Consider the following 113332-nt stretch of genomic DNA (forward strand, 5'->3'; position numbering starts at 1 on the left):
TAAGATAACTGTGAAAAGCAACTGCATTATCATTTACTTCCAGCCAAGAGGTGGTGTGAAGTAGGAGGAAACAAAATGGACAAGCTGGTAATAAGGGGTGATACAGGTTTTAAAGAAGAAAAGCAGTAAACTGAACTAAGCACTTTTCAAGGGCATTGTTCTTTGTGAGAGTTACCAAGGTTGGGCTAAATGGCTACATTAACTCGATAAGATTAAGGCTACACTGGCATTCTTTCTGCCGGCTCTAGCATGTATTTATTACCCCCATTATAATCAGTGTAACAACCAAAGCTTAGGACCTTATCCTGAGAACCTGATATGGTGAAGAAAGTAGGCTGGGCCGTAGCTTGGTTTCAAAATTCATTCCGGCACCAAGTAGCTGTGCAACCTTAAGCAAATCAGTTAACCTGAAACAGTTTATTTTGTAAAGTGGGTACTACTTCACCAGGCTGTCGATGACAACCCAAAGAACCTAGAACAGTGCCACAAATACCTAGTCCATTTCCTAGTAGGCAAGAAATACTCCTTCACATAATCCCCCGTACATTAAGCCTGCCCTCTGCCATCATTTTAGTCGGATCTTAACTCAAACTTGAATTAAAATAGCAACCTTGTATCTGACCTCTAGAATCCTTGTTCCTCTGCTTCCAGCCCATCTAAGACTTGTTTTCCTCAAACACACTGCAGGGCTCACAGGGACTCCCCATCCCCTAACACACTGTCCAGCTGGATTTCTAGTTTCTCACACAAGCAAAGCGTGTTTCTAATTTGCCTGTGATCCCTTCTTATCCTCCCCTTAGCCCATTCATTCAATCCACGTATCTAAGAACCCAACTCCAGTGCCTCCTCCTTCAAAAACCATCCCAACTATTCTCACCAATTGAACCTGCTCTTCTATTAACACAGCACTTAAAACCACAGCTATTTGGCTTTTGTACATTTGCCTGATTACTAATTCCTTCTGCTTTAAAGGTAAACCTAACAGCAGAAGCTATTGTGTCCTTTCCCTATACCAATCTCAAAGACACAATCACAGGCTCCACCTTAAGACATAAAATTCTGTGTTGATGAGAGGTAAACAGGGAAGTATTTAAATTCAGTCTAGGCGATCCTTCCAAAAACTACAGTTATAAGAAAACCTCTGCTATGTCCGTCCAGCAGAGATAATCTTGTCAACAAATGTGTACCTTTATTTATTGACTAATAAGGGCTCGATACAGGATCAAACATTTCTTTCACCAATACTACATATAAAAAAAGCCAAAGTTGTTTCTTACGGTTCACAAAAACAGTGGGAAACACTTTACATGTTTCAGGTAAGAGGACAGTCACTACTAAAACAAGAATTTCTCCTCAGCATGATAGCCTTACCTTGGTGCCCCTGAGTAATCAGCTGACTCCAGTTGTAGTTGGCACATTCTAGTAGTGTTGGCTGGCAAGTGACTACAGTTGTGTGTTCTGTCTCAACGCCAGCATGATTCTGCTTCTAAAATGCAGTTTCTTCCAACAATAGCTCTTAAAATTGCCTTCCCAGCTTTCCCTAGTTGAAAAGTTATTCCCCTCTATTTCTGTTCCTCTAATATCCAGTTTGCTATTGCACTATTTTCAGAAGGAATCTTCCATCTTAGACTCCATAAATAAATGAAAACCAAGTCACGCAGTTGGAAATCAAGTTTTGTTTTTATATGAACATAAGTAGACCATCTAGAAATATTTCAGTTTATTTAAATTGTTAAGTAGAATATGAAACCGAATTTGTAGCTAGTACCAGAGAATGGACTTAACTGTTTGGTGTTTAATGAGAACAGCTTCTACACAGGATCCCAAGAGACTTACAGAAAAAGGGGCAAAGCCCTATTATTAAGCAAATAAAACTCAGGTTTCAAACAGGTTATACAAAAATTGATTTATACTCCATTTCCCTTTTTTTTTTGATATTTAGAAAGTGCAGATTTAACAAAAGGTAGCCATATCCTTTCTATGTACAATGCCGATTATAATTTATTGCAAACAACAAAACTGTCAGTCTGTTACCCAAAAATCCCAGTGTTTAGCTCTCAAACCTTAAGTCACTGAATTGAGTAAGGATTAAAGAGGGTTAAAAGTAAAAAAGCTACTGCCACATTCCAGATAAAGAAAAACAACAAACACATTAAAAATTAATCTAACAATAGATTTAACCTAAAACTTTTGAGAAGTTTAACATCATTTCATTATTATTTTTAGTGGAAAATTAGGGATTATTTGGCAATGCTGCTTTTACTAGTAGTAAACAATGATAAAGTCAAGTGAGGGAAAAACCTAACAACCACCACCAGTGAGGCAGATGAAATCACTTTTAGGGCACAATCTGAAAATTCATGGATGTTCACAGCAGATATGTCCCTACGTTGTTTACATTAACCAAGAGGTCATTAAAATGCTATCCACGACACAGAAAGACTTTTCAATGGAAGCTGCTGTCCTAAACTCAGCCTCTGCTAGAAATGAATCATGCTATTCACAATTATTTCAACAAAGGTATCATCTTAGGATGCTAGCAGCATAGCAAACTTAACTTACCCTACCCTAATGATAAGCAGTAAAGCAAAACTAGAAAAATGAAGGGGAAAAAATGGCAGGGCAAAAGAGAGCCTAGAGTTTCTTATCTTTACATGAAAAGCCTTTGTTGTTCTTTTTTTTCAAATCCAGGGTAATACAAGTTTCCCAAAGGGATGTGAAGACAGGACTTAAAATCAGTAACAGCCTAAAGTACTTCTAAATCTTAAGGTAAAGATAACTTAACACTGAAAAAGTGTTCTTCATAGGCCAAATCTCAATATATTTGGCAAACATGTTAATAAATTTCACTCCTCCTTCCCACCTTTTTAAAACAATTTTGGGCTACCGAACTGCTAGAGGAGTTGCCAAAATGGAGACTATTCAAATTTAGGTTAAAATATTTATTCTAAGAAAGTGAATAGGCTATACACTTAGTTAGAAAGACAAACCACAACACCCTCCAAACACTAGTGCATGCAATTAACTCTTCCATTTCATAAACTCAATGGAGAGAGACAGGAAGGGAACAAAGCGGGAAAGAGAAGAGCAACGTGAAGTCAACAGCAAATGAAGGAACTCGGGACAGAAGCTTTAGGGGAGTGAGAAAATGAGGTGAGGACATGGTTAACTGACATTGGATAGTAGGCAGTTAGGATTTATCTTTCAGTTTACTTAGCAAGTTAAATCAGTGCTTTATGTTAAACTCCACAAACCCACTAGTTTACCCCTTTCATTTTTAAATAACTCATACCACAGGGTGGTGGGGAAGAAGCAAATAAAGCAGCATGCAGGAAGAGACACGAGGAAAAAGTGGCCAAGGAAAAGAACTGGTGGCAGGAATAGTTTTAAATATCAAGGCCACTTAAAATGAGACTCAGCAAACCAAAGCGATCATTTCTGTATTATCCTTTGTCCTCAATTAACTACTTTGAAAATTACAGCCAAGCAAACCACAAACATTTTAATGCTTTATGTTTCGATGATATGTCTCCTGCACATGCTTCCACCAAAACAAAAAAAAAAAGGAAAAACCAAAGAAGTTCCTTTCCACATAAGGCACAGGACAAAATTAACCCCATTTACATATTCAAGGCGAAAATGAATGTTTTCCTGGCTTTTTTCTTTTGCTATCACATGTCTATAGATTATAGGGACTCAAGCACATTTATCCATGACAGAAAATTCCACTGTTGTACAAAATAAAATTGTTAATTCTAACTTTTATTCTTATACAATTTGCAGAATAGAGTTGAAATGATTGCTATAGGTTTTAATGTTGATAAGAATTGGACTATAATACAACTGAAATGCAGTGGTGAGCTGAGCAAGTACATTTAAAAATGAACTCACAGACATGATTCTTCTATACATTTTTTGTTTGAGGAAAATTATAAAGTCAGCAAGCAGTCACAGATGAAACAACAAATAAACAGGTGGACTAGAGAGTTAAGATGAGGAACAAAAATATCTGTTTAAGAGTTAAAAATGGGACAGAGTGGTTTATTTTGCAGCAAGAAGAGGAAACAGGGTGGTGGATGGCAACTGATGGACAGCAGAGCGCTCAGCAGCATTTGCTCTTCCAGCCTGTCACACCTCCTCCACTGCTGATATCTACGTTTTCACTGTTGGGCTCTTTTACAGGGGTCTGCAACAAACACACAAGGAGAGCAACCCGTGAAAAACACTGCCATGGATACACCAAGATCCAACAGAAGTATTCCCATAAATGTTAATTTATGTAACAAAATGCAATTACAGTCACATGAGATACGTTTTCTTCTCCACACAAAGTAAAGAAATGGAAGCTTTGTTTTTGACCTTCATTTTGTTCTCTTCCAATTGTGAAATGTCCACAGGCCTCCTGGCTTCCTTTTGTAGAACTTCTGAAATCTCCTCCGCCCTACCCCTTGTGATGAGTGGTATGTTATCTCTTAGATCTGAGCCCTGAGTACTTTGTACTTAAAAAAAAAAAACATGCATATGCATTCATGCATATGATGAGACTAATGCTGTATCATGTCTAACTTCAGAGAGGTGAAATAACCCTTTTCTGTTTCGTTTTACTTGCCTTTTGAGACTGGAGCTTGTATTACCATAGCGTTGTTTTAAAAAGGCAATTTTATGATGATACACTAACATTAAATGAAGGAAATACAGTGGGGCAGAATGCAAAGTTGAATAATTCATGTTAAAGGCCGATATAGGAAAAGATCAAAATAAGAGATGCCAAAATTTTAACAGTAGCAACCCTTAGGCGGTGGGTTTATTTGGGGTGGGGGCAGATACTGATATTTCAAGTATAAAAACAGAAAGGTTACCAGAAGCAATTAAATTTTCTCCTTTTCTCCTATATAATGTTTGCTTCTCCTTCAGGACTGTATCAGATTTTCTCTATTTTATGTACATTTAAATATACCGGAAGACTAATAGAGAATTCAGGACTCATATCAAATCTGTGTATTTTACCTAGTCTTTTGAGGGAAAATATAAATATCTGATTTCCCAATTTTGCTACAAGTTATTTATACTGCCAACTTATGCAATTCACAAATTAAACCCAGAAACTAACCGTGAGGTAAAATGAATTCCCTGAGATCAATTTTCAGCATTTTCTTTTTAAAAAACTCACAGGTTGAAATGATTGGGTAAATGAAACTTGGTTATCAGTTCAGTTCAGTTACTCAGTCGTGTCTGACTCTTTGCAACCCCATGGACTGCAGCACGCCAGGCTTCCCTGTTCATCACCAAGTCCCAGAGCTTGCTCAAACTCATGTCCATCAAGTCAGTGATGCCATCCAAACATCTCATCCTCTGTTGTCCCCTTCTCCTGCTTTCAATTTGGGTATAGACTTACTCTATTCAGTATATAGTATATACATCCCCTTCACTGGCACATCTGAGAAATGACTATATAAAGGAATAGAGATTCTGTAGCAACTAAGTACAGAATAGATTCACCTCTTGAATTTTAAAAAATTATTTATGAGAAGGCAAAGGTTATATAAGAGAAATTAATCAAAAAGAGCCATAAGACCATGGACCAAACAAAAAGCTGGAAAAAGGAGTATGAGATTGGGAATTAGAGACTGAGATTTCTATACTGCTCTCTGCTCGCTGGAGGATTAGATACTGGCGACCCATCCAAATGTACGCAAATCCAATTTTTTTATGTAAATCTAGTACTTTAGAAAACAGGAAAATGTTCAACTGTTGACACCCGACCCCTTAGCAGTAAAAAAACAGAAAAGAAAGAAATTTACCTTTCGAAGGATATCTTCAGCTAATGTGAGAAATGCCTTTTCGATGTTTATATTTGCTTTTGCACTAGTCTCAAAAAATCTAATACCATGCTCTCTTGCAATCTAAAAAAGAAGCAAAATATCACAAAATTATCAAGTGTAGGTTATCAACTGATGACTTCAGCTTCCTAAAGGAAACAGTAATAGTCGTCTAAAGGTAGCAGTCTCAACTAGGTTATCTAAACTGAACAGATTATTTTAATGGGTTCAAGCTCCTTAAAAAACAAATAAAAAATCCACTCAAATGATAAGCTATCATTTTCAATAGCATTTTTTTAAAGGATATGAATAGCATTCCATTACCTCTACTGTAAAAACAAATGCAACATCATCGTCACAAAGCTGTCTCACTCAGAGCTTTTTACCTGTTCTCCTTTTCCTTTAGGTACAACTCTTTTATCGTCCATATCACACTTGTTTCCTAGTAACATCCTTTCCACATCTTCATTGGCATGCTAAAATGAAAAAAAGTTTAGTTCACACACTATCATGAAACTGTGGCTTAACAAAAATGACTTTCTCACTTTATGGTGTCATTTCTATACTCTGAAAGTTTTAAAGCAGTGATCTCGTCGCTCAGTCATGTGACTCTTTGCGACCCCATGGACTGTAGCTTGCAGGGCTTCTCTGTCCATGGAATTCTCCAGGCAAGAATACTGGAATAGGCAGCCATTCCCTTCTCCAGGAGATATTCCTGACCCAGGGACTGAACCCAGGTCTCCCATATTTCAGGTAGATTCTTTACCATCTGAACTACCGGGAAAGCCCAGTGATCTCAAAACCACATGCTAAAAGACAACACAAACTCTTAAATTACCTAGAAAGATACATATAATTTCTAAGACATATTCTTGGTCAAATTATTATTTTCCCCTATAGGAGGCTGTCTACTTTCTAAAAACATTCTCAACAACAGAGGACATGTATAAGCATGCAAAAGAGGACATATGGAACTTCCTCTACATAATGTAAATCCAAGCTGGATCATGACTTAGATAACGTGTACATGGCCCTACAAGAAGCCTTAATTAAAAATTCTACAGAGCTCTTAAAGTTTCAAAAAGTCACAATGCTAGGGGAGTCCATGCACAGAAATCAGACAAAAACAAATGCTGCTCCACTGAAATCCTAATGACACCTTTTGCACAAATAAAAAAATCCATCTTAAAAATTCAAGTGGAATTTCAAGGGATCCTGAAAGCCAAAACAATCCTGGAAAGTAGTATAAAGTTGCAAGATTCATACTTATTTCCATATTTCAAACCTTACTACAAAGCTGCAGTAATCACAACAGTATGCTCCTGGTGTAACAGACATGGGCAAAGGAACACAACACAGAGGCCGGAACTGAGCTCTTGTGCACACCATCAAGTGATTTTTGACAAGAGTGCCAAGATTGTTCAATAGGGGAAAAGACAGTCTTTTCAAGAAATAGTGTTAGAAATACCACATATCAACATGTAAAAGAAGGAAGTTGGATCTTTAATTTATACCCAAAAATGAAAGAAAAAATGGATCCAAGATCTAAAACTATTGAACTCTTAGAAGAAAATATAGGAGAGAAGTTTTATGACCTTGGATTTGGCAGTGATTTCTCAGATATGACATCAAAAGCATAGGCAACAAAGGAGAAAAAAATTACTGCACTTCATCAAAATTAAAAACTGTTTGTGTCCAGAGCACACAATTGTGTGGCTACAGGGATATTCAGGGAAAGGTACATTAGGCCAGAGATGGATGATGTGAGGTATTTTTCACATCCCATGGGTTGCCTTGTCATTTGGCTGATAGTGACACTGAGACTGGGTAGTTAAGTGTCAAAATGGATTGAACTGTAGGATATCTACCTGATGTCACAGAATTGGAAAATCAGTTGTTGCTGGAACAACAATGCGTACTCTCTCTATATAAATCGCTCTTACTACACATACTTCTTGGCTCAACTATGAAATAAAGGCTTTTGTTGTTGTTGAGCAGTCACCCAGTTGTATCTGACTCTGCAACCCATGGACGGCAGCATCCCAGGCCTCCCTGTCCCTCACCGTCTTCCAGAGTTTGCCCAAGTTCATGCTCATTGCATTAGTGATGCCATCCAGCCATCTCATCCTCTGACGCCCTCTTCTCCTTCTGCCCTCGATCTTTCCCAGCATCAGGGACTTTTCCAATGAGTTGTCTGTTCACATCAGATGACCAAAACGCTGGAGCTTCAGCTTCAGCATCAGTCCTTCCAGTGAATATTCAGGGTTGATCTCCCTTAAGACTGAATGGTTTGATCTCCTTGCGCTCCAAGGGACTTTCAGGAGTCTTCTCCAGCACCACAGTTTGAAGGCATCAATTCTTTGGCATTCTGCCTTCTTTAAGGTCCAGCTCTCACAACCGTAGTGACCACTGGGAAGACCATAGCCTTGACTATATGGACCTTTGTCGGCAGAGTAATGTCTCTGTTTTTCAACACACTGTCTAGGTTACTCACTGCTTTTTTGGCAAGAAGCAACTGTCTTCTGATTTCATGGCTGCAGTCACCGTCGACAAAAGAAACTTAAAAATGAAGGCTTCTTTTTGGTTTCAAAATCTATGTCATTAATGGATTACTAAATACCAACAGACTTCTTATAGCAATGGAAAAGGTGAATGAAATTGGGAAACTGAAATCAGGAAAGGAGTACGTCAAGGCTGTATATTGTCACCCTGCTTATTTAACTTATATGCAGAGTACATCATGAGAAATGCTGGGCTGGGTGAAGCACAAGCTAGAATCAAGACTGCTAGGAGAAATATCAATAACCTCCGATATGCAGATGGCACCACCCTTATGGCCTAAAGCGTAGAACTAAAGAGCCTCTTGATGAAAGTGAAAGAGGAGAGTGAAAAAGATGGCTTCAAACTCAATATTCAGAAAACTAAGATCATGACATCCGGTCCCATCACTTCATGGCAAATAGATGGGGAAACAGTGGAAATAGTGGCTGACTTTATTTTTGGGGGCTCCAAAATCACTGCAGATGGTGACAGCAGCCATGAAATTAAAAGACACTTGCTCCTTGGAAGAAAAGTTATAACCAACCTGGAGAGCATATTAAAAAGCAGAGACGTTACTTTGCTGACAAAGGTCCGTCTAATCAAGACTATGGTTTTTCCAGTAGTCATGTATGGATGTGAGAAAGCTGAGTGCTGTACAGAAAGCTGAGCGCTGAAGAATTTATGCTTTTGAACTGTGGTGTTGTCCCTTGGCCTGCAAGGAGATCCAGTCAGTCTATCCTAAAAGAAATCAGTCCTGAATATTCACTGGAAGGACTGATGCTGAAGCTGAAACTCCACTATTTTGGCCACCTGATGCGAAGAGTTGACTCATTGGAAAAGACTCTGATGGTGGGAAAGATTGAAGGTGGGAGAAGGGGATGACAAAAGATGAGATGGTTAGATGGCATCACCGACTCTATGGACATGAGTCTGAGTAAGCTCTGGGAATTGGTGATGGACAGGGAAGCCTGGCATGCTGTAGTCCACGGGGTTGCAAAGAGCAGGACATGACTGAGCAACAAACTGAACCACTGAAGTATTATCACCTTGGGTCTAATACTGGATTAAAGACTTTGTTTTTATGTTTCCAGCCAAAACTTGCTTTACAGAGTTAGTCTTTTTTTTTTTTCCTTTTTGCCATGATGGGATCTTAGCTCCCCAACCAGGGATGGAACCTGAGCCCCCTGCAGTGGAATTGAGAAGTCCTAACCACTGGACTGCCAGGGATTTCCCAAGAGTCAGTCTTGATAGAACTCAAAGCACAGAAGACAGCAACAAGACATGAAAATAATTTCAACAAAAAAGCTACCCATGCTGTAGCACAGAAAACAAACATGCTTGAACACTTTGTAAAAACTGACATCTTCCCTGGAGATGGAAATGGCAACCCACTCCAGTATTCTTGCCTGTAAAATCTCATGGACAGAGGAGCCTGGAGGGTTACTGTCTATGGATTGCAAGTCAGACACAACTTAGCGACTAAACTGCCACGACCGTTGTTACTAGGGAAGAGATTTGTGTCATATATGGAATAGTCTCGTAACAATCTCCTGCGACGATAACTCATGGTTAAAAATTTTATTACCTCTCCATATGTGTGTGTGTGTGTAGACACACAATATATCGTTTATGTTATAAAAATAAATGTAGATTAACATAAAAAAAACTGACATCTTCACATGAAAGGATACAGCTTGGTTAGGTTTTTATCTTATTAGTAATCTGTATCTTTCAAAATGTCTAAAAGGGATATGGTACTTCCATAACTTAAAAATACTGACTGACTTATTTTTGGCTGTACCTCACATTTGTGGGATCTTCGTTCCCTGACAAGGGATTAAACCTGGACAATGACAGTGAAAGTGCCAAGTCCTAACCCCTGGACCACCAGGCAATTTCCAAAAATATGTTTTAAAAATTACTACTGAAAACGTAATTCATTCATTCAAAAAAAAAATCTCCAAGAAAGAATTCACTTAGAAAAATCTGTGAAATCACTGGTAGCTTCCATCTGGGGCCATCTTATAAGATGGCTGTATAGAGTTTTAGGGTGATCTGTCAACCGCCCTTGATGGGGTTCAAAACAGATCTGCCCAAAATCTTAAGAAAAGGGTAGGCAAAAAATAACATTACCATGTAACAAGTAAAAATACTCAACAATAATGATAGCAAACACTGTATCCTAAAGATCAACAGGAATATTTATTCTTCTTAACCAAGGACACAAATGTGTGTTTATGTAGAGCTTATACAATTTCTAGGTCTTACCTCATCTATGTTTCTAAGCCACTTGCTGATGTTTTCAAAGCTTTTACCATTGGTGATGTCATATACTAGCATGATACCCATTGCTCCTCTGTAGTAGGAGGTTGTGATGGTGTGAAATCGCTCCTGGCCTGCTGTATCCCTGAAATAAACAGCCAATAATTTGTACTGAGCATTTTGATATTACTATGTTCTAGCTGAAGGGCAAAACAGTAGACTAGTTTAGTAAAAATAGAGATTAAAATCCACCATGTGACACAAAACACAAGGGAACCACCACTTTTAACTCTTAAATAGTAAACAAGGTTATTCATAAACATATATACGTATAAATACTGACTACTCTAAGGAAATTAAAAACCTACCAATACTCAATGAAAATCTGAAAGGGAAAACAATATAAAGTGACACACAAAATTCTTAAAGTTACTTAAAAATGAATACCAGCCAAGTGTAAAATCTGTAGGAATTCCATTTATTTAGTGATCTAGTGCTATAATGTAATACAAAAGCATGTAGAGTTTTTAGAACATTAAAGGACTACACCATATCAGAGCCATATTTATCTTTTAGAATCATTTACAAAAGTTGTATAGATAACCTCATTTATAAATAACAAGACAAAAATATGTAAATAGTAGTATTTTTCAATGCCTTCAAACCAAAGATTTAAGAAATTCTGTTCCTGTAATTTCCCCCTCATTTGCATCACCAATTTCTTCTTTTTATGGATTATAATTAACATATATACATGTTAAGGTCTCCCCTTATCCTCTTAAAAAAGCAAACTTCAAACAAACAAAAAAACCTCACTTCCAATTCCACACCGCTCCAACTAACACTGCATTTCTGCTTCCCTTCCTGGCTAACTTTTTTTTTAAAGTTTTGTTTTAATATAACTATAGCCTCACAGGATATTTCAGAAAACAGTACAAAGAGGTCCTGATAGTACAAACTGACACGGCACAGTCTATAGACCTTAGACTTTTCTTTTTTATATGCACTTGTGTATGCACATACATGTCTTGTTCTCTGCAATTTCAGCACATATAGATTTGTGTAGTTTTCTGTAATTTTGCCACTTCTAGAATGCCATATAAAACAATCTTCTTGGTTTTTTTTTTAATCGGAAGAAAATTACAGTGTTGTGTTGGTTTGAATGCAACTTTTTCAAATGGTTATTTACTTTTTCCAGCATAATGCCCTTGAGATTTATCCAAGTTGTTGCATGTAATACTAGTCTGTTTCATTTTATTACTGGGTAGTATTCCATTGTACAGAAGTATCACAGTGTGTTTAATCACTTGCCCATGGAAGGACATTTGGGTGGTTCTAGTTTTGGGCTATTACAAATAAAGTTGATACAAATATTCATTGGTAAGTTCGTAAGTTTTCATTTCTCTGGGATGAACATCCAGGAATATTACTACTAAGTCAGACGATAAGGATAGGTTTAACTTTGTAAGAAACTGCCAAGCTTTTCTAAAGTGGCTGTGCTACTTCACATTCCCACTAGCAATGTAGGAGACCTAGTTTCTTTGCATCTTCTTCAGCATTTGGTGATCTCACTATATTTTATTTCAGTTGTTCTAATAGGGCATGCAGTGATATCATCAATTTAATTTGTATTTCTCTATCCAACCAGTCCATCCTAAAGGAAATAAGTCCTGAATATTCATTGGAAGGGCTGATGCTGAAGCTGAAACTCCAATACTCTGGCCACCTGATGCAAAAAACTGACTCATTGGAAAAGACCCTGAGGCTAGGAATGATTGAAATCGGGAGGAGAAGGGGACGACAGAGGATGAGATGGTTGGATGGCATCACCGACTCGATGGACATAAGATTGAGCAAGCTCTGGGAGTTGGTGATGGACAGGGAAGCCTGGTGTGCTGCAGTCCATGGGGTTGCGAAGAGTTGGACACGACTGAGCAACTGGACTGAACTGATGACTAATCAATGTTACACATTTTTTCATGTAACTAACTGTCATCCATACATCCTCTCCAGTAAAATGTCTGTTTGTGTCTTTTGTGTGTCTTCTAATTGGATGGTTTGCCTATTTCTTTCTTCTTTTTAAACTACTGAGTGTTGAGAGTTCTTTTTACATAAAAGTTCTTTGTCAGATATTTGATTTAGAATTATTTTCTCCAGGCCTATAATGAGTTTCTTCATTCTTTTGACAGGGTCTTTGGTAGACCAAAAATTTTAAATTATGTTGAAGTCCAATTTATTAATTTTTAAATCTTTATGGATTGCGGTTGATAGTGTTGTATCTACCCTTCACCTAATCTTAGTTCCCAAAGATTTTCTCCTATGTTTTCTTCTCAAAGTCTCATAGTTTTGCATTTGAACAGATGATATAGTTTTGATTAATTAATCTCACTTAAATGAAACATGCAGAATAGGAGTCTACAGAGATTAGTGGTTGCCCCAACTGAAGATGGTTTGGATAGGATGGGAAGAAGCTGCTAAAACGTGTGGGTTTCTTTCTAGAAGTATGAAAACATTCTAAAATTGTAATGATGGTGAATATACCTTGGAAAATTACTAAAAAACTAACTTTACATTTTAAACGGGGGAACTGTAAGGTATGTGAATTATGCTTCAAAGTCACAACAAAACAAGTGGAAAACATGACAGTTTAAAATATAAACTGAACATACAAATGACAATTCATTATAACCACAACCAATTCCAAAACCCTTGCCCTGAAGTTTACAAAGTGTTAACAGAATTTACACTTTTCACCAGACCCTCAAATTTTGAGGCACTCTTTTTCCTGATAGCTTGAGCCACATTTTTTCATGTCCCCAAATTCACAAGCTTGGTCTCACCTGACAGCTTCCGTATTGGCTATGCTCACAAGGGCACACATAACATGGTTGACACCTCATCTTTGCATTTTAACCATCACCTTATCAGAAGTCTTCTCTGTCCTCCAATTTAAATAGTCTTCCAGTATCTCTCCATTCTATCTCCTTACTTTACTTCACTTCTCTGCAAAGCACTTATTATAGATTTATTTACTGCCTCCCATGACCTCTAAAAGGTAGGTCCCATCAGAGATTTGTCTTGTTCACTGTAGAATACACAGTATTTATCAAAAAAAAAACTGCCCCCAAAATGTAATTTAATCAAAACAGATAAATTATATATCATTTAAGAAAACCATCGAATAGACATGCAATCAGTTCTTCTATGTTATATCCTAGAATTAGGTTAGACCACTAAGAGACTACACACATAAGAATTTGTATTTATGTATTTATATACATTCTTATGCCACAATTTTTTACTTCCATTACCTCAATATTATGTCAAAACTACTGAGCTAAATCTAAACCAGTGGCACCTAGACAGGAAATTTTATGTTATAATCCTTAGTTATGAAATACTAATATAAAAGATACTGAAATATTAATGGCCCCTCCAAAAAAATACTCATTATTCAGGTTCAGAGTTTTTGTTTTGATTAACTGCATACTGCTCCATCTGTTCTCTGATTTTTGTCTCTCCCATTTTCCAGAACTTCTTCCATCCTATCTTCCTTCTTTTTAATATGCTCTCCTTGCCAAGTCTTTTAAAATTATCCTTTTCCTGGATCCTAATACCAGCCCTAACAACTGTTAGGGCAATCAACAACTTATTTCAAACTAGACAGACCCTGTCTCACTACCTCTATGCTAATTGTGACCCTTTGCCCAGAGGAACAAATAGTCACAGCTGCTAATTCACAGTCAAATTATTTTTAGGTTTACATACACACATATACTCAGGTCTAAAGACTAGTTGACTCCAATCACCAAAAGCAGGGTTTTCTTATCTGAAGAGCAATTATACATTGTGCATGTTCACATTATCTTTTTATGTCCCATATTACAGGGTTTTTTAAGCCTGTTTTCAAAAACCACTCAGTTTTCCTCTATTAAAATTTTTTTCTTCTCTGCCTACGTAGTATAAACAGGTTTTTGAACTTATTAATCAATGGCAATATAATTTCCTCTACATAAAGTAAGAGGTGTACACCTAAGAGACTATTATAAAACCCTATTTTTCCCACTGACACATAATGAAAGGAGTGATACATTCCTAGAACGAAAATAGCATATTTCCTTAATAGTTTAGACCCAAACACAGGGTCAAGGAAGCTGTGTCCTCTGGATGCTATTATGACAGTTATTTTTGGTATGGGCACTAACAGCACTAGAACAGCCCAGAGACAACACTAACCTGTTCGGAAAAGCAGAGACTTCAAATTTCATGACTTTAAATTTTTGGTAACATAATGAAGCTATTCTTTACTTTAAAAATTAAGATGCTAAATTTCTCACATTGAGGTTTTTTTTAAAAAAAATTTTTACCTAATTACGACTGTGCTGGGTCTTTATTGCTGTGCATCAGCTTTCTCTAGTTGTGGCAAGCGGGGACTACTCTAATTGTGGTGCACACGCTTCTCATTGCAGTGGTTTCTCTTGTTGGGGTTCCCAGGCTCTAGACCACAGGCTCAAGAGTTGTGGTGAATGGGCTTAGTTGCCCGAGGCATGTGAGATCATACCAGACCATGGATTCTTTACCACTGGTACACCAGGAAAGTCCACACTGAGTTTTATTTTAACAAGACTTGGATTTCCTCACTGATACGCAACTTCTCTACACCCAAAATACCATGAGTTGAAATTATGCTCATCTTTATCTTCCAAAAAAGGTTAAAAGTCAAACAAAGCCTGATAACTGCCCTTGCAGAGATTACATTCCAGTGGGGGAAAGCAATAAGTAATATATATGATTCCAAATTGTGACAAATGCTAACAAGGTAAACAGGGTGGAACGATCAAGAATGACATAAAGGGGAGGGAGGAAGAAATCTAGATAGTATAATCAGGGCAGTCCTCTCTCTAGAGGTGATGCTGAAGGTTGAGTGAAAAGTGAAGTATGAACAGAAATCAATCAGTTATTCAGTCAACAAATATGTATTCAGCATCTGTATCTGCTAGGCACTGTTCTAGGGAGTGGTTATATAGCCACAAATCAGACAGATGGGATCCCTACCTTTAAAAAGCTGATATTCTAGTGGGGGGAATAAGAATGAACACAGTTTTTAAATGTGGTAAATTTAGATACTAAAAAATGCTATGACAAAGATAAACTAAGATAAGTGTGATCATGCCTAAAGCAGCGGCCACCAACCTTTTTTGGAACCAGGGACAGGTTTCATGGAAGACAATTTTTCCATGGACTGGGGGTGATGTGGAGTGGGATTGGTTTGGGGATGATTCTCATAAGGAGCAGGGAACCTAGATCCCTTGCACGTGCATTTCACAGTAGGGTCTGTGCTCTTATGAGAACCTAATGCCGTCACTGATCTAACAGGAGGCAGAGCTCAGGATGCATACGATGGGGAGCCGCTGTAAATACAGATGAAGTTTCCCTTGCTCAACCACCCACTGATCCCTTCTTGCTGTGCAGCCCAGTTCCTAACAGGCCACAGACCAGTGTCAGGGGGATTGGGGACCCCTAGCCTAAAGGACGGACAAGGCAATGGCACCCCACTCCAGTACTCTTGCCTGGAAAATCCCATGGATGGAGAAGCCTGGTGGGCTGCAGTCCATGGGGTCGCTAAGAGTCGGACACGACTGAGCGACGTCACTTTCACTTTCATGCACTGGAGAAGGAAATGGCAACCCACTCCAGTGTTCTTGCCTGAAGAATCCCAGGGACGGGGGAGCCTGGTGGGCTGCCGTCTATGGGGTCGCACAGAGTCGGACATGACTGAAGTGACTTAGCAGCAGCAGCAGCCACCTAAAGGACTGGGGTGGCTTTAGCTAGTTATCAAGCAGGGCCTCTCTCAGAGGGTAACAATGAACTGAGATTGAATGAGAGACAGCAGCATCACAAAGATCTGATGAAAAGCATTCCAAGCAGAAGGAACAGGTGAATTACAAGGGCCTGAAGATGGGAACACATTTCCTGCAGACGGGAAAAAATGGCCACAGTGGCTGGAGCAGAACTGGTAAGAGATGGAAAGTCAGAAAGGGCTGTAGCCAGAACCTGGAATTTTAAAATTTATTTGTTGAAATGAGAAGCCTCTGGAATGGAGTGGTACTTCGGAATGCTTAGTCTAGCTACAGTTGGGTGGGTTAAACGGGGATCTACAAGATATGTACAAAGGCCAGAAAAGTGCTTGCTGTGTTCACGGAACTGAAAGGAGATCACCTGAGGGTAGAGACTATACACACAAGGAGCAAAATATGAGGTTGGAACAATGGGCAGGGGCCTCCTCTGTAAACTGTGGAAAGGAACTTGGATTTGGAACTTTGGTTTTCATTTGAAATACAATGGAAAGTCAAAATGGCTATAAACAGAGGAAGGAATGACAATCATGATCATATTTGTATTTCAAAAAGGTTACCAAGGCTATTACTTGGGAAAAGTACTGGAAGAAGGCCAAAGGAGAAGTAAGGACTTCTTCGAATATTAAAAGCCTACTGCAATGGTCCAAAGAGGTAATGGAGGACCAGGGATAGCAATGGAGACAGCAAACTATATTTGGACTCTAAGCATATTTTAGAGATAGGATAAGTAAGACTTGCTAACTTGAAAGCTGGGGCTAAGGGAATTGGAAGACTCAAAGATGACTTCCATGTATCTGACACTTCATGTAGGTAAATGGTTAATTCCTCTACAATATGATACTACTGGTTTCTGGTAACTGTGTTGATGCTAAAACGTGTTGCTGGTACAAGATATAGATGTTGACAGTGGCAAACATTTCTGACACCTCCCTTCCCTCAACAATTAACAAAAAGGAAAAGAAAAGAGAGAAAAAAGGCAGATTTGAAGTAACTCACTGTAACTGTTTTCCTCACTACTCTGGAAAATGTAGTTAGTCAGATACTTCAGTAGAAACTTTCTAGAGATCCAGGATTTAAAAAGCCCCAGCTGCTTCTCTATCAGCCAAACAAGCTAATTTTAGGCCCACACACTTGTGCAGGACAGGTGAGACCCTTATGCAACAGTTAAACAGAAAGATTCCTGGAAAGAAAGCAAGAAGTGAAGATCACTCAAGTAAGAAAAATAAGACACAGCTTTAGCAGCACAGTCTAAAGACAGTTTCCAAAACAAATATTCAATCACAGAACAATTTTTCATGCTGAAACAAGAACCTGAATATATTCATTCAAACTAAAGAGATAAAAATCACTGTGCTTTTTTTGTAGCACAGCATTTTGAAGCAAAGCATTTAAGTTGAGAATAGCCTTTTGAATTTTTAGAACCGTTATAAATTATGAGTAATGGGGTTTTTCACACTAAAAGCCTTCTTGAAACACTGTGCATATCCCAGATCTTTTAACCTAGAGCTACAAGACTTTTTTTTCTTCCCTGGAATATTAACAAGCACGTCAACTCAAGCAAAGAAACAAAATCAGCTGGCATAATGCTAACCTCTTATATTAAGCACAAATTTTAACCAGTCAACTCATTTCTGGTCTTTATAAGCAAATGGAAGTTCAAATTAAAAGCAGTCAGCTGTATATATGACAATCTAAACTACAGCAAACTTTCCTTCCAAAGTGTTTGGAAGGAAACAGAGGTTCTATTAAAATTTTGTAAAAAATTAAACAACTCTAAATTATAAATGTTATCACTTCTGTGCTATACTTGAGTCTTATAGAAACAGTAGTAATCTTTTCTATATTAATCTGGAAAGCTAGACTGGAAGACTATTTCAAAAAAGCATCTTCTGAGGAAGGCTCTTTTTAAGACCAAGTATTAGTTAATATGTTACACTTCTAATAGCTAGAGACTAAAACGGTGGGGGGAGGGGAAAATGTTTCCAGTCAGGAGTCAAGAAACAGCAGGGAAAGTTTGTGGAGGACACGGTGTAGAGAAACAGCACATTTAGCAAGGCAAGGTCTGATACATGCATGAGGAAAAACACACAGGCGTGTGCTTCTGCTACACACACACACACACACACACACACACACACACACACTGAGTCACAATGTAATACGTATCTTTACTATTGTCACAAAGTTTGAAAATTATTAGCTTAAACACTAATTGTATCCCCTGTATAGAGGGGATACAGTTAAGAAGAGAGCCAATCAGTGTGGCAGAGCTTCAGAGAGGGCTTGAAAGACAAATGTTTTGTAGGGACATGGTCTGAATAAGACCCGAGGCTAAGAATAAAGGAGGATGGGAGGGGCTGGTTGAAATTCAGAATACTAAATAACTGACATCTTTTCCCTTGAGATCATTTTAATTATAATGAAATTGTATATAAGACATTTCATTTGCTGAATTATTTCCTAGCTAAAGAGAAGAAAAGAAAGAAAGAAAAAAACAATGATCAAGTGGACTGGGCTTCAGAGAACTATTAAATTTAGGAAATGCTTTCTAATCTTTAAAACATTTGTATTAAATTTGAAAGATGCTATAAAGATTGGACTTCTAATTACATGGTCAGCTAATGAAGACTTCCTGATTAGACATATACCACTTCTAATTATGCCTAACTTTTGAAACTATCTTTTGGATTCTGAGACAATGTCCTCTCCTAATTCTCCTTCTAACTCTCCAACTATGACTTTGCAATTTGTTAGCTTGTTCCTCTACTCAAATATGTTACTACTTTTAGGGTTCTAAACTCATCATGGGAGATCCCCAAATAACACCTGATTTCTCGAATTATGCACTGGAGATTGCTCCAAGAGCTTTACATGGACCACCAATTCTCATAACCATTCCACGACAGATCTGATTATAGTAACTACCAAAGACAGTGAACAAGTGAAGTTGTTCAGTCGCGTCTGACTCTTTGCGACCCCACGGACTATATAGCCCACCAGGCTCCTCCATCCATGGAATATTCTAGGCAAGAGTACTGGAACGGGTTGTCATTTCCTTCTCCAGGGGATTTTCCCAACCCAGGGATGGAACCCGGGTCTCCCACATTTAGGGCAGATGCTTTACCCTCTGAGTCACTAGGGAATCCCAACTACCAAAGATAACATGAGTTCAAATTTAACACAACTGTTGACTGGAAATGAAGAAAGAAGAATGACAGTTACTGGAAAGAGTGACAAAATCAATCGACAAACTACTATTTAGAAGAGGCAGTACTGCAATTAAGAATGTCACTCCCAACCCTACATTCAGAGGATGTAATGCCTCCCAGCTCTGCTATTAACATGCTGTAAGACTTTTGTTTAAACTATTTTGAAATAGTTTTTCATTTAAAAAAAAAAAAAACCCACAAAACTATTTTCTGAAACTATTTCAAAATGCCTCCATCTCCTTATCTATAAAATAGGAGTAATTCAAGAGAAAAGGAAGCATTTGTAGCAGCTTTATGGTGAATAAAGTTGTTGTTGTATATCTTAACAACAGAATACAACTTAGCAATAAAAAGCAATGAACTTACTGCTACACATAAAATCATTGATAGCTTTCAAAATAATTATGCTGAGTAAAGAAGCCAGACTCCTCCTTCTCAAAAAGACAAAGAAAAGTAACACATTATATGATTCCATTTATATATAGTAGTAGAAAACGGAAACTGGTCTATAGTGACAGAAAGCAGAGAGTGGTTGCCTGGGAGCCAGGTACAGGCAGGAGGGAGAGATTATTAAGAAGTTTGAGGAAACTCCTGAGGTGATGGATATGTTGGTTATCTTGATTATGGTGATGGTTTCACAGATTTATACATATTTCAAAGCTTACCAAACTGTAATATGGGTGGTTTACTGTATACTAGTTGTACTTCAACAAGGCTGTTGGGGGGGGGGGGGGGGGCGGGGAGAAATAATATACATCTCACAGGTCATTGTGAACACCAAACATTCACTGAAAAATACAGATATTATAATTTTAAAGTCTATGATACATACTTGAATGCAAATTTAAAGAATTTTTTTGTACTTCAATGGGTCAAACCCTATACAAACTAATGAAAATAATGCTAAAGCCTATAAAGATTTATACACACTAAAGAAAACAAATATTTTAGCTTAAGATCCTCTAAACCAAAAAAAAAAGATTATATTAATTTTTATATGGTGTTTCTGAGCCAAGTACTGTGCTAAAGGCATTACATAGATTACTTCATGTAATCCTTGTAACAATCTTTTAAGATAAATGATATTATCTCCACTTTACATGTGAAGATGTAAGGGCCTCAAGGTGGTATGTAACTTACTCAAGTTCACACTATAAGTGGAAAAGGTAAAACACTCAAGTCAGCTCTCATGGACTCCAAAGCCCATGACAATTCTTTTTTTAAACATCACTGAGGTGGGAGGGGGGTTCAGAATGGGGAACACGTGTACATCCGTGGCAGATTCATGTTGATGTATGGCAAAACCAATACAATATTGTAAAGTGATTAGCCTCAAATAAAAATAAATAAATTTATATTAAAAACTAAAATAGAATAAATTTTTTAAAAATAAATAAATAAACATCACTGAAAGGTCACCTGACTATTGGCTTGGAAAGGGAAGTCTCCTAGAATTAAACAGTTGACAAGGAAGGATTTCACTGTCTAAACTTCAGGAAACTTGGCATTCTACTACATAAAGTAAGTAAATTAGAATCACTTACCATATCTGTAGCTTGATCTTCTTTCCTTGTAATTCAACTGTTTTGATCTTAAAGTCTATTCCTACAACACAGGGGAAAAAAAAAAGGTAAATTGTATCTATGGCTCTGAATGTGGCTATACTAAATTTAACTGGCATAAAAACACACTTTCAAAATGTTTGGTTCTGGAAGTTCACTATGTATGCAATTTTGAGCAAAGTGCCCAATTTAAAACATACGTAAGATCCAAGATAGAAAAGAAAGAATTACATAGCTTTTTTACAATTAGGAAATTGAAAGAAAATTTTAATATCTAATATGTTAATGCAAAAGAATAAAAAGATGTTTCCTTATTAGCAAAAAACCATCGCCTTCAATAACTTGCAGAAAAGAGTACTACCAGGGATAAACAGGGTCATTTCATAATGATTAACATGTCAATGAATTAGAAGGCATAACAATATTATATGTTTATGCATCTAGTCCCTTGGACTGCAAGGAAATCCAACCAGTCCATTCTGAAGGAGATCAGCCCTGGGATTTCTTTGGAAGGAATGATGCTAAAGATGAAACTCCAGTACTTTGGCCACCTTATGCAAAAAGTTGACTCATTGGAAAAGACTCTGATGCTGGGAGGGATTGGGGGCAGGAGGAGAAGGGGACGACAGAGGATGAGATGGCTGGATGGCATCACTGACTCAATGGACGTGAGTCTGAGTGAACTCCAGGAGTTGGTGATGGACAGGGAGGCCTGGCGTGCTGCGATTCATGGGGTCGCAAAGAGTCGGACACGACTGAGCAACTGAACTGAACTGATGCATCTAGTAACACAGAGTTGCAAAGTACATGATGCAAAAGTATTATAGATCCCCAAGGACCTGTCTCGCTCTTTTTACCAACTAAATCTTCAGCTCAGCCCTTTCAATCTGTTTCCTACACCCAATCAAAAGGAAAAAAGGGCCATCTGTCTGACATTTATAAACCTCAAACTATGTCTACAGCCTGTATTTTTGTTTCTCTGGGAATTACTGAAAAAAAAAAAAAAATCCTAAAATGACCTGGTTGTCAAGACCAACTCTGAACAGGACTGAACAATCCAACTAACCCAGTGAAATATAACAAGCAAACAAAAGAGGAAACCTGGAGGAAACGGGGGCAATGCAGAGGAAAAGATATAGTTCCTTTTATCTTCTCAGAACAAGACGGAAGGGAAGGAAGTGGGGAGGAAGGAACAGAAATCCGAACTAGAATCCGAACTCCCGGAAATTAAAAAGGCAGAAATAATATATTCAACAGAAAGGCTGTAAGGGAAAAATGAGATCTCCCAGAAAATACAATAAAACAACAAAGAATGGAATATATGGGAGACATGCATGACAAGGCAGAAGATCAAACCAAGAGGCTGACATCTAACTCAAGAAATTCAAGAAAGGACTTCCCTGGTGGCTCAATGGTAAGAATCCGCCTGCTGACGCAGGAGACACGGGTTCAATCCCTGATCCTGGAAGATCCCACATGCCTCGGAGCAACTAAGCCGGTGCAGTATGACTACTGAGTCTGTGCTCTAGAGCTCAAAGGCCACAACTACTGAAGCCCAAGCCCCCTACAGCCCATGCTCTGCAACAAGGGAAGCCAGCACATAGAGAAGCCTGTGCACCACAACTAGAGAGTAGCCCTCACTTACCACAACTAGAGAAAAGCCCGCACAGCAACAAAGACCCTATGCAATGACAGAGGCAAAGGAATCCGAGACTGAAAGACTCACCAAGCGCCCAGCATAATGAATAAAATAGTATCTATGCCAAGTCATACCATCACGAAATTTCAGGGCTAAAGATAAATTTCAGGAATAATATATACAAAAGCTTAGAGAAACAAACTAGGCCATATTAAATAATCAAAAACAACAACTCTGAACAACTCAACAACACTAGAATCCAGAATACAAAAAGGTAAATAAAAAGTATCTTCAATCTATATCCAGCCAAAATCAAATAAGAGAGTAAAATAAAGGTATCTCCAAACATGAAAGATCTCAAAATACTTAGCTCCCATGTATTTTCTAAAACAGTTACAAGGAGAGGTTGCTTTACCAAGAATAGGAAGAAAAGAAATCCAGCAAAGAGAGTGATGGAGGGAATTCCCTGACAGTTCGATGGTTTCACTACCATGGCCTAGGTTCAATCCCTGGTCTGGGAACTAAGTTCCTGAAAGCTGCATAGCATGGCCAGAGGCAAAAAAAGACTGATGTAAAGGGCAGTTCAAACTGGCCAAGAGAAGCCACCAGTTCAGAAGAGAATGACGACAGAAAACAAGACAAATGCAGAGAAAGGGTCCAAGAGATATGCCTCCTAAGATGGAAGGGAATGAAATGGTATGACTGAAATTTAAATGAAAAGAAGAATTCAGAGGGTCTGGTAATTCTGTTGCAGAGTTTGGGATAAAGTATGAACAGTCCCTTGAAATCTAAGCAAATGTAACAATGAAGGGACTGCAAGCTACAGTGACAACAGAAAGCTGTCCAAGAAAGGAAATGCAAGTATAGTACACTGCCTGGCTTAGCAGTTCACATGTGTTAGAACTATCCGAGAAGATAAAGGGGGAGATGCCAACAATGTCTCATACTATTCGAGAATTTACTTCTCACATTTCATAACAAGAGAAAATTTCTCAAATTGGCTTTTTTTTTAAAGTGGAATATGGGGTTGAATATCACAAGACCAGACCAAAAAATGTTTGGGAAAAGGTTAACACACAAGTGAGCATGGGGCAAGGATTTATTGCCGCTGCTGTTGTCACCGGTCTTGAACTACTATGTAACTTCTAAAACTCTGCAAGTATTTATTACATGAACAGAAATAAAAATTAGGTTAACAGAGGAGGAAGTATGTTTACAAATGTTCTCTCTACTGTGCAAGCACTCCAGCTTGATCACTGAATTTCTAGCACAGCCCCAAGCCACCCCTACTGTCTTATTCCCTCCAGTCTTCTAACAGTCACTCTCAAACACAACTTTTACAACTGTGCACTTTTCTAATACCTTTGTCACGCACTTTCCACACCCCCAAACATAGGTTGGAAAAACCTACACTTGAGGACAAAACAGAAAAGTTTTTGATACAATTTGATCAGAGCAGAACTGATAGCTCAGCTGCCAAGGGAAGCTAGGAAAACCTATCATCCTTTAAGATTTTGCCAGGAAGAATCATATTCTCCTGCAACACTATCATTTCTTAAATTACCACAGAATCATAGGGTTTGATTCAACCAGAGATTTATCTCCAGGTTTTGCTTACGTAAAAACATACTAGAGGAAATCCTTGCTTTTTACAGATTCCCGGGATCCAGTTCAAACGGGTATTTCAATTTACCACAGTCTAGCTCATTTATCAATTTTCAGTTGCTCAGCAAAGTGAGAAAGTATCAGCTAAAACATTTGCTTTAATGATGCTATAGAAGCACCATCCAATGGTAAGAAAAATAACTGCAACTTCTAGTCACTATAAAGAGCAGTTCTCCAAAGCTTGGCTTCTGATGACACATCAATGGTAATGCAAGTAGAAATAACCTATATAATAAACTCCAGACAACAGAAGTTTAACAACTTATAGCTAAATAATCAGTATATATGGTTTTTACAAGTGAAAATCAAGAGTTTTCACCACACCAGGAGAGGAAATAAGAATTGCACACCTGTAATCCTTTGAATGTAGCTTAATCTGATGTATTTATAAGACCAAGTCCAGTCATAACCCACTCCAGTACTCTTGCCTGGAAAATCCCACGGACAGAGAAGCCTGGTAGACTACAGTCCATGGGATCGCAAAGAGTCGGACACGACTGAGTGACTTCACTTCACTAGTCATAACAGCACAAATTTTGAAAAGGCTATTTTCCAATATGCACATTAGCTTCTTTATCAGGATGCAAATATGAAAATGCAGAATGCATAAAAGTTCCCTCTAAGATCCTTTCATTTAATAGTAATAGCTTAGTATACACTTTGAAAATTTACAACACACTAGGTACTTTTTAAAGCCCTTTGCATGAATATCTCATTAAACCATCAGAACAATTCTAGTCCATACTATTATTTCCAGTCTACCAATGGAGAATAAAATCAAAACCAATAGCAGCAGCAAAAGAAAAATCAATTAACACTAATGTTTACTAGATAATTATTAAGTATTCTAAGCATTTCACATGTAATATTTCATTTAATATTAACAAAAATCCTGATAAAGTACTAAATCCTATTTTTTTTAAATTTCGTTTTGGCCATGTGACACAGCTTTCAGGATCTTAAGTTCCCCAACCAGGGATCGCACCTGGCCCCTGGCAGTAAGGGTCCTAACCACTAGACTACCAAGGAATGTCCCTAATATGCCTATTTTACAGAGAAGAAAACTTAACAGTAATTTACTAAAGGTCACAGAATTAACAGATGGTAAAAACCAGGACTCAATTCCACGTCTGTTTAACTCTAGGCCATACACACTCTTAGCCATTTCTCTATCAAGGTAAAATTCACGTTAACATAAAATTTACCATTTTAAAGTGAATGATCCAGTATATTCACAATATTGTGTGGCAGAACCTCTATCCAGTTCTAAAACACTTTTATCATTTCAGAAAGAAACTCCATACCCATTAAGTACTGGCTTTCCATTACCCCACCCCGCACTCCCCCAGAAACCACCCGTCTGCATTCTGTCTCTATAGATTTGTCTCTTTTGGGTATTTCATATAAAAGAAAGCATATATATAACATGTGACCTTTTGTGTCTGGCTTCTTTCAGTTAGCATATTTCCAAGGTCCATCCACTTGTCACATGTATCAGTACCCCATCACTTTTTATGACTGAGTAATATTCCACTACATGCATATAGATCATAAATCGCTTATCCACTCATCTGGTGATGGACATTTGACCATGTCCTCCTTTTTGGCCTTGGTAAAGAATACCCATGAATATGCATGTACACGTATATATACCTGTTTTGAAATCTTTGGGTTATACACAAGGAGTGGAATTTCTAGGTCATGTGGTAATTTTAGGTTTAACTTTCTGAGGAACCACTGTTTTCCACAGCAGCTGAACCATTTTATATTTCCACTAGCAATGTATGAGCATTCTATTTTTCTACATCCTAAAACTCAACATTCAAAAAACTAAGATCATGGCATCTGGTCTCATCACATCATGGCAAACAGATGGTAGAAAAATGGAATCAGTGGCAATTTTATTTTCTTGGGCTCCAAAATCACTGCAGATGGTGACTGCAGCCATAAAATTAAAAGACGCTTGCTCCTTGGAAGAAAAGTTATGACAAACCTAGACAGCATTTTAAAAAGCAGAGACATCACTTTGCTGACAAATGTCCATACAGTCAAAGCTATGGTTTTTAAAGTAATCATGTATGAATGTGAGAGCTGAATTATAAAGGCTGAGCACCAAAAAATTGATGTTTTTGAACTATGTGCTACAGAAGACCCTTCAGAGTTTTCTTGGACAGCAAGGAGATCAAAACCAAGAAAATCAACCCTGAATACTCATTGGAAGGACCGATGCTGAAGCTGAAGCTCCAATCCTCTGGTCACTTCATGTGCAGAGCCAACTCACTAGAAAAGACTCTGATGCTGGGAAAGATTGAGGCAGGAGAAGGGGGCAACAGAGAAAGAGATGGTTGGATGGCATCACTGACTCAAGGAACATGAATCTGAGCAAACTCGGGGAAAGAGTGAAGGACAGGGAAGCCTGCTGTGCTGCATGCAGTTCATGGGGTTGCAGAGTCGGACACAACTTAGTGAATGAACAACAATTTTTTTAAATGGTTATGCTAGCAATTTATAATACACATTTTTAACTTAGGACAGTCTACCTTCAAACAGTATTATACCACTTCTAGTATTAATACAGAAGTACACTTCCCCTTTCTCCTATTGTTTAGTTGCTAAGTTGTGTCCGACTCTTTTGCAACCCCATGAACTATAGCCCACCAGGCTCCCCTGTCCATGGAATTTCCCAGGCAATAATACTGGAGTGGGTTGCCATTTTTCTCTATATCTTCCTTACCCAGGGACTGAACACACATCTCCTGCATTGTAGGCAGATTCTTTACCACTGAGCCACCAGGGAAGCCCCTTCCTCCTATGACTGGACTATTTAAAAAATGTTTCTCTTCTATGTGTTACACTTCCACATTTCCCTAAATATGAATCCTACAAAAGATAAAAAATTTTTGCATTAGATAGCCAACTGTCTTTGAAAGAAATCAAAATTTAAGAAAAAGGTATTGCATATTTCCCACATGTTTATCATTTCTTAATCTCATTCCTTTGTGTAGATGAATGATTTTCTTCAGCCTGAAAAACTTTTTAACATTTTTAATAGTTCAAGATTGCTGAGAAGAAATTCTCTCAGCTTTTGTCTGGAAAGTGTCTTTATTTTCGCTTCAGTTTTTAAAGATTATTTTTGTTAGGACTGAATTCTAACTTGAAAGGAAAAAACTATGTAATCCTATTGTCTTCTGGCTTTCTCTGTTTCTACAACTCTTTTCCCCCATTTTGGGTAAACTATAGATTTAAGAAACATTTTATTTTGAAATTATTTTAAAAAAAAGTTACAAGAATAGCTCAGAGTTTACCTATACGTTTCATGCAGCTTCTTCTAATGTTGACACTTATATAACCATAGTATATGCATCAAAAATAAGTAACACTGGTACAAAGCAATTAATATATAACTACAGTTCTAATCCACCAGCCTTTTTCCTTTTTTTTTATCTGATGTCATTGTACTCCAGGATCCAATCCAGGTTCCCACTCTAAATTTAGCTGTCATGTGTCCCTAGCCTCCTCCAATCTGTGACAGTTACTCAGTCTTTTCTTGTCTTTCATGACCTTGACACTTTTGAAGAATACTGGTCAGATTTTAGTAGCAGTCTCCCTCAATTTGGGTTTGTCTGCTGTCTCCTCATAATTGAGTAAGGTTTTACATTGTTTTTTGATAAGAATACCACAAAAACACGACAGATGTAATGTTCTGCCTTTCTTGGTTCATTATATCAAGAGGTATGTATTATGGATATCTTTCTGTGACATTAACCTTAATAACTTGGTGCGAGTAGTATCCACAAAATCTCACTCTCAATTTACTGTTTTTCCCTTTGTAATCAATAATTTCTTAGAGAAATTGTAATCAATAGTATCTTTTGAGACTATGCAAATGTTTCTCATCATACCTTCACCCACTGACTTTACCTTCTATCACTGGATGGCCTGTGACAATTATTACTGCAGTATTCGCTTGAGTGATTTTGTTTCAGTCATTGTTTTATACTTACTAATTGGGATTCTTCACTTACAATTTGTCCCTTCTACTTACCTGCCATTTGTTTGTTGGTACACATACCAATATGGACTAATGGATGTTTTATTCTACTGATAATAATGCAATACTAAAATTATTTCATTCCAACTTTGGATATCAGAAGCTCTTTCAAGTTGATTCTTACATCCTTTTGATGTTTCCCATCTTTTTCTGAGCACATCTTTGTTTTCTGGCAGCTCTAGGATCATCTTGGATTTCCTATAACTCAGTTCTGGGATCAGTCAGTTCTTTTATGAGCCCTGGTTCCTTTTGTTGAAAAACTGAACGAAGAGGTCAAGATCTGGGCACTAGATATGCTCACTGCTACTGGCACATCACTGCTTCTTCTAGGCATTTCCACAGGACAGAGAAAACATATTCATGAATGCTAAACCATGCATACACATACATCTGCATTTCCACAACCATCATAATGCATCTACATTAAGACCATCAGTTTATACTGATAGTTCTGATTCCAATTCAACATCAGAGTTCCTTCTAGTCTTCTTCCTTCCTTACCTGTAACCTTTTTAACAATTAGAAACCTGGCTCTCATTATCTAAAATATATTTACTGATATGTTCAATCTTAGTTTCTGACTTGCTAACCCATACCCTTATTAGAAATCAGATATACAAAAATACACACTTACAGTTCTTTTTATCTTTAGTCTTACAATATCAAATCAGAATAGGCATTTTGATTATCTTTTTCTTCCTTCTGTGTGGTTATGTTGCTCATTTGCTGGCTTACATTGTTTAATGACAAATCAACATTTGCTCTAATCTTTGTTCTTTTGCAAGTATAATATGGTCTTTTTCCCCTCTCTGGCTTCTCTTGAGGTTTTTCTTTGTAACTGGTTTTTAGCCACTGATGATGTGTCTCAGTGCCTTTATACTTATCCTACCTAGTTTTATAACATCTTTGGGATTTAAGTTTTCATAGGTATTTGGAAAATTTCTAGCCACTAATTTCTTCAAATACTTTTCCTGCAACCACAGCATCCCTACCTCCCATCCGGATGGACTCCAAATGCACATATATGAGACCACCTGATGATAATGTCCCACATGTCACTGAGGCTCTTTTGCCCCGAGACGTTTCCCCCTGTGCTTCATTTTGGACAGTTCCTATTACCTTACACTGATTTTTTTCTTCTGCAGTGTCTTTTCTTCTTTTAATCTGCTGTTAAGCCCATCAGCTGAATTTTTCTCTTCCAATACTATGTTTTTCTGTTCTAGGAGTTTTTTACTTGTGACATTTCTCTTGTGCTCATGCTTCCTTTCAATTCCTTAACTTAGCTGCATCTTAAAACTTCATCATCTCTGTCACTTCTGGGTCTGTTTCCATCAACTGATTTTTCTCCTAGTTAAGGGTTACATTCTCCTATTTCTTCATAGGTCTAGTAATTCTGGATGAGATGCTGAACGTTTTCTATTTATTAATATATGGATTCCTTAAATGTTGAGATTTGTTCAGCTAAATTAGTTGAGACTCAGCTGAATCCTTCTGAGGCCTATTTTTCAGCACAGTTTTAAGGTGGAGCTTGAGTGGCCTCTTCTCAAGTTACTTTGACTCTATCCTTAAAGATTGCCGTTGCTGGGGACTCTCTCAAATGGTTCTGATATTCAACAAAGTCTCTCCATTCTGGCTGGTCAAAACTAGAAATGTCTCCCAACCAAACGTGAAGTCCCAATATTCTAGCAAGTCTCTGGCAATTGTCCTTCCTCTAATAGTTGTTCTTTTGCCCAGCCTACAGAGTTCCAGCCAGAGTCAAAGGAACTCTCCGCGTTATCTCTGTATCTCACTGTCCTGTAACTCAATCTATGGTAATCACCCCTGCAAATGCCAACCTCCCCAGTCTGTATTCTCTGACTTTTGTCTCCTCCTCTCAACAAAACTGCCTCACCCTTCTTAGAGTCTAACTGGAATCTAGTTTCAGAAGGAAAGCCTGGGAGATTGCAGGAGTGACTGTTATTTCCCTTCTCTCAGGGAATGCAGTCCTGCCTAGACTGTTACAAAATATCCAAAAACAGTTGTTTTATGTGTTTTGTTCAGGTTCCTATTTATTTATGGCCAGAGGGCTAATCTGGTAGCCATAAATTACTCTGTAATGTCCCAAAGTAAAAGTTCTCAACAATCCTATTGTCTTCTAAAGATTAAAGCAGTCCTTAATCTTTTGGGGGGTATGTTCCAAACCATTTGAGAACCTAATGAAAATCATGGCTCCCTTGCCTGTGACCTCACACCAATGTGCACACATACAAAATGTGAAGTAGAATCTCAGGGAATTCAAAGCCTCTGCCCCAATACCCGCCCCGCCCCGCTCCACCCCACTCTCCCACCCCCTCAATTCGACTGTTTCCGAGGTTGTATTTTATAGTACTAGTGTACCACACTATCATTCTTTCCAGGTTTTAGGGCCGATTTTTATTTACTGAAAACTTGCTAAGGCTGAAAGTAAAGTATTTGAGCTAATATTTTAAAATCAAAGACGATATACCATAAAAGGAGTTTATTACAAAGTTCAAAAACAATTCAGGTATTATTCTTTCTCCACGCGTGACAGATAATATTTCTCACATATCTCCATTATGAATATATTGGCATTCTGATACTACAGACTGAAGAAACAAAGCTAAAGTAATCTGGATTTGCACCTGATTTCCTAATTAGCTTTCTTTCATTATATAATTATTAAAAAGAAAATTGTTCTTTTTTATCCTAGATCTAGCCAACAGCAATACTGATGTAGAATTATAAACATATACATATTTCACAGGCATATTTATTTACCATTCTTCTCTGTTATTAAAAGCTGGCATTCTTCTAGGATATGAGTCCTTAAGAGTACAAGCCAGCTGTCAGGTCACATGTATGTGAACAGAACACCTCAAAAGTCACCTTAGTCCTGTGTACTCACACTAAATACCTGCTGATTTAAGTAATGGAAGGAAACTGAAAGGGTAGAGACACTACTCAAAATTCTGGAGGCACTTTCCAGAACGCAGTAGTCTCCAAATTTATCTTCATAAATTATTTCGCCACAGCATCAAAAGCTCTTCCTCAACTATCATGATCCTTATAAAACTACTACAATCATATTCTGATTGTAATATCATAAATCATATCAGGTTATACACTACACATCAGGAAGCAAATATAAAAGTGTAAGGCTGACAGTGTACTTGCCTTAGGAATAAAGAAATGCAGTATGGACCAAAGTGATGAAGGAGTCAGACAAATGTGTTATCTGACTGCCACGCATTAGCTGTGTTGCACTGGCTGAAACTTTAACCTCTCTAGACCTGTTTCCCCCATCCACAACAATTATTAAAACTTCCATTGCCAGTATGTTATGAGGATTACACAAGGGTTAAATGTGTAAAAAGTCTAGGATGGCACATAAAAAGCCTTCAATTAAGCTTTTCTATTGGTTTTAAACATTTCCTGCAAAGTCGGACAGGACTGAGCAAATAAGCACAGCTACCCAGTTTCAGCCTTCTCCGCCACTAGTCAGCAAACTATCCTTTTTGTTCTGCCCTTATCTTATTTTCCTTGATCCAGACCAAACTGTACAGGCAGCAGCAACTCAAGTCAGCAATTTTGTTCTCAACTTTTCCAGAGTTTGCTCACTTTCTTCTAGTCCTTCGCTGCATTCTACCTTCCTTCCTCTTTTATGGATATCTGGCTCAGCCGGTAAAGTGCCTGTCTACAATGCGGGAGACCCGAGTTGGGAAGATCCCCTGGAGAAGGAAATGGCAATCCACTCCAGTACTCTTGCCTGGAAAATCCCATGGACGGAGGAGCCTGGTAGGCTACAGTCTATGGGGTCGCAAAGAGTCAGACACGACTGAGTGACTTCAGTTTCACAACTTTTCATGCATTAAAAGTGTTTACAGGGCTTCCCTGATGGTCCAGTGACTGAGATTCTGAGCTCCCAATGCAGGGAGCCCAGAGTTCAATCCTTGGTCAGGGAACTAGATCCTATATGGTACAACTTCAAGATCCCACAAGCCACAATAAAGACCCAATGGAACCAAACAAATATATAAATTTTTTTAAGTGTTTCTAATACCATTAAAATGAGTTCATATTCTATCTTTAAAGGCCAACAAATCTTTAAAATCTAGGACTTGTTGATTAACTGTTTCAAACTTAATAATGCATAATGCTTATTACTCTCTACACAACATCATGACAACTTGTTATTTGGTCAAAATAATGCTTTGCAATGGCACTTTTTTACTCTGTATTAAAGAAAACACAGCCACTTTAAACTCCTGCTTGTTTACTTGACTTCCCCAAATCTTTATGTTCTCCTCCCATCTAGCTTTCAGATGAGAGGGTTTTTTTTTGTTTTCTCTTTTTTGGTCTTAAAATTCAAACCAAAAAAATCTTTCAAGCAACCTCTTCTCTGGCGTTTTTATCAGAGAGACAAAACATCTGCTTAAACAAACTAAATCGGTGCTGATCCACTCAGGACACTGCCAGCCAAAGCACAAAACCATTTCATTCCAACAGAGAAGCAGGAGGAGGTGGGTGGGAAGGATCTTCAAATGGTACCAGGTAACAAATGACTTAATGGAGAAGATGAGGACTCTTTTCTCTACTAGAAAATAAAGGACACTTCTACTTTTGGCACTTAACAATTTAGGAGACACGGCTTGTTAAGAATGTTTTGATGTGTCTGGGGCGGGCAGGCGGGGTTGGGGGGAGATGCACTAGTAAAACTTAAGCATAATGTTCTCTAATTCCTTAGCAATATTCTACTTTCAATTATCTCATCTTAGCACTTTTTTTCCTCTACCCTCCAGGAAGCCTATACTCTCACACTGCTGCATGGGGCTGCTTCAAAATTTAGAACCAGGCCTGTCTCTTCAAGACCTCCAAGTTAGTCTCAGTTTCCACTCCCAACAAATGTGGGAGAAGAACCTCTGCCTTTTGCCCCAACTTATTATTCCTCCCAGGGATCCTTCAATTTTGCTACTAATTTTATCTAACATTTATATCTCAACATCCATGCTCTAACTATGAATGCCATTGCTTCCATTGTTTACTTTGATAAATGAAATCTGTAACTTACAGAATGCCTGTGCAAGAAACTGAGCTTCCCTGATAGCTCAGTTGGTAAAGAATCCACCTGCAATGCAGGAGACCCCAGTTTGATTCCTGGGTCGGGAAGATCCACTGAAGAAGGGATAGGCTACCCACTCCAGTATTCTTGGGCTTCCCTTGTGGTTTAGCTGCTAAAGAATCCACCTGCAATGTGGGAGACCTGGGTTCCATCCCTGGGTTGGGAAGATCCCCTGGAGGAGGGCATGGCAACCCACTCCAGTATTCTTGCCTGGAGAATCCCCATGGACAGAGAAGCCTGGCGGGCTGTAGTCCACGGGGTGGAAAAGAGTTATACATGACTGAGCAACTAGGCACAGCACAGCACTACTATACCACCAAAAGATTACTACAGAGCAGAACAAAGCAAGTATTTCAGTTTATATACAGTCTATGGGGTCGAAAAGAGTCCAACATGACTGGAAATTAGTGCAAGAAATTAGAGCAATGGTCCTCCCTTCTCTACAGGGCCAATCATACACTGTTACCAAAGGTGACAGATGACAAAGAAAAGGTGGAAAGACTAAGTCCTCAGGATCCATCAATATAAACACTACCACTACCACAGCCTTTCACTTTACCGTTCCTTTTTTTTTGGCTGTGCTGAGTCTCTGTTGCTGCATGGGCTTTTCTTAGTTGTGGTGAGCAGGGGCTACTCTCTGGTGCAGTGCGCGGGCTTCTCACTGCAGTAGCTTCTCTAGTTGCAGAGCATGGACTCTAGGGCACATGGGATTCGGTAGTTGTGACGCACCAGCTTAGTGGCTCCGCAGCATGTAAGATCTTCCTGGATCACAGATCGAACCTGTGTCTCCTGCGCTGGCAGGTAGATTCTTTACCACTGAGCCACCAGGAAAGTCCTTGTTGCTGCTGCTGCTGCTGCTAAGTCGCTTCAGTTGTGTCCAACTGTGCGACCCCATAGACGGCAGCCCACCAGGCTCCCCCGTCCCTGGGATTCTCCAGGCAAGAACACTGGAGTGGGTTGCCATTTCCTTCTCCAATGCATGAAAGTGAAAAGTGAAAGTGAAGTCGCTCAGTCGTGTCTGACTCTTTGTGACCCCATGGACTGCAGCCTACCAGGCTCCTCCATCCATGGGATTTTCCAGGCAAGAGTACTGGAGTGGGGTGCCATTGCCTTCTCCGAGTATGCGTATTTTTTTGCCTTTAAGTCACTTTCCTTCAAATATCTTGAAGAAATGTTGCTTTGCTCTCTCACAGAGGCATTACTTCTGGGACACTGCTATTTCTCTATATGTAGGACTCCACAAACCATCTCTTGAACAATGCTAACATAAGAACTGAAAAGACAACCCACGTAAACCCCTTAGTACAGTTTTAAGCATGTTAGCTAGCCTAAGTGTTAGATCGTATTACTTTTATTACAGACAAGAAATGAAGGCCAAGAGATGAAGTCATTTGCCTATTTAAAAAATGTAATTGTTAACCAAGCTATTTTTCTGTCTCCAGTATAAAGTTCTGTCTACTACTATACTGGGCTTCCCTGGTGGCTCTGACAGTAAAAAATCCACCTGCAATGCTGGAGATCTGGGTTCGATCCCTGGGTTGGGAAGATCCCCTGGAGGAGGGCATGGCAACCCACTCCAGTATTCTTGCCTGGAGAATCCCCATGGACAGAGGAGCCTGGCGGGCTGTAGTCCACGGGGTGGAAAAGAGTTATACATGACTGAGCAACTAGGCACAGCACAGCACTACTATACCACCAAAAGATTACTACAGAGCAGAACAAAGCAAGTATTTCAGTTTAGAGTCTCTGGAATTAGTTTAAAAATCCCAGGACTCATTCAGTCACTCAACTCAATCTCTCCACTCTGTAACTTTTACCAATTGCTCTTTCTTCTTCTCTTTGTGCTACAAAATGATGATGACAGGCACATATCTAAGTTCAAGCCCATTTCTAACTCATACTGGTTTATATCAACCTCCCATTAATTGGTTATCTTGGTTATCTTTCACTGAAAGCATAGAACAAATAAGGAATTGTTTTTCTATTTAGAGGGCTGTAGGACTGCTAAAAACAAAGCATTCTACTTCTTTTTTTTTTTTAAGCCTTCTACTTCTAACCTGTTAAAATTAACTATTTCTAAATCAGATAGAGAGTAACAACTATAATAACAATATAGAAAGCATTAACTTCAAATTGCCTGAAAGGAGCACCCTCTTATTTACCCTTTACATTTCCTAAAACATCCCACATGCCACACTGTGATAAATGCTTCTGCTCAGTGATTCCATACATCCCCACAGAAGTCTTCCTTATCTAGATTTCAAGTCACAAGGTTGTAAAAAGCTAGATATAACATGAAAATACTAATAAATAGACAACTTACTATCATCTACCTCTCAGCCATCACACAGACATCCTTGTTATGTCTCTGACTAGATGTTCCAATAATAATACAGTGTGATTTAGCTATAAAGAGAGACTGGAAATCTAATAAAAGATGCACTGTGACGACAGGGAAGGAGTTCCCTGGTGGCACAGTAGATAGGAACCTGCCTGCCAATACAGAGGACAAGGTTTCGATCTCTGGACCGGGAAGATTACAGATGCCATGCGCAACTAAGCCCGGGCATCACAGCTAATGAGCCCACACACTCTGGGCCCATGAGCCGCAACTGAGCCTGTGGTGCTGCCACAACTGAACCCCACGTGCCCTCGAGCTGCACACAGCAACTGGGCCTGCACACCTAGAGCCCGTCCATACAACAAAGAAGCCACGATGAGAAGCCCACACTTTGCAACGCAGACCCAGTACAAACAAAAATAAATACATGAAATTTTTAAAAACGAGAGGGAAGAACTGCTAAGTCACTGACAAACTAACAGCTAACTGATAAACAGATAAGCAGAGAGAAGTGGACCTAAAATTAAAATTATATGAACAAAGGGTTAAGAGTCTCTTGAAGAAACAAGTAAGACTATTTTACGTTTTTAATGACTTTCAATATTCATACTGTAAAAGTCAAAAGATTCAAGGATTTTATTCACATAATTTTATCAGAAAAAGTATGCCAACCACCTTTCCAACATTAGATTCTTTCTCTCAATTGCAAAAAGTAACCAAAAATTAAAATTATTTAAATTTTGTCAAATACAAGACAAAACAAACTAGGTTTCAGTAAGTTTTAATTCCATTTCTCAACAATTTCCCAACATTTTTGGGTTTTCCATTATTTGCTAGGAAATTTCTTTTACTGTTTGCATGGATTCCCTTTAAGTGACTTTCCTCAATATCATTATTTCATACATTATCCTACCATTTGATTTTTTCATTTTGTGTCAGTCTGTCCTACTAGATTATAAACTGAGCTAGGATGGACCACAAAGGCAATGAAGAGGTACACACCACTAGTACTCAAACTTTTTGTTCTGAGGACCCCTTATAACTTCTAAATTACTCAAAAGCCCAGTGAGCTTTTATGTGGATTATATAAATTTATAGTTACCATATCAGAAATTAAAACTAAGAACATTTTAAATTACTAATGCAAGAAATTGAGCTTCCCTGATAGCTCAGTTGGTAAAGAATCCACCTGCAATCCAGGAGACCCCAGTTTGATTCCTGGGTCGGGAAAATCCACCTGAGAAAGGATAGGCTACCCACTCCAGTAATTCTTGGGCCTCCCTGGTGGCTCAGCTGGTCAAGAATCCGCCCGCAATGCGGGGGACCTGGGTTTGATCCCTGGGTTGGGAAGATCCCCTGGAAAAGAGAACGACTACCCATTCACTCCAGTATTCTGGCCTGGAGAATTCCATGGACTGTATAGTCCATGAGGTCGCAAAGAGTCAGACACAATTGAGCGACTTTCACTTTCAACGTATTTTAAAATATATAAACCCATAAATAAGATATTTACAAAAAATAATTATATTCTCCAAAACAAAAACAGCGAGAAGAGTGGCATGATTTTACAGCTGTATAACTTTAATGTCCAGCTTGTTGCTGCTAAGTCGCTTCAGTCGTGTCCGACTGTGTGCGACCCCATAGACGGCAGCCCACCAGGCTCCCCTGTCCCTGGGATTCTCCAGGCAAGAACACTAGAGTGGGTTGCCATTTCCTTCTCTAATGCATGAAAGTGAAAAGTGAAAGTGAAGTCACTCAGTCGTGCCTGACTCTTAGCAGTCCCATGGACGGAGGAGCCTGGTAGGCTCCAGTCCACAGGCTCCTCCGTCCATGGGATTTTCCAGGCAAGAGTACTGGAGTGGGGATAGACCACAATTTTCATATCTACTTCGGCATTCAGTCTGTTGCAATTCACTGCTTTGACTGAAACATATGAGGAATATGAAGTATAGAAGAAAGCCTAGATCCATGAAGATATGTAGTTGGAAAAAGGAGGACTATTTTAAGAGCCTATTCAGATCATCCTAAATATTCTTCTTTGACATAAGAAAACTCACCAAGCTGTACTTTTTAAAGATTAGTTGCAATGTGGAACCTAAAATCATCATAAATTTTTCATATTCTATTACATTAAACCCATCAGTTACTTTATACTTAGTGGATCTTTTTATCCTTGCATGATTTTATATCATCATTTGGAAAACATTAGTTCACTAAGCTACACAATCCTTCCAAATGCTGACACATCTCATTACACAATATGAAAAAATTATTTGCTAATATTAACATGGACCTCATCAAGTGAATCTCGAAGAACTGGAAAGCTGTCAAGTTCATGGAAGCAGACCCAAGTTTTCCAAAATTCTAATTTTCATTTAAAAGCATAAATTTTTCATTGGCAACAAATACTGTCATTTCATTTATTTGAGCAAGTGTCTGCCAAATACTCAAGTCTGAATAACCACAGGATGCCAGTTGTTCTTTCAAGAATAAATGGAGTTTCTTACAAAAATCAAAAAAAAAGTGGCCAATTTAAACAATTTCACAAGTGCTTTTCCTTGAAACAACCATCACGGTTACAGAATGAGGCAGAAAGAAGTATTTTATATTTACTTCCCATTTTGCGCTCATGGGTCAAGATACCTAAAATTTCTTTCGGCTTCATCAAGGACATTCTTAGTGAAATTAAGCTTTGTTTTCTACTGTGAGTCCATGGTGGTGAAGAATACAATACTAACAAGTCCAGCTTGGTGCCACTGTCCTGATTCACAAAAAGACCAGTGATTTTATATAAAATGATAAACTTTACAATTTACCACAATGAAAAATGGCAAATAACATCTTGGAATTAACATGAAAATAGTTTTGACTTTCTGGTCAAAAAAGATCCACAGGTGGGGTCTGTGACGATCCAAATTTTGAGAACCACAGAGGTACACTAATGTATGTCGATAGTCTACATGCTATAAGATGTCAGATAGCTTTCATTATGTATTTTATTTGCTCCTTCCAGTACTCTTGCAAGATTTTTTTTTTCTTAACTGATGAAGAAATTTAGGTGGAGACAAAAAAACAAATCCAAATGTTTCTAATTGCAAAGCTTTCTATTCCCATGTTTAAGACCTGGATCTGATACAGTTGACATATTACCAAGGTCATTTAACTTTGCTTCACACATGTGAAATGTAATAGTAACCTACCCTGCCCTCTTCAGAGCACAGCACAAGGCTCATAAGAAGGAAAGTAGGAGTACTCCAAAAATTTTGCTGAACTATATTAAGTATTGTGAAATAAAAATCAATTCCAAAAAGGAAAAAAAATTCTCAAAGTTCCAAAAGAGGTATAGTCACTCCATTAAGTGATTGTGAAAATGTAATGATTTTTAAAACGGTTTAAAACACACACACACACACAGATAAAACCAGACTTAACAAGTGTTTTGCTCAGATCACAAGTTCATGATTTAATCTATTCCCCACCATGTCTACTGCACTCTAGCCTACAAGCAAGCTCAAATTTCTGAACTTTCCAGAAGAGCCAAAAGCATTTTGTGAAAAGGCCAGAAGTCAAACAGAAAAAAAGAAACTTAAAGCTGAGAAACACAAACTTCCATGGTAAACCTAGGCATAAAAAGTTTCAACTCCAAGGAGCCCAAGCATTAAAATCAAGAAGCTCTCACAGAATATTTACAGCTGCCCATCATTTATGGCTCAATATAACAGGCAATCAAAAATAAGGAGAAATCGAAGACTAACACACATGGAAAAACAATGCTTCTAAACCAAGACTGTTATCGATTTTTAAACATCTTGCTATCTAAGACATTAATATCTTCAAGATATGCCTCAAAAGTTTAAATTATAGGAAAACATAAATCTGAAATGCTGGAACACTGTAATCCAACAGCTCCAAAGACAGACAGGATTATCTTTTTTTAAATACAAAGGCAAAGATGCAGTTTACTGACATCAACTAGACAGGTGCTTGCTACTGGTGACAGGACCATTAGCTTCAATCACAGTTCTGCTGCTGAAAATGTCAACTACTTCTATTAAAGCCAATTTGGGGGCCATAAAAATTTCAAAGCATCTCAATGTCTAGAGAGGAAAAAAGAGGCTGCCATTAGACACTAAGAATGCATTAACAGCTCTAATTTTTTTAAAAATATATAGATTATAGATGTAACAGGCATAAGGCAAATCAGAAATTCTTTAATTTAAAATACAAAGAGGTGCCTCAGTAGTCCCGTCCCCTAGCTACAGTGTACTGTATTCTCTCTCAACAATGAATCATCTCTGTGGAATGATACACTAACTGCTCTGCAAAAAAACTTTTTATTAAAAAACAATAAATAAAACATACATACAACAACTCTTTCTTTTTTCTGACTTCTACCAAAGAGGTATAAGATATCTTTAAGTTTGTTTAACTGGCTTTAATTAAGCCTTGCCCACAGAGTCTGAGAAAATGACTCAGCAAGACTCAGCCCATATGTTAACCAGAGTTAAGTGATTAACACAATTAAGTTAAACACACATTTCTCTAACATGCCCAATTTACAGATAAAGAGCCTCAAAGGTTAAATTACTTGCTTAAGCTCACAAAGCAAATTAACCATGATTAGAATTCTATCCCCTGGCTCAGTATCTGTCACATGTATTTGGGTACTAAAAACTTCAACTAAAGGCTCAGTGTCACAGTCACCAACAGGCACTTTCATATATACGCTCTTACGATCCTTGAAGATTAAATTACTCAATATACAAGTAAGAACTTAAATACACCTTTGATAAGTCTTCACTAGAAAGTTCAACTCCAATTCATTCTGCATAGTCTGGACCAACCACCATTTAAAAATTTTAATCTAACCATGTCACATACCTGCTTAGACTTTCAATGTAATTCAAATTCTTAGTATGGACTACGCGACTCTGGATGATCAGGCTAGCACCTCCGCTTCAACAGCTACTGCTTCTGCTCGCCTTACCTGACTCACCCCTGCAGCACACACCTTTCAGTTCTTTGAACTAAACAAGCTGTTTTACTCAACAAGGACCTTTCCCTGACTATATCCTCTGTTGAAAATGTTCTTCCTTCTCTCCTCATTCTTTTCTCGCAACTTCAAATAATTTCTCAGATAGCATCATAAATTCCAGTTCCTCAGGACAGAATTCCGTGAACCACCTCCCCATTCCCTGATTTACTCTGATTTCACAACGTATTTTCTATTCATAATAATGATCTAATTAGAGAAATATTCTGGTTCGTCTGTTTGATGCATATGTATCACCCTCACCAAACTACTAACAAGTGGGGTGATCACTGTGTCTGTTTGACCAAGAGAGTCTTCATTTGCGATGTTTCCCAAAATGTTGTGGTCCAATTTACTGTCTCAGACTCCACATTTTAAACAAAGCTGCATTAAACTAAGTGGAGAGTTTGGCAGACTGCCAAGGTCCTACCAGGTAGTTAAGAGAGGCACATGTTCAGTGCAAACAGTTACCACTTTTTAACACATAGTTACATCTAAAAAGATGACCAGAGATAACCTGTTGCTCTTTTCCAACCCTTTACAAATATAAAATAACTGACATTTCCCTTTCTAGCATAGCAAGCTGATATCAAGCATAATAAAAGGCAGCCAGTTTCCTCTGATTTTTTGGGTTTTTTGACTTCCTATGCAGCTTGTGAGATCTTAGTTCCCAGACCAAGGACTGAACCCTGGGCCACTCCAGTTACCAATGGGTCGCCAAGGAACTCCCCAATTCCCTCTGGTTTTAACAGATGCTGGAAAGAGAATGTTTGAAGCTGCTGCCTTGAAATGCAGTAAGTTATCAGGTCACCAGTCAGTGGAATAAATGGGAAATACGGAAAACTGCTGGGTTGGTCAAGAAGTTCCTTTGGCTTTTAAGTAAAAATAAAAGACATTTTTCATATTCACCAAGAACTTTATTGAACAACATATTCACCGTTTTGTTCCAGCACCTGCCATTTTCCAGGCAACCTCATAATTCCATCTTCCTAAAACTTTTTATCTTTTTGAGCAAAGAACTCTTTCAGGTACATTTTACAATCTTCCAGGGAATTGAAATTTTTTCCACTAAGAGAATTCTGTAAAGATCGAAGTAAATGGAAATCCAAAAGTGCAATGTCTGGAGAATATGGCAGATGAATCAACTTTCCAGCCAAGCTATAACAGTTTTTGCCTGGTCATCAAAGAAACATGCAGTCTTGCATTATCTGATGGAAGAGTGTGTGTTTTCTGTTGAATATTACCCGACGTTTTCAGTTGAGTGCTGCTTTCAGGTGGTGTAGATGGGAGGAGTACCTGTTGGAACAAACCTGATGGTCTTCCAGAAGGAGACATAACAGAAGACTCCCTTCCAATCATACCAAATCCACATCACTTCTTTGGATGAAGACCAGCCTTGGTGTGAAGGGTGATCTGTTTATGTCACTTGCCCCACTGGTCTCTTCTGTTCCACATTATTACACAGAATCCACTCGTCATGGACCACCACAATATGTTTTAAAAATGAAACAGTTTCATTACATTTAAGTAGAGAATCACATGTAGAAATACAGTCAAAAAAGGTTTTTTTCGCTTAACTTATGTGGAACCCAAATATCAAAATGACTAAAGTAACCAAGCTGGTGCAAATGATCTTCAACACTTGATTTGGCTATTTTGAGTATGCTGGTCTACCTCCCCGTATGGCTTAATGTAAACTGTTCTCAATTAATGTCTCAATTTGCTCACTATCAACTTCAATCGGCCTACCCAACCAGGGAGCATTGTCCAGCAACAAATCTCCAGCACTATACTTCGCAAACCACCTTTGACAGGTTGTCACAGCACCTTCTCCACACACTGCACAAATCTTTTGTGCCTTTCGGTTCCATTTTTACCTTTCCTGAAATAATAAAATATAATACACTGAAAATGCTGCTTTTCCTTCCATCCTCAGCATTAGTTACACAAAAAGTCACCAATTTTGTAAGTTGGTTTTTTTAATGCATACTGATTTGACAGCTATCACAACAGAATCTATCAAAATTGTTTCAAATAAAGTTAAAGACAACCAAGTGCTACTAGAGCCATCTTACGGAAAAAACTGAACAAACTTATTGGCCAACCTAATATATATGTATGTGAAATTAGTTTAAAAAAGTATTCAGAATAAAAATGCTTTCACTATGATAATTTTATCATTTATTATACAGTTTATATCTTCAACCAAACTATATTCTGCAGTAAGCCCTTTAGGCAGCAACTCAGAAAAAGTTCACGTTTAAAGTGTTAATACTGACAAAAAGAAACAAGTCTGAAGCATCATCAGCATTTAATTCAAAAGGCAACAGTTAGTTACTTAAGACTGTGTCCAAAGATGACAAGAACACATGAAGCTACAAAAGATTTTTGTGAAGCATAGTTTAGGTCAAATGAGAGTTCTTCTAAATTTTCGTTTTTTTCCAATTTCTTCTCACTCAAAAACTTTTAATGAGTCAATAATCACTAATCCGTTGGCTTCATTAGCAGAATAACTTGACAAAAAGATAGTCATGTTTCAAATAGGAAAATCATTGCCCCATTAATGGCATGTTTTCCTTCATCCAATTTATGGAATCAAAATTAAGCTTTCAGCACTTAAATACTGCAATTTGAAAATTACATGTAAGAGGACAGTTACACGAACACCATGGCAAAATGGTTATTTATACTTCTATAAATTTTAAAAATATTTTCAAAGTCCCAGGGTCATTAAAAGTGCTATCTAAAAACACCAAGTAAGCCTTTCTGTGGGCAACAAACAGGAACAGAAACACTTTAAGGCACATGATAAAAGACTGGGGACTTTCTAAGGGGGTTTTGTTTCACAACTGGACTCAGCATGAAAACACGAGAATAAGAACTTGAGGGACTACTGCTTGCACCATACCTCCATTTACCAGGTACACCTCCCCCTATAAAGTTTTGTGGGTAGATATTAAGAATAAAGCTTTGGGAAACTTCCCTGCTGGTCCAGTGGTTAAGAATCCACCTTCCAATGCAGGGGACACAGGTTTGGTCCCTGGTTGGGGAACTAAGATCCCACAAGCCACATGGTATAGTCATAATAATATAAAAAGGAATGAGAAAAAGATGAACATTTTCGGCAACCCAAAATGTTAACAACTGATTCATTCATGGATCAAACCAACAAGTAAAATGCTATTAAAAAATAAGATAGTCCCACAGTCTCATAGCACAGTCCCTACCCATGATGTGTTCATTACAAAGGGGGAAAATCGCACTTAGCATCTCCAATAACAGGACAAAATAACACTATGCACTGAGATGTGAGGCAATGAGAAAGACACATCACCTGAGCAGCATTTTTGCCAAAATGTTTACTTTTAATCTAATCATGAGGAAAAAATAAAAAGATTTTCACTCAATCATGTCTGACTCTTTATGACCCCATGGACTATAGCCCGCCAGGCTCCTGTCCATGGAATTCTCCAGGCAAGAATTACTGGAGTGGGTTGCCATTTCCTTCCCAAGGGTCTCCTGCATTGCAAGCAGACTCTTTACCATCTGAGCCACCAGGGAAGCAAACCCAAAATGTGAACCATTTTCTTAATAAAATATTTAAAACTCATACAAAAAAGTCAATGTCAGGATCTGATTTGTTCTAGATTTAAAAAAGCAAAAAGACAGGACAACTAAATTCATAATCCTGAACTGGACTCTGGACACCTCCACCACCAACCACCCCCAGCCAAAAAGGCAAAAACCTTGAGAAAATATGAGTAAGAGCAAAGAGTCGGACCCAGCTGGCAACTAAACAACAACAAATATTAAATTTCTTGAGTGTAATTATGATATTGTAGTTATATAAGAGAACATTCTTGTTTTGAGGGGATACATACTGGAGTATTTAGGGATGAAGTGACATGATATCTGCAGCTTACTTTCAAATTCTCAAACGGTCTAGCAAAAAAAAATACAAATGGTATGAGTGTACAAATGCAGCAAAATGTTAATAATCAGAAAATCTACATGAAGGATATATATGTGAAGAGTTACATTACCTTTTCAAATTTTCAATGCATTTGAAAATTTTCCAAGTAAAAAGCTGGAAGGGAAAAAGACATAAGGAAGAAACTGTCCCTTTTCCTCTGGATGATGTTATGACTCAGTATGTCTGGAGCCTAAACTGGAGCAGTCACCTCCACGCCAAGAAAGCTAGCTGGAGGACAAACTGAGTGGCAGGATGGAAGAGAACCTGGGTTCTTGGTGAGGTTTCGTTGTGCTGTTGTTCAGTCACTAAGTCTTGTCTGACTTTGCAACCTCATGGACTGCAGCATGCCAGGCTTCCCTGTCCTTCACTATCCCCTAGAGTTGGCTCAAATTCATGTCCACTGAATCGGTGATGCGAGCTAACCATTTCATCCTCCATTGCCCCTTGTCCTCCTGCCCTCAATCTTTCCCAGCATCAGAGTCTTTTCCAGCAAGTCAGCTCTTCACATCAGGTAGCCAAAGGATTGGTGCTTCAGCATCAGTCCTTCCAACGAATATTCAGGGCTGATTTCCTTTAGCATTGACTGGTTTGATCTCCTTGCAGTAGGACTCTTCAAGAGGCTTCTCCAACACCACAGTTCGAAAGCATCAAATTCTTCAGCACTCAGCCTTCTTTAGGGTCCAACTCTCACATCTGTACAGGACTACTGGAAAAACCACAGCTTTGACTATACAGACCTTTGTCAGCAAAGTGATGTCTCTGCTTTTTTAATATGTTGTCTAGGTTTGTCCTAGCTTTCCTTCCAAGGAGCAAGGGTCTTTTAGTATCATGGCTGCAGTCACAGTCCGCAGTGATTTTGGAGCCCAAGAAAATAAAACCTGTCACTGCTTCCACTTTTCCCCCCTCTGTCTGCCATGAAGTGATGTAGGACCGGATGCCATGATCTTAGTTTCTTGAATGCTGAGTTTTAAGACAGCTGTTTCCCCCTCCTCTTTCACCCTCATCAAGAGGTTCTGGTTGCTGAGCATTTAATAAACTAACCCTAGAAGTGACACATCCTCAAACATTTTGCTCTTGTTTAAAGTCAGCTGGGTTTGGGGGGTGGTGGCAGGGGAAAGCAAGAAGCTGTCACTTCCTAATATATAAATGTACTGAAAAACAGTATTGCCATCAAGATTACATTGAGGGTAAGGAGCAAAGAATGGACTCCAAAGAAGAGGGACATCACAGTACTTATCCCTTCTACGTTATACATTCTTATGCGCTTAGTGGCTCAGTCACGCCTGACTCTTTGCGACCCTATGGACTATGGCCTGCCAGGCTCCTCTGTCCATGGAATCTTCCAGGCAAGAACACGAGCAGGTTGCCATTTCCTACTCCAGACAATGTTCCAGACCCAGGGACTTGGGTTTGACCCCTGGTTTGGGAACTACGACTCCACATGCCACAAGGCACCTAAGCCCGAACCCTGCAACTAGTGAGCCCGCATGCTCCACAACAAGAGAAGACTCTCACACACACAGAAACTAGAGAAAGTCCACAACAAAGACCTTTCACAGTCAAAATTTTTTTTTAATTTTACAAATAAAGGGGTATGATGTTTGATGTTGGGAAGATCAATGGATACTTACAATTATCAACAGAAGGGATACATGTGGGAAAAAATTGCAGCTGAGTAAGCAAATCAAATTCTTTATCTATAAAATTATACCTAGTCTGTAAGTGCATGAAAGCTCTGAAAGTGAAGTGTTAAGTTGCTCAGTCGTGTCAGACTCTTTTCAACTCCACGGGACTGTAATTCTCCAGCAAGAATACTGAAGTGGGCAGCCATTCCCTTCTACAGGAGACTTTTCGGACCCAGAGAACCCGGGTCTCCAGCACTGCGGGCAGATTCTTTACCATCTGAGCCATCAAGGAAGCCCAGTCTGTTTATAACTACCACAAAATTATGTATTCTCTTTGAAATTATGTATTACTCTTGAAAAAGAGATTTTAAATGATTTTACTCTTTAAAAAGTCTGTATTTCCAGCTTCTCTAATATAATGTACTGGAAAGAATATGGGCTTGAATCTGAGGGCCCTGGATTAATAATTCCGGTTTCACCACCTACTAGCTAGCTGTATGACCTTCTTGGCTCAATTACCTAATGTTTCTAATCCTCAATTTTCTGATTAGCAAAATGGGGATATACACATTTCCTCAGAGGATTATTGTGAGAATGAACTGAAATAACATACAGGCATACCTCATTTTATTGCATTTCACTTTACTGTGCCTCAAAGACACTGTTCATTTTTACAAATTGAAGAGTCTGTGGCAACCCTGCATCAAGCAAGTCTACTGGCATTTTTCCAACATGCTGTGTGCATGCATGGCCTTTTAAAAATCATCCACTAAAAACAGATCACGGTAGTTATGTGAGAAAACATAACCGACAAATAGCAAAGAGGATAAGCCAAGCTGTAATAGTACTCCATGGTGCATTTCAAAATTTACAAAACAACATACGCACAACTGTACTGCATATATCATGCAATACCAGGCAGACATACTGACACCATTGCTTTCATTTACACATCTTCCTGAAAGAAGAAAAAATTAACAAAATTTTGAACTCAGTAAATTTGCCAAAATTCAATAGATCAGGAAAAAGGCAAAATGTTCAAAGAAACAGTCCATTCAGCAGAAATAGTTTTATGGAGCTATAGTTTCCAAGGGAAACTGAATGCCAAAGATGAGAATATTACCTGAGACTGAGGAAAGTTCTGAAACGGTAAACTGTGCTTAACTAAATCACTACAGGAGTTGGAAATCATCATTTAATAGGAAGACCACAACTTACAGCAAAGAGTGAGAGCATTCCTCACCAATGACTTAAACAATGCCTGCTAAAAAGCATAACCTAGATAAAAGTGAAAGTCTGTTCAAGAAAATATGTGTTGGGGTCTAAAGAAACTTCAAATTACTTGTGTTAAAAAAAAAAGTCCTATAATTTGTGGCACCTACATATAGACATCTTAATAAAGAAAATTTTTCAGAAAAGAAATTGAAGAAAAAGTAGAGGTGGAAGTCATGTTATTATAGTAAAGAAATTATTGTACTGAATTTATAGTTTATAAATTATAAATGCATATTTATAGTTATGAACTTATCAGGTTAACACAAATTATTTTTATTCCCTTAAGCACACATTAACCATTAGTCACATATACAAGGAAACAGCCCACATTTTGCTTATACCTGTTATATAATACTTTAATTATAATATCTTACTGTACAGACAAATACAAACTGCTGAACCCTGTCCGACTTACCCAAAAAGCCCACTACTATTAAGGGAGTCATATTAAGAGCATGGCTGACTTCCTGAAAGTCCATCATAGATATTAGCTATAAGCTAGTTTCATTAAGATGCTCTTTATGGTCCTGACATTCACACATCTGTGCAGACCCTTCTTGAATCCATGTAAAACAGAAATTATTTCTGTAAATGTTTCATTCAATATGAAAAAAAAAAATCCTTATATCTATCCCCCGAACTAGTTCACTCACATTTCAAAAGATAACCCTTCAACAATCCTAATATTTGAGAGTTAGTGAATAAATCTCAAATTTACCTTATCCACTCATAATTTTGTTTGGATTATATTCACCCTCAGGCTTCACTTTTCCATCAGTGCATCCCAATTTTTTTAAAAAATTTAATACAAGAAATAATTTCATATTATAATAAGTCTTTCAACTATTATCTTGTACAAAAATTATTTCACAGAAGTTAAGCTCTGATTAGGCATACATAAGGCACAAAAGCTCATTTTTCCAATGTCTCCAAAATATATCAAAGTTTCTACCTTGACAAAGACTACTGAAAATAAAAACTTCTTCACGGGAATTCCCTAGCAGTTCAATGGTGGGTAGGACTTGGAGCTTTCACTGCTGAGGCCCAGGTTCAACCCCTGGTCAGGGAACTAAGATCCAGAAGATCCAGCAAGCCATGTGGGTTGCCCCCAAAATAAAAAAAGAACATCTTCTCATTGGCCATAATCATCAGTTCACAAATCTGAAACTGTAGGGACTTCCCTGGTTGTCCAATGGCTGACTCCTCAATTCCACGGCAGGGGGCCCATGTTGGATCCTTGGTCAGGGAACTAGATCCCAAAAGCTACAACCAAGAGTTCACATGCCACAACTAAAGATCCCAGGTGCTGCAACTAAGACCCGGAGCAGCCAAAAAAGAAACATATAAAATTTAAAAATCTGTAATTGTGCTGTACAGTAATACAATCTTTAATCTTTGTTAGAGTTTTCAGGTTTCCTGCCTAAAATGTCTATCTGGTCTCGTTACTGCTGGCTGGACCTGTCACCTACATAACAGCAAAAGTCTGCTGCTTCTTCTGAGTCTAAAACAGTTAAAAATCAAAAGTCAGTAAGGCACTAAGAAAACACCAAGTACTGTGTGTGGCTTTAATTTAGGGGATTTCTAAGTATACTATATATTTTGGGTCTGGATTATGTTCAGAGTTGATGAAAGCTTAGTCTCTAGATACATGTAAGTGTTACTAACTGACTGTTTAAAATTCTACATCTTAAGAAAAAATTCTTTCTTTCTTGAGGTATAGCAAGCATAACTTGGTAAGATAAGGGAACAAAATAGAAAAATGAGGTGTCTTAGAGGGCATAAAGCTTGTATTTCCCACAAATATAAAATGTCTTAGAAGACCAGCAAGTAGTGTTATATTGGTGCACTTTTTCAAAATTCTCCACTATAGCTGAAACTCCACAAGGACAGGCATCAAGTCTGTGCTACTCACCACTGAATCCATGGTGACTGACACACTGTAAAACCTCAGCAGCAATTGCAAAGGCTTGTAATTTAATTTTCTACTTTATTTTTGAAAAGTGACTATGTTCCCCTTGACATATAGATCTTCAATCTACTTTGAACCAGACACCACATCATATACAAAATAAACTCCCTAAAGAGACATAAAAGCAAATGCTGAAAAATACTGGCAATTGGTTAATCTAAAGGAAGGATGTAAGGGGATTCATTATAGTAAATATCTTTTCTGTAGGTCTGATATTTTCCAAAAGAATAAAGTTTTTGGAACTCTTACTTAAGCAAAGAGCTGACATTTGAACAATCATTTTGATTTACATTTACCTTTCATAGCACTCTTGGAGAAGGAAATGGCAACCCCCTCCATTATTCTTGCCTGGAAAATCCCATCGACACAGGAGCCTGGCAGGTTACAGTCCATGGGGTCGCAAAGAGTCAGACACGGCTGAATGACTTCGCTTCTTCCATAGCACTCTAGCCCATTTATTATCCTGAGTATATATCCCCACATACAAAAATATGCAGAGACACACTACTAGATTTTAAAAATTCACACATATCCATTAATGTCTAATTTAAGGAAGTCAAAGCCATTTTATTAAGACTAAGAATATATAAAGAGGTAAAATACTCACACTGTACCAGTAGATTTCAAACCAGCTAAAAATCAAGAGGGAGATACCTTATCATTCAAAGCCAAGTGCTACAGTATATAGGACACACTGCAATCCTCTGGCAGATTATGAGTTTGCTGAATCATTTGTTAGTATTTTATAAAACAGTATATACGTCAAGAGAAAAAGACTGAAGTTGAAAACTACGGTCATATTCTGTTCAAAAAGCAAAAAATACTCCTCCCTCTCCTGAAGTAAATCAACGAAGATTATATTATATGTCTTTAAAAATAAGAATATATTATACATCTAAATTAAACTTCTTTCCTTTTAAATTTATTTAGCTGCACTGGGTCTCAGCTGAGGCATGTGAACTCACCCAGGATGTGGCACCCGGGATCTAGTTCCCTGACCAGGAATTGAACCTGGGCCTCCTGCAGTAGGAGTGTGGAATCTCAGCCACTGGACCACCAGAGAAGTCCCCAAAGCTCTTTTAGCTGTTTTGAATGCTGATTCCCTACATTTATCTAACTATTTTAAATAACAAAAATATCTGTATTTTGACAACAGACTGGATATTTATAAAAACAGTAGCAAAGTTATCATTCATCCATAATTTTACTGGATGTTATCCATTAAAAAGTGGAGTTGAAAATCATTTGGAGTCAAAAATTACTTCAAATTCCAGTTAAACTAGAGGAGAAAGATCTTTCTCATCCTTCTCTCCAAAGACACACCAAAACATTAAGGGAAAAAAATATACAGCTTACCTTGATTTCAATAACAGACATTGTAATTAACCACAACAGATGAAGAAGTTTATGACCTTAGAACCCACTGAAGAAGATACCAATGAGGAACAAGCCAATTCATGTATCAGGTACCAGACAGAAAGTGAAAGTGAAAATCACTCAGTTGTGTCTGACTCTTTGCAACCCCATGGACTACACAATGTACCGAATTTCCAAGGCCAGAATACTGGAGGGGTAGCTGTTCCCTTCTCCAGGGCATTTTCCCAACCCAGGGATCAAACCCAGGTATCCCACATTGCAGGCAGATTCTTTACCAGCTGAGCCACCAGGAAAGCCCAACAGAAAATGAGGGCTTGATTAAAGGTTTATAGAGACAGCCTCCATTTCACATAACCAGATATTACTACTCCACTTACAGCACGAGTCTAAAGGTTTATTCTCTAGAAAATCTGAAACTGACATACTCTGAATTTAAAAACAAGAAGCCCACTGGAGTGTGGAGATGAAACTAAAACCAGGGAGATTAAAAAGCCCCACCCATGCTCACCAACATCTTTCAACCACTTCCTTTTTTTCCATTAAAAAAAAAAAAAACTGTATTGAAGCATAGCTGATTCAAGAACCCATTGTATACCCTGAAACCACCAATCATCAGCAAAAGGCCTATAAAATAAAATATAGAATAAAACAAACATTGGGGGAGAGGGCAGAGGGTAGGCATGGAAAACTTGAAGGAAAAAGAGTCAAAAAATAAAATGTTGAAATAAAGTCTTCAGAAATCTCCCAGTAAGAATGAATTAGCAAAGCTAGAAACAGAAAATTATATGATCAATTAGGAAGTCCAAAATCCAACTAAAAATGGAAAATAAAAAGGAAGAAAATCATAGGAGGGAAAAAAGCAAGAAAACTTGAAGTTAAGAACCTGTAAAGACCCACCAAATATTGAGAAGGATGGATTTATCTGAAAAAACAAATGACCTACCCACTGAGGTACATAATCTGTTACCAAGAATTCAAAACACTGAAAAACCTAAAAATCTGCAGAGATAAACGAGGCCAGAAATAATGGGTAAAAAATTAGAATGGTATTGGACTTGCCAGCAACATCAGAAAGGAACTAAAAGACAGATTTTCAACATTCTAAGGGAAAACATTATTTTCAAACCAGAACCCTAAGCCCTGTCAAACTTTTAATTGAGTCAAAGAATTTAGACATTGTCAAACATGGGTGGTTGTCTTAGGAGGCTTTACAAACAGCTAAGAGAAGAGAAGAGAAGCGAAAGGCAAGGGAGAAAGGTAAAGACATATAGAGTTGAATGGAGAGTTCCAGACAATAGCAAGGATAGATAAGAAAGCCATCTTAAGAGAACACTGCAAAGAGAAAAACAACAGAATGCAAAAGACTAGCGATCTCTTCAAGAAAATTAGAAATTAGAAATACCAAAGGAACATTTCATGCAAGGATGGGCATGATAAAGAACAGAAACAGTAAGGACCTAACAGAGGCAGAAGAGATTAAGAAAAGGTGGGAAGAATATACAGAAGAACTACACAGAAAAGGTTTTAAGTGACCTGGATAACCATGATGGTGTGATCACTCACCTAGAGTCAGACATCCTGTGAAGTCAAGTGGGCCTTAGGAAGCATTACTACAAACAAAGCTAGTGAAGGTGATGGAATTCCAGCTGAGCTATTCTAAATCCTAAAAGATGATGCTGTGAAACTGCTACACTCAATACATCCGAAAATTTGGAAAATTCAGCAGTGGCCACCAGACTGAAAAGGGCCAGTTTTCACTCCAATCCCAAAGAAGGACAGTGCCAAAGAATGTTCAATCTACCATACGACTGCAGTCATTTCACACACTAGCAAGGTAATGCTCAAAATCCTTCAAGCTATACTTCAGCAGTACATGAACCTCTGAGAACTTCCAGATGTACAAACTGGGATTAGAAAAAGCAGAAATATCCGAGATCAAATTGTCAACATTCTTTGGATCATAGAGAAAGCAAGGGAATTCCAGAAAAACATCTATTTCCACTTCACTGACTTCGTTAAAGCTGTTGATTTTGTGGATAATAACAAACAGTGGAAAATTCTTCAAGAGACAGGAATACCAGACCACCTTAGTGGTCTCTGGAGAAACTCGTATACAGGTCAAGAAGCAACCGTTAGAACCAGACATGAAACAGACTGGTTCAAAATCAGGAAAGGAGTATATCAAGGCTGTATACTGCCATCCTACTTATTTAACTTACGTGCAGAGTACATCATGCCAAATGCCAGGCTGGATGAATCACAAGCTGGCATCAATATTGCTGGGGAAAATATCAACAACCTCAGACATGTAGATGATACCATTCTAATGGCAGAAAGTGAAGAGGAACTAAACAGCCTTTTGATGAAGGTGAAAGAAGAGTGAAAAAGCTGGCTTTAAAACTCAACATTCAAAAAAAAACTAAGATCATGGCATCCAGTCTCATCACTTCACGACAAGCAGAAAGGAAAAAAGTGGAAAACAGTGACAGATTTTATTGTCTTGGGTCCAAAATCACTGTGGACAGTGACTGTAGCCATGATTATCAAAAGACCCTTGCTCCTTGAAGGAAAGCTATGACAAACCTAGACATCATATTAAAAAAGCAGAGACATCACTTTGCTGACAAAAGTCTGTATAGTCAAATCTATGGTTTTTCCAGTAGTCATGTACAGATATGAGAGTTGGACCATGAATAAGGCTGAGTGCTGAAGAATTGATGCTTTCGAATTGTGGTGCTGGAGAAGACTCTTGAGAGTCCCTTGGACTGCAAGAAGATCAAGCCAGTCAATTCTAAAGGAAATCAACCCTTAACATTCATTGGAAGAACTTATGCTGAAGCTTTAATCCTTTGGCCACCTGATGCAAAGAGCCAACTCATAGGAAAAGACCCTGATGCTGGGAAAGATTGAGGGCAGGAAGCAAAGAGAGAGGCAGAGAATGAGATGGCTGGACAGGATCACTGATTCAATGGACATGAGTTTGAGCAAACTCCTGGCACTCTGCACTCCATGGGGTTGCGAAGAATCGGACACAGCTTAGCGACTAAACAGGGACTTCCCTGGTGGCTTAGACAGTAAAGCGTCTGCCTACAATGCAGGAGACCTGGGTTCAATCCCTGGGTCAGGAAGATCTCCTGGAGAAGGAGATGGCAACCCACTCCAGTATTCTTGCCTGGAAAATCCCATGGACGGAGGAGCCTGCCAGGCTACAGTCCATGGGGTCGCAAAGAGTCAGACTCGCGACTGACAACAAATATGGGAATTCTCAAGACTTCCCTTGTGGTCCACTGGCTAAGAATCTGCATTGCAATGCAAGGGACACAGGTTCGATCTCTGGTCAGGGAAGATCCCATATGCTGTGGGGCAACTAGGCCTATGTGCCACAACCACTGAGCCCCCAAGCCACAACTGGAGAGTCCATGCACCACAAAGAAAGATCCTGCATGACAAAACAAAGATTATCGTGCTGTTAAGACCCAACACAGTTAAGTAAATACAAATAAACATGGGAAGTCTCAAAAAATTTCCTTTGCCATATACCCTTTTTGTAAGAAGCTACTATGACCCAAAGCAATAAACCAGCAGTCTCTCACAGGAGAGATGCTAAGGGAACTGAAGCAGGAAGGAGAAACACGTAGAAGAGAGGTATCCAGGAATAAAACTTATCAATAATCTCTAACGGTCTGTCTGTGCAGAAATTCATTTTGAGAGGTTGTTGGAAGATGTAGGAAGACTTGATAATGCGTAAAGGAAATAAATCAAATAAAGAGAATTTTTAACATCAGAGAAAAGGAAACAGAGTTGTAACAGACTACTTGGTTTTAAAGGAAATATTCCCATGGGCATATTAATGTAACCACAGGATATCAATTTAACAAAAAAATTGGGATAAAGAGTGGGATAAGATTATAAAAGGTTAAATGTTTAATATTAAATTAGTAACTCAAAAGATGTTGATATAGCATATCTTTTGAAAATAGCAATATTTAACAGAAGAGCTAGACAATGCTTCTAAAGAATAGGACTAGAAAGGGGATGAGACAGGAGACTTTAATTTTATTACTATAAATCTTTTAGCAGTTTATTTAACTTCAAATATGTATATATATCATTGATAAAAATTAATTTTAAAACCTTTCAGAGAGCAAAGAATAAATTATTGCAAATAAGAGTCAATCACTAAATCAACTTTCAATCCCACAGCATCATACAGGGTATCTCTGAAGCCTTCAGAACATCTGCATCAACTGACTGACTACATGAGACTTAAAAAAAAGAAAGCCTGCACATTCAATAATGGTACTGGAGCAACTAGATACCATCATAAGCAAGATAAAAGAACCTCAACCTAAACTTCATACCACAATGCAAAAACTAACTCAAAATATATTATAGGCTCACATGTAAAACATAAAACTTTTACCAAACAAAAATGGGAAAAGATCTTCAGTGTCTAGAACTAGACAGAGTTCTTAGACACCAAAACATGACCTATGAAAAGAAAAATTAATAAATTCAACTTCATCTAAATTTAAAATTTTTGCTGTGTGAAAGCCCACATGGGGACTTCCCTGGTGGTCCAGTGGTTAAGAATCTGCCTTCCAATACAGGGGACATGGGTTTGATCCATGGTGAGGGAACTAAGAGTCCACATGTCGCAGGGCATTTAACCCCTAACCCCACGTGCCACAACTACTAACCATGTATTGTAGTTGAGAAGTAGGGAGAAGCCCATATGCCACAACTAAGGCCTGATGCAGCAAAATAACTGAATAAATATAATTCACCCACCTACCCCAACCCCGGAAAAAAGGCCATATGAAGAAGGATAAAAACAAACTATAGAGACTGGAAGAAAATATTTGCAAACCACATGTTCAACAATGGACTAGTACTTAAAATGTATAAAGAACTTTCAAAACAGGAAAAAAACAAACAAAAAAGGAACCAATCCAATCAAGAGAACGGGCAACTGACATGATCAGATATCTCAGCAGAGAATATACCCACGGCAGATGGGAACATAGAAACAGTTTTCAACACCTCTGGCCATCAGGGAAATGCAAATTAAAACCACAATGAGATTACTACTACACATTTACCAGAATAGCTAAAATACAAAAGAGCACCACCACCAAATACTTGTGAAGATACAGAGAAACTAGATCACTCACAAACTACTGTGAGACTATAAAATAGTATAGTCACTCTAGAAAGAGTTTGGTATTATGAAACTAAACATGCAGTTACCATACTGACCCAGTAACTGCACACTTGGGCATTTATTCCCGAGAAATGAACATTTATAATCACACAAAATCATCTACATTAAAATTCCTATCAGTTTTATTTACAACAGGCAAAAATCAGAATCACCTCAGGCGTTTCTCAATGGGTGAGTGGTTAACTGCAGGGAGTGCATACCATGAAATGCTACTCAGCAGTAAGAGGAACTACTGGCGCACACAACTTGGAAGAATTGCCAAGGCATTAAGCCAGCTGAATAAAAGCAAATCCCAAAAAGTTACAACCTATTGATACCATTTATATCATATTTGTGAATAACAAAACTTTATAAATGGGGAACAAATTTTTTGAGGGGGGGGAACAGGGTATAGTTAAAAAAGAACACAAAGGATCCTTGTCCCTTGGAACTGTTGAGCATCTTGACTGTGGTGGTGGCAAAATGAACCTACAAAAGTTACAAAATTGCTGAGAATTTAATATATACAAACAAACGAGTACAAGTAAAACTAGAGAAATCTGAATAAGACTGGTGTGCTGTGCCAGAGGACAATATCCTGGTTGTGATACTACAGTTTCACAAAATGTTACCATTAGGAGAACTGGGCAAAGTGCACAAGGGATCCTTCTGTATTATTTTTCACAACTGCATGTGAATCTACAATTGCCTTAATAAAAACATCAATTTTTAAAAGCCTGCATAAGCACTGCCATTGATATGAAAGACAAACCAACACTGCTCTCTGTTCAGATTTTGATACGTTGTACTTTTTGGGTCTCCAGAATAATGGTTTTTTCCCATTTTCTAATGTTTTACAACCTTGGATGCCTCTGTTTCTGGGTCATGCTGGAAACTTAGTGTTCCATCACCAGTTGCTCTTTTCCTCAAAAATATGATTTTTCATCTCTGGAAAGAAGGATAAATATCAAGCAATCACTTTTGCTAAAGTATATGGTACTATCTTCAAACAAAAATTTATTTCTCATTTGAAATTTCCCTTCAGATGAGTTTTCTTCACCAAAATTTTATTCTAATCATCATTTTAAATTCCTCTTCTTATAATCTAAATTGAAGAATTTACCCCACTAACCTCCAATATTCACCTCTTTGAAGGCAGCAAAACCTTTGAAAGACTTTTATAGTCTTAGGGTTCACACAATGTTCTCAACGCTCTCTATAGCTTTTACACTCTTCCTTTATGACCGAACCATCTCCATAAACAGTGTTCCCATGAAGATTCTCTTAGAGACACACAAACTTATATTTTTTGCTAAATAACGGTCTCTTATTTGTAAATCAACACTCAAAAAGCCCCTATTTCTCTGTTAAACTGCTACCACAGAACTAACCGGGCAATTCTCTACTGCTAATTGAAACAAATTGCCAGTATTTCTATCATTCTTTACTTTTTAGAAACCAAACAGGAACATCAATCAGTATTTCCTTTGCCAATTCGTGTCTACTATTATACACCATAATGCAAAGAGCCAACTCACTGGAAAAGATCCTAAGATCTTTTGGAAAGGTTGAGGGCAAGAGGAGAAGGGGGCGACAGAGGATGAGATGATTGGATAGCATCACCAACCCAAAGGACACGAGTGTGAGCAAACTCTGGGAGACAGTGAAGCACACGTTAGCCTAGCAGGCTGCAGTCCATGGGGTCATAAAGAGTTGGACACAACTTAGTAACTGAACAACAACATTATTAGCTCAGGTCTGCTGTATTATGCTTTGTTTGCAAAGGACAAGTACCCTGAACAGACCCCTTGATATTTGGTGCTGAGACTTGTTACTTTCCCACTTCTGTCGAAACTACTGCAACTCCACTTTTCAAATACAAATTGATGAGTAGGAGAATGACCTTATCCTTAATTTTTTCAAACAAAACAATGACATTCTCAGGATGAGAAACACAGTGATGAACAGGATTGTATCTGGATTTTAGTCAAAACTCCACTAATTAGCCATATAATCTTTTGGCTTCTCTGGTGGCTCAGATGGTAAAGAATCTGCCTGCAATACAGGAGACTGTGGTTTGATTTCTGAGTGGGAAAGCTCCTTTTTGGAGAATTCCATGGACAGAGGAGCCCAGTGGGTTACAGTCCATGGGGTCGCAAAGAGTCAGACACGACTGGGTGACTGACACTTTCACTTTCTCACCTCATCAGTCTGTTTTCTGACTTGAAATTCACTGCAGAGTTCTTTCCTATATTAATATTCTAAGGGGTTCTATATGGAGACACAAAACAAAAAGACAAACCTGCCTTTAGTATCTGAAATTACAGCCGGTAATACTAAGCATGGGAAAGTACCTTAAAGGATCCTCTTGACTCAAAGACCCCCAGTTAACAGTAGCTATCACATGAAACAGTGCCGGGGCTGTCTGAGATTAAATGCTCTTTTAGAGAGCTGCATCAACTGTCGAAGGGTGTTTTGGGTTTGTTTTTCTTTTTTGGTAGTAAAATATACTGAACATAAAATTGACATTTAACCACTTTTTAAATTGCAGTTTAAAAGAAAAAAAAAAAACAAACACATAAAATAAAAATTTACCAACCTAACCAGTGTTAAGTGTATAGTGCAGGAGTGTAAAGTATATCCTCAATGACATGCAACAGAATTCCAAAGTTACTTCATCTCACAAAACTAAAACTATACCCGTTAAACAACTCCCCATTTCCCCCTCCTCCCAGTCCCTGGGAGACTATCAACCTACCTTCTACAATTCTACTTTGTTTCTAGGAATTTGAAACTTTAAATATCTCATGTACTTGGAATCATGCAGTATTTGTCTTTTTGTATATATTAACCATTTCTAAGTATACAATTCAGTGGCACTAAATATATTCCCATTGCTGTACAAACATGACCACTATTCATCTCCACAACTTTTTCATCCTTCTAAACTGAAACTCTGTACCCTTTAAGCAGTAATTCCCCATTAACCGAAATTTTGTACCCATTAGGAAATAACTTCCCATTACCCAGTCCCTGTAACCACTGTTCTACTTTCTCTATGAACTGACCTATTCCAGGTACCCGTAATACTTGTCCTTTTGTTCTGGCTTGTTTCACTTAGCACAGTGTTTTCAAAGTTTATCCATGTCATAAAATCTATCAGAATTTCATTCCTTTTTAAGGCTGAATAATACTCCATTATATGTTATGCTACATTTTGTGTATCAATTCATTTGTCTATGGACATTTGAGTTGTTTCTATCCTTTGGCTATTGTGAATAATGCTGCTAAACAGACAGTAACAAGTGTTGGAGGATGTGGAGAAATGGAATCCTGGTGCCCTGCTAATGGAAATGTAAACACAGTGCAGCCACTGTTGAAAACGATATGGTGGTTTCTCAAACCATTTATCATCACAGAATTCACTTCTCGGTATAGACCCAAACGAACCGAAAGCGGGAACAGATAACTGCATGACAAAAGTTCAGTTCTTATGTCAGTCATCCTAATGGGTGTGAAGTAACATCGCATAATGGTTTTGATTTGCATTTCCCTTATTATTAAAAGATGGTGAACATTTTTTCATGTGTTCACTGGCCATTTGTGTACTTTCCTTGGGAAAATGGCTGGACAGTTTTAATCAATCCTAAAAATACATCTTTAAATGAAAGACATTTCTTATGTACTCTGGCATTTCTGCAGCATGAGCCACTGTCTGGGTGTCACAGCAAAGTCCAGACACATTTAAATGAAAAAGGTTTTGCTCAATTCTCTAAAAAGCAGCCTCTCCATATAAAACGGGCTCAGTTCAATAAACCAATTTTTAAATTCATGTTAGTGGAACCTACACTTCCAACATTTGGTAAAAATATGCTGAAAGACAACAAAAAGGACGCATCCATTGCCTCTCCCAGAGGCAAGAGCCTTTTCCAATTTAGTTTTTTACCTAGAACCCAGAGGTAATGCTTTTGTGACTTTGGCCAAATCAACCAATGAAATATGCTCATCCAAAAACCAGCAACTCTCTCTAGATCATATATTTAATGTTTAGAACGTAGGTAAAGAAGAAATGTTAAAATGAAACTAGCTAATTCTAAAGGATCCTGGTTACACTGTACTTACCACCTGTCTGCCTGCCTTGATTATTTACCAAGCACCCATTAAATGCAGGGACTGTTCTAGGTGCTTAGCATCTGTCAGCAAAAAAACAAAGACAAAGCCTTCTGCCCTTGTGCAGCTTATATTCTAGTGCCCTTGAATTTCCTTTGAGATTGGTGAGTGTGGAACATACCATCATAATTTGTTTTTAAAATTCTATCTGCAGTAAATCTGACCATAAATATAACACACAACTTCTGATACAGATGTGTGGAAAAGTACATAAAAAATTTAAATAGCCTTTGTGAGCTTTGTAAATAAGGACCATAAGCCTATAAAAATCATTTCTTCCAAGAATCAATAACCAATAAGTAACTAAAATGACTATGTCTAAAATAATGAGAGGCTACATTATACTCGAAGTTTGGCCCTTCTGAACCCCTGCAAGGTAACCACTTCCTTTCAAACCTCAAGACGTTTTAACAATCAAATGCCAACTCAAATTTCAGTATCATTCATAGAGAATGCTCTTTATTTTTTAAAAAGCAAAGCAAAACAAACAAAAATCTTAGCCAACTGATGAAAGTTAAAATGCCCTAAAAGTAGTACATATTTTAAGTATCTCTAATCATCTGCATATTCACCAACTGGCCAGTTTATACTGTTTAGACATGCACTGTCAAAATGTGCCTAATCTGAGATGAACTGTAAAGATAACATACACACACACACTAGAGAAAAGTATAAAATGTCTCAACTATTTTTAAGTTTTGATTATATAATAAAATGAGAAGACTTCAGGATAAAATGAGCTGAAAGACAGTATTAAATACTTCTTTTCCTTTTTAAATGTGGCTACCAAAAAAATCTGATGTGACTCACATTATGTTTCTTTTGGATAACACTGATGTAAGACACCAGGAGACGTCTAAACATGCATATAGAGCTAATGTATGCCACATGTTGGAGCTGCACTCAGAATTTTACATCCATATATTCTGTTCAACCTGTCTTAGATATCAAAATATCACACACATCAAATATTTTCGTATCAAAATATGAACATTCCAGAGTGTAAAGTGATACATTTAGCAGAGCACTAACCAATATTTGCATGACCACTGCATACAGGGCATTCAATCCATAAAGTAACTTGTTCTGCCCCACTATAGCACATGGGGCACGTGTCCATGTATAACTGATATGCATCCACTGTGCTCCTACAGTGTGCCTGGCGGCACTTTGCTCTCATAAAATTCTCACAACTACCTTCTGTGATGAGTACTATTATTTACAATATTTAAAGAAAATGAAGTAGGAGAAAAGGTTAATTGACTTGTCAAACTGCCGCCAGTAACCTGTGGAACTAGGATTCCAACCCAGCAGGTGAGATCCCAAATCACCACACATTCTCACTAGTAAAAAGACTACAGGAGGGAATTCCCTGGAGCTCCATGCTTTCACTGCTGAGGGCAAGGGTTCAAACCCTGGTCTGGGAACTAAGGTCCCACAAAACTACATAAGAAGATTGTGTCATCATCTTACAGGACTGGGTTTTAGTTGTGAGTACAATAAACAACACTGCACCCATTACAAAAGGCCAAGAGTAGATGGGAGTTAATGCTTTGCTTCCTACTTTCCACTCTACCTTTCTCAACCACAGGTTAAAGCTGACCAACGTGGATGAAATCTCTGATCTTACTACAGGTTTAGTCTACACTCCCTTTTCCAGTAAGGCCCCATCCCACCCCTCTAGTTCAATTTCTACTTGTCCTTCAGACTTCATTTCAGACGTCATCTCCATGCAAGCCTAATTTAGACTAAGCACCCCTCTCCCTGTGCCAACCCCCACTGCAGCACTGTCCACACTCTTGTGCTTCCTCTCTAGACTGCTCCTGCCATGTTCACCACTTATCTATCCCGAAAACAGTGCCTAGCGTTAGGTGCTCAATAAATATTTGCTGAAGGATCTAACCACCTGATCCACCCAGCTACAGCTAAAAGTGGAATCTTTAAAGTTAGTGGTAGGAAGTGCTAACCCACAGGCAGAGAACATGAAATTTACAACAGGTCTAGAGAGCAGTACGACATTCAGGAAACAAGAATTACAAAGACGCCCTAAGTCTCATGAAATTTACAACAGGTCTAGAGAGCAGTACGACATTCAGGAAACAAGAATTACAAAGACGCCCTCCCCCCAAAACAAGTAAAATCAAAATCTAGTCAAAACGATCTAATGCCAAATTTCAGTATTATCTGTTTTATGAGAATGAACTAAGTGACACTTATCACAAGAAATCCAAATCATCGATTCCAAATGCTATAAATTGAGATCAGCTTAAATTCGACACTTCCCAGAGTTCAAAGAAAACTATGCTTGCTTTTTATAATCATTTCAATATAAAATTAATTACACTTAAAATGGATTTTATTGCACTTGCCCCAATGCTGTGTACTGGTCGCCAAGTGACAGAGACAACCTCGTGTTAAGATATTTATCTCGCGAGGGAAAAAAAAGGATCGCACATCCAACCCAATTTAACACAATTCGTGTAAATGACACTTAATTTTCTCCGTAGAGTTGAAAGGGACTTTCCTAGAGTCTTCCCTTTTCTTTTCCTAAACAAGAAACCGATTTAAAAGGTCAATCTTTAGCTCTTACTTTCATACTAAATAATTCTGAAACATGAGGTGAAAAGTACATTAAAAGTCCCAAGGCTATGACTTGCAAGACACGTCCCTATAAGATGCTAGTGTAAAACAGGAGGGGAAAACTTCATTTTTTCAGATTCGAGGACAGAAACTGACCATCTCCATCAGATTACTGCTTCTGCTGATGTCTCGAAAAGCACTGTGTGCAAACATGCCGGAGTCCCACCCCAAGCACTAAGAGCCTCCGATTGTTTGACACATCAATGGATTAGTCAACGCGGGGCAACTCACTTTTCCCTTCTAATTTACTTTAATTATTCCTTACACAAACCCTCAAGCTTACTCTAAGTTACGACCATATGGAATCTCTTTGCCCTGAAGTATAAATTCAGGTCTTTACCAAATGACCCCTACTGCTTCAACTCCAACCATCAAAATAATGCCTTACAAGTATCGTACATCTAGTAACGCCACACAAACACGGAAAAAGCCAACCCTGACGCTTAAAGAAACAGGATTCTGGAACGCTGCTAATGCTGCATATTTTCTAACAGCAGGCACTGAGCAGAGTGGGAGACTTGAGAGCAAAAGACCGGATGGAAAGCAGGGGAAGACCCCGCCCCAGAAAGCTCAATGCCGATTCAAACAGTAACTTGGTCTGTCGCTTGGAATCGGGATCACTGAAACAAAGGCGTATATTACGGGAAGCAAGATGTCTGGAGTAAAAGGAACGGTTTGCAGCTGCAGAGATCGCACACCATCCTCCCACAGGTCTTACCTATGGTGGAAATAAAGGTGGTGTTGAAGGCATCATCCGAAAAACGAAAAAGGACGCAGGTCTTCCCCACTCCCGAGTCCCCGATCAGGAGCAGCTTGAAAAGCAGGTCGTACGTCTTCTTCGCCATTGGGAGGAGCGGCTCAGGCTCTCGCCGCCGGCGGCCCCAAGGGATCGGTCCCTCTCACTACGGCCAACTCCTCGCTCGGGCGTTCTCAGGCCGGAGGACCGGGGGAACCGTGGGAAAAAGGACGGCTCGAGAGGGCGCGGGTGACCTAGGAACTGCCTCGTCGAGGAAGCCCCGACGGTGGCGGCGTCCGGTGCCTCCGAGGGCGGCGACCGCTGCTCCGAAGCCTCTCCCAGCCGCTCCGCCCGGTTCCGGGGAGTCGGTCGGGACAAAATGGCCTCCCCTCCCCCCTCAGGGTTGCTCGGCCGGGACGCTCCGACGGGCGAGCGAGCAGGCTCGGCCGTCGAGGGAGCGCGGTAGGCGTGAGGACAGCCTCTCTTTCTGAAGCAGCAGCTCAGCGCTAGGACGCGGCGAAGTCAGCGAAGGAGGACCCGGAGCTGACGAGCTCAGCTACATAGCCACAGGAAACCGAGCCGCCCCGGCCAGAGGCACCTTTTCCCCGTGCCCTCTCACGCCGGCGTGCGCGCTGCCTGAGACGCACGCAAGGACGTACGCCCGCCCTCCCCTCGCGCCCTCGTCCTGCGGTCCGCCCCTGCGCACGCGCGCTAGGGGGAGTGCGGGACCGCTCGGGGCGGAGAGTGGAGCTCGCTCTGGGTCTCCCAACCTCAGTCTAAGGCCCGGCGGAGATGAGAGAGGGGTGGGGCGAGAGAGGGCGAGGCCGCGGGCGCGCTCCCTGCGGCCGCCTGATAGGGTGCGGCGGCCTGACGAGCACGCCCCGCGGGGAGGCGCTGTATAGTGACCGCGCAGGCGCGGCCTGCCGGCGTTACCCCGCCCCGCTCTCCGCCTTGACACCCCGGATTTTCTTCTTCCGGTTGCTCTCCGACTTCGCTGAGGATGTTTCGGGTCGCGTTTGACAAGCGTATGGAGCTGAGGGTGTTGGCGCAGCCACGGCCTTGGGTGGCCGTGTGTTTCCTGTGCAGCTGTAGCTTGTAAATGCGAGGAAAGTAGTACCCTGGGTCATTTAATAGCCTCTTCGCTAAAATGAGGTTCGTCCTGGAGCGTCCTCCCTCTTGTTGGGGGAAACATAACAGCTCCAACCTGGTTTGCTTAAGGAACAAGAATTGGCATTCAAGAGAGCGGGAGTTTGAAATGGGAAAAATCTGGCCACGCTGCTCAGGTTGGGATGATGTAATCTGAGTTCCAGGGAGGGAAGAAAGAATACCGAGGAACACCTGGGCGCTGAAGAAACCTCCCCGCCAAATGGCAGCGCAGGTGTGTTCTCAACACTGAGAACCCGCTCCAGAACTGATCCGCCTTTTCGGAACTGGGAGAATCCAGGAGCGCTATACAGAGGAAGCCGGGCCCGCCGCCCTGCCGCCAAAATCGAACCCCCAGTGTCCCAAATTGGGGAATAGTGAAGCAAACCTCAACTCCGCTGCTTCTTACTTGCACTTTCTTTTCATACTTCCCATCAGTCAGTTTATACCTTCCCTTTCTTCTTCCTTTCTGTAGTTTAAATATTTATACTCCTGCCCTACCATTCTCAGTGTGCTTCATGGCTCCAAAGCACACCTAGGTGTGATGGCAGAGTCGTTGAACCTGGTAGGCTGGTTCAACCTAACCCAGGAGTAAACGCCGGGACATCCGGAAAACAAGAAACAGGGCTTGCCAGAGAGGTAGAAACTGTATTACACCCCACTACCACCACCAAAGTGTTTATGTATTTGAATCAGTTCAGTTCAGTGCACATTTACATATTAAATGTGTAATTAAAATTAGTTTTTCAAGCAGTTAGTGTAATCGTATTTGTCTCATTCTTTGAAGAGTTGTCTTACATTCTTCCTGTAAAACTACCCCTAAGGCTTAATTTCTGAAAATGCCTGTCTTCTCTAATCTCACTCTAGTTTGTTTCTGTGATCGCTCTTGCCTCTTAAACCTTATTCTCTGTGACTCATTCTTTCTCGCATTGGGAATGCCTTATTCAGATAATACCAACAATTCTAAAATAGTCTAGGCATGCAAATCACAAAATGAGCTATGATGAGTACTTCACAGTTTTGTCACCAATTCCGAGTAATAACATTCAGGAAAATCTCTACTGTTAGTCTTCCTTTCAAAATAAGTTTGATTAACTAAAACCCCAATGTTGTGAAGGACTTTAGAAATGCTATGATTTTTAAGTGTAGAAAGACTAATTCCACTACATAAATGTTAGAGATCAGTTCAGTTCTGTCGCTCAGTCGTGTCCAACTCTGCGACCCCATGAACCTCAGCACACTAGGCCTACCTATCCATCCCAAACCCATGTCCATTGAGTTGGTGATGCCATCCAACCATCTCATCCTCTGTTGTCCCCTTTTCCTCCTGCCCTCAATCTTTCCCAGCATCAGGGTCTTTTCAAATGAGTCAGCTCTTCACATCAGGTGGCCAAGGTATTGAAGTTTCAGCTTCAACATCAGTCCTTCCAATGAATACCCAGGACTGATCTCCTTTAGGATGGACTGGTTGGATCTCCTTGTGGTCCAAGGGACTCTCAAGAGTCTTCTCCAACACCACAGTTTAAAAGCATCAATTCTTCGGCGCTCAGCTTTCTTTATAATGTTAAGGATAGTGGGCAGCTAAAAATGAAACTTCTTCAAGAGATGGAAATACCAGACCACGTGACCTGCCTCCTGAGAAATCTGTATGCAGGTCAAGAAGCAACGGTTAGAATTGGACACGGAACAACAGACTGGTTCCAAACAGGGAAAGGAGTACGTCAAGGCTGTATACTGTCACCCTGCTTATTTAACTTCTATGCAGAGTACATCATGAGAAATGCTGGGATGGATGAAGCACAGGCTGGAATCAAGATTGCCAGAAGAAATATCAATAGCCTCAGATATGCAGATGGCACCACCCTTATGGCAGAAAGCATAGAAGAACTAAGGAGCCTCTTGATGAAAGTGAAAGAGAGTGAAAAAGTTGGCTTAAAAATCAACATTCAGAAAACTAAGATCATGACATCCGGTCCCATCAGTTCATGGCAAATAGATGGGGAAACAATGAGAGACTTTATTTTTGGGGGCTCCAAAATCACTGCAGATGGTGACTGCAGCCATGAAGTTAAAAGACGCTTACTCCTTGGAAGAAAAGTTATGACCCACCTAGACAGCATATTAAAAAGCAGAGACATTACTTTGCCAACAAAGGTCCGTCTAGTCAAAGCTATGGTTTTTGCAGGAGTCATGTATGGATGTGAGAGTTGGACTATAAAGAAAGCTAAGTGCCAAAGAATTGATACTTTTGAAGTGTGGTGTTAGAGAAGACTCTTGAGAGTCCCTTGGACTTCAAGGAGATCCAACCAGTCCATCTTAAAGGAAATCAGTCCTGAATGTTCTTTGGAAGGACTGATGCGGAAGCTGAAGCTCCAATACTTTGGCAACCTGATGTGAAGAACTCATTTGAAAAGACCCTGATTCTGGGAAAGATTGAAGGCGTGAGCAGAAGGAGATGACAGAGGATGAGATGATTGGATGGCATCACTGACTCTTTGGACATGAGTTTGAGTTAGCTCTGGGAGTTGGTGATGGACAGGGGGGCCTGGTGTGCTGCAGTCCATGGGGTCACAAAGAGTCAGACAGGACTGAGTGACTGAACTGAACTGACTGAACCGAAAAGTGAAAGAATGTAAAAAACGTAAAAAGTTTTCACAAAAATTTATTCTTTATCCCAGTCATTTCCAACAGTTTTATCGGTTAGAACCTTTTTTCCATGGACTCAATATTCTGGAGCTTTAGGAATTAATTATACTCTTAAAAAAATTTACTTATATATTTATTTGGTTGTGCCAAGTCTTAGTTGCAGCATGCAGGATCTAGTTTCCTAACCAGGCATCCAATCTGGGCCCCCTGAATTGAGAGGGCAGAGTCTTAATCACTGGACCACTAGGGAAGTCCCAACAAATTTTATTTACTATTGAATCAGGATCCTAGAAGTTTAGAGCTGTCATACCTTTTTAAGTCTTAGTTCAACTCCTGCACATAATTTTCAGGTGAGTCTAAGGCTCAGGTTAGGGAGTGACAAGATATCACACTTGCAGTGGCAGAGCCAGCACTGTATGCTAAAGGGAAAAATAAAGAAAACCTCTACAGGACATCATATTGCATGAAGGCAAGAATTGGGAGGCTCAGCCAGTAATGTTTGGTTTCTCTAAAATTAAAAGTTTTGCTGGAGTGAAGCCTAAGCCTCAAACCCTGCTTACCACTGAAGACCACTAGAATGATCAGGTATGATCTCTGATTCTGGCAGGGGTCGGGGGTGGGGAGAATAAAATGAGAGTCTATGTAGGCCTAAAAGGTAAATGTAGAGTTGTGAAGTAATGTTGATAATAGTTGAAACAGTGAAAGAAATTAGCGATTTAGTACTAGCTTGGGTTTTATACATTGAAAAAAAAAATTGATCTGTATAGAATCTAGTCCAAATAATTTGAAAAACCAAGAAAGAATTGTTCATATCAGTAATTATTGGGATTCCCTGGTATCTCACTGGTAAAGAATCCTCCTCCCAATGTAGGAGACATGGGTTCAATCCCTGGGTTGGGAAGATGCACTGGAGAAAGAGATAGCAACCCACTCCAGTATTCTTGCCTAGAAACTCCCATGGACATAGAAGCCTGGCAGGCTGCAGTCCATGGGGTTGCAAAAGAGTTGGACACAACTTAGCGACTAAACAACAAACCAGTAATTATTAGGTATTATTTCTATATTTTTCTAGAAAGTACACAACTAGCCAGCACATGGTTCCACTCTTCAGCTTCAACTTTCAGGCCCTGCCTCTATAGCATGTAAGAAATCCCTGCCTGAAAAGATATTGACTCAGGATCATCTTTATTATTCTTCCCACTTATATTTTCCAATCTCTCTCCTTGATTTCTTCCTCTTTAATCCTTCTACCCCTTGCTTGCTCTGAAGAATGAAGTGTTGCGCCTTTCCTCATGGTCTGGTGGCTAAGAATCCACCTTTCACTGCAGGGAATGCAGGTTCGAACCCTGGCTGGGAAACTAAGATCCCAGAGCTGCAGAGCGACTATGCCTGAGTGGTGCGACTAGAGTCTAGAGAGTCCAAGCACAGCAGTGAAAGCTTCCATGTGACGCATCAAAGATCCTACGTGTGGCAACTGAGGCCCAAGGCAGCCAAACAAATATATTTTCTTTTAACAATTAAAAAGAAAAAAAGAATCACATCTTCCCTCCAATGGCAGCACCACTGCTAAGTCATCACCTTGCTATAACACCTGCCCCTCCAGTCTCTGAGACGTTGCCTGACTTCTACTATCTGGTTCCTCTGTTCCCCCTCCCATTCTGCCTAGGGCCATCTTAGAGAAAGGTCTTTGACCTTCCTGATGCTAGGTACTGATTGCGCAGAGGAGACCAGTGTTCTTATCACCATAGCCTGTCAATATTCTGCTCTGCCTGCATATCTTGATTTAGTCCAACCTCCTGTTAGAGAATGATTGCCCCATGAGCTTTGCCCAGCACACTGGATGTGTTTGTCCTAGTCTCCTTCAGGGATATCTCAGTTCTGAAATGCTGGCCTCCTCACCTGGCACTTCAGGAACTCCAGTAAACTATTTCCTACCCTATCTTCTGCATACTAGCCTCTAGACAGGCTGAACTAGTCCCCTTCCTCACAGTTATTATGTATTCTCTTGATTTCATGCCCAGTTTACTGTGGTTTTTCTCCATACAAAATACACCCTCAGGACTTTCCTGGCTGTTCAGTGGTTAAGACTCCGAGCTTCCAAAGCAGGAGCTGTGGGTTCAATCCTTGGTCAGGGATTAAGATCCCATATGCCTTTCAGCGCAACCAAAAACGTTAAAAATGCACTTCCTCCTCACTCCACCTATGGCTTAAATGTTCTCGCCATAGCCTGTCTTCCCCAGCACATTCTCCTGTGAAGGAACTTGTTTCCCTTTGAACTTCCATAGCACTTAAAAAAAATCTAGTATGTTTCTTCCTTTTCATTTCCACAAATAACACATGTTTACTTTTAGAAACGTAAAACCCACATATAGGGGACTTCCCTGGTGGTTCAATGGTTGAGAATCTGCCTTCCAATGCTGGGGACATGGATTCAATTTCTGGTGGGGGAACTAAGATCCCACATGCAGCAGGGCAGCTAAGCCCATGTGCCACAACTACTGAGCCCACGCCACTCAAGGAGAGGGAAGCCTGTGTTACACTCCTGAGGCCATGCCCCTCGACAAGAAAGAAGCCCATGCACCACAACTGCTGAGCCTGTGCCCCTCAAGAGAAGCCCGTGTGCCACGACAAAGACCCTATGCAGCCAAAAATAAATAATTAAAAAAAAAAACCCTACAGGTAAGCAAAACAATACTAATTTGGAGACATTTTCAGAATGTTTGGGGAAAATTTTGAAAATTCAAGAGAAGTGAATGGGAAGATAATACATTTAGAGTAATATTTTATTAATTTTAGAAAATACGTGAAGAACTCACTTAACTCCATTACAGAGTTTATTTCTATGAACATGAAATACCACTAGGACAAATGGTACAACTATGATATAGTGGAATGAACATTAAATTTGGAGTCAGATAACATAGACTCAAGAAACAACTCTGCTACTGACTGGCTCTATGATTCATTTAACCTCACTAAGCCTATTTTCCTCATATGTCAAAAGGATATAATACTTTATGAGACTGATTTAGAAATTAAATAAGAGAGTGCAAGTAAATGTACTTTATATAGCATAAAACACTATGCAAATATAAATGATTACTATTATTACTAAGAGGTAAGAGCTTTGCACCATAAGGAAAAAGAAAGCAGAAAATTACAAGTAAAGTTAGAATAGTTATAAATTATCAAAGCAACAAGCCATGCTGGCAGAAAAATGATGCCATAGGAAGTTGAACAAGAACAAGAATAGGTCAGAACAAGAAATGAAAGATTAAAATTGAGAGAAACAAGAATTGAAACTGAAGAGTTGTGAAGCTTTCATGGAATTATTGAAAGGAGACAAAAAGAAAAAATTCACTGGCTGAAAGTAGCAGACAACTGCCCCCAATATAAAAAAATCCAGCCGTGAATCTGTATTCACCTCCATTGGAACAATTGATGCAGTCCCATGGTTATAAACATGGCTCTTGAGTTCACTTCCCCGATAGAAGGCGGTAAAGAATCTGCCTGCAATGAAGGAGACCCGGGTTCAGTTCCTGAGTCAGGAAGATCCTCTGGAGAAAGGATAGGCTACCCACGCCAGTATTCTGGCCTGGAGAATTCCATGGACTGTGTATAGTCCATGGGGTTGAAAGTCACGACTGAGCGACTTTCACTTTCACTTTCGCACTTCACTTGAGTTGGCTAGACCTAAGATTCTATATCTGGCACATTGTTAGAGATCTTGGGTGAGTTACCTAACCTCTTTCAACCTGTTTCCTCATCTGTAAAGTGGGAACTAGATAAAAACTACCATAGGGTTAAATGAGGATTAAATAAGACACAGTGTTTAGCCTTCAGTTAATGTTCAGAAATGTTATTACCACCACAAGAACAGAGAAAACTTTTCATTTGCAGGTCATTGACTTGTTGAAAAAAACATCTAGACGAACATAGATTTTAAAAAAATCACATATTTATGGGTAAACAGTGGAAACAGTGTCAGACTTTATTTTTTTGGACTCCAAAATCACTGCAGATGGTGATTGCAGCCATGAAATTAAAAGACACTTACTCCTTGGAAGGAAAGTTGTGACCAACCTAGATAGCATATTTAAAAGCAGAGACATTACTTTGCCAACAAAGGTCTGTCTACTCAAGACTATGGTTTTTCAAGTAGTCATGTATGGATGTGAGAGTTGGACTGTGAAGAAAGCTGAGTGCCAAAGAATTGATGCTTTTGAACTGTGGTGTTGGAGAAGACTCTTGAGAGTCCCTTGGACTGCAAGGAGATCCAACCTGTCTATTCTAAAGGAGATCAGTCCTTGGTGTTCTTTGGAAGGACTGATGCTAAAGCTGAAACTCCAGTACTTTGGCCACCTCATGCGAAGAGTTGACTCATTGGAAAAGACCCTGATGCTGGGAGGGATTGGAGGCAGGAGGAGAAGGGGACGACAGAGGATGAGATGGCTGGATGGCATCACCGACTCGATGGACGTGAGTTTGAGTGAACTCCGGGAGTTTGTGATGGACAGGGAGGCCTGGCGTGCTGCGATTCATGGGGTCACAAAGAGTTGGACACGACTGAGCAACTGAACTGAACTGAACATATTCTGTTAATCCATGGGGATCTCAAAAGGGAAGGGAAAAGATTCCTCTAAACCCATCTTTTGCAACTTTATGCCTACTCTAAAAGTGATTATCAATTAAGCAGGAACCCTACCCAGGCTAGGGACTGTATATTTACATTTGCATGCTTCTGCTGCTGCTAAGTCGCTTCAGTCATGTCCGACTCTGCTTCCCCGTCCCTGGGATTCTCCAGGCAAGAACACTGGAGTAGGTTGCCATTTCCTTCTCCAGTGTGTGAAAGTAAAAAGGGAAAGTGAAGTCGCTTAGTCGTGTCTGACTCAAAGCGGCCCCATGGACTGCAGCCTACCAGGCTCCTCCATCCATGGGATTTTCCAGGCAAGAGTACTGGAGTAGGTTGCCATTGCCTTCTCCTATGTTTGCATATTAAAGTGTAAATATGTAAGTTATCCTCTTTTTTTAACGTCTAAAGGAAAACAAAAGAATCATCCAAGACAAAGGATGATTCTTTTCTAATAACTGGCTATTCAACTATATATTAAAGTAATTAATTTGCTTACTTACTTAATTCATTCATTCTTTTTTTTTTTTTACTTAGAAAATGGAGCACACTAAGAAATAAACAAATACAGTGGTTCTCTTTTAACATGGAAAGATCCATAGTAGACCCCTGAATGAAGCAGTACAAAACAGGGCTATCAGGCACACTTGTGCTATCAGAGGAAAATTGGGATGTTTATGGTAGGAGGGGTCAGAGCTCTGAAGAGCAAAGCTAAAGAGGCTTTCGGGAAACTGAGAGAAAAGTTCAGAGAGCAAAAATTATGGCAACTTGACCTGCATGAGACAACTGGAAAAAAATCCTAGTAGCCACGAAAAGTTGGGACAGAATAGAATTGGAGAGAAAGGCACTTTCTAAAGGCAGAACCCAGGGGTTCCCAGGTAGCGCAGTGGTAAAGAATCTGCCTGCCAAGAAGAGACGAGGTTTGATCTCTGAATTGACTAGATCTCCTGGAGAAGGAAATGGCAACCCACTCCAATATTCTTGGCTGGGAAATCCCACGGACAAAGGAGCCTGGCAGGCTATAGTCCATGGGGTCGCAAAAGAGTCAAACACAACTGAGCGACTAAACAACCGCCACCAAAGGCAGAACCGAGGGGAGCGTTATCAAAGTGAGGCAAGAGGTCTACTTAAGGAAAGATTTGAAACCAAAATGGAATGGAGACTTTAGAAAACTTTATCTCGAGAATCAAGACCTAGAGAAGGATTCATCATACTTAAAAAGAGAATGCTTTAACTCTCTGCCAAGTCAAGTAATGTGAAACTGCACTTAAGGCTTACAATTCATAGACTCATGCATGGCATGGTATAATGGAGTCATGGGGATCTGATCTTGAATATTTGTTCCATCTCATTTTAGCTGACTCATCTTGACCATTGCTTAGCATTTTGAACTTCAGTTTCCTCATCTGGAAATTGAGGTTATCAGTAGCTACCAAATTCAATTTATTGTAAAGATTAAAATAATCTATGCAGAGAACCTGGCAGGTGGACAAGCGATTCACTAAGTATTGATTCTCTTCCCTCTGTAAGATGTAAACCATCTAAGGAACTATTGTTGCATCTCTTATCTCTAGCCCAGTATCTCGCATGTAATAGGGACTCAATAAATATTAATTAGGTTGAATTGCATCTGCATTAGAAGAGAGCTTAGATGTCATCTAAACTAATTTCTGTTCGGTGAAGAAATTCCATAAGCAACCTATGTCCGCCTCTAAATGAACATAGCCACTGAGCTCGCTGATGTCAAGAGGTCTGATTTCAGGGCTGAGAGAAATGTCTAAATGTGCTCCCATGTTATATCATCCATTTGTTTTAATTCTGTCCTCTGGAGCAACACAGAATAAACCTTTCCCTACATTCACATGACAACTCTTCAACTATTTAAAGATAGCATTGACATTTTCCTCTAAGCTGCTCTGAGCTAACCCTCTTCAAATAAGATGACCCTTGCTGCTGCTGCTAAGTCGCGTCAGTCATGTCTGACTCTGTGCGACCCCATAGACGGCAGCCCACCAGGCTCCGCCATCCCTGGGATTCTCCAGGCAAGAACACTGAAGTGGGTTGCCATTTCCTTCTCCAATGCATGACAGTGAAAAGTGAAAGTGAAGTCGCTCAGTCATGTCCGACTTTTATCGACCCCATGGACTGCAGCCTACCAGGGTCCTCCATCCATGGGATTTTCCAGGCGAGAGTACTGGAGTGGGTTGCCATTGCCTTCTCCGAAGATGACCCTAGATAACTAATAGCGCCACCATTCTGATTTGCCTATCTCCCTTTCCAAATGTGGTATCTATCATTGAACACAGTGCTGAGTTAAGAACATAACACCTGTGAAAATGTCCAAATCAAGCTACCACCAGCAGATTATATTGATAATATTAATGGAAAAGTCTTGTTGAGATACTCTTTAAAACTGAGATGGTTTGGTAACTGATTGAGAAGAAATTACCTTCCAGATCAATTTTGTGTTGAAACCATTAGGTACATTACTTTGCCAACAAAGATCCATCTAGTCAAAGCTATGGTTTTTGCAGTAGTCATGTATGGATGTGAGAGTTGGACTATAAAGAAAGCTGAGTGCTGAAGAATTGATGCTTTTGAAGTGTGGTGTTGGAGAAGACTCTTGAGAGTCCCTTGGACTGCAAGGAGATCCAACCAGTCCATCCTAAAGGAGATCAGTCCTGGGAGTTCATTGGAAGGACTGATGTTGAAGCTGACACTCCAGTACTTTGGCCACCTGATGTGAAGAGCTGACTCATTTGAAAAGACCCTGATGCTGGGAAAGATTGAGGGCAGGAGGAGAAGGGGATGACAGAAGATGAAATGGTTGGATGGCATCACCGACTCTATAGACATGAGTTTGGGTAAATTCCTGGGGTTGGTGATAGACAGGGAGGCCTGGTGTGCTGCGGTCCGTGGGGTCGCAAAGAGTCAGACATGACTGAGCGACTGAACTGAACTGAACCATTAAGTTACTAAAGTCATTCAATAAATTAGCATATAAATTACATTTTACGTATGCAAATCTAAAATAGACAAAGGAGAGCAACAGCCAATTCACTGTCATAAGAGAAGAATACGTGAAAAAAAAGTTCAAATTTGCTTGTAACCAGAGAAATTCAAATTAAAACAATAATAAGGTAAAATTTTCTGCCCATGAAAATGGCGAAAATTAAAAAGGTGAATAATGCCGAGTGTTGGTGAGGATGCAGAGAGATAAGAACTCTCATGTACAGCTGATGTAAATACATTCAGTCCAGCCATTTTGGAAAGCAATCAGGCAGTATTTAATAAATGATGTACATACCTGTGACCCAACAATACCAATGTTGGGTGGTCCAAGAGAAATTATCACGTAGATTCATCATCGACTTTCTTTGTGGCAGTGAGATGTTGGACTCAATCTCAGTGTCTACTGCTAGGCGAATGAGTAAATGAAATGTGGTGAATGCAAGTTGAGTTAGCCCAGATCATAAAGACTTGGCTTGGGTTTAAAAATTGGGTAACATGACGACTCAGACCCAGTCAGGATTGTTATCATTTCAGTTTACTAATAAATCAGCAAACATACCAAGAAAAATGTCTTCTTCGTTCCTCACAGAAACATGCCCAACTTCTGACGATCAGTGTAGGCCATTCAGAGGGAGAAAACTGGGCCTATGAGTTCGTTTAGTGCGTACTTTTGTTAGATTAGGCTTGGGAAGAAGCTAGGTCAGCGCTCAAGGGTCTACCCTCTACCATGTAAGAAAATTCCTGTGGTACTATTGGGCCTGTTGCAGGCCTGACAATGGCCTACCCCACATACTATTGAATACCTTACTGCAATATTAAACTACTGACTAGCTACACATTCAGCAATGTAGAAAACTGAAACAATAGAAGCAGAAACTGATTTATAGTACAATGCCATTCATGTAAATTAAAAACCTACAAAGCTATGTTTTATGAGGTTTCATACATATTCAATAACATCTATCAACATTAGAGAGCAAACCTGTAGAAGGAGAGGGCATTGAGAAGGGAGGAAGGGAAAAATATTAAATGAAATAAAATGAGAGGGGGAAATTCCCTGGTGGTCTCGTGGTTAGGACTCAGAGCTTTCACTGCTATGGCCCAGGTTCAATTCCTGATCGGGGAACAGAGATACTGCAAGCCACACAGCATGGCCAGGTAAATAAAACAAGGACTTTTTTAAAAAGTGAAAGAAGGGATTAACATTGTATATGGAGACAGAGGAAACATTGGTACTCCTTTTTTTTTTTTTTGGTACTCCTTATAGATATCAGAATACCAGCAAAGTAGGGACTTCCCTTGTGGTCCAGTGGTTAGATATCAGCCTTTCAATGCAGGGGATAAGGGTTCCATCCCTGGTCCGGGAACTAAGATCCCACGTGCCTCAGAGCTACTAAGCCTAGAGAGTTCAAGTGCGTCAATGAAAAATCCCACGTAAAAAAATCCCACGTGACACAAAAAGGGAACATGTTCCTCCTTAAAAAAAAAGAAAGAGTAATATAGCAAAGTGAGGGAAGAAGTCTGAATATTTGGTTTGGCTTGATAAAAAGAATACAGACTCTGGTTGTTTGCTTTTAAGTCGAATAGACTCATAGCATAACAATAGTTATGCGAATTTTAAAATTTGTGGCAAATTGATTTCTTCACACTGATTTGATCATGGAAACTCAGACTTCAGGGAATTGCCTGTTTGTTCCCAAAGCTTGAACTCAGCTGTCACCTGTCAGCCCTCACCCAGTGCTGACTGGTTCCAGCTTTTCAGACTAAGCACCCAGTTATTTGTAGGCTGCCCAACCTCTTTCCTGGAGCCAGAGAGAGGGAAGAAGCACAGGGTATTGAAAGTCCTCATGCTACATACCAATTGAGTTAGACACTCCCAAGATAATATCTGAGCTCAGCCATCTCTTTTGTCCAAAATACCCTCAAGAGGACGCCAGGCTCTCTCCTATGTAGCGTGAATATCCAGCATTCCGCTACCTTTTGCCCTAACTCAGGGGTCTGGTGTCTCTGACAATCCTACAGAGATCCTGTTTCTTTGCCTTGTTCTTACCAGCGCCAGTCCCCATCCCTCACACGTAGTCACACTCACTTCTCTGTGTAAAAGGCATTTGTCAGGTCTTTGGCTGCCCAGCCTTGAACCCCCTTCCTTTGACTAGGAAACTCCCCACCATGAGTTTTCAGCATGCAGAGCCCTCCTCCCACTATATTCCTGGCCAGAGCACCCACCCTCACTGCATCCCCAAACACACACATACACTGGGGGACATGAGCAGGCCTCTTCTAGTCTGAAGCACCAGCTCAAAACCTTGACAAAGGGGCTACGGACACAAAGAAGCAGGTACAGTGGGGTGTGTACTGAGAAGGCAGTAGGGTACAGCAGCTGCACCTGGTTTCCAGGGCACCCGTGGGCCCTGAAACCAGGTGGTTTTGTCCAATGTTGGCTGCTGGCTGCAGAATCTCTTTAGTGCCTGTACTTGCTCAGTCGCTCAGTTGTGTCCAGCTCTTTTCTATCCTGTGGACTTTGGCCTGCCAGGCTCCTCTGTCCATTGAGTTTTCCAGGCAAGAATACTGGAGTGTGTTGCCATTTCCTGAGCCAGGAGATGTTCTGGACCCAGGTATCGAAACTGTGTCTCTTGCATCTCCTGCGTTGGCAGGTGGATTCTTCGCTGCACCACCTAGAAAGCCCCTTTAGTGCCTAGAAAGGGCAATGATGGCCTCATTGTCTGGCCTCAGCAGGCTGCATGTGTGGCCTGTTTCTGTACCTCAATTCCTTAGCCTGGTTCTCCAGCCTCCCCAGTAACTCTGAGAACTCCTCAATAGCCCTTCAGTAAATTAATTTTCTGCTTCTATTTGCCGAAGTTAATCTGTGTTTGCAACCAAAATTTCTGATGAACACACTTTTTTTCTGGTAGTCCCTGGGGTAACTCTAACTTTGCCTGACATGCCCATCATATCCTCTTCTATTTCCTGTCTTCTGCTGTTCTTGCCACTTGGACCTGTCTCAAACTTGACCCCTGTTCTCCCAGTCTCTCTCCCAAGGTGGCTGTATTTATTTATTTATTGACTGCACCTTATGGGATCTTAGTTCCCTGAGCAGGGATTGAACCTGGACCCTTGGCAGTGAGAGTGTGGAGTCCTAACCACTGGACCACCAGGGAATTTCCAGGCTGCTGTACAAAGGAGTACGTCAAGGCTGTATATCGTCACCCTGCTTATTTAACTTATATGCAGAGTACATCATGAGAAACACTGGGCTGGAGGAAGCACAAGCTAGAATCAAGATTGCCGGGAGAAATATCAGATATGCAGATGACACCACCCTTATGGCAGAAAGTGAAGAACTATAGAGCCTCTTGATGAAAGTGAAAGAGGGGAGTGAAAAAGTTGACTTAAAACTCAGCATTAAGAAAACTAAGATCATGGCATCTGGTCCCATCACTTCATGGGAAATAGATGGGGAAACAGTGGAAACAGTGACTGCCTTTATTTTTGAGGGCTCCAAAATCACTGCAGATGGTGATCGCAGCCATGAAATTAAAAGACCTTACTCCTTGGAAGGTAAGTTATGATCAACCTAGACAGCATACTAAAAAGCAGAGACATTACTTTGCCAACTAAGGTCCGTCTAGTCAAGGCTATGGTTTTTCCAGTGGTCATGTATGGATGTGAGAGTTGGACTATAAAGAAAGCTGAGCACCGAAGAATTGATGTTTTTGAACAGTGGTGTTGGAGAAGACTCTTGAGAGTCCCTTGGACTGCAAGGAGGTCCAACCAGTCCATCCTAAAGGAGATCAGTCTTGGGTGTTCATTGGAAGGACTGATGCTGAAGTTGAAACTCCAATACTTTGGCCACCTGATGAGAAGAGTTGACTCATTTGAAAATACCCTGATGCTAGGAAAGATTGAGGGCAGGAGGAGAAGGGGACAACAGAGGATGAGATGGTTGGATGGCATCACCGACTCAACAGACATGGGTTTGGGTGGGTTCCGGGAGTTGATGATGGACAAGGAGGCCTGGCGTGCTGTGGTTCATGGAGTCGCAAAGAGTTGGACACAGCTGAACAACTAAACTGAACTGAACTGTTACTTTTGATCCCTCTTTCCTGTGTCTCCACTGTCTCCTTCCAACTTCCTCCCTAGGGCTAATGCACCCTGTCCCGAGGCCTGGACAGCTAGGCAGTCATACTAACTCTTTCGTGCATCAACACTGGACCTAGTACTGACCAGGGAGAGAGGCCTCAGATAGGAGGAGGAAAGAAGCACAGAGGCAGAGAGATGGGAGGGTAGCAGATACTTTTCCTATTTTTATCTTTTAATCTAAATAATACAAGTTGTCATTTACTGAGTTCCCATAGGCTGGCCTTTTATATGCATGACTTCACATTAATACTTTGAGGCTGGGACTACAATATTTTCAAATGAGCAGACAAGAGTTTAAAGAAATAAAAAGGGATGGAATGAGATGTTGTCTGGGATCTCCTTTAAAATAATTGGAGGGATGGGAAATGGGTGGGATGTGGATGAGATGAGAAGCCTATGGGTTGATAAGTGTTTAAGCTGGATAACAGGCATATGTATATTCACGATACTATTATGTTTCATTGGTATACATTTAAATTTTTTCATATTTAAAAGTATGTTTTGTGTTCTTTTAAGTTAAGAAACTTGATCAAAGTCATGCAAATAATAAATTATAAAGTTAGGTTTTGATCCCAGATCTAACCTCAGCACCTTCCTGACCTCAGCACCTGCTCTCTTAACCTCTACCCCAGATTCCTGGCAAGGTACCTAGAAAGATCTAAGAGGGCAAATTTGTGATTTTCAAAGGATGCAAAGGGAATTCATAAGACTCTTAACTAATTTCTGCTCCTATTTTCTAGGTACGTTAAGGCAGGAATCAACAGGGTATAGTTAGGTTATTAATTCCCCACTCCTACAGCTTATTATAAGAAGATACCCTCGTTTTCTCTGCTTGCTTCTGAGTAGGTGCAGAATCAGCCTATGAGAGAGCCTTTGGCAGCCAAAGTTTTCTAAAAACACCCAGGCAACAGCTGTCCTTGGCGGTCACCTGACTCGCCAGGCCCTGAGTCAGCACGCTCACCCACCCAGCCCCCTCCTGCTGACCCAGATCTGACTTGCCCTTTCCTGGCTGGGCTGAACCAGTTGGGCCAGCCCAGCCCAGCCAGTCCCAGCCTCCTCCTCAGTGGGTGGTTTCTTGCTCCCTTACTCTCACTGGGGATTCCCACTCTTGTCTTCCCACCTTCATGCCTGAAACTTTAGCTCCAAAGGGAGCTGAAAGCCCACCCCCAAGCTGCTGGAGATGTGGACAGGACTCTGGAATCCATCCCTGAGTAGAAAGGATGAGCTGGACCCCAGCATCTCCCACCACCTACCAAAATAGTCTTCATTTTCTTGGCAACTCTGGGGTTTGCTTTAGGAGAAAAACAGAAGAAAATACAAAGTCACCTCCCATCTCCTACAGAGGATTCCAGGCTTAGGCTCAAGCCCAGAAGAGACCAGGACTAGGGCAATATGGAGACCAAAGTCTTGGTCTATGTTTTCGTGGAGAATGCTCATTGTCTTCTTTAAAAAATCTTTTTTATTGAAGTGTAGTTGATTTACAATGTTGTGTTAATTTCTGCTTTACAGCAAAGTGTCTCGGTTATATCCATACATATGTTCTCTTTTTTTAAAAAAAAATTGTTTATCTTTGGCTGTGCTGGGTCCTTGTTGCTGTGCGTGGGCTTTCTCTAGATGCGGTGAATGGGGACTACTCTTCGTTTCGATGTGTGGTGGCTCACTGTGGTGGTTTCTCTTGTCGCAGAGCACAGGCTTTAGGCGCCCGGGCTTCAGTAGTTGTGTACATGGGCTCAGTAGTTATGACACATGGGCTTAATTGTTCTGCGGCATGTTGGATCTTCCTGGACCAGAGATTGAACCTGTGTCCCCTGCATTGGCAAGTGAATTCTTATTCTGGCTCACTGTACCACCAAGGAAGTCCTACATATATCATTCTTTTTCATATTCTTTTCCATATGGATCAAGGATATTGAATATTGTTCCCTGTGCTGTATAGTAGGACTTTGTCATTTATCCATTCTATGTAACATCTGGGGTTTGCATCTGTAATCTCAGCCTCCCAATCCATCCCTCCCCATTGTCCTCATATCATACCCTTTTCTTGGTCTAGATTTGAAGCTACTGTAAGTACTGACATGATATATTCCCCAGGTGTTGGTGCCCTGGCACCATGACTGGGGAATTCAGAGACTGACCCCAATGCTCAGTTACTAAGGTTAGCTTCTTCTGATGCCAGCTCCATCCTTCAGGACTCCAGGCCTGCCTGCTCCGAATCCTGGCCCTGTCACTTAGATGCATGTGACCTTGGGCTAATAACTGACCTCTATGAGCTTCAGTTTTTATAAAACAGGAATAAAATACCTACCGGGTAGGTTCATTGTGAGGGTCAAAGTTGTGTATATATAGCACTTAGTAGGTGTACAATACACATCACTTTCCCTCACTCTACCTGGGGACTGGCTCTGGCTCAAATTGGACTGATATCAAAGTTTTCAGGCCCGAGACCTAGTGCTACCCCAGCTCTTGTGTCTCTAGTCTGGGCATCCAGACCCAGTTTCCCACATGGGCCAGTGGTTTTCTGATCATCTGCCAGCCCAGACCACACTACCCCACTGTCCTGACCACGATTCCATACACTTTCAATTTGTCACCACCATACAGTTGCACCTGGTACTTTCTTTCTTTTATTTATTTTTTTGAAACATTTCTAAACTTTATGTAAAAAGCAGCAATCAACTAGCCGGAAACAAGCCTCTAAATCCCGTCTCACTCCAGTGCCGTCTTCTCTAAAGTTTGCTCCACAGTCCAGTCCCAGTTCTCAGAGGTCCTGACGGTCTCCCAACGCTGTGTTCCACAGGAAAACAGGGTCCACTAGGAAGGCAGTCCATGCGGGACGCCCTGGGTAAGCACCTAGCGGTGATACCGCGGGGTCTCAGTTCTCCTCCGGCTTGGCTTGTCGGCTGGCGGGCCGCAAGGCTGCAGCATCTTCTCCATCGAGTTGAAGCGGACTCGCGCTTTGCTCTCATTCTCGGCAATGGCGAGGTAGTTGAGAAGATCGAAGTGGCCCGTGTAGGAGCAGTAGGAGTCGCGGTGCTGGTTCACCGGCCATTCCCACTTCGTGGTGTCCGCGTGGCCGGTGCCGATGTACTTGGACTGCAGATGCTCTAGCTGGCTGTGAATGGTGTAGCTCCGTCATCTCACCGCTTTTCCCTTTGCCCCCAGGTGAGAGGCAGCAGACTACAAGAAGGCGCTCTGGGACTTCAAGCGGGACTGCCACTTTCTTCCTTTTAAACCACACGCTTCTAGGCACTGAGCAGGCTTTTCTGAGGCTCACTCCCACCCTTTTAAATATTTATTTGTTTACTTGGCTGTTCCAGGGCTTAGTCGCAGTACGTAGGATCTTTAGTGGCCATATGAGGGTTCTAGTAGGACCAGGGCTCCCTACATTGTGAACACCAAGTCTTAGCCACTGGACCACCAGCAAAGTCCCTTGGATCTGATTATTTCTGTGTCTCCCACTAACTATGAGCTTCTTCTTCCCTTTCTTTAACTTCAGAACTCCTAAATGTAATGTTCCAGGATCACTTCTCTCAGCATCATCACCTTGTGCATGCCCAGTTTCTAAGAACACTCTGCCTTGAGTCACACACCCAGATAAACAGCTAGCTTCCCACTCCCTTCTCCACTTGCCACTCTCTGGCCAAAGGAAGTGTGTTTCAAGTTTCCTACCAGGATCAGGGCTTTGTCTACGCTCACGAGTTTTCAGTTCCTCTGAAAAACTGGATTGGGAGCCACAATCAGGACAATATTCCAGGCAGGGTTTGAGCTGGTGTGGTAGAAAAGACCCCCCATGTCTCATGGTGTGCGTAGGTACTAGGGTTAATGTAACCTAGGTATATGTATTTGGACTTTGGCAACTATATCGTAGTGTTGAGTATTTTAGGTTTGTGGCCAACTGAAAATCCTAGACTTTTATTCACAAACTACAAGTGTCTCTTACATTTTGTACTGTTACAGCTGACTTTATAAGATGCAATTTTAGTATTACATCTATTTATCTCTACTGTCATTTTGTTATCAAGATTATTGGTTCATTAACAAACAAATTGCAAGGTAAAAAGTGGCAGAGAGAGCAACTTGTAGAATAAAAGAGACCTCACATCAATAAATTACAATGTATGGACTTTGTTTGGATCCTGATTTGAACAAATAAACTGCAAAAAAAATTTACCATTTGTGAGACAATTGTAAGTTTAAAAAATGGATGTTTTATGATGTTTAGAAATTATTGAGTTTTCTTTTTAATGTAATGATAGTGTTTGAGTTTTGTTTTTAACAAATAGACTGGGATTTGCTTCAAGATAAAATGAGGGAAGGGAAGGGAAGGTGGGGTGGGGGAATAGGAGAAAGAAGATTGGCCATGAGTTGAAAATTATCCAAGCTGGACAATTGGTTCAGTTCAGTTCAGTTCAGTTCAGTTGCTCAGTCATGTCCAACTCTTTGCAACCCCATGAATCGCAGCACGCCAGGCCTCCCTGTCCATCACAAACTCCCGGAGTTCACTCAAACTCATGTCCATCGAGTCAGTGATGCCATCCAGCCATCTCATCCTCTGTCGTCCCCTTCTCCTCCTGCCCCCAATCCCTCCCAGCATCAGGATCTTTTCCAATGAGTCAGTTCTTCTCATCAGGTGGCCAAAGTATTGGAGTTTCAACTTCAGCATCAGTCCTTCCAATGAACACCCAAGACTGATCTCCTTTAGGATGGACTGGTTGGATCTCCTTGCAGTCCAAGGGACTCTCAAGAGTCTTCTCCAACACCACAGTTCAAAAGCATCAATTCTTCGGCACTTTCTTCACAGTCCAACTCTCACATCCATACATGACCACTGGAAAAACCATAGCCTTGACTAGACAGACCTTTGTTGGCAAAGTAATGTCTCTGCTAGATGGGGTTTACTGTACTATAATAAAATGTCTACATCTGTGAATGTTTGAAATTATCCAGAAGAAAAAGAAAATTATTTTGAACCTTGCCTCTGTCATCCAACATATTAACTGCTCTTAGTCCTGTAATCTCCCTTCATCCAATAAGTATGACTTCTGTATCAGTATCTAAGTAATTAGTAAACAGGTCAACCAGGTCACAATTAATAGCAGATCTCTGTGATCCCCCAAGATCTACTAGGTTCACTTATTCATCAGTCCTTTTTGGAAATGGCTATCAATGAACCATGACTCCAGTTAACTCAGTTATCCAGTCTGTTTACAAAGATATCATGAAAAACTTGTCTAGCACCTTGCAAAAATCAAACTGCAAAATGCCAAGCATTTGTCTGCCTCTTTTGCAATCTATTTTTTAAATTAATAGTTTGATCCATATGTTTAACTGAATTAAAGGTGACTTGTTTTAAATAATCCAATTTTGAAATTTATAACATCAACAATAACTCACTATATTTTGCACCCTATCATAATGCTGGGCCAATATGCACCCCCTTGGCCACACATATGACCCAGGCCACAAAAATAACATCTAATCCTGGATTTTTGTTGAGAAACATATTTTCTTTCCCTGCTAAATTAGGTTGCAATCCCATAGAAACTGGTGGCCAACTTGCCATCATTTGGAGAGAGTCTGCCTGAGAATGAAACCAACATAGAGGAAAGCAGAGCTGAAGGGTGGAGAGAAGGGGATTCTTGGATTACAGCATTTGAGCTTCTAGATTTGACCATGCCTAAAAGTCAACAACCCCTGTAATTTTCAGCTACGGGAGCCAGTACATTCTATTCTTTTCTTAAACCAGTTTAAACTGGATTTCTGTCACTTGGAGAAGACTTGACTAACACAGTGTGTATTGTTGGTTGAGCAATGGAATACATAATCTAAAATGTTCCATTCTGTGGGGCTTCCCTGGTGGCTCAGTGGTAAAGAATCCACGTGCCAATGCAGGAGACATGGGTTCGATATCTGGTCTGGGAAGATTCCACATGTGGCGAGGCAACTAAGCCCGTGGGCCACAACAATTGAGCCTGTGCTCTAGAGCTCGGAACTGCAACTACTGAGCTCACCCACTGCAACTACTGAAGCCTGAGAGCCCTAGAGCCCATGCTCCACGATGAGAGAAACCTCTGTAACGAGACGTCCACGTACCACAACTAAAGAAGAGCCCTCATTTGCTGCAACTAGAGAAGGGCCTGTGCAGCAACAAAGACCCAGCACAGCCAAAACTAAAATAAATAAGATAAAATATTCCATTTCGTATATAAGTTTTTTGTTTTTGCATTTTATTCTACTTTTATTATTTTAAAATATTTCTTTGTTTGGTGGCACTGGGTGTTAGCTGTGGCACACGGGATCTTTAGCTGCAACCTGTGAACTCTTAGTTACAACATGTGGGATCCAGTTGCCTGACCAGGACTGAAACTGGGTCTCCTGTGTTGGAAGGTCAACGTCTTAACCACCGGAACCCAGGAAAGTCCCTAAGAATTTTTTGTATGGTCACATGGTATAGGCAACATTTTTAAAAAACAACTTTATTGAAATATCATTCATACAGCACAAAATTCACCCTTTATTTAAGTCAATGGTTTTCAGTATAGTCAGAATGGTATGCAGCTATTAAATAAAATATATATTAGTAGCTCAGTCGTGTCCGACTTTTTGCGACCCCATGGACTGTAGCCTGCCAGGCTCCTCTGTCCATGGGATTCTCTAGGCAAAAATACTGGAGTGGGTTGCCATTTCCTCCTACAGGGGACCTTCCCAACTGTACATAAAGGAGACTTCATTAATGTGCATTACCACCGTTTTATTTTAGAACATTTTCATCACTCCCCCAAAGAAACTATATCTATTAGCCACCACTTCCCAACTCCAATCCGCGCCCCCCCACCCGCCCCCCGCCAGAACCTTCCTTTACCCCCTGCTGCTGTTGCTGCTCAATCATTCAGTCTTGTCGGACTCTTTTGCAGCCCCATGGATGGTAGCCCACCAGGCTTCTCTGTCCTTCAGATTTTCCTGGCAAGAACAGCAAACACTAATCTACTTTCCATCGCTATGAATTTGCCTGTTCTGGACATTTCATATAAATGGAATCACACAATAGGTAGACTTTTGTGACTGGCTTCTCTAAATTAATATAATATCTTTAAGGTTTTTGCATGTTGCAGCAAATGAATAATATTTCATCCTGTGGGAATACCACATTTTGTTTATATATTCCTCAGTGATGCACTTTTGTGTTTTTTCTACTTTGTATTATTATGAGCTATGCTGCTGTGAACGTTTATGTACAAGTGTTTGTGTGGATGTGTGTTTCTGTTATCTTGGGTACCTACCTGGGAATGGAATTGCTGAGCCGTATGGTAACTTCTTGTTTAACTTTTTGAGGAATTGCCAAACTATTTTCCAAAGTAGCCACACGATTTAAATTCATTCTAGCAGTGTATAAGGGTTCTAGTGTTTCCACCTCCTCAGCACCACAAGTTATTTTGTCTTTCTTGTTTTAGCTGTCCTGATGGGTGAAGTGAAGTGAAGTGTTAGTCGCTTCAGTCATGTCTGACTCTTTGAGACTCCACGGACTTAGCCCGTCAGGATCCTCTGTCCATGGAATTCTCCAGGCAAGAGTACTGGAGTGGGTTTCCATTCCCTTCTCTAGGGGATCTTCCCAACCCAGGGATCAAAACCTGGGTCTCCTGCTTTGCAGGATTTCTTATTGTCGGAACCACCAGGGAAGCCTATGATTTTGGTTGGTGTTCCCCAAATTAATGATGTTGAGCATCTTTTCATGTGCTTATTGCCATTTGGAGAAATGTATATTCAAAGCCTTTGCCTACTTTTAATATTTATTTATTTATTTTATTTTATTATTTATTTGGCTGTGCCAAGCCTTGGTTTTGGCACACGGAATCTTTAGTTGTAGCATGTGAGATCTAGTTCCCAGACCAGGGATGGAACCTGGGCCCCCTGCATTGGGACTCTAGAGTCTTAGCCATTGGACCACCAGGGAAGTCCTCTGTGCTGTCTTTAAAAAGTAAACCACAAACCATTTTTTCTTTTATTTGTTTATGGCTGCACTGGTCTTTGTTGCTGTGTGTGGGCTTTCTCTAGTTGCTGCCAGTGGGAGCTACTTTCTGTTTCAGTGTGAGGGTTTCTCATTGTGGTGGCTTCTTTTGTTGCTCATGTGGAATCTTCCTAGACCAAGGATTGAAACTGTGTCCCCTGCTCTGGCAGGTGGATTCCTAAGCATTGGGCCACTAGAGAATTCTGTGTTTTCTTTTTAATTTGTAAGTTATTCATACAACCTCTTATCAGATATATGATTTGAAATATTTTCTCCTAGTCTATGAGTTTTCTTTTCATTTTATTGATGGTATTTACTGAAGCATAAACATTTTACATTTTAATAGAGTCTAATTTCCCTTATTTTTTCTCTCACTTATGCTTTTGGTATCATGTCTTATAAACCCATTGCCTAATACAAGGTCAAGAAGAGTTACTCCTCTCTTGTGCTTGAAGCATTTATAGTTTTGGCTCCTACATCTCAGTCTATGATCCATTTTAAGTTTATTTTTAAAAGCTATGTTGCGAGGTAGGGATTCAATATCATTCTTTTGGGTGTGGCTATCCAATATCCCAGCACCATTTATTGTATTCTTTCCCCCCACTAATACAACATTGTTTTTGTAAACACGTTTTATTTAGGACAACATTAATGTGAATTTATAATCTCTGATCACACCCTAATTAATTGCTTCTGGCAGCAATGTGGCCTCTGGAGATTGGGAAGGAGAGTGATTTTTCTGTGGGTGATAAAACATTTGACTAGAATATGATGAGTATGTGGACAATGTTACATGCAATGCCCAATGTTAGGGTGCATCGTAATCACCTAGGTAAATTTTTTAATAGGAATTCCCAAGCCCCACCCCAACCTACTGTATCAGAATTTCCTGGCAACATTCCGTCTCTTACATATATAGAATCATAGAACATTAAGACTGAAAGAGCCCTTAGGGTCATAAATATACCTCCTCATTTTTAAGCTGATGATCAGCTTTTGCTTCTCATTCTCTCTAAACATCAAGGCCAGACTGAGCAATTGGTTTGTATCCCCCCAATACATTCAAATTCAAGAATATTTATGACTCATGAAATTTTACTGACTGCTTCATGGGAGCATGGAGAAGAGGATTACATCATACCCCACAATGCAAAACAATTAGATCCCTCCATGTGACTAGCTAGACCTGTTCTTCCTCCCAAAGTCTTCTCCCTTGCTACCCTACTGCCAAGTCTCTTCTCTTCATCTCTCTTACCATACATCTTCTGAAATTCCTCCTTTTTTGCCAGACCAGTCGACGATGATCTCAAGTTTATACCCACTCAACAAAAGTATGCTAGCTTCCTGAAAAACAATCAACTACTTTTTCCCAAGCATGCTCCTTGGGAAAGTGGGAAGTGTCTCAGTTCATTCCACGGTCCATATCATATGATTTCTCATATCCTAACATTTCCTGAAGGGGCTTCTCTGGTGGTTCAGTGGTAAAGCATCCTCCCGCCAATGTAGGAGACTTGGGTTCGATCCCTGGATCTGGAAGATACCCTAGAAAAGGAATTGACAACCCACTCCAGTATTCTTGCCTGGGAAGTCCCATGGACAGAGGAGTCTGGTGGGCTACAGTCCATGGGGTCACAAAAGAATCAGACACAACTTAGTGACTAAACAACAACAGTGCTTCCTGAAGGCTTACTGGGAACAAGATACTGGGCTAAGCATCTCACAAAATGACTTAATGTCACATAGCTCCTTAATGGCGAATCTGGCATAGAACTTTAATTGTAAGGGTAAAAGCACAAGTTCCAGGGCACTCATATTCATAGTCTTCAATTTTTTTTGCTTCACAGTTCTGTAGGATACATGAAAAAGGGTTTATTATTTCATCTTTCCAAGGTAGGGCAACTGAGGTCCAGTGACAATGAGTGACTTTGCAACTCATTTAGTGGAAGGTCTTAATTTGGGGTCTAGGATAGTTTATCTTGAGCAGGATATGTGAAGTTGCAGCTGAAATCGCCCCAGGAAGCCACAGTGGAAAATGTAACCAATAGGGACTCTGTGTAATCCTGGACACTGTAACGTGAAGTCAGGCCTGAAGGACTGAGGCGTTATGACTGATAAGGAGTATGGAGCAAGGGGAATGGGGCAGGACAGACTGTCAGTATTTCTCCCTCAGTGACAGGAAAGGGATGGTGGCATTGGGCAAGGCAGGATCCTGTTTGGCAAGGGACGTCCCTCCCCCTGTGGGAAAGCGTGACTCATCGGGGTGCCACAGCTCAGTGACACAATCTCTTAAGATCTTCCAAGTGCCCTTAGTCCTCTGTATTTACCAAGCAACCCTCAGATCTACTTTTGGCTTCTAAAATCCGCCTTCCCACAGAGTAAAGAATGTGCTGACTAGGGTTTCTTTAGGCCTATTGTCAATTGTATTTCACAGGATGAATGAATAATGCTATATCTGGTCTCTACCTCATGAGTTTGGTTTAGAGTGAATTTGTTCATTCAATATTAATTCAACATATATTTATTGAGTGCCATCCAGGCATCAGGCAAGCCCTTGTGATACAAGTCAGATAAGATCCATATTCTCAAGGAGTGCACACTCTAATGAGGGGTGCCACGTAGCAGAAAAGCAAACAAATGGATAGGTCATTCCATACCGTGACACTCCTCACCTAGGATTACTGAATTCCCTCCCACAGGTTCGGCTATCCCCGGGTTCTGCAAACCTTCCCCTCTCATACTCACCTGGGAAATTTAAAAGAGGCTTTAGCCTAATCTCAGAGGCTGTTGCGTCAGATTTCCTTTCTGGTCTGACCTGGACCTGGGTGTGTTTCATTGAGACCCACTGCCTCCCTCTCTGCTGGAGGTCTAGCCCCTGGACCTCAGTCAAGTTTCCTAGGCCATAACTTGATAACCTTACCATTTGTTTATGGAATAGATACTTTCTGAACTCCTGTATGCGTGTGTGTGTGCCTGCCAAGTCGCTCAGTCATCTCTGACTCTTTGCAGCCCAGTGGACTGTACCCCGCCAGGCTCCTCTGTCCATGGGATTTTCCAGGCAAGAATACTGGAGTGGGTCGCCATGCCCTCCTCCAGCGGATCTTCCCAACCCAGGGATCAAATCCATGTCTCTTATGTTTCCTGCATCGGCAGGTGGATTCTTTACTGCTAGCGCCACCTGGGAAGCTCTTCTGTACTCTTACAAGGCACTGATAATTTGGGGCTAGGGACTCAGAGGTGAATACATCGTGGTCATGCTTTTCTGTTCAGAGTCCAAGGCAGGAGGCACATAAGAATGATTCCTATGCTTCTTCTGTGTGCGAGGAGACAGGGAAGAAAGAGCAGGGCACTGTGTGCTCAGAAGAGGGGTCCCTAAATCCTACTGGAGAAATGGGTGATCAGGGAAAGTGTCTCTGCGGAAGGAATATTTAAAGTGAGGTTTTGTTTGTTTTAGAGTAACTTCTCTTTTATTTCTTTACAAAAATAACTAATGTTGAAACTTTACAAAATACAGAAAGGACGGGTGTTTAAAGCCAACCATAAAGGCACCATTGGTAACAATTTGGTGGTATGTACCTTCCAGTCTCTTTGCTATTTGAACTTAGTTTTTAAAAGTTAATTAATCATTTATTTATTTTTACTTTTTTTTTGGTTCTGCTGGGTCTTCATTGCTGCGCTCGGGCTTTGCCTAATTGTGGTGAGCAGGGGCTACTCTTCCTTGTGGTACACGGGCTTCTCATTGCGGTGGGCTCACCTTGAGGAGCACAGGCTCTAGAGTGCAGGGGCTTCAGTAGTCGTGGTGCAAGGGCTTAGGTGCCCCAAGGCATGTGGAATCTTCCTGGACCAGGAATCAAACCAGTGTTCCTTGCATTGGCAGGTGGATTCTTATCCGCTGCACCACAGGCAAGTCGTGGACTTGATTTCGAAGGGCAAAGATTTACCCTGACAGTGAACACAGGGAGCAGAAAATATTTGGTAAAAGCAATTGTCCTTAGGTTGTTTTAAAAAACCTGATGTAATAAATAAAGGCATTAAAGTATATAATTATATATATATATATATGTAATGTCTTTTGTTCCCTGAAATATCTCTGGCACCTAGCTAGCACATGACAAACAGTAGTTGCTTAACACAGATTTGTTCATTAAAAAAAGAGGAACAAGATGTAATGGAAAGATGAACCTCTGACTATTAAAGCATAAAATGCAATTCCCTCTTTGAGGCCCTGCATCGGCCCAACAGAAAAGATGTGCCATACTAGGCTGAGGTCCTCTGTCACTTGGTAGCAACAGTGTGAACTATAGACAGTAGTCCATGCTGTTCCGGGAAAGAACGTGTCAGAAGGAAGGAGGAGGCTCCTGAGTGGTATGAGGGACAGAGGAGTCTCTGTATGCTGTGGCCTGGCCCCAGAGATGGAGGTAGTCAATAGGGGATGCTCATTTACCCCACAGCTTTCCTCCTGGAGACTTTCAGTCATGTATAATATAACTAACATTCAGGAAGATAAGGAAAGAAAATGTTCAATAGATTTGATACCTCTACCTATTGTTTCTCAGATGACTGGGAGGGGTTTTTCCTTCCGGAAGAAGGAGAGGTTTTAGCGATCTTTATCCAGGGACACCAGGTACAGTGGTTCAGGCAGTGCACTGCACAAAGGCACCACATTGAAGGAGGCAACATACATGGCCAGACAGACATATACCAAGCTGAATAAGAATGGGCAAGCGGTGCGGACAGTCTAGGGCTCCTGCTCCTGGGAGCAGCCCCACCTATGCAAACCCCATTTGCAGACACAGCCCTGCACAGACTTGACAGCAAATGCTTGCACACACTCACAGCCATTGCACAGCCATGTCTGCCTTAAGTGCACTGTGGGTGGACCTGAGGTCTCTTTTCTCACCACCCATGCTCTCAGAACCCCAACTTCTAACACTCACTCCTCCCCCCGACTCTACACTTGACATAGTTCACCTAGAAAACTGGGGGAGGGCGGAGTGTGGCGGGCTCGCAGCTTGACAAGGGGAAAGAAGTGGCATTAGGCTCTGTGGGAAAGAGCAGGGGTGTGAGCAGGCCTGAAACCAGCCCCGGTTTCAGCAGCCCTTGGTCTGCACGCCAAGACCCTGACAGGCTCCCTGGGCCAAGCCCAGGAGTGGAGCCAGCACACACTACTGCACAGCTTGAGCTAGTTTTAAATGTTTTTAACTTGAAGAAGGGAACACTTTTCTTAACTCGCAGAACCTAGTGGCAGTCATGGCCTTGCCCTATATGTTTCTTCCCTTCTTTTCACAGCTTAACAAGTTGTATAACTTCTATTTCCTCTTGGGTTCCAAGGAGACAAAGTTCTGAAAGGCAAATTCTGATATTTCCAAATCTCAGCCAGAGTGACACATTAAATAAAGTATGTGAAAGAGCTTCAGAAACAAAGCATTAGTCAGAGACTGCAAACTCGTGTGGGTGCTGGAGGCAGAGAGGAAGTAGCAAGAACTTAACCTATATTGTAATGTGTGAGTGCTCAGTCCTGTCCAACTCTTTGCGACCCCATGGACTATAGCCCCCCAGGCTCCCCTGTCCACAGAATTTCCCAGGCAAGAATACTGGAGTGTATTGCCATTTCCTTCTCCAGGGGATCTTCCTGATCCAGGGATCAAAACTCAGTCTCCTCTATTCACAGGCAGATTCTTTACCACTGAGTCACCTGGGAAGCCCTATGTGTGTCAAATGAACCTTATTTATTTAATTTTGGGGGATAAGCTTCACTGAGGTGTAATTTACATACAATCAGATTTACCAATTCAATGACTTGACAAGTGTATACAGATATGCAACCACTACCAGAGTCATGATATTGTTGTTCAGTTGCTAAGTCGTGTCTGGACTGCAGCACGCCAGGATTCCCTGTCCTTCACTATCTTCCAGAGTCTGCTCAAGTTCATGTCCATTGAGTCAGTGATGCCGTTCAACCATCTCACCCTCTGTCGCCCCCTTCTCCTCCAGCCCTCAATCTTGCCTAGCATCAGAGTCTTTTCCAGTGAGTCAGTTCACATTAGGTGGTCAAAGTATTGGAGCTTCAGCTTCAGCATCAGTCCTTCCAACGAATATACAGGGTTGATTATCACAATCATGATATAGAATATTTCTGTTACATCAGAAAGTTACCTCATGGTCATTAGCAGTCAATCTTTTCCCTCTAACTTCTGGCCCTTGGCAACTACTTACCTGCTTTCTATCACTGTCATCTTGCCTTTTCCAGAATTTCGTGGAACCAGAAGCATACATTCTGTAGTCTTTTGTGTCTGGCTTCTCAATCTTGGCATAATGCTCGTAGGATTCATTCATATTGCACATATTTCAGCTGTATTTTTTTAATGCATTTTTGGCTGCCGTGGGTTTTCAGTCCTAGTTTCCCAGGCCGTGGGATCGTGTGCCTTGTGAACTTGTCTCAGGTTGTGTGCCACCTGAGACACGCTTGGCTCCGGGCTCAGTCTGTCTGCTTATGCTCGCTCTCCACTGCTTGCAGAGCGCCAGCTTCAGCTTCAGTTCAGTTTGCCGTTGGCCGGCCTGCTTTGTGTGCTCCATTCATGAGTCAGCAAGGGTTCAGAGAGGTAGGCAGTCTGATTCTGTTCTTCCTCTATTATCTTCAGGTAGTTCCTTTTTGTATTGAGCCAAGATTTTACCATGTTTTCTTCAGGGAAGTATCATGTGGTAGGGTCTTAATCTATCACACCCAGAAGCAGAGTCACAGCTTCCTTGTTTCTATTTCACCTTCATTTTTAAAAGAAAAAATATTTATTTGGCCGCACCAGGTCAGAACTGTGGCATGTGAGATCTTTGATCCTTATGGCGGCAGACAGACTCTTTTAATTGTGGCATGCCAGATATAGTTCCCTGACCAGGGAACGAACCTGGTCCCCCTGCATTTGGAAGTTAGGTATCTTAGCCAGTGGACCACCAGGAAACTCCTGCCTGTTTCTCTTTATCGTTGGTTTTTTTAGCTATTTGGTTGTGATGTGCCTTGATGTGGTTTTCTTCATGTTTTCTCTGCTAGGAGTTTGTCGAGCTTCTTTGATTTGTTAGTTTGTAGTTTTCATCAAATTTGGAAATGTTTCAGTCATTATTTTTTAAAATATCTTTTCTGTTCTCTCCTCTACCCAACCCTCTCTTTCTGGGACTCTAGTTGTGTGTATAAGGCTGCTTAAAGCTGTAACAACTCACTCACGTTCTGTTCATTTTTTTTTTAAATCAGTCTTCTTTTTTCCCTGTGTTTTATTTTGAATTGTTTCCATTACTACGTTTTCACAGTCAATAATCTTTTCTTATTTAATGTTTAATCTGCTATCAATCCCATTCAGTATATTTTTTATCTCCAGAATGTTGATCTGCGTCTCTTTTGTATCTTCTATTTACTCTCATGATGCTTGTGCTCTCCTCTACTTTCTTGAACATCTGGTTTCCCTGGCCATATCTGGTTTCCCATAGCTGTTTCAATGTCCTTGTATACTATCAGCAGTATCATTTCTGGATCTGCTTCTATTGGTTGATTTTTCTTCTGCTTTGAGTGACAGGTAATTTTTAAATTGGATGCCAGGTATTTTGAAATTTATGTTGTTGGATACTAGGATTCTTTTTAGAATTTTTTTTCTTTTAGATACTTGGGGAGTTTGGAATGGGATGCAGTTCAGTTACTTGGGAACAGTTAAACCCTTTTACTGTGTGCTTTTAAGCTTTGTTAGGTGGGGCCAGAACACCTCTCAGATGGGGGCTAATTTGGCTTGGTATTGAGGCAGTCTCTTTCTAAGTACTCGATGCCCAGTGTGTTGTGAGGTCTTTAGCTGGTGGAAACACCAACTCTTCAGGAGTTCCATCTGTGTGTGGTAGCCTGGAAACTCTCTCCAGACGGTGACCTGGGACATTGGTAGGACTCATTTCCTTTGTTTTCATTCTCTCAGGATCACTGTCCTGCCTATTATCCAATGCCTTAAAACCATTGTTTTATATATTTTGTTCAATGTTATAATTGAATAAGAGAGAGGATGATATTTGGGCTTCCCTGATAGTTCAGTTGGTAAAGAATCCACCTGCAATGCAGGAGACCCCGGTTTGATTTCTGGGTTGAGAAGATCCGCTGGAGAAAGTATAGGGTACCCACTTCAATATTCCTGGGCTTCCCTTGTGGCTCAGGTGGTAAAGAATCTGCCTGCAATGTGGGAGACCTGGGTTCAATCCCTGGGCTGGAAAGATCCGCTGGAGAAGGGAAAGGCTATCCACTCCAGTATTCTGGCCTGGAGAATTCCACGGTCTGTATAGTCCATGGAGTCGCAAAGAGTTGTACACGACTGAGCGACTTTCACTTTCACTTTCAAGGGTGAGTCTAATTATAGATCCTGCCACTTCATCATGGTTGAAAGTAGACATTGCTCTTATTCTTTTTTAAAGAAATTATTTTTTAATTGAAGGATAATTGCTTTATAGAATTTTGTTTTCTATCAAACATCTACACGAATCAGCCATCAGTTCAGTTCATTCGCTCAGTCGTGTCCAACTCTTTGCAACCCCATGAATCGCAGCATGCCAGGCCTCCCTGTTCGTCATCAACTCCCGGAGTTCACTCAAACTCATGTGCATCAAGTTGGTGATGCCATCCAGCCATCTCATCCTCTGTTGTCCCCTTCTCCTCCTGCCCCCAATCCCTCCCAGCATCAGGGTCTTTTCAAATGAGTCAACTCTTCGCATGAGGTGGCCAAAGTACTGGAGTTTCAGCCTCAGCATCAGTCCTTTCCATGAATACCCAGGACTCATCTCCTTTAGCATGGACTGGTTGGATCTCCTTGCAGTCCAAGGGACTCTCAAGAGTCTTCTCCAACACCACAGTTCAAAAACATCAATTCTTCGGCACTCACCTTTCTTCACAGTCCAACTCTCACATGCATACATGACCACTGGAAAAACCATAGCCTTGACTAGATGGACCTTTGTTCGCAAAGTAATGTCTGTGCTTTTGAATATGCTGTCTAGGTTGGTCATAACTTTTCTTCCAAGGAGTAAGCGTCTTTTAATTTCATGGCTGCAATCACCATCTGCAGTGATTCTGGAGCCCCCCCCCCCAAAATAAAGTCACTCAGTGTTTCCGCTGTTTCCCCATCTATTTTCCATGCCATAGATAGCTTTTATTCTTTTAAGTGCTCTTTTTTCTTGAAGCATAGCAAACACACATAAAAATGTACGAATTCTAAGTGAATGGCTTAATAACCTTTCACAAAATAAACACACCTGTGAAACCACCTCCCATATTAATAAATGGAATGTCACTAGCACCCAAAAACCTCATGTTCCTTTCCAGGCCTTTACCTCTCCTCCCAGAGTAACCACTATTCTAATTCCTAGCATCACAGAGCATGTTTTTGAACTTTATATAAATGGAATCATGTAGTATGTACTCTTTTGTGTCTGGCTTCTTTCACTCAGACTCATTATGTTTGTCAGAGTCATCATGTTGTTATGTGAAGCAATAATTAATTCATTTCCACTGTTGTGTAGCATTCCATTTTATGAATATAGTGTAGAAATAGTGTTAGTTGCTCAGTCGTGTCCAACTCTTTGCAACCCTATGGATTGTAGCCCAAAGGGCTCCTCTGTCCATAGAATTCTCCAGGCAAGAATATTGGAGTGGGTTGACATGCCCTCCTCCAGGGGATCTTCCTGACCCAGGGATCGAACCCAGGTGTCCTCCATGGCAGACAGATTAGTTACCATCTGAGCCACAGGGAAGCCCATATACCATATTATTTATCCTACTGTTGGTGGGCGTTTGAGTTATTTCCAGTTTGGGGGCTATTATTAATAGTGCCGCTATGATCATATTTGCACATATTTTTGTGTGTACATATGTATGTATTTTTAGCAATAGAACTGCTTAGTCATAAAGCTAGGCATCTTTTCTACTTTAGTGGATAACACCAAATAGTTTCCAAAGTAGTTATCCCAATTTACATTCCTACCAGGATTGTATGAGAGTTCTAGGTCCTCCATACTCTCACCAATACTACTTCGCCTTTTGCACTTTAGCTATTCTGATGGATTTTACTTACATTGCTTTTCAGAACACCATACAGACATAATAAAACTACTGCGTGGAATGAATTAGCAGTGTGCCAGTTTGAGATTCCTGTATATAAGCTGTTTCTTTCCAAAGGCTTTGAGTATTTCTAAAAGCATCCCATCACTACATTTGTGTTCATCAACATTATTTGAGCAGAATTTTGAAAGCTAAGTGTTTGATGATTCACTAGGTGAAGATATGGCGGGAGGGAAGGCAAACAAAGGGCATTCTTGGCAGAGGAAGTAACATATGGAGAGAAAGTCATAAAAGGACCTGGCTCAGGGATGCCTGGTACAATTGTGCATAACTCTTAGAATTGTTTTACACTTCTTTGTCTGTGGGAATGGCACCTCCAGAACTGTGCAGTGCACAAGCCATCAGGCTGTACACAGAAGCCATACCTGTAATGGTCAGAGATGATAAAAAGTTTGCTGTGACCGGAGGGCAGGGTGGTAGGGTAGAGAAGCAGGAGAAGTCAGATCCAGAATTGGGGCAATATAACTGACTCAGATTTTAACAGAAGCTTACTTTGAAACTCCACCCTGCCCCCACCTCTACTAGATGAGGGATTATACAAGCTTCCTCCTCTTGGATCCCTCAGCCTCTGAGCCAACAGGGCTGCCACTGAACTGAGGCTGAGGTGAAACCCATGCCAGGAAGGAGAAATGCTGAGCGTGCTCCAGCTTGTCTTGCTACATGACTCTGGTCTCAGCAAGTTGAGGAACCAACACCCTGTCCTTCCTCTCTTTTGGGCTTCCTCTATTGCCCACAGCCTCAGCACACTCCTATGCCTGGGAAAGTTGGGTAACCCTGGATGGGAAGCCATGCCCACCCACCTAACACCTAGGTTTGTGTTACTGAGTCACTGGAGGTGGTTTCTGAAAGCACAAGAAAGTGAAAGGAAAACCCCAGGCCCCCCACATATCTTGGGGCTTCCCAGGTGTCTTAGAGCTAAAGAATCCACCTGCAGGAGACCCAAGAGTCACCAGTTAGATCCCTGGGTCAGGAAGATCCCCTGGAGGAGGAAATGACAACCCATTCTAGTATTCTTGCTTGGAAAATCCCATGGACAGAGGAATCTAGAGGGCTACAGTCCGTGGGGTTGCAAAGAGTCGGACGTGACTGAGCACGGAGCACAGTACCACATATCTCCCCATGACCTGCCAGGGTGGAGGATATCCCTCTGAAACGCTGTCTGTAACCCCTCACTGCACTTTGTGTATGTGTGTGTTGCATGATAAAGGGCATTAAATAGTTGAAGTCAGAGAAGGCAGAGACTCTTCTGAAAGGTGAGGTTCATGTTCAAGTTCTGCCTTTCTTCCAGTTACTTGGACAAAAAGTATATCTCTTAAAGTGGAAACTGGGACGGATGGAAGGGCTCCAGGGAATGGCAGAGTGAGACTCAGTCTTGGCGTTGGCAAAAAAAGGGAGTAGCTCTAAAGAAATAACTGGTAAGATGGCACCTTCCCAGGCGGGCACAAAAGCCAGCACAAGGAACACAAGAAGGGTGCCATGGTTGCACCAGAGCTCTGGGCCTGGAGTGTACATGATGAGACCAGATATCAACCGGAGATTCGGACCTGGGACTAAGTGAACAATGATATGAGTAGATAGATACCTTTCCAACCTAGCTTTTTAGTTTATTTTTCTGCTTCTTCACAAGATTAACTTTTTTTTTTCCTTGAGTGCGCCATGTGGCATGCAGGATCTTAGTTCTGCCGACCAGGAATAGAACGTGTGCCCTCCGCAGTGGAAGCACAGAGTGCTAACCACTGGACTAGCCAGGGAAATCCCACAAAGTCAGCTTTTAAGTCAACCAGTGGGGATATATAGCACATTCAACGTGTGTTCCCTGTGACTTGAGGCTTATGAGGAGCAGAGAAAGAGAGACGCAGAGTCTTCCCTCAGGGAGAGTACTAAGTAACCAGAGAGAGGAGAATAAGGCATCTGAAGGGCCAAAGGGATAGTATAACTGATACAATACTTTGTTTCTATTTTGAGCCAAAATGAAAATTAGAATGTATTCCCTGAGCACCAGCTGGGCCACAGTGAGAGTGTGAAGCATCCCAGGAGGAAGAGAGGAGCTATCCTGATCCTGAGATCAAAATTGTTTCCAGTTCATCCCTAAGTGTTGACGATCCATGTGTCAACTATCAAAGAAACTGTAACAGCCCTAAAAAACAAATCAACAAGATAGTGAAAGACCATAGCTAATTAAATACTAAACTAAGTGGGCTGAGGGAATCCACCGGTATCACCAGGGAAGTCCCCCAAGAGGCTCCAGGTGCTAGAAAAGGTCCAGTTCTCTAAGGCTGAAGGACGGGTATGTCTGTGCAGTCACTCAGTCATATCCAACTCTGCAACCCCATGGACTGTAGCCCACCAGGCTTCTCTGGGGATAAGCAAACAAAGGGCATTCTGGACAGGTGAACAGTATGGGGAAAAGGCAAAGAAATAATCACCTTCAAAATCACTCCCATTTCCACTGAATTTTAAAGTTTTCAAAGAACCTTCATAGCCTCAATCTTTTTTTCTTTTTTTTAAATCTTTTCAGCAGCCTCAAACATTTGTCAGAAGAGAGATTCCCACTCACAAATTAAGTGAGAACCAGACAGTATCTATTGGTTTTGTTGTTCAGCCTCCCTCTCTCCCATCTTCTACATCTAGCATCCTGGTTTTCCTTGGAAAAATCTCTCTCTCCACTCGGGCCAACCAGGGTTCTGACTGCATCCCTGAATTCAGGGAGGGCCTAATCAGATCTAGTCTACTACTGAACTACCACAATAGTTCAGGAATGGGTATGTGACCCAAGTAGGCCAATGAGACTCATATCCGCCACCTTTGCTGAAATAACCAAGGAAGAGAATAAAGCCAAAGCAGAGGAAAGCAGAGCCCAGAGACCCTTTTCTGTTGACATTGGGTGCTTATATCCAGCTGTGCCTGAAGCCAGTTTATCCTAGATTTCTCTGAGAGGTAAGCCATCGATCGCATTCTCTTCTTGATTTAAGCCAGTTTGAATTTGATTTCTGTTACTTGCTACTAACAGAGTCCTGGATGATTCAGAAAGCTTAGACAATATATTTAAATTCTGATCCTGTGTTCTTAAAACTATTAATAAGTCTAATAACTGGAGTGACAGTATTATAAGAAATAATTATTAAGCATGGTGGAGTCTGCCTGGTAGGACCTGACTAAAAGACAAGGTAGGAAGGCAGACAAAGAACAGGGAGCCTCAAAAGTTTCTTGAGACAAGTATCATACGATCTCATTTGTATGTAGAATCTTAAAAAAATGGTACAAATGAACTTATCTACAAAATAGAAATAGAGTCACGGTTGTAGAGAACAAACTTATGGCTACCAGGGGAGAAAGGGGTGGGGAAGGAATAAATTGGGAGATTGGGATTGATGTATACAACTACTATATACAAAATAGACAACTAATAAAGACTTACTGTATAGCACAGAGAACTCTTCTTAATACTCTGTAATGACCTACATGGGAAACGAGTCTTAAAAAAAGTGGATATATGTATATGTATAACTGATTCACTTTACTGTAAAACAGAAGCTAACACATTATAAATCAACTATAATCCAGTGAAAGTTTTTAATTCTACAAAAAAAGATTCTTGAACAATTTAAAAGAGACATTTAAAGAAAATACTGGTACAGGCAATATTCTGTTTAACAGGGGAATAGTTATGGCCCATATATGTTCACTCAATTATACACACGTGTTTTTTACTCTCTTCTGAATAAAACCATGATATAATGTCTACTTTTGGAAAATGAAAAAGAAAATAATGTGGAGGTAGTGATTACAGAATGGAATGGAGAAGAGAGACCTTGAAATCAGAGATGCAGGAAGGAAGCTGTCTGAGATGGAGGCTTGGGGTAAGGAAGGATGAAGAAGAGCAGTGGAAATATGGGTGGAAGCAGGTAGAGAGGCAAGAGAAGCTACCTGCATGAATGAGGGCATGAGAAAAATACAGCTCCAAATACTGGTAATGATGAGAGAGATAGGGTAGCTGAGAGGGAAGGACCTGGCTGGGGATGTTAAGGGGGTGTATGCAGTTCTATTTTGAACTTATTCAGGTGGGAACATCCCAACAGTGGGTCTGTAATATCAATATCATTTGGTGGGAAGGAACAGAACCCTTGTTGAGTTAACTCGCGTGGGGATCTGGGAAGTCAGAAATGGAGGCTCTTCTCTCTATCTCTGGGGCACACATGGTCTTTCCTTGGCTCTCTTCTGTATCTGCCAACCAGGTCCTTTTGCCTCCTTAGAGGGAGGGCCGACCTGGAAGAAGCTGGAGTGCCCTGGGAACCTCACAGGTAGGCAAAGCCATCATTACAGCAGCTGAGTGAAGGCACCCCGTGGAAACTCTGTCCAAAATGTCTAGAAATGACCAGCTGGGTGACGAACAAGTCCTGGTATGGACAAGGTGTAAGGTCTGTGTTCAAGGAAAACCACAGGAAGGAGAACTTGGTTTGAGCCTGGGAAAGAAACAGCAAGGTTGAGAACAGAGGCCAGGTGTTGCTGATGCAGACAACGGTGCGAGAAAGGCCTTGTGGCCAGTGACGTTCTCTGTAGGACTCGCTTCCAGCTCACACAGGCGCTCCCACCCCCAGCCTGCCTCCAGTTCCCCTTCGCCTCCCTTCCTTCACTTCAAACTCCTTCAAAGCTGCCTGTGCTCCCTGCTCCCCTTCTCTGCACTCCCCTACCCTCAGTCCAGGCCTACCCTGCTGGCGCTCCTAGAAGCATGCCAGCAAGGTCTCCAAGGACTTACTGGTCGCCATATCCAGGCAACAGATAATCCTCAACTCTAATCTTATTTCACTCATTCGTTGGCCATTCATTCATTTATTCAAAGAATATTTGTTAGGAGCCAACTGCTTCCCTGGTGCTGGGGATATGATATTGAGCAAGACCCATTAGGTACAATTTCCTGACAGAGAAAGTGTCTACTTCTTCCTAAGATGCCATACACTCATGCACACACACTCAGGCATACTCAGACAGGCACATGCACTTGCTTTTTCTGTTTACACCTTCCCTGGAGCCTCTACTAGGGATCCAGCTGCTAGGCATGCAGACAAATGGGAAGGAAGTTGGGCCAGTAGCCTAAGGAAGCTGGGAGGAAGAGGGCCAGACGGCCTGGAGGGGCACCCCAGGATGTTCGCATCATCACTTGGCCATTTGGTAGGGCCTGGGGAGTGTGTAACTCTGAATGGCAGGCACTCAGTGGAGAAAGGGCACACAGCCAGGATCTCAGGTTCTGGCCACTTCAGGCAGCTGTCCAGGCAAGGCGCTTCCCAGAGGGCCAGGGAGGAACCCAGGGGACTGATTGCAGCCTTTGGGGAGGCAAGCCATCTGGGCACATGCCTGCTACATCATACTCCTTCACTGAGCCCTGGCTTTGCTCCTGAAGCGTGAAACTCCTAGAACTGTCCCCATGAGGAAGGGAGTCTCTGGGAGGGACCCTGGATTCTGGGCTGGACACTGGCACCCTATAAATTTGAGGAGCCAGCCTGTCAGGGGCCTGCCTGGTTGAACACTCAAGGGTTCGGGTGATGGAAGGTCCCAGAATTTTCTGCTCTTTCTCTTCCTAGGGAATTATATAAAGTAAATGAAGAATAAAAAGAAGAAGGAGAAAGAAGACGGAGGAAGGAGAAAAGGAGTAGGAAAGAAAGGAGGAGATGGAGAAGAAAAGCAGTTTTTTAAACACTGCCCAAATCATAGTACTAATATTTCTCTGCTTAAAACCTTTAAATAACTTCCCATTGCTCTTTGAATAACTACACCCCTCCCCTTATCCCTCTCCCTCTCCCTCCTCACCTCTTCCAGTCATTGGAGGCCTGCTAGGATGTGTGCACACAGGTCTTGTGGGAAATTCCCCCATGTGGCTGCAAGTGAAACAGAAGGAGCAGCTTAACAGGCTCCTCATAAGGAGCTACAAGAAGGGGTTTTAGGGGAACACCATGGCAGTTCAGTGGTTAGGACTTGGTTTTCACTGCTAAGGGTACAGGTTCAATCCCTGGTGAGGGAACTAAGATCCCCAAAATTATGCAGGCAAATAGGTCAGTAGCTTAGTTGTGTCAAATTCTGCAGACATCGACTATAACCCACCAGGCTTCTCTGCCCATGGGATTCCCCAAGCAAGAATACTAGAGTGGGTTGCCATTTCCTTCTCCAGGGGATCTTCCCAATCCAGGGATCAAACCTGGGTCTCGTGCATTGCAGGCAGATTTTTTACCATTTGAGCCACCAGGGAAGCTGGCAAATAAATAAATAAATACTTTTTTTAAAAAAAAGAAGGGCGCTTTAGTCCTAGATCCGTGACTAGAGGACTATGGGAAAATCATGGCCTAAGCCTCCTTTTCTTTACCTGGTCAGTGATCAGGGAGGGTAAAACCTGCCCTGCTGGCCTTGCTGGGTTATTGGGAAGCTCAGGTGAGATAAAGAGCTTAGAAACCTTTGTGAACTATCAAATACTAAACAAATAAAGGATTGTTCCTGCTACTGAGGAAACTACCTTGAGAAGTGTCAGAGGCCCACACCTCTTTCAGCTCTCAGTGCTTTCTTTCTAATAATCCTTTATCACATTATAACACCTTATGCCTTTCAAAGTACTTTAGTATATACATTGTGTCATTTGTTCTGATGCCATTCCTGCACAGTGGCCAGGCAGGGCTGCCCCTTGCTGGGCATATAAGGGCACAGGCTCAGAGGGGTTGAAATCACACGTCACGGGGCATGTCGTGGCCGAGCCAGGCCTGAGCTCGGGTTTCCTGAGCACAGTGCAGGGCCTGCTCCCAGGTCCTGGAGTTGCTCTGCTCCCAGCACATACTGATGTTATTCTTTTAAATTCTAAACCTTCACAGAGGGTGCAGGCAGGCTCTTCTTAGAGGATGTACTTCCCCATGGTGGTTAGCATGGCCTATGAAAGGTAAAGTGAAAGTGTTAAGTCGCTCAGTCGTGTCCAACTCTTTGTGACCCCATGGACTGTAGCCCGCCGGCTCCTCTGTCCATAGAATTCTCCAGGCAAGAATACTGGAGTGGGTTGCCATGTCCTCCTCCAAGGGATCTTCCTGACCCAAGGATCAGACCTGGGTTTCCTGCATTGTAGGCAGATTCTTTACTGTCTGAGCCACCAGGGAAGCCCAGCATGGTGGGGCTATTTTAGGGGACACTTGAGCTTTTGCCAATGAGACAGGTTGGGTTTTGAGGATTTACTTACATGGGTCCCCTAGGAGTTTGCCCAGACTGCTTTGTCATTCCTCTGTGACAGTGGTCAGCCAGCTGTCAGGCCAGAGGTGTGCCTTTTGGACCATATTAGGATCCTCCTTCAGGTGTGATTCTAACCACAAAGGGTGCTGTTGCCTAGTGATGCACAAACACCACTCGATGGCTCATCTTCACAACCAGGGAGTGTCAGCCCCGTGTCGCCTCTGGGGTAGGGCAAGCACAGATACACAGGCCCGCTCCCTGTCCCCGAGTTCTCACAGTTGGAGACACAGCAGCGCACGGGAAAAGAACAGCAGAGGGTGGCGTTAGCATCCTCTCAAGGCAGGGACACTGTGATCCTCCCGGATAAGACAGAATGAGCTCAGAAAGACCGAGACCTCTGGGGACTGGGAGGCTGGGAGGAAGCTTCCGGGCTCAGGACACCCGGTCCCCCTCCCCTAAGTCGGTCTCCCGGTCAGAGTGAAACATTCTTGCTGTTTGTGAATCACACCAGGAAACCGCCTCTGCAACATTCCAGGATGCGAGAGCCACGCCCTCGGTCTGACTGCTGATTGGCGGTGGCGTGAGTCAGGGGAAAGGGCACCGGACGGGCAGTCTGGAGATGCGGGACTCTGCGCCTTGATCTACAGCAGAGCCAGATCAGCCAAAGAGGTTGGGGGGCGTTTCCTGTCAAGGTCAAATGGCTGGGTGGCCCGGTCTGGCCTCAACCCAGGTCTCCTGAGTTTCTGTTGTAGGAGCCTCCCCCCAAGTCGGTGGTGGTGATGACGAGCATTCCAGAGGGGAGGGGCAGGCAGGGAGACACGATCTGGAAGGAGGGCGAGGCTGGAGTGATAGCCCGCAGGGTGGGCCATGTCTCCCACCCCACCCCAACTCCACTTCCTTTCCCCGAGTCCCCCGAGGGGCTGAATGAGACTGAGAAGAGTGATGGGAGTTGTTCCCACGACATTTATAAGCGTTTTTTTAATCAGACAATCTAACTGTGCAATATGGAGAGTTATCTGAAATATATCCTAAAGTAACCGTTCAAAGCAAAACTTAGAAAATAGAATGTGTTTGTGACCTTGGGGTCAGTTCAGTTGCTCAGTCGAGTCGGACTCTTTGCTACTTCATGGACTGCAGCACGCCAGAGGAAGAGTTTTTAAGCATAAGGCGAAAAGTGCTAATCATGGAAAAAGATTGATAAATGCTGTCTACATGAAAATGAAGAAATCCTGGTTATAAAAAGGTAACCACTGCACTAAAAGCATGAAATGTCAAGCCACAGTGCCCTCCTGCAGAGGATCTTCCCGACCCAGGGATTGAAGCCACCGCGTCTCTTGTGTTTCCTGTGTTGGCAGCAAGATCTTTATTACTGGAGTCACCTGGGAAGCCCATGTAAGCAACAAAAGGCTCAAAGCCAAAATATAAAAGAAAAATGATGGAGAGACTTGAAGGGACGATTCACAAAAGAAGACACAGTAGTGCCATATTAAGTATGTGAAAAGGTGCTCAACTTTATTTGGTGTCAGAGAAGACCAAACTAAAACCACTTTGAGATACCAAATATCTAAAACTAAGAATACCAATATTAAGTGTTCTGGTTCTGGTGTGAAACCCCTGGAACCCTTGTACACTGCTGGTAGTGAATATTGCTATTCCCATGTTGGAAGACGGTTTGACATTATTAACTGAAGTTGAAGAGATGGCTTCCCTGTAACCCAGCAGTCACACCCTCGGGTATATGTGCAATAGAAATGTGTCAGGTGTGCACAGAAGACACGAACAAGTATGCTTGAAGTGGCACACTTTGTAACAATACCAAACTGGAAACAACCCACATGTCAATCAAGAGACAATGATAGGTGATATATTCACACAACAAAATATTACGTAGTAGTGATGGATGAATGACAGCCAGACACAACAAGAACATGGATGAATCTCTCAAGTAAAAGAAGCCGGAAGAAAGCCAGACACAAAAGGATACACGCTTATGAGTTTATGTAAGGCTCAAAAAAGGACAGAAGAAAGCCATAATCTTTAGATGGTAAAAGAACAAAAAGAAGCAAGCAAGTGATTACCGTGAAAGGGGAGAGGTTACCTTAGAGAGGAAGACGGGCTTGTGAGTGCAGAGGGTCCTAAAGGAGATTCCTGGGATGCTGGCAATGTTCTGGTCTTGGCCTTGGTAGGGGGTACCCGAATGTTTAATGATAATTCTTCAAGTGGTATAGTCATGTAATGTAATGTTCTGAGTGTGTTTTATAGTGCTGAGTGAACTGTGTGAAAGTGACAATATTCAACCATTCTAACCTAGTGGCTGGCTCCTCTGATGGCTCAGCAGTAAAGAATCTGCCTGCAATGCAGGAGACTGAGGAGACACAGGTTCTATCCCTGGGTCAGAAAGATCCCCTGAAGGAGGAAATGACAACCCACTCCATTATTCTTGCTGGGATAATTCCATGGACAGAGGAGCCTAGTGGGCTGCAGTTCATGGGGGTCACAAAGAGTCAGACACGACTGAGCAGGCAGCTAACTTAATCTAATGATTTAACCTAACAGTGATTTCACGTGGTTCAACCTAATGTTTCATAATTTAAAATAACACCTTAAGTGAAGCAGTCTTTCAAAATGATGATCATGAAGGCTATTAACAACTTCATTCACTCATTTACCCATCAAACAAACATTTCCTGGGGGCTTGTTGTGAACAAGCCATATTTGTAAGCACCAGGATACAGAATAAAGTTCTGTCCTGGTGCTCACATTCTAATGGGAAGATAATGCATAAGCAGATACTGAAACATCTAGAATGTCATATTGTGATACGTGCTATGAAGAGAAATAAAACAGAGCAAGGAGATAGAGAGTGATGAAGGGAGAATTCAGGAAGCATGGTCAGAAAGGCTTCTCTGAGACGATGACATTTGAAAATGCAGCTGAATGAAGTCAGAGAGAGAAACCACGTGGAGCCACAGGAGAAAAATCCTGTGGTGGAGGAAAGAGCAAGTGCACAGGCCCTATGGCTGGAATGTGCATGGCAGGACTGAAGAACAAGGAGACCAGTGTTACTGGATTGGAGGGAGGGCAGGGAGAGCATGAAGACACGAAATGGGAGAAGTAGCCAGGGACCTGTCACAGAAGGCGGACGCAGCTTGGCAAGGGAGTCAGGATTTGACTCCAAGAGTGATGAGAGGCTTCTGGAAAGTTGAGAGCAGGAAGTGGTATGATTTGATTTACAGTTTAGAAGGAAGACCCTAGCAGTGCTGTGGAGGAGGGAGTCTAAGGCATGGATTCCTGTTAAAGGCTACTGCAGTGTCCAGGCAAGAGATGAAGGTGGCATGGACTAGAATGACTGTGGTGGTGGCACACAGTACTTTGGAGTCAGGATCAATAGATTTTTGTAGAAAGAACCCAGATAGGAATTTTTTTTTTTTTGTGGATGGCATATAAGGGAAGAGGAAAAGGAGTCAATAATAAATATAATATTTTTCTTAAAAGGCCACGTAGTTCTATAGAGGATCCAAACTCTTCAAAACGTGTTCTTAAATAATTTTTTAATGACAAACTTAAATACAGCAAAGTCTAAGAAAGGCAGCTAGGGGACAGGATATTTTCATAGATGGATGGATAATACCATTTAGAAAAAGCAGAAGCTAGGGACTTCCCTGGAGGTCCAGTGGTTAGGACTCCAAAATTCCACTACATGGGATTCAGGTTCGACCCTAGGTCAGAGAACTAAAACCCACATTCCACACAGTGTGCCCCCCAAATTTGAAAAGTTACAAAGCAGAAGGTAACTGCCATAGGAGGTAAGGAAAAAAGAGACCCTCTGAGGCCTGGAGGGGGTAGGAAAGTCTTTTATTGAGGAGGCTGAAGGTGAGAGGGGTATTGAAGGAAGAAGAAAGTAGAGTTAGTCCAGGTGGGGCGCAGACTGAGAGCTAAACCTGGGGGTCCAGTACAGGGTGGTGGAGTTAGAGAAATTAGGCTTATGACCCAATATTGCCATTTACCGATTGGGTTATTGTGAAGGTTAAATAAAACAAATGTAATCCACCTATTAGGTACTCAATAAATGGTAGCTACTAAGGACAGCTCTTTTTAGTATTCAGATTTTTTTTTAATTTTCAGATTTTTCTTTTCTTTATTTTGGGGGCTAGCAGTTGGCTCAAATTCCATTTACTAGAAATTACCCATGGTAGTTTATATATGTCAGTGAGGCTCTCATAAAGCAGAGGGAGCTCAGCTTGGTGCTCTGTGATGACCTAGAGGGGTGAGATGGGGGGTGGGAAGGAGGCTCAAGCAGGAGGTGATACACACATGTAGCTGATTCACATTGTTGTACAGCAGAAACAAACATAAAATTGTAGAGCAATTCTACTCTAGTTTAAAAAAAAAGAAAGAAAAATATTATAGTAGAGACAGGAAAAAATAAGCTTCTGGGAGAAGAGGAGGTATGAGTAATCTAGACTTGGACACAATTGGAAACCCTTGAGTTAAATAATCTCACAGTGATTGAGAGCCCAGAAACTTGCAGCCCATCTAGTGACTTTGTCACATAGTCATATCTCCCTCTGCTGGTAGAATTTGTTTTTGCAAGGTAAACAAATACTGGTTTACTTACATGTGAAAATCTGCAGGCCCAAACCCCACCCCACCCCCAACCCTGGTTGGTTACTGAAAAGCCAACTCTGCCTTCTTAACATAGTCTCACTCTGACTGTTACTGAGACCATACCAGAAGAAGATGCTGGCATGGGAATCCCCTGGGAAAAAAGAACTTTCATTGTCAAAGGAAATGCAGCAAAGGGAGTTTCTTCCTCCCTGTAAGGAGATGATGAGTCTGGACTCCCAGGAAACTGTCATTCAAACCAGAACTAAGAAGCAACTGTTCTGCCATCTTCATAGTAAGCTCTCCCCATGACAAAGAGGAAAGACCCCCAGGGTTTCAGTTTGGGAGTCTGAAGACTGACTAGTTACTTGATAGCCTGAAGCTTAGAGTCCTCACAATATGGGGATATTAATATTTTCTCTTTTCCTAGGGGGTTGATGTGAGGGTAAAGTGAGTAATGTATGTGATCATACTCTATTAACTGCAAATCACTCTACAAATATGAGTTTATTACTTTGTCCTGCCTCCCCAGTTTCTTGTCCTGAACTCTCATTCATTTGCTTAGCAACTGATACTGATTACTTCAAAAAAATTTTTTGTCAGTACCAGATCTTAGTTGCAGCACACAGGATCTTCAGTCTTAGTTGTGGCATGTGGGATGTAGTTCCCTGAACAGGGACTGAACCCAGATCTCCTGCATTGGGAGCACGGAGTCTTAGCCACTGGACCACCCAGGAAATCCCAGACAAGTGTTTTTAAAAAGAATATTTTATGGAGAATGAATGGGTAGAAGTAAGAATAGACTGAAGGAGACCAGACTAGACACTCCCGTGGGAAGCCAGGCCAGTGAAAATGATGGCTTGGGTCATGATATTGGCTGTGAAAAGGGAGAAGTTGATAGATCTGAGAAATATTTAGGAAGTTGAGTCGATAGAATTTGGCATTTGAACAGATGTGTTGAGGGTAAGGGAAGAGCTGTTTATAGACCTAGGGACATTCTTGGAGGAGCAAATGTGGAGGGGAGAACGATGAGTTTGGTGTTCAGAAGTACAACTTCAGGTACTTGGACCATCCAAGTGGCTGCATGTATTAGAGAATTGGATATATAAAAGTGGAGAATAGAGAAGTTTGGACTGGTAGAAATTTAGGAATCATTTAAATACAGAGTGAAGCCATAAGCTATAGTGATCACTAGAGGGTAGCATTGGAAGGAAAAGAAGACTTAGGACCAAGCTTTAGGAAATTACAATATTGAATGTTGGGGTTGAAAGAGGTCAGTTGGTTAAGGACTGCCAAAAAAGGGAGACACAGAATGTGAACAACCTTTCATGCAAAGGACAAAAGGAAGGAAAACTACTATTTCATGAATATCTTCTATGTCCTGGGAGTTTTCACATACATTATCTGACTTTATTCTCAGGTAAACCCCGTGAGTCAGTAAGTGTTCCTATCTTCACTTTTCCCACTGAGAAAATAGATGTTCAGAGAAGTTGAATAATTTACTTAGGGCCACACAACTTATAAGCAATAGTCTCCTCCAGTCTCCCTCCCATGTGGGAGGATCTGGGTGAGTGCCTTGTCAGGTGGTGCATTGGGTGGAGAGAACAGGGCTGGAATCCCCTTTATTCAGCACTCTAGTGCCAAGGTTGTAAGCCAAAACATAGAAAGGGTAGTCCAAAAACCACAGCCAAGTGCAACAAGAAAACAGTTCAAGAGCCAAATGGTCCATTCAGAAGTCAGGTTGCCAAAGCCAAAACCTCACCCAGTAATTGGTTCAAAAGCCAAGTTAATCACAAGCAGTAGAACTTGGTCAAAGAGAGGGCTGAGGAAGGTCAGGAAACTTCAGAAGTGGGGAAGCCACCAGCTAAGCTTCAGGCTTCCAGCTGAGCTAGCATTTGGGTACTGGGGAATTGAAGCTGGGGAGGAGGTGAGGAGACAGGTTTTGTAGAATTGAAGAACTGAGCAAATAGAAAATAATATGACTGGAAATGTTTTGTGGAAAGATTCTTCTGGTGACTCTGTGAAGAAGGGCCTTAAGATGGGAGAATAAGGACAAGTCAGGCCCAATGCATAGATTCAACTCCCCTCTGCAGAATGAACAGGGGTAGGACACTGGCTTGTTCCCTGGACTTGAGAAATTATACTTGATTTGTATCCTAGAGGAAAAAAAATATGACGACCCAAAAGTGGAATGCCAAATGTAGACCTGGTTTGTCCAGGATACTTAAGGAAGCAGAGCTGTTGGGCAAGCCAAGCCAGGACACATGTATGTCTTAAGGGCTTTCTTAAAAATGAGTCTTCTCATTGGTACAGTACTTTATAATCAGCAGTAGCATTTGAACTTCACAACCACTTTAAAACCAATGGCTTTAAATAGATGAGAAAACTAAGGCTAGGGCAAGGTAAATTGTGTGCCAAAATTCACACAGTTGGGTGGAAATAAGAACTGTAGCTCGAGTCCAGGTTTTGTTCTATGCAAATTCTGTGTCTTTCTCTGTAAAAGAAAAGAGATTGGTCAGGGAAGGCTTCACAGAGGAGGCAAGGGCAGGGTACCAAGCACAGAAGAGTAACAGGCAAAGGCACAAAGGTGCAACATGGAACAGCCAGAAGGCAACAAAACCTGGTTTCTCGTATTGTAAGGGCCTTGAGGACCAGAAGTTCCAGTTCCTAGAATGAGGCCTGGGGTTTACCAGGCACTTGCTATTGTTTGTTGTTCAGTTACCCAGTTATGTTCGACTCTTTGCAACCCCAAGAACTGCAGCATGCCAGGCCTCCCTGTGCCTCACCACCTCCCAGAGTTTGCCCAAGTTCATGTCCATTGCATCAGGGATGCCATACAGACATCTCATCCTCTGATGCCCTCTTTTCCTTCTGCCCTCAATCTTTTCCAGCATCAGGGACTTTTCCAATGAGTCAGCTGTTTGCATCAGGTGACCAAACTACTGGAGCTTCAGCATCAGTCCTTCCAATGAGTATTTAGGATTGATTTCCTTGGAGACTGACTGGTTTGAACTCCTTTTTGTCCAAAGGACTCTTAGGAGTCGTCCCCAGCACCACAGTTAGAAGGCATCAATTCTTTGGTGCTCTGCCTTCTTTATGGTCCAGCTCTCACAAACAAATGTGACCACTGGGAAGACCATAGCCTTGACTATACAGACATTTGTTGGCAGAGTGATGTCTCTGCTTTTCTGTTCAAAGGAATGAATGTCTAGAATATAGATTCTCTATAGGAGAGTAGCTGGAAGTGAGGCTGGGAAGTGGCAGGAGTCAGAAGATGGAGAGGCTTTAATACAATATGGAAGGCTGGTGTTGGAGGAGGGGAGGGGACCAGAGTGCATGTGCAGAAAGGATGCTAAGAGAGAATCATCTGGAAGGTGGTTCCAGGAGAGAGAAAAGGAAGGCCAGAAGTAAACCAGGGCAGGGAGAGGAAAAGACAGTCAAGAAGAATTTCTGCGTTAGAATGCCTGGCAACACCCTGAAGGGGAGGGGGGTGACATGTAGGGGTCTGGAGGCAGAAAGGCAGGAGCAAGAGAGAGAGAGAGAGAGAGAGAGAGAGAGAGGATGCTGGCTGTGGAGGAAACAGGTGTGGGCAGTGGATACCCCGCATCCTCCAGCAGCTAGGCTGCAACCTCAACAGTCACTCCGGAGGCTGCAGGCCAGAGAGGGAGGGGCCTCTCGGACTGGAGAAGTCATTAGCAACCTGCCAGAACCGGGTTAACAAAGGCAGGACTACAACTCCCAGCATGCCCCGCCCCAGTG

The 113332-nt window shown here is 40.9% G+C and overlaps 2 protein-coding genes across 2 annotated transcripts; both read right to left on the reverse strand.

The window, feature by feature from the left end:
- Positions 1-1669: 1669 nt before the first annotated feature.
- On the reverse strand, positions 1670-64672 carry RAB10 (RAB10, member RAS oncogene family). Its single transcript, XM_052648511.1, has 6 exons — positions 64049-64672; positions 21234-21294; positions 10629-10767; positions 6206-6295; positions 5802-5903; positions 1670-4186 (listed from the first exon to the last, which is right to left on the reverse strand). The coding sequence occupies exons 1-6, from the start codon at positions 64173-64175 to the stop codon at positions 4103-4105; spliced, it is 603 nt and encodes a 200-aa protein (XP_052504471.1). The 5' UTR covers positions 64176-64672; the 3' UTR covers positions 1670-4102.
- A 17815-nt stretch (positions 64673-82487) lies between these two features.
- Positions 82488-93875, reverse strand: LOC128055722 (splicing factor 3B subunit 5-like). The gene is made up of 2 exons (XM_052648264.1): positions 93856-93875; positions 82488-82764 (listed from the first exon to the last, which is right to left on the reverse strand). The coding sequence occupies exons 1-2, from the start codon at positions 93873-93875 to the stop codon at positions 82488-82490; spliced, it is 297 nt and encodes a 98-aa protein (XP_052504224.1).
- Between the last annotated feature and the right edge of the window lie 19457 nt (positions 93876-113332).

The sequence above is a fragment of the Budorcas taxicolor genome, chromosome 11 (genome assembly GCF_023091745.1).
Source record: "Budorcas taxicolor isolate Tak-1 chromosome 11, Takin1.1, whole genome shotgun sequence".
In the NCBI taxonomy this organism is placed as follows: Eukaryota; Metazoa; Chordata; class Mammalia; order Artiodactyla; family Bovidae; genus Budorcas; species Budorcas taxicolor.

What these genes read in the sequence shown, in the direction of transcription:
- RAB10 (XM_052648511.1), bottom strand. Translation starts at nt 64,175, where the DNA reads ATGGCGAAGAAGACGTACGACCTGCTTTTCAAGCTGCTCCTGATCGGG. An exon ending in GGCTTAGAAACATAGATGAG is followed by an intron (nt 6,296 to 10,628) that starts GTAAGACCTAGA and finishes TTTTCATTTTAG; the next exon opens with CATGCCAATGAAGATGTGGA. An exon ending in CTGAAGATATCCTTCGAAAG is followed by an intron (nt 4,187 to 5,801) that starts GTAAATTTCTTT and finishes TGTTTGTTGCAG; the next exon opens with ACCCCTGTAAAAGAGCCCAA.
- LOC128055722 (XM_052648264.1), bottom strand. Translation starts at nt 93,875, where the DNA reads ATGACAGTGATAGAAAGCAG. An exon ending in ATGACAGTGATAGAAAGCAG is followed by an intron (nt 82,765 to 93,855) that starts GTAAGTAGTTGC and finishes GAGATGACGGAG; the next exon opens with CTACACCATTCACAGCCAGC.